Genomic DNA, 139,333 nt, shown 5'->3' with positions numbered 1-139,333 from the left:
TAAAATGGGACCAACGCCTACCCTATTTTTGCCTCCCCCAGGGCATCAGTGTAGCCAGATGGGCAGAGCCCAGGCCCAACTTGGAGCTTCTGTCCCGCCTGGCGTTTCTCAGGAAAAGCGTGTGTTTTAAGCACAGCTTGTATCAAGGAAACGCCTTGAGGTCCCCTGGGCGCCACACTCGCTCAAGCAGTTATTCTCACGTTGCCTTGTAGTTGTTTGCTTTCCGTTGTAGAAGCGATATTTCTCTTTCAAATGGAATTAGAATAGGGACTTCCTTGGTGGTGCAGTGGTTAAGACTCCATGCTGCCAATGAAGGGGGTTCCATCCCTGCTCAGGGAACTAGATCCCACAAACCAGTGAAGACCTGGTGCAGCCAAATATTTTTTTAAAAGGTGGGTATTGAGAACCAAGGGTCAAAAGTGGGGGTGGGAGGGGTGGGTCCTGACATACTCGAGACATTTAACACGCGCAGGTATCGATCTAGTGAGACTAGGGCCTGCGTGTGGAAGAGGTACCACTATATGCAGGGCCGTGGGACTTTGGAGTGGCTTTACAGGACTGGGGGATGGGGGACACACCAGTTCTTGGAAGGAAGGTCCACTGATCCCTGCTGGGATCTTATGCTCCATCAGCCTCTTCAGGGAAGGTGTCCCTCATATCTCTGGGAAGGTTGAGGTCCAAGTGTAAGCAGATAGGATGGGGGAATGGGGAGGTCCTAGGAGGAAAAGAACTCAATATAGCTTTTTGACATGAGAAGCCATTTTCCGCCTAAGCTGTTTTGTGATCTAAGCCTGTCCACAATGCTTGCCCTTGAACAGTTCTCAGTAATTAATGATCTGAAAGGAACAAAGGATTGCAATCAGGAAACAATAATTCAGCTATGAAACAAGAATCCTAGTTCCTCCTCAAGGGCTGGACATAACAATCTGATACACATCTTTGAGTTGTGCTACAGGAATTAAGTCCCCCTAGCCCCCCTCACCCCCCACATCCCCACCCTCCCTCCCACCAGGTGGCGGGTGGTAACTGCATGCTCAGTTACCAGCCTGGAGGAAAAATAAGGAATGATGTTGACCTTTTCTGACTTTGGGACTTCAATCAACTAAAACTTGAACTCTGTCAACATTTTCCTTATTCTATGTTAAATCCCTCTGCTGAAGCCCCTTCATGAGGTGCATACACCATCCAAGCCCCTTCATGAAATACGCATGTTCAGAAAGGCAAAATGGTCTGAGGAAGCCTTACAAATAACTGAGAAAAGAAGAGAAGCAAAAGGCAAAGGAGAAAAGGAAAGATACCCATCTGAATGAAGACTTCCAGAGAATAGCAAGAAGAGATAAGAAAATCTTTTTAAGTGGACAATGCAAAGATACAGAGGAAAACAATAGAAAGGGAAAGACTGGAGATCTCTTCAAGAAAATTAGAGATACAAGGGAACATTTCAGGCAAAGATGTGCACAATAAAGGACAGAAAGGGTATGGACCTAACAGAAGCAGAAGATATTAAGAAGAGGTGGCAGGAATACACAGAAGAACTGTACAAAAAAAATGTTCATGACCCAGATAACCATGATGGTGTGATCACTCACCTAGAGCCAGACATCCTGGAATGTGAAGTCAAGTGGGCCTTAGGAAGCATCACTACAAACAAAGCTAGTGGAGGTGATGGAATTCCAGCTGAGGTATTTCAAATCCTAAAAGATGATGCTGTGAAAGTGCTGCACTCAATATGCCAGAAAATTTGGAAAACTCAGCAGTGGCCACAGGACTGGAAAGGTCAGTTTTCATTCCAGACCTAAAGAAGGGCAATGCCAAAGAATGTTCAAATTACTGCACAATTGCACTTATCTCACATGCCAGCAAAGTAATGCTCAAAATCCTTCAAGCTAGGCTTCAACAGTATGTGAACTGAGAACTTCCAGATGTACAAGCTAGATTTAGAAAAGGCAGAGGAACCAGAGGTCAAATTGCCAACATCCATTGGAGCATAGAAAAAGTAAAAGAATTCCAGAAAAACATCTACTTCTGCTTCATTGACTATGCTAAAGCCTTTGACTGTATTCAGTTCAGTTCAGTTCAGTCGCTCAGTCATGTCTACTCTTTGCATAGATCACAACAACTGTGGAAAGTACTTAAAGAGATAGGAATATCAGACTACTTTACCTGCCTCCTACAAAACCTGTATGCAGGTCAAGAAGCAACAGTTAGAGCTGGACCTGGAACAATGGACTGATTCTGAATTGGGAAAGGTATGTGAAGCCTATATATTGTATGTCAACCTGCTTATTTAGTATGTCAACCCTTCTTATTTAGTTTCTATGTAGAATTCAGTTCAGTTCAGTCGCTCAGTCGTATCCGACTCTTTGCGATCCCATGAACTGCAGCACGCCAGGCCTCCCTGTCCATCACAAACTCCCAGAGTTCACCCAAACTCATGTGCATCAAGTCAGTGATGCCATCCAGCCATCTAATCCTCTGTCATCCCCTTCTCCTCCTGCCCTCAGTCCCTCCCAGCATCAGGGTCTTTTCCAATGAGTCAGCTCTTCACATGAGGTGGCCAAAGTATTGGAGTTTCAGCATCAGCATCAGTCCTTCCAATGAACACCCAGGACTGGTCTCCTTTAGGATGGACTGGTTGGGTCTCCTTGCAGTCCAAGGGACTCACAAGAGTCTTCTCCAACACCACAGTTCAAAAGCATAAATTCTTCGGTGCTCAGCTTTCTTCACAGTCCAACTCTCACATCCATTCATGACCATTGGAAAAACCACAGCCTTGACTAGACGGACCTTTGTTGGCAAAGTAATGTCTCTGCTTTTGACTATGCTATCTAGGTTGGTCATAACTTTCCTTCCAAGGAGTAAGCGTCTGTTAATTTCATAGCTGCAATCACCATCTGCAGTGATTTTGAAGCCCCCCAAAATAAAGTCTGACACTGTTTCCACTGTTTCCCCATCTATTTGCCATGAAGTGATGGGACCAGATGCCATGATCTTAGTTTCTTGAATGTTGAGCTTTAAGCCAACTTTTTCACTCTCCTCTTTCACTTTCATGAAGAAGCTTTTTAGTTCCTCTTCACTTTCTGCCATAAGGGTGGGGTGATGTCATCTGCATATCTGAGGTTATTGATATTTTTCCTGGCAATCTTGATTCCAGCTTGTGCTTCTTCCAGCTCAGTGTTTCTCATGATGCACTCTGCATATAAGTTAAATAAGCAGGGTGACAATATACAGCCTTGACATACTCCTTTTCCTATTTGGAACCAGTCTGCTGAGCGCCGAAGAATTGATACTTTTGAACTGTGGTGTTGGAGAAGACTCTTGTGAGTCCCTTGGACTGCAAGGAGATCCAACCAGTCCATTCTAAAGGCGATTGGTCCTGGGTGTTCTTTGGAAGGAATGATGCTAAACCTGAAACTCCAGTACTTTGGCCACCTCATGCAAAGAGTTGACTCATTGGAAAAGATTCTGATGCTGGGAGGGATTGGGGGCAGGAGGAGAAGGGGATGACAGAGGATGAGATGGCTGGATGGACATGAGTTTGAGTGAGCTCTGGGAGTTTGTGATGGGCAGGGAGGCTTGGCGTGCTGCAATTCATAGGGTCGCAAAAAGGTGGACACGACTGAGCGACTGAACTGAACTGACCTGTTGTTCCATGTCCAGTTCTAACTGTTGCTTCCTGACCTGCATATAGGTTTCTCAAGAGGCAAGTCGGGTGGTCTGGAATCCCATCTCTTTCAGAATTTTCCACAGTTTATTGTGATCCACACAGTCAAAGGCTTTGGCATAGTCAATAAAACAGAAATAGATGTTTTTCTGGAACTCTCTTGCTTTTTCGATGATCCAGCGAATGTTGGCAGTTTGATCTCTGGTTCCTCTGCCTTTTCTAAAACCAGTTTGAACATCTGGTAGTTCACAGTTTGCGTATTGCTGAAGCTTGGCTTGGAGAATTTTGAGCATTACTTTACTAGCATGTGAGATGCGTATAATTGTGCGGTAGTTTGAGCATTCTTTGGCATTGCCTTTCTTTGGGACTGGAATGAAAACTGACCTTTTCCAGTCCTGTGGCCACTGCTGAGTTTTCCAAATTTGCTGGCATATTGAGTGCAGCACTTTCACAGCATCATCTTTCAGGATGTGAAATAGCTCAACTGGAATTCCATCACCTCTGCTAGCTTTGTTCATAGTGATGCTTTCTAAGGCCCACTTGACTTCACATTCCAGGATGTCTGGCTCTAGGTCAGTGATCACACCATCGTGATTATCTTGGTTGTGAAGATCTTTTTTGTACAGTTCTGTGTATTCTTGCCACCTCTTCTTAATATCTTCTGCTTCTGTTAAGTCCATGCCATTTCTGTCCTTTATTGAGCCCATATTTGCATGAAATGTTCCCTTGGTATTTCTAATTTTCTTGAAGAGATCACTAGTCTTTCCCATTCTGTTGTTTTCCTCTATTTCTTTGCGTTGATTGCTGAGGAAGGCTTTCTTATCTCTCCTTGCTATTCTTTGGAACTGTGCATTCAGATGCTTATATCTTTCCTTTTCTCCTTTGCTTTTTGCTTCTCTTCTTTTCACAGCTATTTGTAAAGCCTCCTCAAACAGCCATTTTGCTTTTTTGCATTTCTTTTCCATGGGGATGGTCTTGATCCTTGTCTCCTGTACAATGTCATGAACCTCCGTCCATAGTTCATCAGTTACTCTGTTTATCAGATCCAGTCCCTTAAATCTATTTCTCACTTCCACTGTATAATCATAAGGGATTTGATTTAGGTCATACCTGAATGGTGTAGTGGTCTTCCCTAGTTTCTTCAATTTAAGTCTGAATTTGGCAATAAGGAGTTCATGATCTGAGCCAGAGTACCTCATGGGAAATGCCAGGCTGGATGAAGCACAAGCTGGAATCAAGATTGCCAGGAGAAATATCAGTAACCTTAAATATGCAGATGACACCACCCTTATGGCAGAGAGCAAAGAGGAATAAAAGAGCCTCTTGATGAAGATAAAAGAGGAGAGTGAAAATCTGGCTTAAAACTCAACATTCAAAAAATGAAGATCGTGGCATCCAGTCCCATCACTTCCTGGCAAATAGATGGGGAAACAATGGAAACAGTGACAGACTTTATTTTCTTCAGCTCCAAAATCACTGTAGGCAGTGACTGCAGCCATGAAATTAAAAGACACTTGCTCCTTGGAAGAAAAGCGATGAGAAATCTAGTTCAGTTCAGTTCAGTCACTCAGTTGTGTCCGATTCTTTGCCACCCCGTGAACTGCAGCATGCCAGGCTTCCCAGTCCATCACCAACTCCCAGAGCTTACTCAAACTCATGTCCATCGAGTCTGTGATGCCATCCAACCATCTCGTCTTCTGTCATCCCCCTTGCCTGCCTTCAATCTTTCCTAGCATCAGGGTCTTTTCCAGTAAGTCAGCTCTTCACATCTGGTAGCCTAAGTATTAGAGCATCAGCTTCAGCATCAGTCCTTCCAATTAATATTCAGGGTTGATTTCCTTTAGGATTGACTGGTTTGACCTCCTTGCAGCCCAAGGGACTCTGAAGAGTCTTCTCCAGCACTGTAGTTCAAAAGCTCCAAGTCTCCAGCACTTAGCCTTCTTTATGGTCCAACTCTCACATCCATACGTTGGAAAAGACCCTGATGATGGAAAAGATTGAAGGTAGGAAAAGAAGGGGATGACAGAGGATGAGATGTTTGAATGGCATCACCAACTCAAGGGACATGAGTTTGAGCAAGCTCTGGGACATGGTGAAGGACAGGGAAGCCTGGCATGCTGCAGTCCATGGGGTCACAAAGGGTTGGACAGAACTGAGCCATGAACAACAACAAAGAACGGAGAAGCAGAACTTAGTTCTCAAGTCACCTTTTCAACCCACTTCAGGTGGAGACATCATATATATAGGAGGGTCCAGTTTAAAGGGAGTAAATTGGAAAGAGAGGGAGGAATAGCCATGAGTTACCCAGTACAGGGGTGTGGTTTGGGCCAGTAACTGATGCAGTACTCCTTTTCAGTCCTTGAATGGCTTTTCCAGTTGTCATGGCAGTTGTCAACTGTCCTTGTGCTGATGGGTGTGTCATTTAGTATAATAGTTAATTACAGTGAGTATGTAATGAGGCTCAAAGTCTGCTGCTGCTGCTGCTGCTGAGTCGCTTCAGTCGTGTCCGACTCTGTGTGACCCCAAAGACAGCAGCCCACCAGGCTTCCCCGTCCCTGGGATTCTCCAGGCAAGAACACTGGAGTGGGTTGCCATTTCCTTCTCCAACGCATGAAAGTAAAAAGTGAAAGTGAAGTCGCTGAGTTGTGTCCGACTCCTAGCGACCCCATGGTCCGCAGCCCACCAGGCTCCTCTGTCCATGGGATTTTCCAGGCAAGAGTACTGGAGTGGGGTGCCAGTGCCTTCTCCTGAGTCTACTGGAAGTCAAATCTTCCAACATCTTGGACCTAGCTGGTTATAACTAGTTCTTGTTTTTCTCTTTGCACTTCCTCCTGAAACTTAGGTAAGAGCAACTAGTTTCCATTTGAGGGAGAGGCAGCTGTATGAATCTGGAGCAACAGCCTTGATAATAATTGTGTCTTTTGGCTCAACACCCAAGAGGTGAACCCAGCTTTTAAGGAACTCTGGTGACTGTTTCCACTTATAAGTGGCTGTTGCGGCCAAGATAGGGATAGGTAGTCAGTTAGTCATGAGCAGGATATTGGCCCATAAATAAAGAGGGGAATTGTGGAGCCCTATACAAAGGTCACAGGTATGGACCCTTATACCAAGGTCCCAGGAAAAAAATTCTAGAATTAACCAAGCCCCATAGCAACTGTTACCATGATCCTCCTGGTCTAAACCAGGCAGTTCCCTGACCCCACATTATGTAAAATACTCACCCTATTCAGTTCAGTTCAGTTCAGCCATTCAGTCATGTCCAGCTCTTTGCGACCCCATGGACTGCAGCACTCCAGGCCTCTTATCCATCACCAACTCCTGGAGTTTACTCAAACTTATGTCCATTGAGTCCACTGAGTTCAAGGTTGATTTCCTTTAGGATTGACTGGTTTGATCTCCTTGCAGCCCAAGAGATGTCAAAGGCTTTGGCATAGTCAATAAGGCAGAAATAGATGTTTTTCTGGAACTCATTGAGCCGGTGATGCCATCCAGCCATCTCATCCTCTGTCGTCCCCTTCTCCTCCTGCCTTCAATCTTTCCCAGCATCAGGGTCTTTTCAAATGAGTCAGTTCCTCTCATCAGGTGGCCAAATTATTGGAGTTTCAGCTTCAGCATCAGTCCTTTCAATGAATATTCAGGACTGATTTCCTTTAGGATGGACTGGTTGGATCTCCTTGCAGCCCAAGGGACTCTCAAGAGTCTTCTCCAACACCACAGTTCAAAAGCATCAATTCTTCGGCGCTCAGCTTTCTTTATAGTCCAACTCTCACATCCATACATGACTACTGGAAAAACCATAGCCTTGACTAGATGGACCTTTGTTGGCAAAGTAATGTCTCTGCTTTTGAATATGCTGTCTAGGTTGGTCATAAGTTTTCTTCCAAGGAGCAAGCGTCTTTTAATTTCATGGCTGCAGTCACCATCTGCAGTGATTTTGGAGCCCCCAAAATACAGTCTGTCACAGTTTCCACTGTTTCCCCATCTATTTCCCATGAAGTGATGGGACCAGGTACCTGATCTTAGTTTTCTGAATGTTGAGTTTTAAGCCAAATTTTTCACTCTCCTCTTTCACGTTCATCAATAGGCTCTTTAGTTCTTCTTCACTTTCTGCCATAAGGGTGGTGTCATCTGCATATCTGAGGTTATTGATATTTCTCCTGGCAATCTTGATTCCAGCTTGTGCTTCTTCCAGCCCAGCATTCCTCATGATGTACTCTGCATATAAGTTAAATAAGCAGGGTGACAATATACAGCCTTGACGTACTCCTTTTCCCTTGGAACCATTCTGTTGTTCCATGTCCAGTTCTAACTGTTGCTTCCTGACCTGCACACAGATTTCTCAGGAGGCAGGTAAGGTGGTCTGGTATTCCCATCTCTTTAAGACTTTTCCACATTTTGTTGTGATCCACACAGTCAATGGCTTTGGCATAGTCAATAAAGCAGAAATAGATGTTTTTCTGGAACTCTCTTGCCTTTTAGACAATCCAACGGATGTTGGCAATTTGATCTCTGGTTCCTCTGCCTTTTCTAAATCCAGCTTGAACATCTGGAAGTCCATGGTTCATGTATTACTGAAGCCTGGCTTAGAGAATTTTGAGCATTACTTTACTAGTGTGTGAGATGAGTGCAATTGTGCAATTGTTTGAACATTCTTTGGCATTGCCTTTTTTTGAGATTGGAATGAAAACTGACCTTTTCCAGTCCTGGGGCCACTGCTGAGTTTTCTGAATTTGCTGGCATATTGAGTGCAGCACTTTCACAGCATCATCCTTTAGGATGTGAAATAGCTCAACTGGAATTCCATCCCCTCCACTAGCTTTGTTTGCAGTGATGCTTCCTAAGGCCCACTTGACTTCACATTCCAGGATGTCTGGCTCTAGGTGAGTAATCATACCATTGTGATTATCTGGGTCTTGAAGATCTTTTTTGTACAGTTCTTCTGTGTATTCTTGCCACCTCTTCTTAATATCTTCTGCTTCTGTTAGGTCCATACCATTTCTGTCCTTTATTGAGCCTATCTTTGCCTGAAATGTTCCCTTGGTATCTCTAATTTTCTTGAAGAGATCTCCAGTCTTTCCCATTCTGTTGTTTTCCTCTATTGCTTTGCACTGATCACCCACACCATAACATCTTAGCCATCCCAATACCACCCTTCCAGTAGAATTTGTCTCTGTTTTAAGAACTTCCCTGGTGACTCAGATGGTACAGTGTCTGCCTACAATGGGGGAGACCCGGGTTCAATCCCTGGGTTGGGAAGCTCTCCTGGAGAAGGAAATGGCAACCCACACCAGTATTCTTGCCTGGAAAATCCCATGGACGGAGGAGCCTGGTAGGCTACAGTCCATGGGGTTGCAAAGAGTTGGACATGACTGAGCGACTTCACTTCACTCACTTCTTAAGGCTATAAAGATTTGCAACTAACCCTTGAAAGGGGTCAGCTCTCTCTTGAGCTGGCCTGTTGTTCTAATTGCGTCTCCCACTCTAATAAACTCTATTCTCTTCTCAAAAAAAAAAAAAAAAATAACCCACCTGCCTGGCTGTCGGCATTGTGGTCTGCCCCTTTTGAAATTGTCCAGGAGTGAGAACCACCCCATCTTTGGCTTTGGGCTTGATGAGTCTGACTGCTGAATGCGTTCACCAGAGTTAATTGTTGATCAGGAAGATTAGAAAGAAGGATACAGAGGCAAAGTATTCTCACTGTTAAACTCCTTTTTAAAATTAATTAATGTTTTTATTTTTGGCTGCGCTGAGTCTTCATTGCTGCGCACGGGCTTTCTCTGGTTGCAGTGAGCGAGGGCTTCTCCCTAGTTGCTGTGAGAGGGCTTCTTGTGGTAGCTTCTCCTGTTACAGCACATGGGGCCAGCTGCCCTGCATCACGGGGGATTTTCCCAGACCAGAGATCGAACCTGTGTCCCAGCACTGGCAGGTGGATTCTTAACCACTGAACCACCAGGGAAGTCCCAGTGTTAAATTCATTTTAAACAAGGTGGAAAGTAAGAGAGTTACTAGGGAAATCTGGTCACCTTGGCCAAAGGGCAGTATTTTTGGTCATAATTGGCACAAGCATACCCTCCCCTCAAATGGAGCATTCAGTGTCCCTTGGTTATTCTGACAGGGACAAGTAAAGGGACAAGATAGGTGATTGTTAAACAGTTATTTCCACTAGGGCATTGTAAGTAGAAAGAATAGCGTGGGAGACCCCTGTAAGTTAGTGATTACTCAAGAAAGCAGGGGTTTGCTTAATCACAAAACCAAGCAGGCTCGCTGAGCAAGAAAAACGCGCAACAGAAGCACAAGACATGCCCCAAACAATAAAACAGTGGCGACAGGAGACCCGCAGCCTGCCCAGTGGGCTCAGTAATTTAATGACCCCTGGACATACTCTCTGCAGACAAAAAAAAACAAGAATTTATGGAAATGTGACATTTCAAAGTGAAAGGCACTCATTGTAATGAGACCTGAAATAATTTTTCCATAGTCATGACAGTCCCAGCTTGACCACACGGGGACAAGAAAACTATGTTCCCGTCCCACCCCCACCCCGCCACGAGACAGAGGAGGAGTTAATGGTGGAAGTCTATTCATGAATGAGGAAGAAGATGGTCTTTTCCCCTCCCCACTTTTCCTTTGATTAGAAATCTGTAACCCACTAAGTTCTTGGGGCAAGGCAACCTCTCACCGCCCGCTTGTACACCTCTAAAGCACCCTATTCTAATGAATCACTTATCTATCACTTTGCCTCTCACTGAATTCTTTCTGTTCTGAGACATAAAGAACCAGAGCTCTTCAAGCCCCCTGAAATGCCACCCAGCAATTTCAATTTCAGTGAATTTTTGCACGACTGCCATCTGCAAAAGCTGTGGGAAACCCCTGGAATAATCTGCTATCTGATTTTTCAGGAGCACGCCTATCTCTCAGTCCTCTCCTTCTTCCCAGGCTTCTCAGCCTCTGTGCAAAGTCTGCGAGCTTGTCTTCCTCTCTTCCTCTTGTTCTACAAGCCTTTGTGAAACTGAATAAAGCCTTGAATCCTGGCAGGGGTTGGGGGCTTGTTGGAGGGTTGGAGAATGAAGGTGAGTGTGCATTCCCACAAAAAATTTTATGTGGACCATGAGTGCACCAGGTAGACTCCAGCCAGAAAAGGAACCTCACATAACCACATAATTTGAACAATAATAAAGGCATCCACAAAGTGTTAGACAAGAGAGCTCAAAAGGCATCCTAGAGGAGGTGGCTTTTGATCTGGGCCTTCTTGTCAATAGAGGATCCCACATACCACAAGTAACTATATCGCATGCTGCAGCAATGACCTGTTGCAACCAAATAAATAAATATTAAAAGAAGAAGAAGGAGAAGAAGAAATGGCTGGTGGGTAGAAATGCAAGCTGAGCTCGGGGGAGGGTGGACCAAGATGGGGAGGGGAAGCAAGGAAGTAAGGAAAGGGAAAAGTCAGAGCAGGGGGTCAGGATAAAAGGGAAGATAAAGATAGATTCCACCAGAGAGAAAGGGAGGAGGCACAGACACAGTTGGAGACCAGGGCAAGGAGGGCTCAAAACATTTGCAAAGGCAGTTCATCTCCTACTGGTCTGAAAGCTTAGATTCCTAGCACTATCCAGAGTTATCTGAGGCCAGATAGAAGAACTGCAGCCATCCAAATTCCCTGGGGACAGGTCCAACATATAGAATCCTGAACCCCGCCCCTACTCTAAAGAGTCACTACAAGACAGGGTCCAAAAATTTGGGCTTGATCATCCCTCTTGTCTTCTGCCCTCACCTCTGATGGATGTGAAGCATAACAAAATGTGAGAATCTCTGCCCCAACCTGGGAGATGAAGGGTAAGGGTTTGACATTTGTGGAAAATAGAAGCTCCTACTGTTTGCCAGGATGGAATTGTGATCTGCCCTTACCAAGCCCTTGGGAGGTAGGCGTCCTTGGTATGCCCACAGTATTGCAGGAAGGGGGACTCCTTTCAAGGCCTGAGAGTGAGGGCTTGTCTAACATTCGGAGATGAGTTGTCCAAAGGAGAAGACATGCTAACAAAGCAAGAGACTTTATTGGGAAGGGGCGCTCCAGCAGAGAGCAGTAGGGTAAGAGAATCCAGGAGAACTCTGCCATGCAGTTCACAGTCTTAGGTTTTATGGTGATGGTGTTAGTTTCTGGGTTGTCTCCACCCAGTCATTTTTTTAATTATTATTTATTTTTATTTATGTATTTATTTGGCTGCTCTGGGTCTTAGTTGCGGCATGTGGTATCTTTAGTTGTGGCATGCAAAATCTCAGTTGCAGCATGTGGGATTTATTTCCCTGACCAGGGACTGAACCCAGGCCCCCTGCATTGGGAGTATGGAATCTTAGTCACTGGACCACCAGGGAAGTCCCTCTGGCTGATCATTCTGACTCAGGGTCCTTCCTGATGGCATGCACATTGCTCAGCCAAGATGGATTCCAGCAAGAAGGATTCTGGGAGGTCGGTAGGACATATGGACTGGCGTCTCCTCTCTCCTTTTGACCTTTCCCAACTTCTTCCTGGTTGGTGGTAGCTTGTTAGTTTCATGTTCCTTCCCAGGACCTCTTGTTGTAAGATAACACATGCAAGTGGTTATTACTGGGTCTGGCCAGGGAGGATGGTTTCGGTCAGTGCTTCCCCTAACAACTGTACAAATAAGAAAACAGGCTTAAGAGAGGTTAAGTAACTTGGGGCCCAAGGCCACACAATGAATAAACAGCAGAAGCAGGATTCTCACCCAGCTCTTTCTGATTCTGGTTGGTGAGGAAGCATAGTTCAGTGGCAGAGTAAGTGAGCTTTGGAGACAGGAATGCTTAGTTTTGAATCCCATACTGTTTGCTGATAGTAAATGGATGGACGTGTGTGCTCAGTCATCTCCAACTTTTTGCGACCCCATGGACTGTAGCCTGCTAGGCTCCTCTGTCCATGGAATTGTCTAGGCAAGAATACTGAATACAAGAATACTGGAGTGAATTGCCGTTTCCTTCCCCAGGAGATCTTCCTGATCCAGGGACTGAACCCGCATCTCCCATGTCTCCTGCACTGGTGGCGGATTCTTTACCACTGAACCATCTGGGAAGCCCAGGTGTTTGCTAAGCTTTCCCTAAAACAGTCCAGGCTCAGGGCCATCCAGTGAGTGTGAAGTTAGGACAACTGCCACAGTGTTGTTAATTTTCATGGGTCCCTTGAGATATCACTGAAAATGAAACTTCTAAATTGAGTTTTATTGATGTTTAGAAAAGAGAAGTAAGTCACAACATCCTCTGGCCCCTGAGCCTCAGGCAGAGTGGTCCGGAATGTGTGACTTCAGGGAAGTTCCTAAAACTTGCTGAGCCTCAGTTCCTCATCTGTAAATTGGGGAAAACATCAAATTAAATAAGATAATATCATTAAGACATTTTCTGGTCTGTAGGAAGCACTGAAAGCTGACTATTATTATTACAATTCTGGTAATTCTTCTGAGCCACCAGGGAAGCCCCAGAATACTGGAGCAGGTAGACTGTCCCTTCTCCAGGGGAACTTCCTGGCCCAGGAATCGAACCAGGATCTCCTGCATTGCAGGCAAATTCTTTACCAGCCGAGCTATCAGGGAAGCCCAAGGCAATTTTTACCTTCCCAATTCAGTCAGGCCCCTGCCTTTCACTGCTCTTCTGAGCACTGGAGTGAGATCTTTTCTTCTTTGGATCCCAGATATAGTCTTACTCGGCATCAGGTTAAAATCATGAAACATAATTACTGCAACCATCTCTTTCAACAATGGAATAGCTGGTGTTTTCCCAGGTTCTTTAGTAGGGAACTGCTTCTTCCCACTCTCTCTCTCTTTCTCTTCATTTCGGCCACATGGCATGGTTTGCCGGATCCTAGTTCCAGGACCAGGGATCAAACCTGTGACCCCTCTAGTGGAGCCCTAACCACTAAACCACTAGGGAATTCCACATCCCATTCTTTTTAAAAATGGATTTAAATTATTTGTGAATTATACCTCTTATTGGAAAAAAAAAGTCACCAAGTAATGAACTGGAAAATAAACAAAAACCAACAAAAAATTGTATTACATGCAGTTTATATTCAGATAGTACCAAGTGAAATGAAATAGCGTGAAACACAAGGACTCATAGCAGTTCCTTGCCCTGGCCCAGTCCTTGCCCGCCTTCCCGAGCCAGCTCACTGGGCCTAGGCACCTCTACGGAGCAGGTTTTAGATGGATCTTCTGCTGTTTTTCTCCATTTCTATTTGCACATCTAGTTCTTAATTTATCCATTTTAGACCCTGTCTATTGAGTTCCTAGTTGGCACTGGCAAGGAGTTGCCACCCCCAAACTGTTCTTGAGACTTAGTTACATCACTGTCTCCAGATAACTAATAGTTTTTGCAGGGAATTCCATGGTGGCCCCACGGTTAAGACTCAGATCTTTCACTGCCCAGATTTGGTTCAATCCCTGGTCATGAAACCATGTGACTCAGATTGGGATTTGAACTCACAGTCTTTTAACTGGTATCACACACCTCATTCTCAGGACTTAATGAAGCTCAGTTTCTTGATGTCATCACAGAAAGAATTCAGTGAGAGACAAACTGATAGGTAAGAAGTGAGTTTATTCAGAGAGAAACCCACTCCGCAGACAGGGCCGTCTCAAAGGGGACAGTGGCAGTGGAGTATGGGGTTGTCAGTTCTATAGGGCTGGGTACTTTCATAGGATAATGAGTGGGAGGAGTATTCCAGCTACTTTGAGGAAGGGGTGGAGATTTCCAGGATCGAGGCCACGATCCACTTTTTTACTTTTATGGTCAGCCTTGGAACTGTCATGGTGCCTGTGGGTGTGTCATTTAGCATGCTGATGTGTTGCAGTGAGGGTCAAGTTCCAGTGGAAGTCAATTTGCCAGCCATCTTGGGCCTAGTTGGTTCTAACCAGTTTATGTCCTGTCCTCCCACTATGTCATTCTTTTAAAGATTGTTCCCTGCCCTCTTCCTGTCTTATCCCCATTCCCTCCTTAAATGACCTGGATACAGGTTACAAGCAGGATCCCCGTTCCCTGTTACACCAGTTCTCAAACTCGTTCAGGAGGCAGGGTGTTTGTAAAACAGGAGGGACGGGGCAGGGCACAACCTTTAGAAGAATGACATAGCTCTTTGAGGGCTTATTTTCTGAAATGACCACATGTCCTGGAGGGGAGTTCATGCCTTTTGAGACATTCTGTCTATGGAATGTGTATCTCTCTAAATAAATCTACTTTTTACCTATCACTTTGCCTTTCACTGAATTCTTCCTGTGATAAACATCAAGAACCTGAGCTTCATTAAGTCCTAAGGCCAGTTTTGTGAACTCAACTCAAAGACAGTGGGTTCAAGTCCCAGTATAGCTTCTGGCTGGGCTCAAGTCCCATCTGAGTTGTGTAGTTTCAGCTGGCAAGAGCAGCCCCAGGGCATGGGGCCATCTCAGAAATCTCGGAGAGCGACCATGGGAGAAAAACCCCACACAGAGTGCGGGCCATCTCAGAAGGCAAGAGGCTTGAGGTCTACCAGCAGTCAAATCTTCTGCCATCTTGGACTTCACTGGTTCTAGCCAGTTTGTGTCGTATATTCAAGGACTATGTTGTTCTTGTACAGACTGTGCCCTGCCCTCTTCCTTCCTGGCTCACTTGGAAGCTGTGCATTGTGCAGAACAATTCTTTCTGTTATAGAACTAGGAATGACCTTATCAACAGGTCCTATGGCTGCTGTTTATTGTGGAATAAAATCATGATCATCCAAATTTATTTCTCAGGAAAAATAATGCTGCCAACCAGTGCTTGACAGTAGGCTGTTTTTCCTTTAACACCCCCTGGCTACTTCACGTTGTTGTCTATGAGTTCACAAGAGCAGAGAGATGGTGGCAGGAGCTAAATATTTACACCATGAAAAAAAATTAAATGTGAAATCATAACATCTATTAGCTTACTTTGTTTTATGCTGATTGCAAAGTACTATCCTGAGAATCACTGTCCTGGTACGGTGACTCTATGTGGAGATTTCTAATCCCCAGTTGATGTTGTTGTTTTTAATACAAGTACTTCATACAAATACATGACAAAAAATTCAAAAGGTACCAGAGGGAATATGGTACTGCAGCCTCCCGGTTTCCTTCTCTGAAAGCAACTACCATTACCAGTTTCCTCTGTGTGCTGGACATATTCTGTCCCAGCATCATCCAATAGACCCATGATGATGAAAACAGTCTACCTGTGATGTCCAATATGGTAGCCGTTAGCCACATGTGACATCAGAGCCACGGGGGCTCTGATGAACCATCTCATTGTTCTTACAATTGTCCTTAAGTCCATGTGGATCCCTTTTGTATTATTTTGTATTATTGCGCTTTTGTATTATTTATTTATTTGGCCATGTCTCGTGGCTTGCAAGTTCTTAGCTCCCCACCCGGGGACTGAACTCTGGGCCCATGGTGGTGAAAGCACTGAGTCCTAACCACTAGACAGCCAGGAATTCCCTAGGGTTGTGCTATTTTTATTTTTTTCAATCTGCGTCATAATTTAACCAAGGCTCAGGCATAACTAGAAATGTACTGTTTTATTTCTTTTTAAAGATTTTTTGATATGGACCATTTTCTTTCAAGTCTTTATTGAATTTGTTACGGTATTGCTTCTGTTTTATGTTTTGGCCCCGAGGCATGTGAGATCTTAGCTCCCCAACCAGGGATTGAACCTGCACCTCCTGCATTGGAAGGTGATTTCCTACATTACTTCCTGCATTGGACCACCAGGGAAATCCCCAGGATTGTGCTTTTAGACAGTCTTCCTCTTAGGATATTTCAGGCAATGAGAATCTACCCAGTTTCCAATGGCATCTAGAGAAAGACATTTCACTACCCTGTTTTGATGTTTACTCTGTACAAACGCTTTCTTCTGTGAGGTCTCTTCGGGCAGCAGTGAATACAGAATTCAGTCTCAGCTAGATCTGGGTACAAAACCCACCTCCAAATGACATAGTCCCTTTGCAGCTTGTGGAACAAATACATAGCATCATGTGCTGACCTTTAGGAGCTCAGTCTGTATATCACAAGGAATCATATGGGGAGAATGAAGAAATGATCTAAAAGTCACTCAAGAATATCCCTGAGTCATTGCCGGTCGCAGGGCCTGCTCTTATACACTGGGGATGGGAAGAGGATGTGATTCTTGCCTTGTCAGAGTTCCTGACATAATAGAGAAAGTGTTTGGGTCTGGACAGTGACTTTCACAATGCTCCATTTATAGGTGATACCTTCAAGAGTGGAAGGTGTGCATTCTGCAAAACCCTTCCTTCTGCTACAGAACCAGGACTACCCTTACCAACAGGTCCTATGGCAGCTGTTTATTGATGCAGAACAAAATTTCAATCATCTGCACACATCCCAAACCAAGACTCACCATATCCCAGGATGGATAGAATCATTAGCCCTGATCCCTTATCCCTCACTACATCTATACTCATCTCACTGTGGGCGGAGTGGACTGTCCAGTCCTTGGGCTTGGGCTTGGTCATGTGACTTGCTTTGGCCCATGGAATGGACAAAAATGAGAGTGTGGCAGTTCCGTGCCAGGTTGGAGAAGGCCTGGTGATGCTTCCTCTCATATACGTCACTTGGGCTGCTGCTGCCTCTTCAGCCTGGGCCCCAGGATAAACACACTTGGAAAAGAGCTACATCATCTGGTCTGCAGATCAGCAGTGAGGAGCAGAGTGGACACAGCCAGCAGAGTGTTAAACCACAGCTGCACCAGCCAAACTGCAGACTCATGAGAATTGCTATCTTATCCCACTGAGGTTGGGATGAGTTTATTACATAGCATTATTGTGGCAATAACCAATCAATACATGTGTACACTCCTTTATTAGATTATAAGTTAAGCCACTGCAGTAGACACCCTACACAATAGTGAGTTAAATAAGAAAGACATTTATTGATCTTTTGTGTAAGAATCTGGGTAAGCAGCCAGGGTTAGTTTGGCGGCTCATGTGCTGGAGAGCCAGGCTCCACCATTCTCGCTGTAGCCCTCTTCCACCTACATACAGCCTTCGTTCACAGATCAGTTCCTGCCAAGTCCAAACATGCCACAGCACGGCGCCAAACCCTCTTTCCTACATCACCCTCCAACACCTGAAGCCTCACCCTGAACCATGTTTCCGCTTCTGCTCCAGGCCTCGGGGCCTGTCTTTTTCTTGGATGGGTGTGCTCCCACCATGTCTGCAAGCTGCTGCTCCACTGCCCTCCCCAGGGGGTCTCAACAGCATCTCACTCTCACCAGAAGCCAGGCCTGGTGCTCCCCAGGAGTGAGAAGTCCTTACCTTCCTGGGGAGTGGGAGGGGTGAGCAGAGATGTCCATTCTGCCTCCCAGTCATCCTTGCAGCCGACCTCTCCTACCCTCAAATTCCTGCTGACCTCTGGCCCTGAAGAAGCCAGAGAACCTCTGCATCCTACACCTCCCTGGCCCCCTTGCTTCCATATCTCAGCACTTCAATGAACACAAGAAGAAGGGGTCCCCCTGCTTCAGAGGGTGACAGAGGCCGGAGGGGTGGGCATGTGGGTTTGGACAGTGACAGACTCTCTCCGGGACTAAATTCTAGCCAGGCTCCTCTGAACCTCCCTCTAGATTCAACCTTGGCCCATAAAGACTTGAACAAACCCCAATGTAGTTTCTACCAGTTCAAGGCCGCAGCTCTAGGAAGACTCTGCTGCTGCTGCTAAGTCGCTTCAGTCGTGTCTGACTCTGTGCGACCCCATAGACGGCAGCCCACTAGGCTCTCCCGCCCCTGGGATTCTCCAGGCAAGAACACTGGAGTGGGTTGCCATTTCCTTCTCCAATGCATGAAAGTGAAAAGTGAAAGCAAAGTCGCTCAGTTGTGTCAGACTCTTCGCGACCCCATAGACCACAGCCTACCAGGCTCCTCCATCCATGGGATTCTCCAGGCAAGAGTACTGGAGTGGGGTGCCATTGCCTCTAGCCCCCCTTAAAGTGCCTGCCTGGAAAAACCCCAGGCTGCCTAAAGAATTTGCTGTTTGTTCCAGCCAACACCTGAAGCTAGGGACTTTGTCTCCCAGCTGCGGGGACAGGGTCGGAGCCCACCTCTGATAAGCGTCAGTCAGCCAGCACATGTGGGTTTCACACACAAGACCAATCTTTCATCCTTAAAACATAAGCTCCTTATATTAAAAAAAAAAAAAAAAAAGCTCTTGTCCTTTCAGTTCTTACTCATCTGCACCCACTGCACAAGCCCTTCAGCTGCATCAAAACCTCTGGTCTGGTGCCCCATTTTCTTCTGGTTCCTACTTGGTCTACATCCCCACGTTGATCTCTTAGCCTGACTACTTTTAGGCCACCATCAAAGTACTCTTTATAGAACTCAAGCTTGGTCGTGTCTCTCTTCTCTGCTTAAAACATTATAGTCTGTGCTCTGTTTGGTCAGGTCCACATGCCTTTGCCAGGCCCTTCAGGACTGGTTCCCTGCTCACCTGCACAGCCTCATCTGCTGCTCTTTCCCCGCTGAGCTCCACGCTTGGGAACACCAGATGGCACATGCTTCAGGCCCACCCGCAATTTCATGCTTCTGACCTCTGTACTGTCCTCCGTCAAGAATGCCCTTCCTTCGTCTCGTCCTCCTAAGAAGCTTCTATGTGGCTTTCTTCTTCTTCCTCTCCTCCAAGCCGCCCTTCGCATTCACTCCTTTCCAGTCAACCAGAAACTGAACCACTTCTTGGTCCATTGCCCCTGTCTTGCCAACACAGTCTTCTATGTGCATCCTCAGGTGTCTGGGCCTCCTGTTAGGTTTAGGGTCCCTCATGGCAGTGACTTTGTCCCAATCAACTCTTTCCCCAGCACCAGGAGCAGTGTCTGGCTTATAGTCCAGGCCCAGCTTAAGTTCTCCCTTTTTCACGGACTCTCCCTAGCTTCCTAACCTTCCCTCCTCTGAGTCTTACAACTTTTCTGTATCATTTTTGCCCTAATCATACATTGTCTCATTTCATTATCTTTTAAAAAATGGCTAATTTCTCTGACAGATTTAATCAGAATCAGTGACATTTTTCATTCATTTGGTAGCTATTAGTCTTGTGTCTCCCTCTCTCCTTCTGTCACTCAGCTCTCAATAAGGAGCTGGGCTCTGCGCTGGCTTGTCCATCATGTGATGGGGACAGAGGCAGCCCTAGGCAGACAAGCTTTGTGCCACCTGACCCTGGGCACTCTTCTCACTTTCAAGTTCTCTCCAGGGATGTGTCCCTGATCCAAGGAGAGACATCTCACTCATAGGCTGGCCAGGTGATGTCTCTGGGCTCTGGCAAAAACACTGCCCAGTCTAGGTCAGAGGACAAGATGGTTGGATGGCATCATCGACTCAATGGACATGAGTTTGAGCAAGCTCTGGGAGAGGGTGAAGGACAGGGAAGCCTGGCGTGCTGCAGTCTATGGGGTCACAAAGAGTCAGACATGACTGAGTGGCTAAACAACAACAGCAACCTTTAGGTCAAGTTGGGCAAAACAGACTAACTTTTGGAAATTTTAATTAAGAAAATTGGTAGGGTAGCATGTGAGACCAATATAAAATTGTGCAAATTTGAGGTAGTATAATACAAAAAAATGGTATCTAAACCTCACTTTATGTACCAATTTTGAAATAATGAAAATGTTCCCAGATAGGAACCTGGAGCTCCCAGGAATCCTGGTCCATGCTTTGGGAAGCCCAGCAGTGCAAGGATCTCTACCCCTGGTCTTGTCAACTCCCTGTCTTTGTGTCTACCTCTCTTACTGAAATCAACCTCCCTTTCATTACAGGGTTTTGAGCAGACATGGGGACTTTCTGCTCTTGTGAACTAATAGTGTAACCAAAGCCCCTAGTATATAGTACCTGGCGCATAGCAGGTGCTCAATAAACAGCAGCCACCTCTTCCCCCTAATTATTATCATCACTGTTATTGACTCTTTGGTGGCAACCAAAGGTTCTATACTTCTCTCACCCCTATTGGAATCTAGCAGTTCTGCGCTACAACCCTAACACACCTCTGGATGTGTGGCCTGGGGCACTTGAGCAGGTAACCTATGTTCTTTGTTGAATTTTATTTGTTTTTGGTTGCACTGGGTTTTCATTGCTGCACATGAGCTCTGTCTAGTTGAGGTGCATGGCTTCTCTTGTTGCAGAGCACGGGCTTCAGTAATTGAGTGGCGCACAGGCTTAGTTGCCCCGCAGCATGTGGAATCTTTCCGAATCAGGGATTAAACCCATGCCCCCTGCACTGAGCGGTGGATTCTTAACCACTGGACCCTCAGGGAAGTCCAGGTTACCTACATCCTTTAAACCCTGTTTCCTATCTGTCAAACGAGGATAACAAGATATGTTTCCATGGATTGTTGGACTAGATAAGACCATAAAATGCCTAACCCAGGGCTGGGGACCACACAAGCAAATCGAACATGCTAGCTGCTTCTGCTTCCTATTATTGATATTACTGCGCATGCACTTTAAACAAAGCAAATACTCGTTGGCTGAAGTTACCACCCAGAGAAAACATTTGTTTTTCATTCTTGGTGAGAAACTTTGGAAGATGACCTGGGCAGGCACTGAGAGAACAGATGTCTTCATGAAGCCCCAGGGAACTCATAAACCGGAAGAAACGGGTGGGCTGACCACTTTGCTTGAAACCCCACCCAGCTAGCAGAACCTGCTGGGCTGTCTCTCCGGCCCACTGCTCCTCTGGGGGACTGTGCGGTCTCATCCCATGCTTTGCACCGTTCTTCACCTCGTATTATTAAAGCTCCAGCGCTATCTGTGGTCATTCTGGTAGATTATCAAATCTTGTTCATTCAGAATTTCTTTTGCTTATTAATATATTCCTGTCTCCCTGACTTACTAAATGCGATTGATTACCGATTTTCTTTGAAGAAGGACTGGAAGAGCCTTTGCACCTTCCCCACACAGCACTGTCATTACCTCATCACCTGGAGTCAAGGCAGCCCTGGGCACGTGCTGGGTGAGGCAGGAGTGGGTTGGGTTTGGTGTTGGAGGGAGCCGAGCAGCACAGGACTGACCCTCAAAGGGGTCAAGAGAGGCTGGGGCCTGAGGAGGACCATCTTGGGTGCTCTCACATGTTTTTCTTTATCCTGCCCCTCGGGCCCCTCCCTGCTAGCTATTCAAAGGCTCAGATTTTTTGTTTTTTTAAAGAAAAAATACAACCCAATGTGCATTTTCCACCAGCTTGAAGGGGTGGAGAACCCCCTACCAAGACAGGGAGCACATCTGTACATGAGTTGGAGAGCTTGGGAGAAAGTCAGGCCTTGGTCCCGTGGTGGAGGGAGACCCAGTGATCCAAATATTCTGTCAGTCCCAGTGACTTACAAGAGGGGTCGGAAGGGGATGATCCTCCATGAGCAGGAAGTCAAGTGTGTTGTAAATACTTGTACTTGATGAACCAGGAGAGCGAGCACCAGAGAAATCATTATTTGATTTAATGACCTATGCCCCCTGAGGATGACCTGTTTTCCAGTTCCCAGGGGCTGGTTATACTGGGGAAACAAGGGATGGAAGCCACCCTCCATCCCTGTATTTATCCTCTTCTGCCCGCATTTCCTCTGGTGGAAGTTCTGGCTGCCCTGAGGGAGTCTAGTTTCAAAAAAAAGCTCTGCTTTTTTCTTGCAGGCCCTTCATAGTGGTACATAAATACTCAACTATTGACATTTTAATTCCTTACCACATGGTTAGAATTGGTTATGGATTTATACATTTTAATATGAGAAAAATAAGTATTTTACAAGTGATGTTGAGAAGCCAGTATTAGAAAATAAAACCTGCAGGTGGCTTGTGGCAGGACGGGGCTCACTCTGTGGCAGTGTCGGCGGCTGCCTCGCTCTCCTCACCCGTCGGCTCTTCAGCAGCCGAATCTGTAGCCGGAGGAGCCTCCTCTGTCGGCGCTTCAGGGCCCCCCCTGGAATAAGAAGAAGAGTGCCAAAGCATTTAGTCTCGAAAGGGGCAATTACACTTTTCATTATTTCCTCATCTGAGGCAAGAAGTATAAATTGTCCCCTATCGTTTACCCTGCATCCTTATTGAAAATCTCATCCTCTTCTGAAGACTCCTTGTCATGTAGCTTCTGTGCCATGTTTTTCTTGCGTGTGGCGTTGAGAGGCCTGTACATGTCCTGAAGCCAAAGTGGCCGCCGCCTCCAGAAAAAGCCCTCCTGGGACACAGAGAGCGACATGTTAGTTCTGCTTCTCCCCTGCTTCCTCTGGCCACAGCGCTTTATCCCTCCCAAACCTACCTGACTCTCACTTGTCCCTGAGCTTCTCTTATGCAGCAGAAATCCGAAAAAGCCCCTTGGAGGAAAGCACACACAGTCAGCGTCACGTGCCGCTTTCCGTCTCTCACAGTGTGTTTGCTCTGGTCTCACCAGGGCTAAATGGGACTTCAGTCAGCGACCACCATGAGCAAAGTCACCACAGACCTGCGGTCTTGAGAATCACTCCATGCATGCTGGCCTTCCAGAAGCTCTCCGGGTCTGCCCAAAATGGCCCCCCACCCGCATCTCTGGGGAGACCTGTGCATGTGGCTTAGCATGCCCTACAGGCATGACTGCGGCCCCACTCACATTTCTCAGCCCTCAGCCAACTGCCCTCGCGCAGTGAATACACTGCACAGCCGTGCCGGGCAGAGGCACTTTCCTTTCAGAAGCATTCCACACTAGCCCCCTTGGACTTAGTCTCATGTGCAGCATTTGCTGGGGCGGGGGTGGGGGAGGGGAGGAGATGCTTCTGTTTTCTTAGCTGCTCTATCTGAAAAACTGCGTCTCAGCAGGTAAACCCCTAAGTCCAACTAGCAAAGTTATCTAGCTCTCTGACTTGCATATGGCAGGTTGTCACTGAGGTGTGAGTGAGTTGTGAAATCAGTTTAAAGGTTATGACCAGCAGGAAAACACAAAAGTATTCTTTTTGAAAACAAAGAGAATTGAAAACAAAACAAAACAAAACAAAACGGAGTGCACAATGAGTTTGTATCAGAAACCACTTCTGTCCATAAAGTATGTGTGTACTGAGCTGTGACATAAAATGCAGCTCACAGCCCAAGCGCAGTGTGATCATGAGGGGCCCTCGTTGGAAAGGCACCACCTTCTTTTTGATAATCACTATCAGCGTGACCATGGGGCCAGATGTTTTCTCTTTCTCCATTTTTTTTCTATTATAAAAGGAAAAGACAAACTACTGTCTAAAGTTTCTTCCAGTTAAAACTTTATGAGGTTTGGATAAAGGGAATACGGATTGGGGGCTGAAAACCAGGAGGATGAGAGGGGAAGCTTTCCTCCCCTTTACAAAAAGAACACATAATTTGTTCTACTTTTCATCAGCTTTGAGTAAGGCTAGCCCCCAAATCTCTAACTTCCCTACCCCAGAACCTCCAAGAACACCTCTGACCTCGCCTGATGCCTACCACCGGCAGGACAACCCAAACCTCTCTCCGTCTACCCTCTTTCCTTAGAGAACAAGTGAAACCAGATGAATCCGTCCCAGTCCTGTGCTAGGCCAGATTTGGTTGGGGAGCTAGTTCTGCTGATAAATAAATTAGCGTAAAGCATTAGGGTAAATAAAGCTTCTTCCTGCCTTTGGTGAGGAGACTAAAACAGATGAGTTATCAGCTCTCCTCTAGTTCTAAAATTCTACTTTAAAAGACCAATATTTACCTTCTGCTTCCTTCTTCCTCTGATGTTGTTCTATGAGAATAAATCTGTTTTAAAAGAAAACATGATCACTATCATGACAGCCACTTCCAAATCTTTATTCATTACTTTTTATTTTCAGTCTTATGTACCCAGTGAGTTGATAACATTTTTAAAGACAGGAATTCTATCCTGTTTAAGAATTCTTTGACTCTCCCACAGTACCTAACCTTGGGTGCTGCATGCAGCTGGTGATACATTTTATGGACCATTTTAGATCATGTTCAACAGATAATTCCTAACAAAAAACTTTCAGAAGTAGGGAAAGAAAATAGAAGTATTGACCAGAAACCTAAGCACTGTTTAAAAATCAAGAACAGGGGGAAGATGCCTATCATTACTGTTACTATTGATCACTGTGGAGAAGGGGGGTCCTAATCAGTACAGTAAGAAAATGGCAGAATTGGAAAGGAAGAGATAAACATATCTGCATATGAATGATGGACTTTAGAAGATCAAAGGAATCAACTGAAATTTTAAGTACTGTAATATGAGAATTCAGTAAGATGGCTTATGTATAAAATCAAGAAATCAACATATAAGCTTTAATAGCTTTCCTATATAGCACAAATAACTAGCTAAAAAAATAGAAAAAAGATCCCATTTATAATATCAGTAAGATGCATAAAGTAACTAGGAATAAACTCAACCAAAAATGTGTAAGACTTATGTAATGAGAATATTAAAACCTTCCTGAAGGACATTGAGAAGCAATACATACATGGCATGGGATTCTATCTTCCGAGAATACTGTAAGGATGTCAATTCTCCTCAAATTAACCTACAAATTCAACGCAACCTTATTTATATCCAAGGAAATTTTTAAACAAAACTGGGTGAGCTGACATTTGGCAGAGAATATATGCAAGAACACTTATGAAATGTATGAAAAAGAAGATCAAAGAGCAGGGCCTTACCCTAACAGATATAAAATTACATGTTATAGAGTAACTGGAGTTAAGCAGTGTGATATTGAAAAGATAACAGGAAAAGATAACTGGATCAACAGAATAAAATCCAAGTAAAGATAGTATTTTAGACAGGGGAGAAAGAATGAATCATTTCGTACTGGGGAAAAAGTTAGATTCCCTACCTCAACCACACTAAAAATCAAATACAGCAAGTTCTAGGCAGATTATAAAAGTACTTGAAAATGATGATTAGAGATGATTTTTACATCATGAGGTGACAAAGGCTTGGCTAACAAAACCTGCTGCACATGAGCCTTGAGGAGAGGACGGCCCAGTGTGGTGGCAGGCTGTCAATGCCTCTCCTACTCTTCTCAGCCCTCACCCCCATCTCTCCTGGATTGTCTATCTTCTTCCTATTGATTTATAAAACCCCTTGGAGTTCCCTAGTGGTCCAGTGGTTAGGACTCTGTGATTTTACTGTGGTGGTCTGGATTTGATCCCTGGTCAGGAACGAAGATCCTGCAAGCACAGCATGGCCAAACAAACAAAAACAACCCCCCACCACAAACCTCTTTATAATAAATAAATATTGGCTTTCATTGAATTTCAGCATTGTTTCTGTCTCTAAGGAGACAAGACAAAAGAGCAGAGTAGGGAGCACAGGCTTTGCAGTCGGGTGATACTGCTCCTGCTTTTGGTTTGACCACTGGGGCCTCAATGCTGATTTCCTTCCTTCCCCACGAAGAGAGAACTCACATCTTCCTCTTGTGGCAGTTTCACTTTATCAATAATATCACAGGACTGATCAAAAATCAGAATGCCAAATTCTTACTTGACAACAAGAAATACATCTGTTCTACAGACAGGGCACCTGTGTCTACACAACCAGAGAATTAAACTTCTGTAGAGACAGGCCTCCAAGGCACACCAAAGCACAACCACACACTCAAAAGGCTACTTGGTGAGAACAGAATTAGAACCAAAGGAATCAGCTGAATCCCACATTAAGTGGAAAGGCCTGCGGTAGCCAGATGCTCTCAACAGGTGCTGCCTGGCGATGGGCCTGACTCTTCAGTTATGCTGCCTCAGGTGCCATCTCTACTCTTGGACAAGGTGAGGCTGGGCACTGCCGGTCCCTCTTCACCTTTTCTGTACTTTCACTACTGACCATCCCTCCTGCAGACGGACACATTTCTCTTTAGCAGGTAACACATCATGTCAGGTTTTATTCAAGTCTGACAGATCAGGAAGCCATTGGTCCTTACACCGCTCTGCTCCCCTCCATGAGGCTCTTATGGAGCCACCTTCTAAAGAACTGTTTACCACTTTTCTAAGTTCTGAGGTGAGGGGACTGCTTTGCTGGGGCCCCTAAGAACTGGTAACAGGCCTCACGGGACTAGGGTCGGGAGGGCTGGATTATTCTGGGAAGTCTATTTGAAGAAAGATGAACTTGAGTTGGCTTTTGAGAGTCACAGGACTCCCACAGGCAGAGTAAAATAAAGGAATTTGTCTGCGCAAAGCCACATGTAAAAGCAGCAATGGGTACGGTGTAATGAGCACATGGTGAGGGGCTGCTTTGGCTGTAATAGAGGGCTGCCGGGACAGAGGAAAAGATAAAGTAGATTGACTTGGTAGAGTAGAATCAAGATGGTCAGCTCATTAAAACTGCTCTTTTGGACTTCCCTGGTGGTGCTGTGGATAGGAGTCCGCCTGCCAATGCAGGAGACGCGGGTTTGATCCCTGGACCAGGAAGACCCCACATGCCATGGAGCAACTAAGCCCGTATGCTGCAACTACTCAGCTCCCACACGTAGAGCCCGTGCTCTGCAACAAGAGAAGCCACCACAATGAGAAGCCGGTGCACAGCAAGGAAGAGTAGCCCTACCACTTGTCTTGACCAGAGAAAGCCCACACAAAGCAACAAAGACCCAGGGCCACAAAAATAAATCAATAATAAGGTTATAAAAAATAAAAAAAAACCAAAATCTTCCTCTTAATGTTAGCAACTGCCTGTTGGGGAAAGTAATAAACCATTATGTAACTGAAGGAAAGGTAAGGAGGCTAGCTCCAGGAAGATGCTACTCTAAACAGGACATACTTCAAGGTGGCCTAATGCAGGATTCTTACTTGTAGTGCTATCATGGAACCTGTTTACACAATGCCTAACACACCGGAGAAGACAGCTGCTAAGGAGATCTAAGGGACTGATAAGATCGCACTTCTATCTATCAGCCGGATCCTTTTAGCCCTCCTAGGGTGACCGACAGCTACGTGAGGGTGGAAATGATGTATCTCTCATCACTGCAGCCAGCAAGGAGAGAAATCAAGGTAGCATGAGAGTGACTGTGAGTACATCAAATCCACATGGTGTTCTGAGTCGAAGAAATGTTACTATCGTGTCAACTCTGGCTTCTTATAAACTTAACTGGTCAGAATAGTCTAATGGCTTGTTATCTTGGATTCAGTTCCACAGATATCTCCTGGGAGTGGAGCTCCTATGAAAACCCTGAGAACACACCCTTCAGTAAAAGAACAAAGTATACATCTCAGTCCTTGTGACTGAAGAGGAGTATCAAGTACTAGCAGGCGGAAAGGTGGCTTTGAATTTTTGGGTTGGGGGTTCTGAATGTGAATTAAGAATCGTCCTTACCTCAATGAGACAGAACATTATAATCAAAAACATCACCACTACAGTCACAGATATTGCCAAGATGAGTTTGTTGTTATAGCCGTAACCTGGAACTTCTTTTGCGAGCTAAAAATAAATAAATAAATAACAAGTTTTTAAAAACAGGGAGCTGGAAAGGATGAAAGCTGAGTATTCTTAAACCTATTCTAAACAATAGCTAACTATTCTTAAAGTACTAGAAGACTCCATCCTTTTCAGGTGGATAGCTTTTATCAGAAAAAACCATATTTAAAGTTATTGATCTCATCGTTAGCATTTTCTTCTACAATGTATTTATCTTGTGTGTTATGTCCTCTTCTCATCTACCCTAGGACTAGTGACACCTTCTCTGAATGAGCAGAGTGGGAGGTCATTGTCTTAGCCAGCTTGGCCGAGACAAGATACAGACCAGGAGCCCCAGGTCTTCCTGCTTGAGCACTTTAATGGCATGTCCTGAGGTCCCATGTTTCAGGCGTGATCCTCACCTCACTGGGCTCCTGTTCTTTCTGTTCACTCTGGGCTTCTGTGCTCTCATTGATGTAGTTGTCAGTTTTCCACTGGTCCGTATCCCATTCTGCCTTGGACACCTTTATTTCTTGCTGCTCACTGAGAAGCTTCATCAAGAGGCCTGTTCTGGAGATGAGTTTGGCACACGCCAGCTGCACGTGGGTCTCAGAGCAGTCCATTTTCAAAGTCCGGATGACGTGAGCAATGAGCTTTCTCACGTCGTTGTTGGGGATGAGGGACCGTAGCTGCTGGTTAAGCTGACTTTCAAACTGATCGCCTGGGGATGAGAGCACTGGGAAGCTGACGCTTGGGGGCTTAGAGGTGAACTCAATGCCCACGTTGTGGTACTCCCATTGTGTTTCGTTGGTGTGCTTAACAGGTGGCATGAAGTCCGCAGCAACAGTAGAATGTGCACTGGAGACATTAATTCGGGCAGTGATTCCAGGTCTGGTTTCTTTTGGCTGAGTAATGTTTCCTGAAGAGATAACTGCTTCAGAAACATGTGGAGTATTGTTCACTGAACTAGAGTTTTCTTTAGGAGGGTTTGCAAGAGAATATAATTCTGAAAAACGGTTTTCCTGAGGATCCAGTAATCCTGAAGATGAAAATGCCTCTCGTGGAGGGGAATTGATGAGACTCCTCACTGCAGAGAACAGAGGCCTTCTGGCCAGCATCATTCTATTGAGTGAACCTTTCTTTCTCAGCTTTCGACTTACTTTGGCCTTTAGTGTTCTCTGGGGCATCCGAGAGCGAGTTTTATGGAAGATGTATTTTTTTCCGGAATGCGAGACTGGTTTGGAAGACTTCATGTTTCTCACTCTAGCATCAGCATCTTCTAAAACGAAAATGGTGTAGGACAAGTCTTTTGATTTGTTTTTAGCCTCAGGTTGGGGTTTTGCAGGGAGGGGGTCAGAAGGCCTGCCCCGAGAGTACTGTTTCAGGAAAGAAGAGACTGCGGCCTTGTGTTCCTTCATGAATGAGGGCTCTGTGTTGAAGGAGTTCCCCACTAACTTCCTGGGCCTCTGCACCATGTCCAGCTCGTCCAGCTCCCTTGGGGATGGCCTCCTGAGCCTTCTTTCTTTGGCAGTGTTCTCCACAAGTGGCTGGGCATTCTGTTTCTTCTCGCTGCTCTCATCTCCCGCATCTTTGAAGTGCCTTTTCTGTAGGCCCCTTGGGCGCTTGAGGACCCTGTTCACTCTCAGCAGCCTTTGCCCTGGGATCTCAATCTCAGCTGGGCCGTTTTCCTGTGGTTGGGCTTTTTCCAGTTTCTTCGGAAACATCTGGCGTTTAAATTTGGGACCCAAAAGGTTGGCATGGATAAGCATGGCCGTTTTTTCTTTCTTTTTAACCTCATCAATTTTTTCTTGAATTTCTGCATCTAACAAGTTTTCCAGAAAATAGAGTTTCCTCAATTTATTTTTATAAGTCGAATTGTTGTCTATAGGCTTAACAGAAGGTTTTTTTGTATTGTTTTTGAAATGGCCCAGTGGCATATCTCCTTCATGGGCATTTGTAAAAAGAAGTTGAATGAAGGGCAATAATGTTGATTCAACATCTTCTAGATTTCCCTCTGAGAAATAAGGCAGTATGTAATTCAGTGCGCTGATCACATCACTTTCGTCATTAAAGTCCAGCTGCTCATTCATAAAGGCTGACAGACTGACAGCATTTTTGTCTGAGGATGCCCTCTCGGGTTCAATAGTCAGCTCCGTGCTGGTGTTCTTCTTCCGGGCTTGTAACACCTTCATGAACGATCCTTCTGCATTCCCTATAGATGTATTTTCATCTGTCAAAAGAGAAGAAACTGCTTTTGATAACTGAAGACTGATGGGAGAGCTTTTTGTCAGTCCACAATCATGTATCCCATACAAATAAATTAGGCATCAGCAAATCGGCATCACCAATGCCACTTGGAAGGGAGAGAAAGAAACCCAAACATAAGTCAATGATTGACAACAATAAAAGGTGAAAAAAGATATCTTTTGAAAAAAATGACCATCTACTCAGAAGATTCTGTGGCATGAAATATAGTAATTATATTTAGGATCACTCGACTGGCTCCCAAGGGACTGGCAGGAAGACAAAGATTCCTCTACTCAGATCTACTGTGACTCCTCACAGTCACATACCCCACCCGGTCCTGCCTCAGACGCAGAGGAGCGTAAGGTCTCCTCCCTCCTCCTCTTCAGCGCACTTGCGTTCTTACTACTATCACAGATGATCGAGACCACAACTGCTGCCGACAGGTCATCGTCCGAACGTGTCCTCCACCCACCCACTGAGTCCTTTGCTCAGTCCCTGCCTCCATATATTCCAGCCTCTAGAAGAGAGGGCTCTATGTCCAAAACTCTTACGTCCCCTTGGCTCTTTGCTGACATTCAGGCAGGGATCCATTAGCTAACAGATTTGCCAGCCTATATGCCAGTGTGGAATGTTCAACAGATCAACAGAAGAATACTTGAAGTACTATAATGCAGAAGGGAAAAGCAACTTCCGTCAGTTGCCTACTTTGCTTTCATTTCATTTCACTTCTAATATTTCCAGTGTTTTGGGAAACCATCCAAAGCTTCTGACTGTATATGTATCGTTGTGTGGCTAGGCTTCTCTTCCAAAAGGATTAAAAACTTCAGTGGTTGTGGCAAGGGTCAAAGGAGGACGTAAGGGTCATGAGAGAGGAGGGGCATGGGTGTGCAGAGAGCCTAAAATCGGAGACAGGAGATCTGGGTACTAGGCCATTGCACTGAATACCTCGGACCTTGCTTTTCCTCATCTGCAAAAGGAGATTAAAAATGCCTTTTCTGGCCCACTTCTGGGGGAGAAGGGAGTAATATAATTGGTAAAAACAATTGTTTTGAGGAGTTCCCTGGTGGTATAATGGTTGCTGCTAAGTCGCTTCAGTCGTGTCCGACTCTGTGTGACCCCATAGATGGCAGCCCACCAGGCTCCCGTCCCTGGGATTTTCCAGGCAAGAACACTGGAGTGGGTTGCCATTTCCTTCTCCAATGCATGAAAGTGGAAAGTGAAAGTGAATTTGCTCAGTCATGTCCGGCTCTTCGCAACCCCATGGACTGCAGCCTACCAGGTTCCTCCGTCCCTGGGATTTTCCAGGCAAGAGTACTGGAGTGGGTTGCCATTGCCTTCTCCAGGTATAATGGTTAGGATTCGGTATTTTCACTGCCATGGCTCAGGTTCTATCCCTGGTCAGGGAACTGAGTGGCCAAAATAAAATTAAAAAAAAAAAATCAAAAATTGTCTTTATAAGTAACAAAGTGTTATTATTTATGATGTGTTCTAGGACATGACTGAGTGACTTCACTTTCACTTTTCACTTTCATGCATTGGAGAAGGAAATGGCAACCCACTCCAGTGTTCATGCCTGGAGAATCCCAGGGACAGGGGAGCCTGGTGGGCTGCCATCTATGAGGCTGCACAGAGTCGGACCCGACTGAAGTGACTTAGCAGCAGCAGCAGCAGCAGCAGCAGACCATTGATAGACACCTGTATTCAAGCTATCTGGGTATCAAAGCACATTTTGGAGGTTATCAAGTTAGTGCCAACAAATCTAATATATAGAAAAATAGTCAGAAGCACCTGAGTGTTTTGTGGATAGAAAAGTTTGAGATTCAGAACAAGTTCAGAGCTGGACAGTCTAAGAATAAAATTGCTCTTCCCCGGTGGTGCTAGTGGTAAAGAACCTACTTGCCAATGCAAGAGATGTAAGAGATGCAGGTTTGATCCCTGGGTTGGGAAGAACCCCTGAAGGAGGGTATGGTAACACACTTCACTATTCTTGCCTGGAGAATCTCATGGACAGAGGAGTCTGGTGGGCAACAGTCCATAGAATCTTAGAGAGTCAGACACGACTGAAGCAACTTAGCACACACACAGTGCACCCACCCTTTAGAAGAGCTAGCTGGCAGCTTCTGGTGGTGGAACCAGAAACTCTCAGGCTCCGCCGTAAGACAGCATCACTTGTACTCTTTTATAATATTATAAAAATAGACAAAACATCAAAAATATGTTTACATCTATCCTATAAGACAAAGGATACTTGAGACCTAAGGTATATAGAATCAGTTTACAAACTGATGCACTGTATGAGTAAGTTCTCATTTGCAGACAGCACAGAATACACTATGTGGCCATTTGTGTTAATGCCCTTCCCACTTTCATTCCTTTTTCTTGTTCTTTTATGTATGTATATCAGTTACCTTATTAAGTTAACAATGTAACTAAGCTATTATTAGCTTAATAATGTAACCAAGAATCTGATTTTTAGTAAAAGTAGTTCTTAGAAATTTAGGGATGTGGAACTCTGAATGAATAAAAATAATGCAATTACATTATTAATTTTAAAATTTATCATCACTGGTTAAAAATAAAAATTAAAGAATTAGAAGAAAATTTAAAAATTACCATTAGGAAATTCAGACTCACCACAAAATGTGACGTTTGTCAGGCAATCACTGTCACAATGCAATTTGACTGTCTTGCAGACAACCTCGATAGTATTTTTGAATTGGCAGAGGCAGCAGGCCATACGGATAGGTAAGACCCTATAAATGGAAATGCAGAGAATCAAATTTGTGGTAAAGAAATTACTCGAGTAGGCGGAAGAGGCAGGCCAAGGCCACCACAGGCCAGTGCATAAAGGAGTTAGTTCTTGGGGCATATGGACTGGAGAACTGGATTCAGATCAGTTGGCCAGTTGCTGCTCTTGACTGTTGAAAATAAATATAGAGGCCAGAGGTGCCCAACAGAAGGATTAGGGTGGCAGTGGGGATGGTATGCCTAGAAAAAAGGGAATAGGGACTAGAATTGGGTGAAATTGATCTGTAGTTTAATTCAGAAATATCTCCTTCCAACCCAAAAACTTCATTTTGGGTTGATAGTACACAGAAGTAGGCAGACTTCTGAGAAGAATCTGAATAAGTGCCCTTATTCAGTTTCTTTTTCAATTCTTATTTATGAGTAATAAATACATTAGAAATTACTCTAGGAATAAAAAAACACTGTGTGGTTAAACAATAATAGAGATCTCATTGACCAAATCTGGACAATGTGAACATTCAAAAGAATGACATTATCATTATAACAAGTTATAATTAGAGTACATGAGTTTATAATGATATTCAAAAAGAAAAGTGAGGGAGCTCTGCTTTATATAGAATAATAACAGGTAATAAATGAGAAAGGAATGATAAAATTAGGAAAGTGTCATTTTACAACTATCAATGTAATAGTTGATTCAGACAAGGATTATCATTGATGCACAGCTGGGTAAAGAGTTGTCTGGAAGTAGGATCTTCACTGATTCCAAAGTTCAGCCCACATATTATTTATCAATTACCAAGGGGGAAAATAACTTTACAATGGAGACATATGTAAGATATCACCTTAATCAAGTGATCAGACTTAGCATTGGGCCACTTGAAGTGATGAAGTAGGAAGGATACATCACTTATATAGTATTCTTCTCCAAAATGTTTACTTTGAATCTAATGAGGAAACAGACAAATCCAGATTGTGGGGCAAATTACAAAACAATTGGCTTAGACTCTTTAGAAATGCCAATGTCATAAAAGACCAAAAAAAAAAAAAATAGCAGGGAAACATTCTACATTAAGGGGAACAAAGACATGACATGCAATGCCTAGTCTTTGATTGGACTCCATATCAAAATAAAACAGACTTAAAGAATATTATTGGCTTCAGGTCAAGATGAAGTAGCAAGGACCAATTTAACCTTTTACCTGAAACCATGAAAAAATCAACCAAAACATATGAAAAACAGTTTTCAAGAAACTGGACCTCAGGCAATCAAATTCAGTGATCCCCAAGAGATGGGAGATAAATGAAGTGACCCCTTTGATTGCCATAGCTTACTTCTTTAAGAGAATTTCTAGGTCATGGTACAGGGAAGAGAAACCCTTCCCTGAGTAAGGAAGACTGGTAGACTCCCCAGATGAAGAAATGGAGCTGAGAATCTGGGAAAACCAAGGTGATGAGAGTTCACAAAGCAGAGTAATGGAGGGTAACGAAGTACACAGACAAAGAACTCTGAAGACATGCAGAGGGAGCTCCTAAGTATTCAACAAAGTACTGGTCACACAACATTTGTGTGAGGAATTAACTGATGCCAGGAAAAGAACCACATGAAAGGATTAATAATAAGAATAACTGCAAAATTCTGGAAAGCAATTATACTTCAATAAAAAATAAATTTTAAAAAATGAATAAATTTGTTTAAAAGTAAAAAAAAAGATTAACTGGATATCACACAGGGTTGGGTGTTCCTACAAGTCAGAAGAGAAAACCTCATGGAACACAGAAAGGACTTGTCTCAGTAGTTGCAAATAATGAATTCTAGACTAAAGGTTACTTGAAGTGCTACCTAATGAATCTTAAAAGCTAGACCTAAAAGAACAGAATTGTTTTGAGTAACTTAACTTTACCCAAAACAAAGCCCAAGCATTTTATAAAAATATATAGCACACAATGAGCTAAAAATTCATAATGTCTAGAATCATATGAAAATTACCAGGCATGCAAGTAAGCAGGAAAATGTGACCTATATTGGAGAAAAAAGCAATCAATCAAAACTAACTCATTATCTATACAGACATAAGAAAAGGACATTTTAAAAATTATAACATGAAAAAGCTGGCTGACTGGCTGACTGCTGGCTGGCTTAAAACTTAACATTCAAAAAACTAAGATCATGGCCTGTGGTCTCATTACTTCATGGCAAATAGAAGGGGAAAAAGTGGTAGCAGTGACAGATGTTCTTTTCTTGGGCTCCAAAATCACTGCAGACAGTGACTGCAGCCATGAAATTAAAAGACGCTTGCTTTTTGGAAGAAAAACTATGACAAACCTAGACAGCATATTAAAAAGCAGACATACCACCTTGCCAACAAAGGGCTATATAGTCAAAGCTATGATTTTTCCATTAGTCATGTATGGATGTGAGAGTTGGACCATAAAGAAGGCTGAGCATTGAAAAATTGATGCTTTTGAATTGTGGTGCTGGAGAAGACTCTTGAGAGACCCTTGGACAGCAAGGAGATCAAATCAGTCAATTCTAAAGGAAATCAACCCTGAATATTCATTGGAAGGACTGATGCTGAAGTCGAAGCTCTAATCCTTTGACCACCTAATGTAAACAGCCAACTCATTGGCAAAGAAGGATTGAAGGCAAAAGAAGAGGGTGACAGAGGATGAGATGGTTAGATTGCACCACTGATTCAATGGGCATGAATTTAGGCAAACTCTGGGAGATAGCGAAGGGCAGGGAAACCTGGTATTCTGCAGTCCATGGGGTCACAAAGAGTCAGATACAACTTAGCGACTGAACAACAACAACAACAACATACATGAAAACAGTTATAACAACTGTATTTCATTTGTTACAAAACCCAGACTAAAGACTGAAAATGTTAAGTAGAGGCATGGAAGATGTAAAACAGATCCAAATTGAACTTCTAGAGATTATAAAAACAATGTAGAAATGAAAAAGATACTGGGTAAGGTTGATGGCATATTAGACACTGCAGAAGAAAGGATCAGAAAACATTAAGACATAGTAATAGAAACAACCCAAAATGAAACACAAAGAGTAAAAAAACAAAACAACAAAAATGAAGAGCACATCAATGAACTGTGCAACAACTTCAAGTGACCTAATATATGTATACATAGAGTCCATGAAGGAGAGGAGAGATACAAAAATTTGAAGAAATAATAGCCAAATTTTCCCCACATTGCTAAACACTATAAACCCACAAAGTTGAGATCAGTGAACTTTAAGCATAAGAAACATGGACAAAACTACACCAAGGCACAAATAATCAAATTGCTCAAAACCAGCAATAAAGAGAAAAATTTTAAAGCCATTAGAAGAAAAAACTATACACTACATATAGAAAGTGAAGTCGCTCAGTCGTGTCCGACTCTTTGTGATCCCATGGACTGTAGTCTACCAGGCTTCTCTGTCCATGGTATTTTCTAGGCAAGAGTACTGGAGTGGGTTGCCATTTCCTTCTCCAGGGGATCTTCCTGACCCAGGGATCGAACCCAGGTCTCCTGCATTGCAGGCAGATGCTTTACCCTCTGAGCCACCAGGGAATATTACTCACTACATATAGAGGAACAAAGATAACAATGACAGCAGATTTCTTGTTGAAAACAATGTAAACAAATACTAAGTGGATTAACGTAATAACAATTCAAGGAGTGAATTGAATTCTATCAAGCGAGAATTCTATACCCAGATCTTTCAAAAATAAAGGCTATCTCAGACATACAAAAGCTGCAGAATTCATCACTAGTTGATTTTCATTGTAAGAAATGTTAAAAAGTATTTTTAAACAGAAGGAAAATGATACCAGATGGAATCATGGATCTACACAAAAGAATAAAAACACTGTAATTGGTAACAACATAAGTAAATATGTAAGATTTTATTATTTAAATATCTTTAAAAGATAATCTATTGTTTAACCAAAAAATAATACAGTGTGCTGTTTATGACATAAGTAAAATATATGGAAACAATCCCACAAAGGTCAGGAGGGAAGAAATGGAAGTGCCCTATTGTAAGATTCCTATAGTATTAATGAAATTGTGTAATATCATTCAAAGATAGACTGTGATAAGTTAAAGATGCATACTGTAAACTATAAAGCAATCATTAAAATAACAAAACCTGAGTTATAATGAATTAGCCAACAAAGGAAATAAAATAATAAAATCTACTCAGTCTGAAAGTAGGAAGAAAAAGGAAAAAGAAAGTACAGATGGGACAAATAGGAAGCAAATGGCAAGACAATAGATTTGAATGTAATTATATTAAATGTAAATGCTCTAATCACCCCAATTAAAAGAATCATCACACTAGACAAAAAAGCAAAAGCCAACTATATACAAGAACCATCTTCAATAGAAAATAAAAGGTTAAAAGAATAGAAAAAATTATCCTATGCTAACACTAATGAAAAGAAAACTGGAGTGGATGTATCATTTTAAGACAAAGTCAGTGTCAAAGCAGAGATTATTATCAGGGATAGAGAATGTTACTTCACCATGATAGAAAGGTCAATTGATGAAGAAGACATTACCTAAAAAGTTATCCATTTGGTAACAGCTTCAAAATATATGAATGAAAAATGAGAGTGGCAAGGAGAAACAAATAAAAAATCTGCAATTATAGTTAGGGATTTCAACATTCCTCTCTCAATAATTAACAGAACAAGTAGATAAAAAATCAGAAAGGACTAGAAGACGTGAACAACACTATCAACCTACTTGACCTAATTGACATTTATAGAACACACCATCCAAATAAAGGAAATCAGTCCTGAATATTCATTAGAAGGACTGATGCTGAAGCTGAAACTCCAGTACTTTGGCCACCTGATGCGAAGAACTGACCTATTGGGAAAGACCCTGATGCTGAGGAAGATTGAAGGCAGGAGGAGAAGGGGACCACAGAGGATGAGATGATTGGATGGCATCACTGACTCTTATGGACATGAGTTTGAGTAAGCTCTGGGAGTTGGTGATGGACAGGGAAGCCTGGCGTGCTGCAGTCCATGGGGTTGCAAAGAGTCGGACATGACTGAGCGACTGAACTGAGCTGAAGGTGTGTAATAAACTGTCACAATAAAGACCTACAGAAATAGTTTTTTTAAACTGTAAAAAATTAAAACCTGACCCCTTCCCTCACACCATACATGAAAATTAAATGGATCATAGACCTAAATGTAACTATACAACTTCTGGAAGAAAACACAGGAGAAAATCTTTGTGATTTTTGGATTAGGCAATGGGATCTCAGAAGAAGATTTCTTAGGTAAGACACAAAAAAGCACAAACTGTACAAGAAAAATTGCTAGAGTTCTTCAAAATTTTTAAACTTCTGGTCTTCAGAGACACTTTAATAGAATAAGGGTAAATCACAATCTGAGAGAAGATATTTACTAAACACATATCTAAGAGAAAGGACTTATTTTTCAGTGCTCTATAAAGTATTCTTAAAACTCAATATAAATATCCAATTAAAATGGATTTGAACAGACACTTCATTTTAAGAGATATCTGCACATGAATAGACACTCAACAGCATCAGCTATTAGAGAAATGCAAATTAAAGCACAATGAGATTTAACCACACACCTACTGCTGCTGCTGCTAAGTCACTTCAGTCATGTCTGACTCTGTGCGACCCCATAGACAGCAGCCCACCAGGCTCCCCCGTCCCTGGGATTCTCCAGACAAGAACACTGGAGTGGGTTGCCATTTCCTTCTTCAATGCATGAAAGGGAAAAGTGAAACAAGTCGCTCAGTCATGTCCGACTCTTTGCAATCCCATGGACTGCAGCCTACCAGGCTCCTCCATCCATGGGATTTTCCAGGCAAGAGTACTGGAGTGGGGTGCCATTGCCTTCTCCGACCTATTAGGAAGGCTGAAATTTTTTAAAACAAATATAAGGATCAGGTGAAGATGTGGAGCAATCCCAGCTCTCAGATGTTGCCAGTGGGAATGCAAAATGGAACAGCCACTTTAGAAAACAGTTCAGTAGTTTCTTAAAAAGTTAAATATGCACTTAACATATGATGCAGCAATCCCACCCTTAGGTATTTTATCCCAAAGAAATGAAAATATACATTTGCACAAAACATATGCTCACACATGCATGTGAATATTTTTAGAGGTTTTGTTCATAATAGCCAAAAAACGAAACAACTCAGCTGATGTTCATCAACTGAAAAATGCATAAACAAACTATATACCCACACAACGAGAATACCACTTAGCATTATTGCTGAGGGATGAACTACCAATAGGTGCAACTGCATCAATAAATCTCCAAGGAGACTGGCTAAGTGAAAGGAGTCAAAAACAAAAAGGCCACATACCACATGATTTCATGTACAAGATACTATGGAAAAGGCAAAATTATAAAGACAAAAATCAGATTGGTGGTTGCCAGGGGCTGGTAGTGGGAGGAGGAGACTGACTACAAAGGGACATGAGGGGTCTTTGAGGGGGTGCAGAAGTTTTCTATATCTTAAATGTAATGCTGGCTACAGAACTATAAGTCTGTCAAAACACATCAAACTATATTTTTAAACCGTGAATTTTATTAAATGAAAACAATACATCGATAAACTTTAAAAAATAATAAAATAAACCTAAAAATACACAATAGAGTGAAAATAAATATAATAAAAATCAACTTACAGTTTTTCCAATTCAAGGGTCATCATGAGAATGCTTTCAATTGTTGTAAGTGACACTTGTGTTGTTCCCATGTCTCTGGAGAAGCCCAAACATGTAAGATATAAACATATAATATAAACACAAATTCTAAACTTAAAATTTTTAACATGTGACTACTTCAATTCTGACTTCTTATATGCCCAAAGATGGAGAAGCTCTATACAGTCAACAAAAATAAGACCAGGAGCTGACTGTGGCTCAGATCATGAACTCCTTATTGCCAAATTCAGACTGAAATTGAAGAAAGTAGGGAAAACCACTAGATCATTCAGGTATGACCTAAATCAAATCCCTTATGATTATACAGTGGAAGTGAGAAATAGATTTAAGGGACTAGATCTGATAGAGTGCCTGATGAACTATGGAATGAGGTTCGTGACGCTGTACAGGAGACAAGGATCAAGACCATCCCCATGGAAAAGAAATGCAAAAAAGCAAAATGGCTGTCTGGGGAGGCCTTACAAATAGCTGTGAAAAGAAGAGAAGCAAAAAGCAAAGGAGAAAAGGAAAGATATAAGCATCTGAATGCACAGTTCCAAAGAATAGCAAGGTGAGATAAGAAAGCCTTCCTCAGCAATCAATGTAAAGAAATAGAGGAAAACAACAGAATGGGAAAGACTAGAGATCTCTTCAATAAAATTAGAGATACCAAGGGAACATTTCATGCAAAGACAGGCTCGATAAAGGACAGAAATGGTTTGGACCTAACAGAAGAAGAAGATATTAAGAAGAGGTGGCAAGAATACACAGAAGAACTGTACAAAAAAGATCTTCACGACCCAGATAATCACGATGGTGTGATCACTGACCTAGAGCCAGGCATCCTGGAATGTGAATGGAATCAAGTGGGCCTTAGAAAGCATCACTACAAACAAAGCTAGTGGAGGGGATGGAATTCCAGTTGAGCTATTTCAAATCCTGAAAGATGATGCTGTGAAAGTGCTGCACTCAATATGCCAGCAAATTTGGAAAACTCAGCAGTGGCCACAGGACTGGAAAAGGTCAGTTTTCATTCCAATCCCAAAGAAAGGCAATGCCAAAGAGTGCTCAAACTACTACACAATTGTACTCATCTCACATGCTAGTAAAGTAATGCTCAAAATTCTCCAAGCCAGGCTTCAGCAATATGTGAACCGTGAACTTCCAGATGTTCAAGCTGGTTTTAGAAAAGGCAAAGGAACCAGAGGTCAAATTGCCAACATCCGTTGGATCATGGAAAAAGCAAGAGAGTTCCAGAAAAACATCTATTTCTGCTTTATTGACTATGCCAAAGCCTTTGACTGTGTGGATCACAATAAACTGTGGAAAATTCTGAAAGAGATGGGCATACCAGAGCACCTGACCTGCCTCTTGAGAAACCTATATGTAGGTCAGGAAGCACCAGTTAGAACTGGACATGGAACAACAGACTGGTTCCAAATAGGAAAAGGAGTACATCAAGGCTGTATATTGTCACCCTGCTTATTTAACTTATATGCAGAGTACATCATGAGGAACGCTGGGCTGGAAGAAGCACAAGCTGGAATCAAGATTGCCGGGAGAAATATCAATAATCTCAGATATGCAGATGACACCACCCTTATGGCAGAAAGTGAAGAGGAACTAAAAAGCCTCTTGATGAAAGTGAAAGAGGAGAGTGAAAAAGTTGGCTTAAAGCTCAACATGGCATCTGGTCCCATCACTTCATGGGAAATAGATGGGGAAACAGTGGAAACAGTGTCAGACTTTATTTTGGGGGGCTCCAAAATCACTGCAGATGGTGACTGCAGCCATGAAATTAAAAGATGCTTACTCCTTGGAAGGAAAGTCATGAGCAACCTAGATAGCATATTCAAAAGCAGAGACATTACTTTGCCAACAAAGGTCCTGCTAGTCAAGGCTATGGCTTTTCCAGTGGTCATGTATGGATGTGAGAGTTGGACTGTGAAGAAGGCTGAGCGCCAAAGAATTGATGCTTTTGAACTGTGGTGTTGGAGAAGACTCTTGAGAGTCCCTTGGACTGCAAGGAGATCCAACCAGTCCATTCTGAAGGAGATCAGCCCTAGGATTTCTTTGGAAGGAATGATGCTAAAGCTGAAACTCCAGTACTTTGGCCACCTGACGTGAAGAGTTGACTCATTGGAAAAGACTCTGATGCTGGGAGAGATTGGGGGCAGGAGGAGAAGGGGACGCCAGAGGATGAGATGGCTGGATGGCATCATGACTCGATGGACGTGAGTCTGAGTGAACTCTGGGAGTTGGTGATGGACAGGGAGGCCTGGTGTGCTGCGATTCATGGGGTCGCAAAGAGTCGGACATTACTGAGTGACTGAACTGAACTGAACTGATTGATATGTCCTAGATAATTCCACAGAACTCTTATTGGAGAAATTTAAATTTGCATCATCAAATTAATGACCCTGGTGCTGAATAGTAAAATCTTTATTACCCTGACTTCTCATTTTCAATTGCATCTACCTCTCTTAATAACTTTTTTTTTTAAATAATGTACCCCTTATTCCTTTTTGCTTTCTGGGATAAATAATATTCCTACATGCATCTCCATGTTCCATATCTATGTGTGTTCTTCAACACTGCTCTCTTCCTCTGCTGGCTGTCTTACTCATATACATTCTTTAACTTTTTTCTTTGGCAATAACTCTTGTATCAATAACCTAGTTAAAATTTAAATTATGACTTTTTAGCCAAAATACTCAGCCTGTAACAAAAGTAAGAAAGAGCAGAAATCATCTCAAGGGCCATTAAAATGCTGCAATACTCACAAATATTTTAATGCTGGCAATTTAAAAAGATACGAATCTTCCACTGCTGTCAAAGGATTACGATTGAGAATTCTGAAAAATGGGATGGAATTAAAATTGTCCACATTTTCAATGACATCCAAGAAAGTTTACATTCATTTTTAGGGCATATGGAACTTAGTAAAAAAAAAATAATCTTTTTCTGTCTTTACCTATAAATCACCCTTAGAATCTGTAAAGCACTATTCCTTTGGGAATTACCCAAATCTCTAGATGATAAGAAGGAGAAGAGAAAAAGAGGGAAAAAATAGAAAAATAGTGGATAGCAAAGAAAAAAATACACCAAAGAACCTTTCAAGTCAAAAACCCTAGAAGTGACTATGCTGGTAGGAAGGCCTTGCTCCATAAGAAATACTATTTCTAGGGTCCTCCATAATTCAAGGTGTTTTTCATTTCTAGAAAATTTTTTATATTTCATAGTTTAAACTACCCAATTAAAGACAGAAATAGGACAGTTCCTTGATTTTGGAGCCAAAGAAGAAGAGATAAATACCAGAGGAACTGGTGAAAGTCACATTCCCATCACGTGGTCCCATGTGTATCCTAGGATCACAGCGTTTGCTACAATGCATGTAATCACCTGTTTGTCAGTCTCATAGGTTTTCAACAATTTGAAAGCAGTGACCACACTATATTGTCATTGTTATCCCTGTGCCTGACAGAGTGCCTAATATTTACTAGGTAGTTAATAAATGTTTGTTGAATAAATAAATAACATTTTGTGTATATATCAAAAAATGAAAAAATTAATTTTTTTGGAACAAAGTTTTATTCCAAAATACTAGAATAGATTTTCCTCTTAGTTCTTTAAAACAAATAAGGAAAAGGAAAACCAAGAAGAAACAGGAAGAAAGGAAAGAAAATCTGTCTTTAGGGTAACTTCACCCAAGAATCACTAACATATTTTTGCAGAATATTATAAAGCTAATTATCACAACTAACATCTGTTGGGTTGCTAGGCATCTGTGATTGGCATTTAACATTTAATCCTCATAGTAATCTTACATGATCAACTTATTACCCCATTTTACAAATGAGGAAACTGAGGCACAGAGAAGTTATATAACTTGTTCTAAGTCATCAAACTAGTAAGCAGAACTGGAATTTGTACTCAGTTCTGACTCTAAAGCCTGTGTTTAACCTGTGTGGGAAAAAAAAAATGAGGGATTAAAAATATCTGTTATGTTAACCTTAATTGTGAGAGCACTAAATATAGAAATACCTTTCCAAACTTCATCTATCCATCTGGGAAAGCCTCTATGAGAATTGTACTTTTTCTTTTTCTTTCTTTTCCCTAATCATCTCCCATGATCAAATATTTAATTAGCCTATGGTCACTGAGACTTTAAACAATGTTGCAGGCAAATCAGTAGAACTGATGGAGTAAGGACATCTGAAAATTCATCCCCCCATAAAAGTGACGACAACAAAACTGACCAAAAAATGGTCAGAATCAACTGAACTCTGGAAATTTAACCAACAGGCTTTCAGCAAACCAGGGAACCATTTATTCAAGGAAAATAAATTAATTTCTGTAAGAACAATGAGATCTGTGTTGCCCCACTTTACAAATGAGGAGACTGTTCACTTGTTCCAGACCTTTGCTCTCCATGCCTTGAAAAATAGCCCACATTTCTGGTACCAGAGGAAGCAGAACGGACTGGGAGTGCCTTCAAAGCCTCACTTTCAAAGCACTATCATTATTTTACACATTTGGTGGTTCCCTGGAAGACCTTACTTGAAAGGTTTGCCTTTGACCTGACTGGAAGCTACCTAATGTAAAAGGCCTCTTCTCAGGTGGTATTTTTGGAAAATATTTTCAGGTAAATATTTTAACAAGACAGTTGTATGAGGCCGTGGATAACAGTTTGAGGCAAAAAACAGCCTAACCAAAAAGCTTAAAAAGAAAAGCTGAGGGACTTCACTGGTGGCTCACTGGTAAAGAATCCACCTACCAAAACAGGAGACACGGGTTCGATCCCTGGTCCAGGAAGATCCCACATGCCACGTGGCAACTAAGCCCCTGTGCCACAACTCTTTAGCCTGTGCTCTAGAACCTGGGAGCTGCAACTCCTGAGCCCATGCACCCTAGAGCAAGTGCTCTGCAGCAAGAGAACCCACTGCAATGAGAAACCTGTGCCCCACAAGAGAGTAGCTTCTTACTGCAACTAGAGAAAAGCCTTCACAGCAAAGAAGACCCACGGCCAGAAATGAAGAGAGAAAGAAAAGCTGAGGAATGAGATGCCCACAGAGACTTTGAAATGTTCCAACACATTCCTGGGAAACTAGAAGACCACAAGACATATTCTTGGGAATCTAAAAATAACTATTAGCCTTAAATAAAGAGTTCAGCAAAGTTACAGAATGTAAGATAAATATACAAAAATTAGTTATATTTCTGCTGCTGCTGCTGCTGCTAAGTCGCTTCAGTCGTGTCCGACTCTATGCGACCCTATAGACGGAAGCCCACTGGGCTACCCCGTCCCTGGGATTCTCCAGGCAAGAACACTGGAGTGGGTTGCCATTTCCTCTCCAATGCATGAAAGTGAAAAGTGAAAGCAGCAATGAATACTACAAACATGAAATTAAGAAAACAATTCCATGAATAACAGCATCAAATAAAATACTTGGGAAAAATTTTAACCAAATAAGTGCCAGATTCACACTGCAAAGTACGAAACATCGTTGAAAGAAATTAAAGAAGGTCTAAGTAAAATGGATAGGAAAGAAACATGATTAAAATTTCACCACTTCGCAAATTGACCTCATGTTTCAGGGCAATGTCTGTCAAAATCCCAGTTGACTTCTTTCCAGAAATTGCCAACCTAATTCTAAAATTCACATGGCAATTCAAGGAAAAAGAAAAACTGAAACAATGTTGGTGGTATCAAAACCCAGCTTAAGGCTACAGCAATCACAGTGTGGGGCTGGCATAAGAATAGACATGTTAAATCAATGGAACAGAATTGACAGTACAGAAATAAAGCCTTATATTTATGGTCTATTGATTTTCAACAAGGGTGCCAAAGCAACTCAATGTGGAAAGAGTAGTCTTTTCAAATGGTGCTGGGACAACTGTACCTCCACGCACAAAATAATGAAGCTGGACTCTATGTCACACCATATAAGAAAATTAACTCCAAATGGATCAAACATCCAAAAGTAAGAGCTAAAGCTATAAAACTCTTGGAAGAGAACAAAGGAGTGAGTTTTTATGACCTTGCATTGTGTGTGTGCTGTGTTCAGTTACTCAGTCAGGTCTGACTCTTTTTTGACCCCATGGACTGTAGCCCACCAGGCTCCTCTGTCCATGGAATTTTCCAGGCAAGAATAATAGAGTGGGTTGCCACTTCCTACTCCAGGGGATCTTCCTGATCCAGGGATCAAACCCACATGTCTTGCATCTCCTGCATTGGTAGGCAGATTCTTTACCGCTAAGCTACCTGATACCCAAAGCATAAACAATCAGAGGAAAAATAGATGAACTGGACTTTATAAAAATTAAAAATGTTTGTGCTTCAGAAGACACTATCAAGAAAGTGAAAAAAGATAGGACTTCCCTGGAGGTTCAATGGTTAAAACTCCACACTTCCAATGCAGGAGACACAGGTTCAATCCCTGGTCCAGGAAGCTTCCACATGCCCCTGTGGGCAACTAAGCCCCTGTGCCACAACTACTGAGCCCACGCTCTAGAGCCACGACTGCTGAAGCCTGCATGCTCTAGGGCCCTCGAGCCACAACTAATGAGCCCCTGTTCCACAACTACGAAGCCTTCGCGCCCTGGAGCTTATGCTCCACGAGAGAAGCCTCTGCAATGAGAAGCCTGTGCACTGCGACTAGAGACAGTCTGTGTGCAGCAACGAAGACCCAGCGTAGCCAAAAATAAATAAATAAGAAACAAATAGAGCAGCGTGTACACGTCAGAAAAAGAAAAAATGTGAGTGTCATATGTTTGGTTAAGCACAGTTTCTCAAGCTTTTGAGGAGCTGAAAAACAAATTGTTGGCATTAAAACCTATCAGATCACTGGTGAGATCCTGTGACAGTGAATTCCTTTCCTTTTGCATCTTCTCCTGTCCACTTTTCCCTAGTCATCACGAATGCCTATATATAAAAATAGAATGTTATAAAGCAATAGGTAGAGAAAACAGTTTGGCAAAGTTTGTTATCCTTCTCCAGAATTCTCTCAATTCTCCAACCCTTCACTTTTTCTTAATAGCTTGTCCATGGTCTTGGTTCCATGAGCTCACTGTTTTTTCTTAACCAAGCAGCCCTTCTCTGAGATTAACATCCTTGTGTTCATCCCTAGTGAAATAAAAGTGTGCGGCCACTCTAAGTTACCCTGTTTTTTTCTCCTGCCTTTAATGCAGCCTTTTATTCACTAAGCTTGTGTCTGGGCAAAGGGGAGAATGAGTGAGAATGAGTCAACAACTCAATGTGGGGGCTCCTACAGCACCTGCGTTCCCACAAACCAAAGGACAAATGATTTTAGATTCACAGTGGACACTGTACTACAGATCATTTCCATTTTGGCCTGATTCTCTCATTTTACACATAAAAGGTATGCCAACTTCTAGTCCATTACCTTTTTGATTCATGCGCTTATCTTTATGGAACAAAACATGGGAACAGTTTTTTTGGGGGCAACTTTTTAAAAAGTTTTATTTGAATAATTTCAAACTTATAAAATGTTATCAAAACAAACAGATCAAGGAATATGTGTATATTTTTACCCAGATTCCCCTAGGCAACAGTTTTTATTAGCTTCAAAGACCATCTCAGAGTCAAAGTTTAAGGAATGCTGTCCTAAATGGTTTTGAAAAATATATCTTACTTGAAGAATAAAGTTCAAATGTTTTCACATCAGCCTTCTGCTGCAGAACACAAAATAGGGAACATTTCCTACCTATTATTTTTTTCTCCAAATTCTTCTATACAGGTCCAGACAGATGGGCTACGTTTCCTTTCTATTAACTGAGGAGACAAAAGAATTGAGGACTGAAGCTTGTCATCACTGTCCTGAGTGTACTGAAATCCTAACAGCTTTAGCTGAAAAAATGTCCAAAGCAGGCAGTGAAAACAGATTTCAAATAGGACAAACTCCACAACTATCTATGCTAGAATCCCAAGGCAGGCAGGGCAAACTGGTTCCTTGCAGGAAGGCAGTCAAAGAAATGAGCAGAGTGACTTGGACCCTGTTCCAATATATTTGAAGTACTTGGGGATGAGCTGACCCCCTTTCCCTTATTCATCTACATAGGTCCATGAGCCATGAGAACATGACACCCCACGTGAACCTCCTCAATACAAGACCTCCAGCTGCACCATGTAAACCCTTTCTTCGGGTGAGCTGGGGGCAGCCTAAAGAATTTGAAGTGGTGAATCTGTCTTTCCATCCAAGTTCTGAGAATAGCCTTGAAGAAAAGTCCCTGGCAGTGAGGAACAGAGAAAGAAACAAGGGAATCGGGCAGACCTGAGTTTGAATTCTGATTGTCACTTTCTGGTACAGTGACTTGAATAATGAACATCTCTGTCTTAGTACCATTTGCCTCGTAAGGCAGCTTGAGGATTAAGTGAAAGAGCATATGCAAAGCACCCAGCATAGACTGGGCACAGAGTAGGTGCTCAGAAGTGATGATGTCATATTTGCACTGGCCAGAAACCCTGGGGATGCCCAGAGGTGGCCTTGCCAAGAGCTCCAGAAGTGTGGAATTATCACAGGGAAACAGAGCTCTCTGCTCTAAAGGCGCTATTCAAGTTAGAAGCCAACTTCAAGATGCAAGGTACAAAGAGCCAAATTGTCATCATTTAGTTTTTACTACAAGGAAATGAAGAGCTGCGTAGAAAATTACTTGCAAAGCTCATGAGCGGTTTTGCCTCTTATTAACAGTGTGAATCTAGGCAAGTTATCCAATGTCTCTGAGTTTCAATTTCCTCATCCCCAAAATGGGGATAATAAGAGTTGTTGGGAGAATAAAAGTGTGAGGTAATATGTATTTAGTATTTACCATGTATCAAGCACTATGGTAAAAGCTTTAGGCACACTATCTTACTTGTATAGTAAGTATAGTGCCTGGAACATAGTAAGTATCTAAGAGATGTAGGTATTAAAGAAATGTTATAAGGCAGAGGAAGAATTACAATGCTTTTGACAGACAGAAGAAACGTTGTAATATAGGTGGTAAGAATAAGATGCAGTTGGGAGAAGAAAAAGAGAGTAGTTGTTAGGTGTGACGATCTCAAATTTTTGAACTATTACAAAAAAAAAAAAAAAATCAGCCACCATAAATCATCCCAGAGGACAGACCCAAGTGAGTTCTTTTTCATTTTTAATGTTGATGCCTTTCTGAATCTGAGACGCTGCCAGGATTCCAGTACATACCAAAAAGTGATGACAACACCCTCCAGTGTGCTAACTTTTGTGTGTACACAGCTATCTAAAGAAAACCAAGGCCAGCTACTGGGAGGCTTGGTGACCACAGCTCAGTTTGCCTTCATGGAATGACCACATCCCTCTCATCAATATTCTCAACAGTGGGGTAAATAATTCAATAGGGATAAGGCTTTGGTTTTCCTCTAATTCTCTCATAATGCTTATGTTCTTGGTACAATATTGATGTACCACAGACAAGCCAGCATGTGAACATGCTCTGTCTGGATAATTAGATAGCCTTTCTACATTGGACAGTCCTTCAGTTTCTAAAATCATGGAGCTTGTATTGTTAAAAACAATGAAGTGACTAAAAGAATTAAAAAAAAAAAAAAAAAAAAAGCCATCAGTCTGGACCTGTGTAGGTGAATGAAGGAGAAGCACTTTAAAGTCAGAAAAAAAAAAGTATACTTAACATTTAGGATTATCAACCACTGCTGGTTTTCCATAATACATTTCATTCCTGATTTCATCTGAAAGAGATATGATTATTACTGCCATTCACAAAGTTGTACTTAATTAAAAAGCCCTTGGTTCAACTTTGAGGTGAATTTCAGATTCAGAATAGACTACCACACTGCTAACCTGGTTATCTGGTGTTTGTCAATAGCATACAGGCTTCATTTAAGAAACCTACGGTTATAATTACCTGAAAGCCAGTGAAGAATCAAGTTTTTGTAGGGCCTGAACCGTATCTACTTTGGGAAATTCTAATAAAAACACAAAAAGATAAGAATACAAAAATTGCTAGGACCACTCCCAAGACTTTGGAAGGGACTTATGCAAGTAAGGAGCCCTGCAGCTTAAGCTTCATTTAATTCATGATAAATCCACCTCAACTGGGGCCCTTTACCAAACTTACTTAATGCAAGGGAAAATATTTCAACTTATAAACACCCTAGTCATTATAGGTAATAAAATGACTTAACTCGAGGGGTAGCATCTTCTCTTGGCATCTTGCCTTTGGAAAGAGATGCAATAAAGTTTATATCTCACCATGGCAAATGTTGCCTGAACCAAATTAGCTTTGTCTAGTAGAAAGACTTGGCCTAAAACAAAGAGCCCTACCCACAACACACATTTACTATATTGTGACAATCTTTCGATGGTAAAACTTTGAATGAGTTTTAGGAGTATAGTATTAATTTATTTCCAACACCAGATAGCTCAGATTCTTTCATTACCTTTTCCTGTCATTTATGATAAACAAAGAAATTCAAAAGGAATAAGTTGGTGTCTCTTCCCTTAAGAATCTTTTCTGACCCATCACCCATTTTCTACTTTGTTGCCCCTGCCCACCTTGTTACCCAGCTGCATAGATGCTAGCATGGCTCTCATATATTTTCCCATCAACATCCATCTTCCTCTTTCCAGTGTGAAAGCTTCTTGGGGACAAAGTCCTTGTCCTATTCTTCTTTGTGTCTCCAACACAGCACTTAGAGCAGTGTTGACACACAGTGGGCATGGCACTCTGTGAATGTTTTTGAATGAATTCATTAATTTTTGTCAACTGTGATTCCAAAATTTATTTTCCTGTTGCCTGCATAACCACAGTGAAACTCTGATTCTTATTAGGGACTCTTGGCATTATAAAATGTTTAGAAAAGGTGGTGAGTTTAAGACAGTGTATTGACCCTACTGAAACTTCCTGGTGGAGGGACCTTAGGAGCCTGCTCTCTGGCTCTCTGGCCAAAGAAAAACTGACCCTGGGTGCTCTTTCCCCAAAGTAGGCATCAGGAAACTCATGAGGGGCGGGGATGGGGGGGTGGCCACCCAAGACAGGGATGTGTAGCTCTGGACACACCGTCAATACCTTCATTAACTGGAAAGGAACTGTGTGAAACTGGATTTCTGAGCCACAAGACAGTAAGAGAGTCTTTACCAAAGCGAGGCATAGACAAAGCTCTTTACCTTGACTTGAAAATCCCCTTCTGGCCTTGGAATGTACTATGATTTGCTTGTGTCACAGAGAAATCACAGAATTTTTGAGCAGAAGGAGTGTAAAACCCACACTTGTTATTGACAAGTAGAAAGGAAAAGTCTATAGAATTAGGCTACAGCAATGTATTTTCTTTATATTTTTCACACTACAGCTGAACAAAAACATCATCTTTTTCCATAACTGAAAGGTTCCTACTGGCCACAGATAATTCACTTCAGAGGCATACTTTTTGGAAAACAAGGATCTGGGTGATGGGGGAGAGCCCTGTGGTGGATGTTCAGGAATTCCTTTTCCTTTACCATTTAAAAGAAGCTAATGGTTGAGGAAGCATCCACACCTTTTGTTCCATGAAGAAATGTGTGCTAAACTGAGATCTTAGCAGCTTTGCATTGCATAGATTTTAAGCAGTTAGGAACTTTGCACATGAGCAGGAATCAAAGGTAAATTCAAAAATGGAACTTCATGGACCCTTCCCATATTGGAGCAGCATCAGTGGGATTCCATGACAGTGCTAATTTGAATGTTTTTGCTTGGTGCCTTTTATTGCCTGTGCAAAAGATCGGTACTATGGAAACCAGACCGTTTCATACACAGGAGTTAGACAAGTCTCTTGACCTCTTTGTACCTTAGTTTCCTCATTTGAGAGGAAAAAAAAAAAAAAGGATCTCAGGACATACTTTTCAGGATTCATACTAGGCTTGCACCCAGGTAACCAATAACTGTATGATGTTTTTACACATAGTTTTATACATGTATTCATCTTCTATTTCACTTACAACTTGTGTAAAAACTGCATTCCATGCCAGGCCTGAAATGTTCCAAAGCTCAGTTCTGTGAGTAAATTGCAACCAAGATTTCTACAAAAAAAGACACAAGCAAAAGAAGAAGAAAAATATATATTCTTTCAAAACACTTATCCTTTTGCAGTAAAGCTAATTTATATGTGATGAAAATAACATCAGTACTCCTTCCATACACTAAAGAAATCTCAATGTGGAAGATAATATGATTTAGACTTTAATGATTATATATGTGGTGCATTTAGTAAATGCTCAATAAATGCTTGTGTTGAGTGATCTTTATTTCTCTAGAAAAGCAGCAGTATTGACATTTGAGACTGGATAATTCTATCTTGTGCTGGGGCTCTCCTGTACATGTTGAGTGTTTAGCTGCATCTCTGGCCTCTGTCCACTAGATGTCAGTAGCACATACAGTTCTAACAACCAAAAATAGTCTCCAGACTGCCAAATGTCACTTCATGCAAAATCACCCTGGTTGGGAACCACTGTTCTATAACGATACACTCTGATCTGTGTAATAATTCTCACACTCATATTTGCCAGAGACAAAAAATACTTGTTATATAATTTTAATAATATTTCAAAATGAGTAACAAATTAATTTGATAAAAATTAAGTTTTCTAAAATTCCAAATATAATGAAGTTATATTTGCAACTTACATAAACTGCAAAAAAGGAAGTGGTTCAAATGAACGTCTTTCAATAGACTGTATTTTATTGCAGGATAAATCTCTAGGAAAAGTAAAAGGAAAATATTGCCTCAATTAGCTATTAGATATCTATTTAATAGGAATAACTAGTAGAGGTTAGAATGATAATAACAAATACATAGCTTTGGTCTAAACTCCAAACCTTAGGAATTGTCATTTGAACCTTCCAGAGTCCCTAACCCTGCCTTCACCTCTCTCAAGAAATCTCTATAAATAAAATATATAACTATAGAACTTTTTAAAAGTTTATATCATAATCACGTGGAAGGCAGGTATCACTATGGACTGTTAGTTGCTCAGTCATGTCCAACTCTTTGCGACCCCATGGACTGTAGCCTGCCAGGCCTCTCTGTCCATGGAATTCTCCAGGCAAGAATACTGGAGTGGATTGCCATTCTCTTCTCCAGAGGAACTTCCGAACCCAGCGATCGAACCTTGGTCTCCTGCCTTGCAGGCAGAATCTCTACCCTTTGAGCTACAACTATAGATCTTGATAGATTTTGGAGGTAATCTTTCCCGACAGCAGAATTGATTAGATTCTCACCTTTTGTAGTCTCTTCAAATTCTAGATTGTGAGCTCAAAGCTTTTATTCTCCAATTACAGTTTCTAACATTAAAAGGAATTTTCTTATATTTACACACCTCCCAATTTAGTTCTGTTTTTCTAGGCCAATTCAGTACTAGCAGAAATAAAAGATATATTTTCATACAACCTGAAAGGAAGTTACTCCCCTCATTGATATGTAACTTTACCTAATTCAGTATTACACTTTCTATCATATTGATTTTTATTTGAAAATACCCACTCTTGACTATAGCTGACTATCCTGTTTCCATTGATATCAGCTTGTGTCTCATTTCACCTGGATGGGTATAACTGTCTTCTGACTGGTGTTTCTATCTCTGCTCTCTCCATTCCTAAGCCAGCCTCTACATGATCATTAGTTTAACTCTTTAGAAAGTGAAAGTCGCTCAGTTGTGTCCGACTCTTTTCGAACCCATGGACTGTAGCCTGTCAGGCTCCTTGGGCCATGGCATTCTCTAGGCCAGAATACTAGAGTGGGTAGCTGTTCCATTCTCCAGGGGCTCTTCCCAACCCAGAGACTGAACCAAGGTCTCCCGCATTGCAGGCAGATTCTTTACCATCTGAGCCAATTTCCAGAAGCAGTCCTTAAATACCAGCACCATTTGTGAACTTACTAAGCTACAAATACTCAGCCCTATTCTGGACTGATTGAATCATCAACTACAGAGGTGGAGCTTGTGTTTCAACAAGCCCTCCAAGTGACTAATTCTGCTGCAGGCTCAAGTCTGTCCTAGAGCACTGCTGTGGTAACGCGGTCGCTTGGCATGATATTCTGGGCTTGGCCCCCAGTGCCCTTGATAACCTGGCTCTCATCTCCTACTCTCCCCACTGGAACTCTATGGGTACTCAAAGTGTTTTTCCTGTGTTTTATCTTTCTCCCAATTTTCTTTTGCAAGCTTATTCTTCCCAAGATGTCTATCTGATGATGATACCAATGGCCCTTCAAGGTTCCGTTTGAACAGCACTGCTTTAGCAACATCTTCCCTGAGCCAGTTAGAAGTCTTTTTTCCCTCTTCTATGCTCCAACACCAACTTACAGCTCTCATTACCCTTATTCATTTCTTTTTTTAAAAAAAGAAAGCTATTTTTGCATCCCATTTTCTCGCAGCATAAAACTCCTTGACTGTATGGGTTAGATCCTGTTTATGCACATTGTCTATCATGTTTGCAGCCAACGCATGGACATAAAGCAAACTCAAATATTTATAAAATCAACAAGTAGGGAGTGAATAAGAAGAAAATGACTGTTTTAAAAGAAATGTACCTTTATTCCTTCATGGTTCCCTCTTCTGCGCCTCTACTGCACTTTGTCATGGTTTGAGTTTCTATGTTTATTTTCTCTGTGAGATCATGAATTGCTAGAAGGAATCCTAGCTTAACCACCTTTGTGTTTCCAACACTAGGCTTTAGATCAGGTCAGATCAGATCAGTCACTCAGTCATGTCCGACTCTTTGTGACCCCATGAATCGCAGCATGCCAGGCCTCCCTGTCCATCACCAACTCCCGGAGTTCACTCAGACTCACGTCCATCGAGTCAGTGATGCCATCCAGTCATCTCATCCTCTGTCGTCCCCTTCTCCTCTTGCCCCCAATCTTAGCATATTGCTTTTTAGCTTTTTTATTGATTGGCATTTTTAAAAAAGAATGAGCATATGGATGCTAACATAAAATAATCAGCTTATAAAGTATTTCATAGAAGTAATGAAGGGCCTAATTCACTGAGTTTTTCCCAAGGTTCTATTTGAATAGCATTGCTTCAATAGCATCTGATAAACTATGGATGGAAGTTCGTGACATTGTACAGGAGACAGGGATCAAGACCATCCCCATGGAAAAGAAATGCAAAAAAGCAAAATGGCTGTCTGGGGAGGCCTTACAAATAGCTGTGAAATGAAGAGAAGCGAAAAGCAAAGGAGAAAAGGAAAGATATAAGCATCTGAATGCAGAGTTCCAAAGAATAGCAAGGAGAGATAAGAAAGCCTTCCTCAGCAATCAGTGCAAAGAAACAGAGGAAAACAACAGAATGAGAAAGGCTAGAGATCTCTTCAAGAAAATTAGAGATACCAAGGGAACATTTCAGGCAAAGATGGGCTCAATAAAGGACAGAAATGGTATGGACCTAACAGAAGCAGAAGATATTAAGAAGAAATGGCAAGAATACACAGAAGAACTGTACAAAAAAGATCTTCACGACCCAAATAATCACGATGGTGTGATCACTGACCTAGAGCCAGACATCCTGGAATGTGAAGTCAAGTGGGCCTTAGAAAGCATCACTACAAACAAAGCTAGTGGAGGGGACGGAATTCCAGTTAAGCTATTTCAAATCCTGAAAGATGATGCTGTGAAAGTGCTGCACTCAATATGCCAGCAAATTTGGAAAACTCAGCAGTGGCCACAGGACTGGAAAAGGTCAGTTTTCACTCCAATCCCAAAGAAAGGCAATGCCAAGAATGCTCAAACTACCACACAATTGCACTCATCTCACATGCTAGTAAAGTAATGCTCAAAATTCTCCAAGCCAGGCTTCAGGAATACGTGAACCATGGACTTCCAGATGTTCAAGCTGGTTTTAGAAAAAGCAAAGGAACCAGAGATCAAATTGCCAACATCCGCTGGATCATGGAAAAAGCAAGAGAATTCCAGAAAAACATCTATTTCTGCTTTATTGACTATGCCAAAGCCTTTGACTGTGTGGATCACAATAAACTGTGGAAAATTCTGAAAGAGATGGGCATACCAGACCACCTGACCTGCCTCTTGAGAAACCTATATGCAGGTCAGGAAGCAACAGTTAGAACTGGACATGGAACAACAGACTGGTTCCAAATAGGAAAAGGAGTACGTCAAGGCTGTATATTGTCACCCTGCTTATTTAACTTATATGCAGAGTACATCATGAGGAACGCTGGGCTGGAAGAAGCACAAGCTGGAATCAAGATTTCCGGGAGAAATATCAATGACCTCAGATATGCAGATGACACCACCTTTATGGCACAAAGTGAAGAGGAACTAAAAAGCCTCTAGATGAAATTGAAAGAGGAGAGTGAAAAAGTTGGCTTAAAGCTCAACATTCAGAAAACTAAGATCGTGGCATCTGGTCCCATCACTTCATGGGAAATAGATGGGGAAACAGTGGAAACAGTGTCGGATTTTATTTTTGGGGGCTCCAAAATCACTGCAGATGGTGACTGTAGCCATGAAATTATAAGACACTTACTCCTTGGAAGGAAAGTTTTGACCAGCTTAGATAGCATATTCAAAAGCAAAGACATTACTTTGCCAGCAAAGGTCCATTTAGTCAAGGCTATGTTTTTCCAGTGGTCATGTATGGATGTGAGAGTTGGACTCTAAAGAAAGCTGAGGGCCAAAGAATTGATGCTTTTGAACTATGGTGTTGGAGAAGACTCTTGAGAGTCTCTTGGACTGCAAGGAGATCCAACCAGTCCATTCTAAAGGAGATGAGTCCTGGGTGTTCTTTGGAAGGAATGATGCTAAAGCTGAAACTCCAGTACTTTGGCCACCTGATGCGAAGAGTTGACTCATTGGAAAAGACCCTGATGCTGAGAGGGACTGGGGGCAGGAGGAGAAGGGGACGCCAGAGGATGAGATGGCTGGATGGCATCACCGACTTGATGGATGTGAGTCTGAGTGAACTCTGGGAATTGGTGATGGACAGGGAGGCCTGGCGTGCTGCGATTCATAGGGTCGCCAAGAGTCGGACACGACTGAGCGACTGAACTGAACTGATCCAGTTTTAGCTTAGATTAAATTATCAAAATTATGAGTTAATGGCATTCACACTCATGTAAGTGCTCTATATTTTCTTTCCCGTGGGTGACAATTTGAAGTTAACTTTAATTTCTCTCATTTTACTAAAACAAATTTTTCAACCTTTTCCAAAAGGGCCAGGGAGTAAATATCTTAGGCTTTGCAGGCGACATAGTCTCTGTCACATATATTTCTTTCTTTCTCTCTTTTTTTTTTTTCATTTACAACCCTTTAAAAATCATTTTAAACTTATGGGCTGTATAAAAATGGACCATGGGTCAGATTTGAGTCATGAACAAAATATAAGCAGATAGTATATGAACATTTATATATAATGTTATAGACATGGGAGTCTATAATTGCTCAGATCCCATTACCACTTTTCCTCTACAACTAAAGGGTATTTTCCTATCTATATCTTGTCTACATAATTAAATTAAAAAATGATTAGGAGGTATTTAATGGTAGAGATGGGCTTGGGCCCTACACAGACTTACAAAATTGTAGAATTGTATGGGTGGAAGAAATTGAAGAGATTATCTAATTTGAACCCCATAGTTATTTTATAGAGAAGATCTCATAAATAAATATGATTCACTAATTAACTTACAAATATTGGAGGGATAGCAAGCCTTCAAATGAGTCCTTGTGTAATTCAGTCAACGAATTTTCACTGAGAATTCTGAAAAATGAAAAGGTTATTTCTTAATCAAAATGCAAAATAACTATAACCATTTACTACATAGTACTCCTGTAAGCGGAGGAAGCTAAGTAATGGTGCCATCTAAACACCCTAATTTTTATTTAATTTAGGGGTGGCAATTTCTGCTCTGTTTTCATTTAAACCTTTCTCCTCACATTCTTTGCTGTGTCCATCTCTCTCCATCACACACACACACACATACACACACACTCCATCCACTCTTCCCACCAAATCATACAGATCATTCAGTTAATGCCTACTCCCTAGATCACAGGATTTCTCTTAGAATCCAACTCTGGGCAGCACCAACATTGCAGAGGTGTCCTTCCCTCTTCTCTTTTCCCAAACCTTATTGGGAAGTTCCACACAGAACTGTATCAGGGCTGCAAATGAAGCCATTTGATTTTTTTCCTCTAGGAAAACTTTTTTGAAAATTATTTGCATATTTAAAAAATATGCATAAAATATATACAATTGTTCAGTTTAATAATTATGAAACAAATCCCTGTGTGATACCACTCATGTCAGAAAAGAATCCTGTCAGCATCTGAGGAGTCCCTGGGCAGACCTTTCCAATCACAGCTTTCTCTCTGACTTTAGTAAAGAAGAAACTCTATAAAGATATCAGAGGTCAGTTTCTCTTGCCTGCAAGAATCCCCTTCCTTGCAATATTAACAGTGGTACATTCTTCAGGAGTCTTGGGGATCTGAGCACACGTTATGTTGCCTTGTGAATATTTTCACTGAGTTCTGCATTTAAAACATTGTTTTTCACTCACAGTGTATCTTGGTCACATATTTATATTAATTCCACCTCATAGCTTGATTCCATCTCATAAATTAATTCTTTACTCATAGCTTATGAGAATTAAAGTATTACTACCTGGAAACTCTGTAACTCAGTTATAAGATGCTTCATATTATATAGAATACAGGCATATACATTTTCAAAGGCATGTACAAAGGATCACTAAAACAAAAACACAGAAGACTTTATTCCCACAGAATTTCCACAAAGAACTCTCGGAGTCCTGAAAATGCTTCAAAGATCCTGACCTCAATTTGAAATTCACCATGTTAGAAAGAACAGCAGTGATGGACAGGTGAAGGGGGAATGGTCAACAGATGGTGCTAAGACTGACTCTTTCCTCACCTCGGTTAAGTAGTGGTTTCATATTTCCATGGAAATGATTTTAAAAGAAAAAAAAAATCAGTATGTCCAATGACGTTTATAGTAACCCTTTCCATAACTTCAAAAGTTGGAAAGAACTCTACCTCCCCACATCACATAACAAAACTGAGTACACCATAGGTGATATACAAAAGTCACAGGAAATAATGATATATGAAAAAGTTCAAGACAGAAGCAACTCCACTTACTGTAGCCTGCCAGGTTCCTCTATCCATGGGATTTCCCAGGCAAGAATACTGGAGTGAGTTGCCATTTCCTCCTCCAGGGGATCTTCCCAATCCAGGGATCAAACCTGCATCTCTTATGTCTCCTGCATTGGTAGGCAGGTTCTTTACTACTAGCTCCACCTGGGAAGCTCAAATCAATATGTCCAACGACATTTATAGTAACCCTTTTTGTAACTTTGAAAGTTGGAAAGACCTCTACCTCCCCGCATCATGTAAAAAAACTGTGTACACCATAGGTGATTTACAAAAGTCACAGGAAATAATGATATATGAAAAAGGTTGAGACAGAAGTGAAACTCGTATGTACTAGTTATAAGTCTGAACACTGACAAGGACTCAATCAGGACAGTGAAGAGATGGGGCTGATGATCAACTCTTCACTGCACTGTCTTCTTTGATTGGCTGATGCCCATAGAAGACTAGTTGGAGTTTGAATATTGTGGGAGGACAGAGAGTAACCAAGAATATGTATTTTAAATTAATGGGGTTTCTTTTTGTGGACTTGTTTGGATGGCGGGATATTAAAATTTTAAAAAATAACAGTAATAAATGCAACCTAGAAGTAAAGTTTAGATTGAGAGTGTCAGTCACCAAAAAGTACCCCCAAAAAGAGCTTCAAATAAGCAACTAACTGAAATAAAGTCTACTGATCTGTAGAACTCCAAACATTCATTCTGAGGCAAGAAATTTAAAACTATGGGGAATCAATCCAGATCGAAAACTTTCTCACATCATGAAAATATCAAAACCAGGCATGAAGTAATGTTTAAGAAACATCCATGTTTTACTTCTGACCAGGGTTCTTATCTAAGGCAATCTTCTAAGTTTCACATTCATTCTTGATTCTATATTTATAGACAATTATCCTTCTCTCCGTTCTGCAACTTCTAGAAAACTGAGAGGGCTCAGTGTTTCTTTGACTCAGCTATACGTATAATGCAAATAGTAGGCCATTCTAGAAGTGATTTACTCGACTTTGCTTTCTTTCTCTCCAACGTATTCATTAAACTTAAAATTATATCTATTTATTTATTATACTTACTTATTTTTATGTATTTGTAACCCCCCCTAAGAACTGGAATACTTGGTCTTTTTTGTTTTGGGGCCTGTCTCCCAGCATGTAAAACAGTTCCTGGCACATAGAAGACACTCAAAAAAATATTTATTGAATGAATTCAAAAAGTGACGGGTTATCAACTATTTGATATTTTCATTTAAATCAAATCATCCATTTACCATCATTCATGAGGGTAAGCGCGGGCAGCTGCGACCGAATGGCGCACTAAGCGCGGGCGGCTGCGGCCAAGAGGAGCTACCCCACGCCCGAGGCCAGGGGCAGAAGCCGGAAGGACCCCATGCCCAAAGGGCGGTGGCCAAGAGGAGTTACCGCACACCCGAGGTCAGGGGCAGCAGCCGAGAGGAGCTACCCCGCGTCCGAGGTCCGGGGCGGCGGCCAGGAGGACCAACCCCACGTCCAAGGAGCAGTGGCTGCACGGGGCGCAGGAGGGCCTAGGAGGAGCTATCCCACGTTGAAGGTCAGGAAGAAAGGTGGTGAGGAGATACCCCTCGTGCAAGGGAAGGAGCAGCGGCTGCACTTTGCTGGAGCAGCCGTGAAGAGATAACCCACGCCCCAGGTAAGAGAAACCCAAGTAACACGGTAGATGTTGCAAGAGGGCATCAGAAGGCAGACACACTGAAACCATACTCACAGAAAACTAGTCAATCTAATCACACTAGGACCACAGCCTTTTCTAACTCAATGAAACTAAGCCATGCCTGTGGGGCAACCCAAGACGGGCGGGTCATGGTGGAGAGATCTGACAGAATGTGGTCCACTGGAGAAGGGAATGGCAAACCACTTCAGTATTCTTGCCTTGAGAACCCCATGAACAGTATGAAAAGGCAAAATGATAGGATACTGAAAGAGAAACTCCCCAGGTCAGTAGGTGCCCAATATGCTACTGGAGATCAGTGGAGTAATAACTCCAGAAAGAATGAAGGGATGGAGCCAAAGCAAAAACAATACCCAGCTGTGGATGTGACTGGTGATAGAAGCAAGGTCCGATGCTGTCAAGAGCAATATTGCATAGGAACCTGGAATGTCAGGTCCATGAATCAAGGCAAATTGGAAGTAGTCAAACAAGAGATGGCAAGAGTGAATGTCGACATTCTAGGAATCAGCAAACTGAAATGGACTGGAATGGGTGAATTTAACTCAGATGACCATTATATCTACTACTGCGGGCAGGAATCCCTCAGAAGAAATGGAGTAGCCATCATGGTCAACAAAAGAGTCCAAAAAGCAGTACTTGGATGCAATCTCAAAAATGACAGAATGATCTCTGTTCGTTTCCAAGGCAAACCATTCAATATCACAGTAATACAAGTCTATGCCCCAACCAGTAATGCTGAAGAAGCTGAAGTTGAATGGTTCTATGAAGACCTACAAGACCTTTTAGAACTAACACTCAAAAAAGATGTCCTTTTCATTATAGGGGACTGGAATGCAAAAGTAGGAAGTCAAGAAACACCTGGAGTAACAGGCAAATTTGGCCTTAGAATACGGAATGAAGCAGGGCAAAGACTAACAGAGTTTTGCCAAGAAAATGCACTGGTCATAACAAACACCCTCTTCCAACAACACAAGAGAAGACTGTACACATGGACATCACCAGATGGTCAACACCGAAATCAGAGTGATTATATTCTTTGCAGCCAAAGATGGAGAAGCTCTATATAGTCAACAAAAACAAGACCAGGATCTGACTGTGGCTCAGATCATGAACTCATTGCCAAATTCAGACTTAAATTGAAGAAAGTAGGGAAAACCACTAGACCATTCAGGTATTATCTAAATCAAATCCCTTATGATTATACAGTACAAGTAAGAAATAGATTTAAGGGACTAGATCTGATAGACAGAGTGCCTGATGAACTATGGAATGAGGTTCGTGACACTGTACAGGAGACAGAGATCAAGACCATCCCCATGGAAAAGAAATGCAAAAAAGCAAAATGGATGTCTGGGGAGGCCTTACAAATAGCTGTGAAAAGAAGAGAAGCGAAAAGCAAAGGAGAAAAGGAAAGATAAAGGCATCTGAATGCAGAGTTCCAAAGAATAGCAAGGAGAGATAAGAAAGCCTTCCTCAGCGATCAATGCAAAGAAATAGAGGAAAACAACAGAATGGGAAAGACTAGAGATCTCTTCAATAAAATTAGAGATACCAAGGGAACATTTCATGCAAAGATGGGCTCAATAAAGGACAGAAATGGTATGGACCTAACAGAAGCAGAAGATATTAAGAAGAAGTGGCAAGAATACACAGAACTGTACAAAAAAGATCATCACGACCCAAATAATCACGATGGTGTGATCACTCACCTAGAGCCAGACATCCTGGAATGTGAAGTCAAGTGGGCCTTAGAAAGCATCACTACAAACAAAGCTAGCGGAGGTGATGGAATTCCAGTTAAGCTATTTCAAATCCTGAAAGATGATGCTGTGAAAGTGCTGCACTCAATATGTCAGCAAATTTGGAAAACTCAGCAGTGGCCACAGGACTGGAAAAGGTCAGTTTTCATTCTAATCCCAAAGAAAGGCAATGCCAAGAATGCTCAAACTACCACACAATTGCACTCATCTCACATGCTAGTAAAGTAATGCTCAAAATTCTCCAAGCCAGGCTTCAGGAATACGTGACCCGTGAACTTCCTGATGTTCAAGCTGGTTTTAGAAAAGGCAAAGGAACCAGAGATTAAATTGCCAACATCCGATGGATCGTCGAAAAAGCAAGAGAGTTTCAGAAAAACATCTATTTCTGCTTTATTGACTGTGCCAAAGCCTTTGACTGTGTGGATCACAATAAACTGTGGAAAATTCTGAAAGAGATGGGCATACCAGACCACCTGACCTGCCTCTTGAGAAACCTGTATGCAGGTCAGGAAGCAACAGTTAGAACTGGACATGGAACAACAGACTGGTTCCAAATAGGAAAAGGAGTACGTCAAGGCTGTATATTGTCATCCTGCTTATTTAACTTACATGCAGAGTACATCATGAGAAACACTGGACTGGAAGAAACACAAGCTGGAATCAAGATTGCTGGGAGAAATATCAATAACCTCAGATATGCAGATGACACCACCCTTATGGCAAAAAGTGAAGAGGAACTAAAAAGCCTCTTGATGAAAGTGAAAGTGGAGAGTGAAAAAGTTGGCTTAAAGCTCAACATTCAGAAAACTAAGATCATGGCATCTGGTCCCATCACTTCATGGGAAATAGATGGGGAAACAGTGGAAACAGTGTCGGATTTTATTTTTGGGGGCTCCAAAATCACTGCAGATGGTGACTGCAGCCATGAAATTAAAAGACGCTTACTCCTTGGAAGGAAAGTTATGACTAACCTAGACAGCACATTGAAAAGCAGAGACATTACTTTGCCAACAAAGATCCGGCTAGTCAAGGCTATGGTTTCTCCTGTGGTCATGTATGGATGTGAGAGTTGGACTGTGAAGAAGGCTGAGCGCCAAAGAATTGATGCTTTTGAACTGTGGTGTTGGAGAAGACTCTTGAGGGTCCCTTGGACTGCAAGGAGATCCAACCAGTCCATTCTGAAGGAGATCAGCCCTGGGATTTCTTTGGAAGGAATGATGCTAAAGCTGAAACTCCAGTACTTTGGCCACCTGATGCGAAGAGTTGACTCATTGGAAAAGACCCCGATGCTGGGAGGGATTGGGGGCAGGAGGAGAAGGGGACGCCAGAGGATGAGATGGCTGGATGGCATCACCGACTTGATGGACGTGAGTCTGAGTGAACTCTGGGAGTTGGTGATGGACAGGGAGGCCTGGAGTGCTGTGATTCATGGGGTCGCAAAGAGTCGGACATGACTGAGGGACTGAACTGAACTGATGAGGCTAAGTACAGGGAAAGAAATGTCTTCTCCCCTACATTTGTGACTAAATCTTTTGAGAGAAGAATCCATTGAGAATTTCATAAAAACAATGTCCTTTTCCCTAGAAAACTGCACTGCCTCGAACACTTGTAAAAGTATATGTGCAATTTCCATTTGTGGACCATCCTTTTAGGGCAGAGGTCTATGAACAGAGTAGACTGAATTCAGAGGGCTAAACTTGGATGGGAAACAAAATTACATCTCAACTTTCACAATCTCTCAGTAAAATCAGCATTTCCTTCCATTATGAATAAAGGCAACAAATCACAGTAGATCAGTAGTAGTTAACTTGGTCCCCAGTAGAAATCACAGATCATTTCATATCACATGTACATTGCAGATATCTCAAAATATCATTTATTCACACCACTACCCTGAGGTATAACATTTATTGGCCTACCACTATCTTGTTATTTAATGTGCTAAGAGAAGCATATTTATTACTATATCACTGATTTTTAAACTATCCTGAAAACTAGTCAGTGTTGCAATATAGTCGGTTTCCTTTGTTTTTCTATATATTTTGATGTATTATACACTTAAAAACATTATCCCAAGAACATAAGCTTCTGTAGATTATACGCCAAAGAGACATACATGGGGGATCAGGAGGGAGATTAAAAAATTCTGCCCTGGGGAACCACTGACACCAAGTTAGGAACCTCTGCTTATAAGGTATAAACCTCAAGCTGGCTGAGAAATCTTCAAATTTTACCAGATTCATGTTACACTGTATCACTTCCCAAACACAGGCTTTTTAACAGTTAACTTTTTATTTTAAATTTATTTTTCACAAAATATGTAATATATATTCACATATTTTGTGACTATATATTACAAATATATATTACATATTTGGCTCAAAATCCCAAAGATATATAGTACACAATCCAAACTTTTTCTCTTACCTCTGTCCCTTAGTCTACCATTCCCTTCTACTCCTCAGAGGAAACGAATGTTAATCTATTTCTTGTGCCACATGACTTTCATTCTTCTTACAAGTTTCGGAAATAAAATCTCCAAGTTAGATACTATCATGGGAAATATAAACTACATTTTGAAGTTATGAAATCTGTAATTTAAAAAAATTGCCTGGTTCTAGCATTTTTTCCTTACCAATAAGATAGTCAAACTAAGGGAACATGTCTCTAAGGGTGGTCATAATCCCTACTTTTAGATTGACTGTTATGTCTTTTATTATTAATTCAAAATTCATTTATGACTGGTCTGTTCAAGTTGAATGAATGATATGACCACAAACGGTCATGAAAAATACTAGTTAATTACTTTGAATGTTTTTTTCCCAAAATCACTTATGTATCTAAGCAGATTTTTTTCTACAAATCAATAAAAAAATAACAGAAAAATGGACTAAGGACAATTTAGAAAGACAAATGTTCAGTAAACATATACAGACATTTAAATTCATAAATGATTAGAAAAATTCAAATTCAGATCAGACCTCTTTGATTCACCCATTAGATTAGCCAAAAAAAGAGTGGGGGGCGGGGCGGAGAATATCCAATGGTAGAAGGAATGTGGGGGAAATGAATGTCATCATGGCATGTTGATTGGAGTAGAACATGGTCAACACCAAATCAGATTGATTATATTCTTTGCAGCCAAAGATGGAGAAGCTCTATACAGTCAGCAAAAACAAGACAGGGAGCTGACTGTGGCTCGGATCATGAATTCCTTGTTGCCAAATTCAGACTGAAATTGAAAAAAGTGGGAAAAACCACTAGACCATTCAGGTATGACCTAAATCAAATCCCTTATGATTATACAGTGCCAGTAAGAAATAGATTTAAGGGACTAGATCTGATAGACAGAGTGCCTGATGAACTATGGACGGAGGTTCGTGACATTGTATAGGAGACAGGGATCAAGATCATCCCCAGAAAAAGAAATGCAAAAATCATGACAGATATGCAGATGACAGCAAAATGGCTGTCTGAGGAGGCCTTACAAATAGCTGTGAAAAGAAGAGAAGCGAAAAGCAAAGGAGAAAAGGAAAGATAAAGGCATCTGAATGCAGAGTTCCAAAGAATAGCAAGGAGAGATAAGAAAGCATTCCTCAGCGATCAACGCAAAGAAATAGAGGAAAACAACAGAATGGAAAGACTAGAGATCTCTTCAAGAAAATTAGAGATACCAAGGGAACATTTCAGGCAAAGATGGGCTCAATAAAGGACAGAAATGGTATGGACCTAACAGAAGCAGAAGATATTAAGAAGAAGTGGCAAGAATACACAGAACTGTACAAAAAAGATCTTCACGACCAAGATAATCATGATGGTGTGATCACTCACACTCACCTAGAGCCAGACATCCTGGAATGTGAAGTCAAGTGGGCCTTAGGAAGCATCACTACTAACAAAGCTAGTGGAAGTGATGAAATTCCAGTTAAGCTATTTCAAATCCTGAAAGATGATGCTGTGAAAGTGCTGCACTCAATATGCCAGCAAATTTGGAAAACTCAGCAGTGGCCACAGGACTGGAAAAGGTCAGTTTTCATTCCAATCCCAAAGAAAGGCAATGCCAAAGAATGCTCAAACTACCGCACAACTGCACTCATCTCACACGCTAGTAAAGTAATGCTCAAAATTCTCCTAGCCGGGCTTCAACAGTACGTGAACCATGGACTTCCAGATGTTCAAGCTAGATTTAGACAAGCCAGAGGAACCAGAGATCAAATTGCCAACATCTGCTGGATCATGGAAAAAGCAAGAGAGTTCCAGAAAAACATCTATTTCTGCTTTATTGACTATGCCAAAGCCTTTGACTGTGTGGATCACAATAAACTGTGGAAAATTCTGAAAGAGATGGGCATGCCAGACCACCTGACCTGCCTCTTGAGAAACCTGTATGCAGGTCAGGAAGCAACAGTTAGAACTGGACATGGAACAACAGACTGGTTCCAAATAGGAAAAGGAGTACGTCAAGGCTGTATATTGTCATCCTGCTTATTTAAATTACATGCAGAGTACATCATGAGAAACGCTGGGATGGATGAAGCACAAGCTGGAATCAAGATTGCTGGGAGAAATATCAATAACCTCAGATATGCAGATGACATCACCCTTATGGCAGAAAGTGAAGAGGAACTAAAGAGCCTCTTGATGAAAGTGAAAGTGGAGAGTGAAAAAGTTGGCTTAAAGCTCAACATTCAGATAACTAAGATCATGGCATCTGGTCCCATCACTTCATGGGAAATAGATGGGGAAACAGTGGAAACAGTGTCAGATTTTATTTTTTTGAGCTCCAAAATCACTGCAGATGGTGATTTCAGCCATGAAATTAAAAGATGCTTACTCCTTGGAAGGAAAGTTATGACCAACCTAGACAGCATATTCAAAAGCAGAGACATTACTTTGCCAACAAAGGTCTGTCTAGTCAAGGCTATGGTTTTTCCAGTAGTCATGTATGGATGTGAGACTTGGACTATAAAGAAAGCTGAGCACAGAAGAATTGATCCTTTTGAACTGTGGTGTTGGAGAAGACTCTTGGGCGTCCCTTGGACTGCAAGGAGATCCAACCAGTCCATCCTAAAGGAGATCAGTCCTGGGTGTTCATTGGAAGGACTGACGTTGAAGCTGAAACTCCAATATTTTGGCCACCTCATGCGAAGAGCTGACTCATTTGAAAAGACCCTGATGTTGGGAAAATTGAGGGCAGAAGGAGAAAGGGATGACAGAGGATGAGATGGTTAGATGGCATCATCGACTCAATGGACATGATTTTGGGTAAACTCCGGGAGTTGGTGATGGACAGGGAGGCCTGGTGTGCTGCGGTTTATGGGGTCACAGAGTCGGACATGACTGAGAGACTGAACTGAACAATTTATTTCTACATAGTCTTTGCCCCAATAATCCCATTTCTAGATATCTATTCTACAGAAATACCTGACCAGATTCACAGAGGTGCCTGTATGAGGATATTCATTGCAGCAATGCATGCAACAAGAAAACTGGACATACAAACATCCTTCAATAGGGGCATTATTAAACTGTGATACATTTATACTATGCAATATTATTCAGGAGTTGAATTGAATGGGTTAACCCTCTATGTACTAGGAATGAAAGAAATCTAAGACATCATGAAGTGAAAGAGTCAAGTTGCAGGATGTTTCATTTGTGTAAAAAAGATAAGAAAATCATACAACAAACCTATTTGGTTATCTGGAAATATATATGTATTCAAATGTATACGAAAGAGTCTGGAAGGATATATACTAAACTCTTATAAGACAGTTAGCAGTTTGTATTCACATTTGGAGAGAATATACTCACAGTTTCTCAGCCCAACGGTATGCCTTCCATATATTTTCATCAATGTAAGAAATATAGTTTCCTTGGAAATTTCTGTGGAGAAACAGAGGTTATATCCTTGAATAGGCAGGAAAAGAATGAAGAGAATATGTAAAAGAACCATGGCCACCTTATGGGGAATATTAAAATGCAGAAGAAAAACAGATTTTTAATTCCCACAGCTTCCCAATGTGTGTGCTTAGTCCATCTCTTTGTGACCCTCTGGACTATAAACCCACCAGGCTCCTCTGTTCATGAGATTCTCCAGGCAAGAATACTGGAGTGAGTAGCCATTCCCTTTTCTGGGTGATCTTCCCAACCCAGGGATCAAACCTTAAATGCTTAAAACGGAACTCATCTTCCTCAAACTAGCTCTCCTTCCAACTGCTATATTTCCACTTGTTATACCACCATCATTCTCCCCATCGTGCATGCATGCTAAGTCGCTTCAGTTGTGTCCAACTCTTTGCAACTCCATGGACTGTAACCTGCCAGGCTCCTCTCTCCATGGAATTCTCCAGGCAAGAAGATTGGAGTGGGTTGCCATTTCCTTCTCCAGGGGATCTTCCCAACCCAGGGAATCAACCCATGTCTCTTATGTCTCCTGCTTTGGCAGGTGGGTTCTTTACCACTAGCACCACCTGGGAAGCCCCATCAACATATGCGATTTTTCTCTTTCCCACATACCCAAGTCCCCCAGTGCTAGTCAATGACTACATCTAGTTGATTTTGCCTTTGTCATGCTCTCATGATTTTCTTTCTACTCCTCTCACAACCACTCTAATTCAGCCCTTTCTCACTTTACCCCTAGATTTTGCTAGACCATTTATTTGGTCTTAATAATTCTCTTGTTTTAATCATTTTTCTTGCTTGAAAACTTTCAGTGGCTTCGCATGTCTTACATCATCGCTTTCAAACCTCCATTAGGATAGCCAAGGTTTTTCATAATCATAGCTTTCATTGTTCTCTAACCCAATCTTTTGGGCTTCCCTGGTGGCTCAGTGATAAGGAATTCACTTGCCAATGCAGATGTGGGTTTGATCCCTGGGTCAGGAAGATCCCTTGGAGAAGGAAACAGCAATCCATTCCAGAATTCTTGCCTGGGAAATCCCATTGGTGGCAGTGCCTGGTGGGCTACAGTCCACGGGGTCACAAAGAGTCAGAAATGACTTAGCTACTAAACCACCACCACCGACCCACTTCTTTTTACAGCCAGACTAATCTATGAAATCCTGATCATCCTCGCAGGCATACATTTGCCTCGACCGTGCTCTCTGTTTTCTCTCTAACAAATCACAGCCAATGTTTTAGTCCCAGCTGAAGTTTTAACTTATCCATGCAGCTTTCCCTGACCTCCACACCCTAATGATTACAGATTCTGGTGAACTACAGCAGATATCTGCATCTCTTTTAATGCTTAACTGCATATTATCTCCCTTTTAAAGCACATCCCCTTTCTTCTCACCTATCATTGTCATGTTCTGTAGACAATGTCATACTTTTGTGGCTCCCACAGTACTTAGCCCTGTGTTGGGCACAAAATGGGTGTTATACATAGAAAGTCAGGGGACAAAGATGAGTTCTAGATATAACTGAGGAACTGAATATAATAATAGCTAACACTAACATTTATGCTAGGCACTGATGTTTTACATGTATTTTACATGTATTTTGTTTTACAGGTATTGTGTGTGTTAAGTCGCTCAGTTGGGTCTGACTCTTTGAGACCCTATGGAACCTGCCAGGCTCCTCTGTCCATGGAATCCTCTAGGCAAGAATACTGGAAATGGCAATTTCCTTCTCCAGAGGATCTTCCTGACCCAGGGATCGAACCTGGGTATCCCACATTGCAGGCAGATTCTTAACCATTTGAGGCACCAGGAAAGCCCATATATGTTAGGCACTGATATAAGAGCTTTACATGTATTAACTCATCTAAATCTCACAACAATCCTATGAGATGACGACTATCATAATTCCCACTTTACAGATGTGGAAATTGAGTCACAAAGCTAACAAATTACAGATGTGGGTTCAAACCCAGGCAGTTCAGCTCTGGAATCTCTACTCTTAACCATTTGTTGTTTCACCACCAATGAGGTGGGGAGAGGGACATGTTGCTGTAAAGAGGATGGAGCAAAGATGGGAGAAGAGTAGATGTTGAGGAATTAAATAATGGGGTAAAAAATAGAGAAGGAAAAAGAATAGGGGTGATTATAAGTAAAAGACTGGAGAAGAGGGAACAAGAGTAAGGAGGAGAATGAATATAAGGAATCGTTGACAAATGAAAGGTTAAAAATAGCAAGTCAGTCAATATGGGTAGGGGAGATGAGAAAGACCCAGGAAAACCTGGAAGAGGGGCTGCCATGTTAGGCAGGATGCAGAGAACAAATAAAGAAAGGCCATTCTTACAAGATGGTGAAGGTGCCATTGTAGGAGTTGGGCCCTGGCTCAGGCACTCTGTGGAGCTTCTGCTTTGCACTCAGACCAACACACGACAGCGTCTCGTCTTTGCAGGTACAGAGCTTACATACGTTGATGGCTGTGGGGGCATTCTGTACTGGTTGCTTCTTTCCTGGGATATGTTTTACACCAGGGGGACTTGTGGGTTCCGAAAATGGAGTCAAAGGAAAAAGAACCACCTGAGATGTCATCCCAGATGGCCTCGGTTGCTGAGATATGCTAACACCCAGGTCCACAGTTGGGACTGTGGCTTGAGTCAGGTTTGGTGGTGGAAGCGTCCCCTCTGGGGGAGCCGTGGTCTGCTGCAGGGCGGTAGAATATTCAGACACCATAGCAGGTTCCGGGGTTACGGTAAGCTCCAGGTTTGCATGATGAGTTGTGACGCTGGGTGATGTTGGAGGCTGACTTTGATCCTTACTTGGGGTCTCCTGCAGGGTTGGAGGAGGTTCAGTCTCTGTATTATTCACTGCGGTAACGTTAACTTCCACGTCCATAGGTTGAACCGTGACTTCAGTCAGGTTTGGATGGGCAAGTGTCCCCTCAGGCTGTTCTGAAGGAGACGCTGTGGTCTGTGGCAGGGAAGTAGAATGTTCAGATGTAGCAGGTTCTGGAGTTACGGTAAGCTCCAGGTCCACGTGATAAGCGGTGACAGCGGGCGACGCTGCCTCGAGTGCTGGACCTGTCACCTCGGAATACAATGGAGGCTGAGCTACAACTTCCTTAATGGGTTTTGGAGGCTGAGCTTGGGTCTGCTGCACAGTTGGAGAAGGTTCGACCTCCACAGTGGATTCCGGAGTTAGTGTAAGTTCCAGGTCCAAAGATTGAAAGGTGACCTCACTCAAAGCTGGGCGCTGAGACTGAACTGGCTTTGGATGTGGCAGTGTTAACTCGGGGTATGGTGGAATAGCTGCAGTCTGCTGCAGGCCTGTGGAATATTCAGCCTCTGTCGTAGGTTCTGGAGTTGTGTTAGGCCTCTGGTCCGATGGTTGAACACTGGGCGGCAGTTGGCTCTGAGCTGGCATTGGAACAGTCACCTCTTGCTGCACTGGATGCTGAGCTGGGGTCTCCTGCGTGGCTGAAGAAGATTCAGCCTCATTTGTGGATTCTGGAGTTATGGTAAGTTCCAGGTCCAAAGGTTGAACTGCGAACTCTGTCAACTGAGACTGAACTTGCTCTGGATTTGGAAGCGTCACCTCAGGGGGTTTGGGGCGAAGAGCTGTCGAGGATTCAGCTTCTACAGTAGGCTCTGGAGTTACAGTAGGCTCCGGGTTAAGAGGCTGAACTGTGATGCTGGGCAGTGTTGGATTCTGAGCTTGATACTGGCCTGGAGTTGAATCAGCCACAACCTCCTTAGGTGGCTTTACAGGCTGAGGTGGTAGCTCCTGCATGGTTGGAAAAGGTTCTTCCTCCTTGGTAGGCTCTGGCTTTATGGTCAGTTCAAGGTCCAAAGGTTGAACTGTGACCTCAGTCAAGGTTGGATGTTGAACTTGAACCTGCTCTGGATTAGGAATTGTCGCCTCCAGGGGTGTAGGTTCTGGAGTTATGGTAGGCTTCTGGGCCAAAGGTTTGACTGTGGCACTGGTTAAGTTTGAATGATGAGTCTGATCCTGTCCTGATGTTGAAACTGTCACCTCATAAAGCATTGGAGTTTGTGCTACAACCTCTGTAGGTGGCACTGGAGGCTGAGATGGGGCACCCTGCTGGGCTGCAGAAGGTTCTGTCTCTTTAAGGGGTGGGGCTGGGAACTCCTCTTGGTTTGGAGAAGATCCTACATTCTGAGGGGGCCGTAGAAGCTGAGGAAGGGTCCCCTGAGGGTCTGGAAGTGGTTCCATCTTTGCAGGGGATTCTGATGTCTGAGTCTGAAGCACCTGCTGTGTGGGAGAAGACACCACCTCCTTGGGGGGCTTGAGAGATACAGTTGAGCTCCCCTGGGGAACCAGAGACTGAGCTGGGTGTCCCCCCTGGGCTAAGGGAAGCTCGATCCCCCCAGGGGGATCTGGAGTATGAGCAGAGTTCTCCAGCTGCACTGGAGAATGTTCAAGCTCTTTAGTGGGGCCTGGAGTTAGGGCAACCGCCAGATCCACGGATTTTGCGGTGATATGAGGCAACACTGGACCCAGAGGTGAGACTGTTACCTCATTCTTTACTAAAGATTGAGTAGCAGCATCATCGGTGTCCTTTGGAGGCTGAGCTGGTTGCTCATGCTGGGCCACAAAAAGTTCATTTTCAGAGGCAGTCAGTGGCTGATTTGAAACCTCTTGCTGGACTGACAAAGGTTTTAACTGCCCAGGGGACACTGTAGACTGAGCTAAGGTTTCCTTTTGGGGTGGAGACGTTTTGACCTTATTAGTGAATGCTGGAGTGATGGTGAGTGCAAGATCCACAGGTTTGATAGTGGCGCTGGGCCGCTGCAGAAGCTGACCTAGAGAAGAAACTGTTGTCACATGATGTTCTGGAGAGATAACTATAATTTCATTAGGTAGCTCTGGACGCTGAGCTGTGGCCTCCTGCTGGGGTGGAGAAGGTACAATCTCATGGGTCTGAGGATCCTGAGCTGGGGTCTCCTGTTGTTCTGAAGGTGTAATTTGGGTAACAGCTTCTGGAGATGGGACTGGAGCTGGCACTTGAACTGGCAAAGGTTCAGCTTCCTCAGGCAACTGTGAAAGCAGTGTGGGGGCCTCTGGCAGGGATGCAGAAAATTCTGCATTAGTAAGGGGCACTGAGGACTGAGCCAAAGGCATCTGCTGACTTGGAGAAAGTCCTGCCACTGGAGTGGGTTCTGTGGTTATGGTAAGCTCTAGATCTGCAGGTTTGACAGTGATATTGGATATGCCTGAATGTTGACCAGGTTGCTCCACCAGGGTTGCAGCAGATTCTGTCTCCACTGGAGACAGAGCTAGGGTCTCCTGCTGGGTGGGAAAAGATTCAGCCTCATTAGGGGACTCTGGAGACGGAGCAGCATCTTCCTCCTGGACTGGAGAAGATCCAGCTACTCCAAAAGAGTCTGACAGCTGAGTCAGGGTCTCCTGCTGGGTGAGAGAGGGTTCAGCTTCCCCAGTAGGCTCAGAAGGCTGAGTTAGTTCCTCCTGTTCACTTGAAGAAGGCTCCACTTCCTCGGGGGCCTGGCCTGTGGTCTCCTGCTGGCTTGGAAAAGTTTCAACTTCCCCGGTAAGCTCAGAAGGCTGAGCCGGTTGCTCCTGCTCACTTGAAAGTTCAACCTCCCCCAGGGTCTCTGGAGGCTTCTGCTGAGTTGCAGGAAATTTAGTTTTCTTAGTGAGCGTAGGAGTGATGGTAAGTCCCAAATCATGAGGTTGAAATGTAACACTGTGCAGGTGTGAATGAACCTGATGTTGAATGCCAGGTCGAACTATTACCTCATCGCTGATTGGAAGTTGGAGTACATACTCAGTAGGGAACCCTGGAGCTTGAGTTGAGGTCTCTTGATGGAGTAGAGATGCAACCGTCTCAGGATGCTTTGCAGGCTGAGATAGATCCTCCGGCTGCACTGGAGGAGTTTCAACCCCATATTGTTGCTCTGGAAACTCAGATGGGGCCTCCTGTTGGGCTGGAAGAGGTTCTAACCCCTCAAAGTGCTCTGGAGGCTGAGATAGGATCTCCTGCTGGACTGGAGAAGGTTCCACCTCTTTAGTGACCTCTGGAGTCAAGGTAAGCACCAGATCCAGAGGTTTAACAGTGACATTGTGCAAGTGTGACTGCTGAACTTTATGATGCGCTACTGGTCGAGCTACAGTCTCCTTAGGTGTCTCCAAAGGCTGGGCTAGGGCCTCCTGAGGGCTTGAGGTTTCCACTTCCTTGGGTGCCTCTGAAGACTGAGACAGAGCCTCCTGCTGAAGTAGAGGTGGTTCTACCTCTTCAGTGGGCTCCAGATGCTGAGCCTGGGCCTCCTCCTGGGATGAAAAAGATTCAGCCTCCTCAGGCATCTCTTCTTGGGATAAAGATTCCAACTGCTCAGTGGGCAACGGTTGGCGAGTGTGGTGCACCTGCTGAGATGAAGAAATTTCAGCCTCAGGGGGCTCTGGAGGTTGATCTGGGCTCCCCAGAAAATCCATAGGTAGACTCTCCTCAGGATAAAAGGCATCCATACTGGAATCTAAATAATCATCCTGCAGTTCTTCTAGACCCTGATTTTTTTTTCCAAGTTGTCTTGTAGTTCCAACAACAACTTTGGCAAGTGGTCGATGCTTAACAAGATCTTTCTTCAGGTTTGAAGGTGAAACAATAAACTTCGTTGGTTTTGAGCTCTTACTACCTAGAGGTGGAACAAGTATTTCAAATGATTGGTGATTTTCAGGCTGATCTATAGTTTTAGTCTTACTTTTGTGTCGAGGAGGCAGAACCAAGGCTTGATTCTGATCCCAATCTAGCACTGGAACTGCTACTGGGAGTTTTTGATGCTGGGTTAGGTTGTCATCCAGATCCTCGTGTAGAATAGCAAACTCATCTGGCTCTGCCAACAGCTCTCCGGCTGAATCCGAGTCCAGGTATGGAACCAGAGTCTCACTCAAATCCTCATGAGGCAGGGCCAACATGTGGTCTGGAGAGGAGGAAGTCAAGTAATTAAAGCCCCCCGGCTCTGCCACGGGTGTGAGTGCATGGGGCAATTCGGGCAGGAGGTCAGAGGAGTGTGAAGACCAGGGCTCCGTCAGCCCTGGGGGGTCCGAGGTCAACTGGACAGGGCCCTGGGCCCACTCCAGAGGCTGAGCTGCCTGAACCAAAAGCCACAACGGTTGCCAGGTAAGGAGGAGCCAGCGGCGCAGCGGGGACATGACATGCGGAGGCTCCCGGGCGCAGCGACCCAGGCCAGTGGGGCGCCGGCGCCGCCCCTGAGCGGGAGCCGAACCGTTATGTGAGCCCGCAACGAGCGCGCACCGTTAGCAACCGCGCGCCCCTCCCCCACCCCGCGTCCAGCCCTTTATTTACGACACCTTTAGTTACGACACCTTTATTAGGTTCGAACCAATCTGCGCCATCTGAGAGCGCCTTTTTCCCAGAGTCACCAGGGCGCAAACCAAACCGTCCTTCCTCTCGCACAGTGACCTCCGGCCGGGCCCTCTCCCCAGCCTACCCCAGCCCCTCCCTGGCTCTGCGCAACCAGGCAGGATTTGGGCTGCAGATCTAAATGGCCCTGGACGCTGACAGCCCAGGGGTTGGGGAGGAGTGGAAGGGGATGCAGAGCTTCCCAAGGAAGCCCCAGAGGCCAAGCATTCCGAGAAATTCAGAAGTGCTAGTCCAGTTCTGGCACTGTGAACTCTTGCTCCTCAAAGCTGAAGTCTGAGAGGCATTCTTCCTCCCCTTGGCCACACGGCTTCCAGGAAAAGCAGCTGACCTGCAAAATGAGCAGGGCTAGTTAGGCTGGCGGGAGGGGAACACACCTTACAATTTTTAAGTTATTCAAAAATGTTGCTCTTTCCTCTAAACTTTCAGTACCCAAGTCTGGTCATTAATTTACCACTCTGCTGTTAAGGGTTACCACCAAATCAGTGATGACTTCGAAATTTCTGTAGGAGAGGCTTTGGGCAAGTGAGCAAGTCATTCTGGGAAAGAATGTCTAACCAAGTGAATGGCCTTTTACATTACCATGGGAAAACTTGCCCCATCCCACCTCGTTTCAACACAGCCATTAATCTAAAAAAAATTGCAGTGTCACTTTATAGAGTCCTGCTCTGTGTACACACCTGGACAAAACACTATTTGAATATGTTAAAAGTCAGCATGTTTTAGTAATTTTCTTGAAATACTGTAACTAAGCATGCAGTTTACTTTCTTCACAGTCCTTTTAAATAATGTAGTCCTTTTTGTTTGGCAAGACCTCTAACATTTAAACTCCAAAAGAAAAGGAGCTTTACCGGGGTTCAGTCCCGGTTGGATCCAGGGGTTCCCTCAGGAGGACGGCATCAGCGACTGAGAGAAATAAAGAAAGAGATAAGGAAAGAATTTTTCAGTTAAGAAAATAGAGGAGAGAAAAGAGGCTGATATTTCTTGGTTTACGCAGAAAGCCAATAAAGCCCCAGCATGGGACTTGCTCTGTTCACGTAGGCCGCAGGCGCCCTCTCGAATAGCTGAAGGTGCCCTACCTTAGGCACCTTCTTGAGTGGGTCTTAGAAGCCCAGGCAGGAAAGTGAACGCAGAGGGCCCCTGCACTCTAGGGAATCAGCCTGAAAAGGAAAAGGAAAGAGAAAGAACGACATGGGGAGACCAAGCTTTGGTGAGCAAGGCCCACACTTTATTTTCCAAAGTAGTTTTTATACCTTAAGTTGTGCATAGAGGATAATGTGGGGGTGGGGGTGGGTAGAGTCATGCAAGGTCAGCAGTCCTTGATCCTTATCGAAGCCAGGCTTTCTTTCTGCAAACTTATCATGTGCAAAAGCTTTTAGGCGCTTTACATCATCTTCTGGTCAGGAGACCTGTTAACATTTTATGACCCTTTCTTCAGAAAACTTATTTTTCTCTAAAGGTGATTATTCTAAGTCAGGCGCCACCCTCTGAAAGCATTAGATAAAGTTGCATTCCTATAGGGCAAAAGTGTGGTGGGCTATAACAAGAAAAGAACTAACTCAAGGGTCCAAGGTTACAAACATTAAAGCTACTACTCACATTTCTATATACCAACTATATTAATCAATACACTCCCAGGGACACAGTAGGTAAGGGATATGGAAACTTGGCAGCAAGCATTAGCGCAACAAAGAAATCCTCTACTAGTTCTATTCTAACAATTTTAACTCTCTGAGAAGCTCTGCATTGTTAGAATATCTTAAGCTTCCTGTGCCTCTCGTGGTTGGGAGGCTGTGAACAATCACATGCGTAGCTGCAAGAGTCCAAACAAACCTGTCAGGCAAGCTAGAAAGTCATCAGAGGGGTTTGAATTGAAACACTCCTATTATGCCCAGGAGACTTATTAACTAGAGTTTTAAGTTGATTTTCTTACAGAGAAAGGTGGTCGGGGATAGCCCCCCGTTAATGTCAGAAGAGTTGGTGAAAGTCGTGAAATAGTAAAACAGACACATTTTGGTTTTGGGGTAGATGCTCGGGCAGGTCCAGTGGGGCCCCTTGAGCCCTGACTCGCCTTTGCATATCAGGCCTCTCCGCATGACCTTTGTCACAGGTGGGAACTCCCGTGCTGGCTCCCGGCAGAGCTTCATCTTATTCCCACTGTCCAACCTAATGCTTTTTAAATGGAACTGATTCGAAGATTGGCCTCATTTGGGAACGGATTTGTTTTTATAATCAGGTTTCCAAAATCTTTAGCATCAATACCGAATCCTTTCCTCTCTCATTTCATAGGAAGTTAGCCTTCTAAAAGCCCAGACTTGGATACGTTTGAAGTTTCCCTGACTTATTTGATTTAAATTGAATTAAAATAATTATTTTGTGAAGAAAAAACTTTCAAAATTTCTGTTTTTCAGGATATAACCACCTTTTCTTTCTCTACTTTCTTCTCTTCAAAACAAACTTTGCAACATTGGGGTGGGTTAAATAATCAGAAATCTAGCCCCAAATTAAGTTCTCAATGACATGAAACACATTTTTTTGCTCTTTTTTTTTAAATCCTATATGCAGTACATTAATGTTTTCTTTTAGAAATTACTTTGACAACTTAATCCCTGATTTATGGTTTACAGAAAGGTCCTTCAGCAAAATATTTCACACAAAATACATATGAGATCTGGGTAAAACCTTATTTGAAAGGCATTAATACAGTTTTCACACACTGTAGCATAATCACAACAAATTAAAGCCATAATTACTTTGTTCCCAAATGCCCACAATTCTGTTTGAGGGGAGTTCTAAGAGGCCTGTGTCTTCTCCTGTGTCCACAACTGTACAAGTACCTCATGGTCCTCAACCCTGCTCTCCAAATTTCAAATAAGGGGTCAGAGAGAAGGCTCAGACATCAGGAAAATTCCTAGAAACTTCCTGCCTCAAAAGCAGTTTCAGAGTTTCTCATTTCCCTAAAGATGATGGAGCTGAGCGGACATGCCAAGAATCTTCTGGTTGTTTTGAATTATGGCTACCCTGGCTTTGAATCCCTTCAGTCTTTCTCTCCACATACTTGAATTAAATCCTGTAGTTCCTCTTCGGTTCTAGCATCTGTGACCTCTTCACAGGATCTATACGCCACAGCTATTTTACCACTTTCTGAAATAGAGTTAACAAATATCACTTCAGAAATTTTGTTCCAAAACTTCCTGTGCACAATGGTAGCATCCAATAATTAGACATTCTTTTTATTTCTAAAAGCAGAAAACGAGCATTTTCCTAGCAGTTCCCTCATCCGACACATATCATTACTATTTGTGAAAAAATATGTAAGAGAAGTATCAATTTTGGTTCAAAAACCTTTATGATCTTAGAAATAAGAACTAAGGAATGATGCAGTAAAAGCTGTGGAAACAAAACTGTTCAATCACAATATGATTAAATAGGAAGGCATTAAGGAGGGGTCAAAGTGAGTTCAAACCGGGGATAGATACCACTGGACTATACAGGAAACGTCATATTAGAATCGAGGCAAGTGTCTACTACTTGGGACCAAAATTCTACCAGATACAATGAACAAAGCTTTGGAGAGAATTTTACTGGCCTATGTACCTTTTGGACTACAAAGCTTCCCTCAAGGCAAACTACAGCCACCAGGCTTTTCAGTTTAAGGAATTCTGAGTGCGTATAAGGAACACCATTTGCATATTCAGTTCAGTTCAGTTCAGTCACTCAGTCATGTCCGACTCTTTGCGACCCCATGAACCGCAGCACACCAGGCCTCCCTGTCCATCACCAACTCCCAGAGTTCACTCAAACTCACGTCCATTGAGTCGGTGATGCCATCCAGCCATCTCATCCTCTGTTGTCCCCTTCTCCTCCTGCCCCCAATCCCTCCCAGCATCAGAGTCTTTTCCAATGAGTCAACTCTTCGCATCAGGTGGCCAAAGTACTGGAGTTTCAGCTTTAGCATCATTCCTTCCAAAGAACACCCAGGACTGATCTCCTTTAGAATGGACTGGTTGGATCTCCTTGCAGTCCAAGGGACTCTCAAGAGTCTTCTCCAACACCACAGTTCAAAAGCATCAATTCTTCGGTGCTCAGCTTTCTTCACAGTCCAACTCTCACATCCATACATGACCACAGGAAAAACCATAGCCTTGACTAGACGAACCTTTGTTGGCAAAGTAATGTCTCTGCTTTTGAATATGCTATCTAGGCTGGTCATAGTTTTCCTTCCAAGGAGTAAGTGTCTTGTAATTTCATGGCTGCAATCACCATCTGCAGTGATTTTGGAGCCCCCAAAAATAAAATCTGACACTGTTTCCCCATCTATTTCCCATGAAGTGATGGGACCAGATGCCATGATCTTAGTTTTCTGAATGTTGAGCTTTAAGCCAACTTTTTCACTCTCCTCTTTTACTTTCATCAAGAGGCTTTTGAGTTCCTCTTCACTTTCTGCCATAAGGGTGGTGTCATCTGCATATCTGAGGTTATTGATATTTCTCCCGGCAATCTTGATTCCAGCTTGAGCTTCTTCCAGCCCAGCATTTCTCATGATGTACTCTGCATATAAGTTAAATAAGCAGGGTGACAATATATAGCCTTGACGTACTCCTTTTCCTATTTGGAACCAGTCTGTTGTTCCATGTCCAGTTCTAACTCTAACCCCTGAGCAATGGAGCCAACTGCATTTGCATATTAGGGATAGGCAAACAACCTAGACAGTTTGGTTCTCAAAGGTTGTTACTGGAATTGACAGATGGAGATTCTGCCTGGTGACCAGGGAAATCAAACTTCACTGGAACGACTGCCCAGGCTGGAAGGCTGACACCAGTCCAAGGCCAACTCTGATAAGCAAATAAGGTCTCTGACAACTTAGCTAGCATTTTTCAGTCCCTAAGCCTGCAGGGCTGTGAAACAGGGGAGCAATTCTGTTCCAGGGATATACCAACCATGAACTTCCCTTTGGGCACAGCCTGTGACATTCTCACCCTATATAACTCAATAGGGTACATAATCAATCTATTCAATAGTATGATCACACTCAAGGCTCACAAAAATGTATATATAAGAATCGTATTCACCCAATATATCAGAAATGAAAACTGAAACTGATTCCAAAAATATAATCTAATCAACTCTTCAATAAAATAACGATAATAACAATAGTCAAAATATTTTGTGTTTACTATGTTCCAAGCATGGTTCTAAGACTTTTACATTCATCATCTTATTTACTCTTACAATATCCCCCACAAGGTAAGCTGAAATACTAACCCTACTTATAGATAAAGCAATTGCAGCTTAGAGATATTTAATACCTTCAAATCTCTCTGGCTAGAAAACCTAAAATTGCAACAACAACAAAAATCTAAGAGACAAAGTCAGGACTCAAACACAGGTGTCCGAGGCTTATAGTCACTATACTATTCTGTATGATACGTCAGCAATCAAGAAACAAGAACCGGATCAAACACTTTCTATACGAACTGAGGCAAGTCAGTCTACATCTAAACAGTGGGGACAATAATATTTGTGTCATTTTTCTCATAAACGCCACAAAGAACAAATTTGAGACTGTTGTTGTGAAAGCATTTGGTAAATGAAAGAATATGTAGTGTTTTATTTATTTGTAAACATTCTTTTTTTTACTTTTTATTTACCTATTTACTTGGCTGTGCCAGGTCTTAGCTGTGACATGCAGAATCTTTAGTTGTGGCATGTGGGAGCCACATGCTACTTCACTGATGAGGGATCAAACCCAGGCCCCCTGTATTGGGAGCACAGAGTCTTAGCCACTAGACCACCAGGGAAATCCCTATGTCATGTTTTAGATAACCATTATTTTCATCCAATTAACTTTTCAAATAAGTTTAATTACTCATTGAAACTGAAGTACTTTAAGGAGAATCAAAAAAAGTCTTACCTAAAACCACAATCTGCAGTTTCTGGAATGCATCCGTCATAGCCTTCTGAATAGCAAGCTTCTGAGTTTTCTTCCTTTTCATAAGGAGTGATAATGGCCCTAAATCCAACCAAAACAAATGAATTTAAAATGCTTATCTGGATAACTAATTTCTAGGTTATATGTTTAAAAATTTAAAAATGCACCTGTGATTCTTAGATCATTATCTTAGTGATTAAGGGTGAACACAACACTAGGGTATGGTTGAATGACTATGATGCAGTTATATTCCGGCAGGGCACGTTTTCCCTGCTCACATCTATTCTTGAAGTTCCTGAAATACTGGATGGGAGATGCAAACCAAGAACATGACACAATCTCTCATTTCTCACAGATTCCACATGGACAAGCTACAGCCACGCTCCTGCAGACTCCTGCATTGAGAGGGCTGGATTCACACAGTGAGACAGATGCTCTGGCCTCTCCCCAGGCATCACTCTTAGGTGGATGGTGGGGCCTCCTCCGCTCCCTTTGCTAACAGCCCTGCTTCTGACTGAAGCCCAAGTGCTATGGGAATCCATACCAATGGGAATCCCCTTTCCAGGTATCTACATTTGACTTTCTCCACTCAAGCCCTTCCATAGGAGGCAAAGGACTGAACCTTTACACAAGAGTTTATTTAAATCTTTAGACAATGATTTTGTTGGGATAACTGTTAGACAATGATTTTGTTGGGATAACTGAAGGCCACAAGAGATCTGTATTTGAAGGACTATTTTAGCAGCAAACAATTAACCAAAAATGGGAAAAAAAAAAAAAAAAAAAACACCTTAATTTTCCCTCCTCCTTGGCAGGCAGTCAGTTCTAAAACTCTAAAGTTTAAGGTCCTGTCAGGTATTGCCTAAGTTAAAAACCTATGTGGCAAAGGAGAGAAACTCTGCCCAGGACTTCAGCTGCTTGGCAAAGGTGATGATGTATCTGAAAAGGCGAGTTTCAGAAAGAAAGGAAAACAGACCTTCTTCCAAGTTATCCAAAGGTTCCTCAGCCATGCCAACTCCTGGACTTCTCCACTCGTAGGATGGCAACACCACCTCTAAAGCACAGAAGAACTTCAGGCTTTGCCTCTGAAGAGGTGCCACAATATCTTCATTTTCCCTTTCTTCTTCAAGGTCAGAAAGATCCTGAAGCTGTTAGGATTTTGAATTAAAGATTATACTTCAAAATATTCTGTTTTGAAAACTAAAAAACTCCCATCAATCCCAGTTAATAGTTGAGGTGTCATATAGCTTCAAAATCAAGTGAGATTTGCAAATGAATTACTAGGTACAGAGAACTATTTTTTATTATACATCACACAAATACTGGAGAAAATTATGGACACTGCCATTTAAGTCACTGAGATGATCACGAATTCTAGGTAGCATGTCCATGCTCAGACACTTCCACAGGGAAGTCTTTCCCATTTCCTCCCTGTAGCCCAGTTCTAGTTTTCTTTCTAAAGTCTAGGAGTTCAATGTTGAAAGGGGCCTGGTTGGTCAAAGAAAATCTAGAGCTTACCTTGATGATCCTTTTTGACCATCCATTGAAACCAAAGTAGTAATTTGCCAATTCTTGGCATCTGGAGCTGTTTAGGGCAAGGGCGTTGTGTTGAACCACCTTATGTTGGGTGCCAAGACGAATCTAAAGACATAAGAACCCTAAAAATATCACATTCTGACATAGATTTATTTTGAATATGCCTGTTTGTCAATACCAGTTTCACGTTCTTGTGTTGTTTAGTTGCTGAGTTGTGTCCAACTCTTGTGACCCCATAGACTATAGCCTTCCAGGTTCCTCTGTCCATAGGATTTTCCAGGCAAGAATACTGGAGTGGGTTGCCATTTCCTCCTCTGGGGGATCTTCCCACCCAGGGAGTTAACCCTCGTCTCCTGAATTACAGCCAGATTCTTTATCACTGAGCCACCTGGGAAAACCCCAACCAATTTCAGAGTGGTTGTAAAGACTATATATGACATTTTAAGCAATGAGTTCACAATGAGCCCTAAATAAGTGTTCTTTATTATTTTTAATAAGTCAGTACTTTTCTGCATCATTTCCAGAACCCCTGATTCATCGGAAGGTTTCCCTGACCTCTGGTGGTGAAAGTGATGATGAAAGCAACCAAGGAAGCCCAGTAGAAGCCTATTATAGGGCTGTGGGTAAGCAAAGGAAGAAAACTTTTAGTCATCTTATCCCTATCTTATCCTGCTTGAGAATATGACCTGAAGGGGAGACAAGGTGGACCTGCCACTGAAGTAGGACCTTAATCTGTAGCACCCCCTCCTCAAGTTACTAACCCCTGTTAGAAGAGGGAATACACATACCTCTATAAATTTTATAAGTAACCAAAAGAATTAGAGATTCATCTACATTAACAAGCTTCTTTGAGAGTATAAATATTTCCAGCATTAACTCTCCAAATAACTTACACAGTATCACATTACTGTGGATTTTTTACATCACTAGCACTTTGTTAAATGTCTATTTCCATTTTAAACAGGGTGTAGTATATAAATATATTAATAAAAATTCAAATAAAGTCAAAGCATTATTAATTCTTTATTGCTCTGTTTGTGGATCTTCCTCTATCACTAGTTTATGAACTTCTTAAGTGCTGGAAGGAACCATATCTTGTTACCAGGAACAAGCATAATTCTTGGCATATAATAGAGGGCTGAGGGTCTGTTGACTCAGTGAACGAATGAAAGAATGAGTAAATAAGAAAATGAAATTACTTTCTCCAACTGAAGCTGCCTGCTGGGAAGGAGAAATGAAGACTAATTGTTAAATGTTAAGTGTCTTGAGGGAGGCTAGGCCCTGTATGGTGAGTCATAATTCAGCTATCCTGGACAATAAGGAAGCCTCAGAAGAGCTCTGAGCATAGTAGAGACAGTCTACATCTGGGATAACTTTGCCACAGTTCTCACTGGCAAACAACATATAATTAAACTAGGAAACAACTGGGAGGGGGGTAAAAACTCAAGGTTCTGCATTACATAAAGAAATCTAATATGAATGCCCTTTCCTCTCAACTGTATAGTGACTTATAGAATATTTTCTTCATTTCTCTATCAGTGATGGATTTTATGGTGTGCAAATCTCAAAACCTAAGCTTACGGAATGGTCTTAATGGTCAATATAAGAAAAAGAGCTCATTACTCACAACTGATACCAAGTAATTGTTTCAAAATCTTTCCAGTAATATCTAAGTGGGTACATGAAATGGTCACACCTAGTAGCAGGCAGATCATAGTCTCCAAATTAAAGAATGTCTGACAGGAAATCATTTCAATCATAGCGAGGAGAGCCCAGATTGAAGAGGGTATGAAACAGGGTACAAAAGTGGGAAGTACTGTACCTAGAGTCACGTCTGAGAAGAGTTCTCAGATTCAATCAAGGTTAAACCAGTGAGGAAAGAAATATGGGTAAGAATAGGCAGCAAGGTCAGTGGGAAGTAGCCAGATCAAAAAACCAACCACAGGGTCTTCCCTGGTGATCCAGTGGTTAAGACTCCACTGTGCAAAGCAGGGGACGTGGGTTCAATCCTTTGTCAGGGAATTAAGATCCCACACACCCCGGCGCCACAACTAAGACTCGACCCAGCCAAATAAATAAATAAATATTTTTAAAAAGAAGCAGCAGCCAACCAGAGGAGACATACAGTTATAAAGTGAAAGGCTTGGGAAATCTAAGCCTTACTCACTTATTCAGAGGAATTGAAAAAATCCTTGGAAAAAGAATGGTGGCTGAGTGGAAGGATATAATGAAATTTTCATTCTGGGGCTCTGGGGAAGTAAAACTGGCTGGCATGTTACTATGGAGCCATATTATTAGAATAATCATGCACTAAAGAATATTTTAACCATTTTCTGGAAACTGAAGGGAGTTCTGAATAGGCAGTTTGAGAATGATGATGATGATGATAAAGCATCCTTTATGTTACAACTGACTAAAGACTTTGTCAAGCTCACATATTTAAAATTCATATAAAACTATAAAGAACTCTTGTGAAGATTTCTTAAATTAAGGGGCAGCATGAAATGACATGGGGTTTAACATCAGTAAGTTTGGGTTTGACCTCTAGTTTCCATATTTATTGTCATGAACCTTAAGTAAGTCAGTTAACCATCCTGAGTTCGAGTTTCTTTAAAAAAGAAGAGAAAAGAAATGGGGGTGAGGGGAAGAAATGGGGAGCTGTGGGGGGGCGGTAAGTGGAGCAATGCATCTCAAAGCATTCTGTAAACCAGAGTGCTTTACAAACGTTGGCCTATTCGTTTTAAATTCAGCACTTCATCCCAGCGGAGCGAGGAATTCCACATTTGGACCCACCTTCACTGGAGATTTCTGGAAAAGCTGCTTCTGGTTGCATGCCTTTGGGGCTCTGTGAGCATCCCTCGCTGAATAAAACTTGATGACGGCATAAAATCCAGGACCGGCCACTGCTGCGTTTGGGAAGACTCGGACCGAATACAGAAGGCCGAACTGGGAGAAGACTGTGAACAGAGAATGCTGTAGGGTGGTCCCACGCTAAGTAAGAGCAGGAAATTTCAAGCCCAGGAAACAAAATTGCCCATTCCCTTATATTCCCCCCAGCCCTTCGCCACAGGCGACGGTGGTGAGCCTCCAACTCCAAACACTTCTCATTTCACAAACAAGTTTCCCTCTGAACTGCTAAGCTTCGAGAAGCATTAGGAGGCAGTGTGAGGCCTGCTGGGAGCTCTCTCTCAAAAATCTGTAAGGACGAGTTGACTGCTCCAGTCGGCTCTAGAGCTAAGATTCCTCTCAGCAAAGACCACAGGCGGGCTAGGTACTGAAGCAGCGCCCCCGGGGCTCCCAATTACTAGGACGCGAGGCGACTTTCTCCATCCCTCCCTCCACCCCGGCCTGGCTCACTTGTAAGGCCTCGGCCGTGGGTCCAGAGCTCAGTTCCCACACAATCAAGGTTTTGTCACTCCCTGTGGGAACCGCAAAAGGTACCAACTCCGCCATCCTACCGTCACCGCGCGTGCGCGGCTCGCGAGCAAGCCGCACTGCGCCTGCGCACGGCGCGCCCGCGCTTTTTTAAAAAGAGCGCGTGAGGGGGCGGGGCCAGCTATGGGGTAGTGAGACGAGGACGGTGCTCGGACCTCTCCTTCGCCCCGCCCACTCCTGGCGGGTCTCCGCCTCCAGTTCCCCTTCCGCAGCTCAGTCGCCGGGGAGACGTTGGAGTTTAGTGAGTCTACACGAGTATTTTGTGGATCGAGTCCAAAGCGTTAGTTTACTGGATCGAATGGTGCGGACTTTATAGCAGCTGGCTTCATCTTCAGACTCCCAGGGAAGACTAGAGTACTAAGTGAAAGTGAAAGTGAAGTCGCTCAGTCGTATCCGACTCTTTGCGACCCCATGGACAGTAGCCTACGAGGTTCCGCCGTCCATGGGATTTTCCAGGCAGGAATACTGGAGTGGGCTGCCATTTCCTTCTCCAGGGGATCTTCCCAACCCAGAGATCGAACCCGGGTCTCCTGCATTGTAGACAGACTCTTTACCGTCTGAGCCACCAGGGAAGCCCAGAATAGCAATGGCACCCCACTCCAGTACTCTTGCCTGGAAAATCCCATAGACGGAGGAGCCTGGTGGGCTGCAGTCCATGGGGTCGCTAAGAGTCGAACACGAGTGAGCAGCTTCATTTTCACTTTTCACTTTCATACATTGGAGAAGGAAATGGCAACCCATTCCAGTGTTCTTGCCTGGAGAATCCCAGGGACGGGGGAGCCTGGTGGGCTGCCGTCTCTGGGGTCGCACAGAGTCGGACACGACTGGAGCGACTTAGCAGCAGCAGCAGTAAATACCCACTGAACTTTAAAATTTTAGATGTCCTGACTCTGGGAAATGACCACCAAAGATGCAACACTTGGACTTAAGAGTGTTTGTTTTCATGAGTTTTAAAATATGCAAATCAAGGTATAACTTACTAAAGCCATCAACAGTCTAGTTTGAAATCCTTAAAAAGCTGGTTTCTAGCCCATTTTCCTAAAGTACCCCCAAATCACCTGCCATATTTCTGTATGCCTACCACGACTTTCTCCACTTCAATATATCAGAACTTTAGCCTCACTCATTACCTACTTCTGAGCTCTTTTACTTCAAAAATAGTTGACCTTAGAGGAATAACTTGGATCTTGATATTGTTTCAAACCAGTAACTACAGATTTTATTATCTATTTCATTATTCTTGCATTCATTGTATGTGTCCATTTATTCATTGTATCCATTGTTCACAGATGTCTCTGATTCTCCAGCTGGATTATGAACACCACATGAACAGTTACCATTTATCATCCTTCTTCTTGTACCTAGCACACACTCATAATCTATTAGGTACTCAAATATAGGTGGAATTAATCATGAATAAATTAACACATTCTTTGCACAAGGAATGGTTTAATAATTCCAAAAAAATAGAGAAGCTTCTTTCATCGTGGTCTTCTTGGTTTGCAAATGACAGTCAGGAACCAGGGACCTGGGCCTGGATGGGAACAAGGAGGAAGCCCTAGAAAACCATTTATTCCTGGGGCTCTGGTCAGTTTTATTTGTAAATAGGAAGGGAAGAAAATAACATGAAGTGGAGGCAAGAGGAAGAAGAATTGAAGAGTGAGGAGAGGAGTTCTGGAATGACTCCACCACAGGCCTGCTCCCTGCCTCATGCCAGGTGACAGCCTGTCATCCAGTAGGAGAGGGGCCGGCCAGCACAGTGCAACCTCCATTTTACCCTATGAAGAGAAAGAAGAGTGGTTCTTGCTCTCTACTTAGCAGCTGCTTCTTAATACCTGACCCAGCGTTACGTGAGTTTTCCATACAGAGCAACGCCCAGAAACCCCTTCATTCCCAGCTCTCTACTGGGTCCTCCTGTGGCCCCTCTGATTCTTCCTTTAATTTCTGTCATCCATAGTGTTTGCTCTTTCCCCCTACTTAGTATACTTCCACATTTTCAAATCCTCAACTCCTTCTGAAGGGGGAGAGCACTTTTTTGCAGGGCTGAGAGTTACTAAAAAAAAAAAAAAAAAAAAATCCCAGGTGCAACTATTGACTTTCCCTTCAGAAAGGGTCAGCCCTAACAGTCATCAATGCCCCCTCCTCCCTCTCTCTCTCTTCTTTTGATAAAGTTGCTATGTGCATTCATTAAAAAAAATTATTTATTTGGCTCTGCCGGGTCTTAGTTGTGACATGTGGGATATAGTTCCCTGACAAGGGATTGAACCTGGGCCCCCTGCTTTGGGAGTGTGGAGTCTTAGCCACTGGATCACGAGGGAAGCCCCAGTGCCCCTTATTTTGCATGCTGTTTTTGGAGCATTCAGGCTTCCCTGGTGGCTCAGATGATAAGGAATCCGCCTGCAATGCAGGAGACCCAGGTTCAATCCCTGGGTAGGGAGGATCTCCTGGAGAAGCGAATGGCAAACCACTCTAGTATTCTTGCTTGGAGAATTCCATGGACAGAGCAGCCTGGCGGGCTACAGTGTGTGGGGTTGCAAAGAGTTGGACATGACTAACACTTCACTTCACTTTGGAGCATGCAAGGCACTTAACTCCTGTTTTCAGTTTCCGGTAGAGGCAGCCATTTACATTGTTTAAATATCCAGTTTGAGGCTTAGAAATGTTAAATAATCAACTCAACATCCACCATAGTTAAGCTGGATCTGCAACAGTCATCCAGCTGATGAACAACTCTCTTTTTTATAGAAATGTTGCTGCCAGTTATGGAGAGAGGGTCCCATGGCAGCCATGTTTATGTTGCTTAATTGCTTCCATCCCTACAGCTGAATGGAGGTGGGTCAATAGGTCCAAGTTGAACCTAACAGACCCTCTGTCTGGATTAGGACTGAGCCTCACGGGTCTCTATGGTCATTTAGGACATTAGCCCATAGATTCAGGGCAGACATAGTCCGTCTGGTAGACTGTAGATTAGAGAAAGCTGGTCTGCAGAGGGAGTAGTGAGGCCAAGGCACCGAGAAAAGCAGAAACCTGCCAGGGAAAGTCCCCAGCCCTGCTTCCATCCCTTTCCTGAGGCCTAACTGCATCCCTCGTGTGGGCCCAGCAAGACACCTTGTCCTCTCAGCATAAATCCACCCCTCCCCACGCACACACCCTACTCCCGGCTAGCTAAAGTCATTCTGTTACTGCAACCAAAAGAGTTTTGCTGAATATAGCATCAGAGAAAGAGCTAGATAGATCCCAGCTGCTACTAAGACAGAGTTCCTGCTGCAGCCCCCACTTTTCTAGACTGTAGAGGAAGTCCTGACCTACTGTCCCTTTCTCTGTCACCACATCTTTCTTAAGGTTCTGCCCACTAACTTCGTCCCAAAGTGACCTCCTCACCAGTTCTTCATGCCCCCCGCTCCAGACACAATCTTTTTTGCACAGTTGATAATTGCGAGAAGATTGGGGCTCAGCAGTTCTGAAAGAAAAGGAGAAAGAGAATACCCATGAAAGTGCCAGGGACAGTCCCAAAGACTGGCTCTCCCTGCGATGCACCTCCCACCCAGAGGCTGAGAACTTCCAGTCGAGGCATGGCCTCCCTCTCAGAGGCCCATCTGGATATCCATACAATGGCTGGTGGAGGTTGGGGGTGGCGGAGGAGTAGGGGCAGGAGGGTCAGGAGGACAGAGATTTGGGTCTGTCACTGCCATACTCTCTAGTGGATGGTGGTTCACCCCAAGTGTGGAGGTTTCTAGGGAAAGAAAAAGCCAAAAACAGGCTGCAGAGACCAAAGTGAACTCCTGCCTAGGGAGCGAGGCTCTTCAGGTGAAGAGCCGAGGGCCATTCATCAGAGTTCAAAGGAGGAGATGAGGTCTCCTCCTCATCACAGAGTCATGGACCTGTGGAATCTTCTAGACTAGCCCTGAGGTGGGGACTTTGCACTTGACCTTCGGTCAGACCATTAGCCAAAGACAGCATTATTTGCTGGCAAGAGCTGAGCCTTCAGGACCATTAGTGTGGCATTTGGCACTGGTTCTATGAGCCTCAGTTTGCTCATCTGTAAAGTGGGGATCATATTAGTCTCTATCACATAGCAAGTTGGGTAAAATGAGCCATGTGTGCAAAGTACTGAGTATGCAATACACTCAATAAATGTTGGCTGCTGCACTGCTCTGCTCTACTGACTGTGCAGAGCCTTTCTGCATCCTGAGAGCACCCTGCAGAACCTCCTGTGGGCATCCAGGAACACAGTCTAACCCCCTGCTCAGTAAAGGAATTCCCTGATTCTTTAAGCCATCCCTCTGGGGGCATTCCTAGGCTGTGCATGGGAAGGGAAGTCCCGTGAGTAGAGCCTGGTCATCTCTCTCACCTCTCCCACCCTGGGGCCCTTGCCAGACCTTGACAGTCCACTTGGCAATTGTTTTCCGTGTGACTCTGGTAATCGTTGCACCAGTAGTGGCTGTTGATCTGGAAGATGCCATAGTCAAAGCTGCCATCTGTGTTTTCATTTACCTTTGTTATGTTGAAATCACTCTCTACGAAAGCCAGGCACAGCCCTTAGAACAGGGAGAAGAGGGTTTTCAGAGGGGGTGGCCAAGCTGAGGGAGAAGGAAGATGGAGGAGAAAGGGATGAGGAATCGGAAGAAAGGAGCAAGGACTGAGAGGCTAGATGGGGCTGGCAGGCCAGAAACATCCATCAGCTTCTCCTCTCATTTTTCAGTCCGTTCAGCCAGCCACCCATCAGTACAACCACTCATGCATCCATCTGTCCATCCATCCTTTCTGCACTTAATGATCACCTGCTGTGTGCCAGAAACTGTGCAAAGCTCAGAGAGGGACATTTAGCTGGGTCAAATGCAGATACTGCCTTCAAGGAGCCTATAGAGTAAGAATGAAACTATGGACCTAAAAAACCCACAAGGCAAAATAAAAGGAGAGAGTGTTGTAAGGCAGATATGCACAAATTCTGGGCCAAAAGGAGCTATCTCTATTGAGGAGTGGGATAGAGCCTTTGCACAGGCTGTTCGCTCTGCCTGGAATGCTCTTCCTCCAGACGTTTGGGGGACTGGATCCTTTTTTCTATTCAGCACTTCTCAAAGTCACCTCCTCAGAGAGGCCTTCCTTGACTTCCCCTTCTACAACAGTGTCACCCATCACCCCCCCGCTCCCCGACTTATTCTTCTGCATAGCATTATCACCACCAGGAAGCACTTCATGTATCTGTGTGTATGTTTCTTGCTGCCTCTTCCCCTAGGATGTGAATACTGTAAGAAAAGGAGCTATGTTGAAGTCTGCATCCCCAGCACCTAAAATCATTCCTGGGACATAGTAAGTGCTCAGTTAATAATGGTTGAACAAATATGGAATGTTGGGAAAGACTTCTTGGAAAGGGCTGCTTTGTTCACTTGACTTTGAAAAAACAAATAAGAGAAGAAAGAAAGATGGCCACTGAGGGCACAACCGTGGGAGGAGGAAGGAGGAGGGAGTGAGAAAATGTCACTCACAGTCAGTCAGGGAGTAGCCCTCAAACCCATCCAAGTCCTCCTGGTGCAGCACCTTGGCCAAGTCACAGCGGCCAATGAGGCTGGCTTGGTTCACAGCAACGAGGCAGCTGGCCAACGAGATGAGCAGTGGGCTTGTCATCCTTGGAGGGGAGGAGGCACGGTGGAGGGTGAGCGGTGGAGGGCCTGCGGGTCCTGGAATCTCTCAGACTGCCTGCTGGTCTTCTCCCGGGGAATCTGGAGAGGGCAGCCAAATGTCCTCACTCACTCACTGCTCCCCTCCTGGCTATTTCTCTTTCCTTTCATGTATTATTCTATAAATACTTTTTTTTTTTTTTTGGTCTCCTGTTTGGTTTTTTATTCCCAATTTAAAATTAACAGAGCTGGGGCATGTCAAATAGACATGTGAGCTGGCCTAAAGGGGTACCCACTAGCCAAATCTGGAATAACATTTTTGAGGTAACAACTTTACTGAGATATAATTGACAATATATAATTCATACACTGTACACTTAATTCCGTTAAAGTGTGTAATTCCATCACTTTCAGGTCGCAGAAAATCACTTTCAGAATGCAGTTCTGTGTGACCATCACCACAGTCAACTTTATACTGTTTTCATCGACCCAAAAAGAAACCTCATATCCATTAGTTGTGACTCCCTGTTCCACTTCTCGCCAGACTCTGGCAACCACTAACCTACTTTCTGGGCTTCCCAGGTGGAGCTAGTGGTAAAGAACCTGCCTGCCAATGCAGGAGACATAAAAGATGCAAGTTCGATCCCTGGGTGGGGAAGATCCCCTGGAGGAGGGCATGGCAACGCACTCCAGTACTCTTTGCCTGGAGACTCCCATGGACAGAGGAGCCTGATGGGCTACAGTCCAGAGGGTCTCAAAGAGTGGGACACAACTGAAGTGACTTAGCATGCATGCATGCAATCTTTTTATTTCTATAGATTTGCCTGTTCTGAGCATTTCATATACATGAAGTCATACAATATCTGGTCTTTTGAATTTGACATCTTTCACTTAACATAATATTTTCAAGGTTCATCCATGTCATAGCATGTACCAGTATTTATTCCTTTTTCATGGCTGAATACCCTGGAGAAGGAAATGGCAGCCCGCTCCAGTATTCTTGCCTGGAGAATCCTGTGGATGGAGGAGCCTGGCAGGGCTACCGTCAGTCCATGGGGGTCACAAGAGTTGGGCATGACTGAGTGACTAAACCATGGCTGAATAATATTACATTGTATGGATATATCACAATTTGTTTATGTATACATCAGTTTGTGGACATTTGAGTTGTTTCTATTTTTCAGTTGTTAGGAATAACGGTCCTGTGAACATTCATGTACAAGTTTTTGTGTGGACAAATATTTACATTCCTATGGATATATACCAAACAGTGGGTCACATGGTGACTTAAAGTGTAAACTTTTGAGGAATTGCTAAACTTCCAAAGTGGCTGTACCAATTTACATTCCAATTAACCATGTATGAAGATTCCAACTTCTCCACATCCTCACCAATACAGTTATTAACTGTCTTTTTGAGCAAAGCTATCCTAATGGGTGTGAAGTGGTATCACATTGTGGTTTTGATTTGCATTTGCTTGATGGCTAATAATGTTGATTGTCTTTTCCCATGCTCATTGGCCATTTGTATGACTTTGGCAAAATGTCTTTTCATATCCTTTGCCTACTTTTTCAGTTGGGTTTTTTGTCTTTTCATTATTGAGTTGTAAGTGTTCTTTATATATTCTGAACCTTATCAGATATGTAATTTGCAAATATTTCCTCACATTCTATGGGTCACTTTTCACTCTCTTGACAGTGTTTCTTGGAAACACAAAAGTCTTAAATTTTGATGAAGACTGATTTATGTATTTTTTTCTTTTGTTGCATGTGCTTTGGTATCATATCTGTGAAACCAATGAATAACGGTTTCCATGATAATCTAGAACAATTTGGCCATCAAAATAAATGATAATTATTATCTGTGATAACTTTCACTCTATCAAATGATGATAACCCATTGAGTGAGATAGGAATCCATGAGTTCATAACAGTAATAGATAGACAAATAGGTTCATAATGGGGATCAAGGGGCGGGGGCTCTTTCTGACAAGAAAATGCTGACTGATAAATGTGGAGGTAGGCATGAAGTTGAAAAATCACCATCCTGAAACCATCATAGATTGATCTGAGCAAGAAAGAATCAACAGTGGGTGCTAAATCAGACGGAGTGGGAAGCTTAGTGAAGAACTGAGTATGTTCATGGTCCTAACGTGTCTCCCCGCAGATTGCATCTTAGTTGCATGAGAAAAACAGTCACAGTACAGTGGAGAAACCAGACAGCATTTTGACTTCAGTCACATTGAGTGAAGTAAGTCAGAGAAGGAGAAATATCTTATGATACCCATTTATGCAGAATCTAAAAAGAAATGATAAAAATGAACTTATTTACAAAACAGATACAGACTCACAGACTTAAAGAAAGAACTTATGGTTACCAGGGGGGAAGGATGGGGGTGGGATGCGGAAAGGGATAATTAGGGAAGTTGAGATGAACATATACATACATACACACTGCTATATTTAAAACGGATAACCATCAAAGACCTACTGTATAGCACAGGGAACTCTGCTCAATGTAATCTGGACAAGAGGGGAATTTGGGGGAGAATGGATACATGTCCCTTTGCTGGAAATGGAGAAGGAGGAAGGGAAAACGTCTTGCTCTGTGGTCATACTGCTGCTGTCTTGTTTAGCCCCTAAGTCGTGTTCAACTCTTTGCAACCCCATGGACTTAGCCCATCAGGCTCCTTCATCCATGGGATTTCCCAGGCAAGAATACTGGAGTGGCTTGTCCTTTTCTCCTACAGGGGCTCTTCCTGACTCAGGAATAGAACCCATGTCTCCTGCATTGGCAGGCGGATTCTTGACCACTATACCGCCTAGGAAGCCTCGTGTGTGTGTGTGTGGGGGCGCGGTTTCCTTAACTAGGTATATATTCCTGAAGGTTCCTCCATCCACTGGCTTCATGAGTCTGGCAGTTTCTTGGACAAAATGGCTACCCTGACAGTCTGTCTCCTCATGAATGTTTTATTCTGTCTCCTGAGACTCACTCCTTAGCAGCCTGAGCTTGAGACCATTCTTTTGCTTCTCTCTCCCACCCTACAGTTGCCAGATTTAGTAAATAAAATCACAGCATGTCCCGTTATGTTAGAATTTCAAACAAACAATGGCTATTTTTTTGGTATAAGTGTGTCTCATACAACCTTACTTGGCCCTGACTCAGTAGGATCCTTCAGAGACAGATATGACTGAGCTTTGGAAAGCAGGGAGCTCCATCTCTGCCCCTGAAAGCCCCTCTTGGGGTTCTCCAGGGAAGACAGTGGTTCGGGCAGGTACATCCCAACCTCCCCTCCCGAAGCTTACCTCTCTCCTATCCCTCGCTGACCCCAGGTCCCAGCCTGCCCAGGGCTTTCCGTGAGAATCTATAGAACAAAGCCTTTTGGGTGGGAGCCTCCTCTTCCTCATGGACTATCCTTTAGCCCCGCCCAGCTTACTGCTCTCCATGTTCCAAAGAAGATGGGAGCCCTCAGTCACCCCCGCCTTCTGGAACCCCAGTTCTGTGATGTCATCACTCTCCTGGAAATACTCTGGTCTTAACCTTGCAAACTGGCTCAGTCTTGAGGCCAATCTTGAGGCAGAAGCGGCAGATGGGCCTGGAGGGATTGGTGATAACTGTGATGAGGACCACTGGTGGGACAGGGTAGACAGGGCGCACCACCCCCCTTCCTTTCTGGGCACAGTAACACCTTTGAGGGAACTCCTTCCCCCATGGGTTTTAGGCAGTCTGCTGGTCTCAGGGCCCTGCCCTCCAGGTGAGAGGGTTTGTTCATGCCCCAAACCGTGTATCTTGAACTGAAACTAAGTGGCGAGGCTCAGCTTCTCACAGGAAGCCTTCAGGTGTGGGGCCTGAGACTGCTTGGAATCTGATGGATACAGCCCATCTGAGAGAATAAGCCTCCTTGAACAGGGAGCAGAGTCCAGACAGGACTCTTGTCCCAGCATCCACCGCTTCTGCAGCCTAAACTCACTTTTGCCCTTACTGCAACCCTGTGATTCAATAAATGTCCTTTCTTGTATAAACACATTTGAGTTGAGTTTCTGTCACCCATACAACCAAAAGAGACCTGCTTAGTACAGGTAGGATGGAGTTAACCATCCATGGAATGGTGACCTGACAACCTGTCACCTCCCCATGAAGGACACACATCTGAGTGTCATTTGTCACCAAGGAAGTCTGGAGACATTTCCACCAACTATAGCAAAAAGGAAGGGCTTCCCAGGTGGAGCTAGTGGTTTAAAAAAACAAAACAAAACAAAACAAAAAACACTTGCCTGCTAATGCAGGAAACATAAAAGACAAAGATCTTGGGTTGCGAAGCTCCCCCGGAGGAGGGCGTGGCAATCCACTCCAGTATTCTTGCCTGGAGAATCCCATGGACAGAGGAGCCTGGCAGGCTACAGTCCATGGGGTTGCAAAAAGTCAGGCATGACTGAAGCAACTTAGCAGCAGAAGCATAGCAAAAAGGAGGCAAGAGAAAGTTTTGTTACTGATGCTCACTTCACCCTTGAGACAGGGTGATAGAGTCTACCAGAAAGAAAGTAGGAGGAGTTTTCTAAGTGGGCAGTGATGCCCTGTACCCTGTATCTCTGGACTTGTCTCCCTACTGGGGCAGCAGCGCATTGCGTCTTGGGATGTAAAGACAGCAGAAGCTCTCGTTGTTGAGTCACTCAGCTGTGTCCGACTCTTTTCGACCCCATGGACTGCAGCACGCCAGGCTTCCCTGTCCTTCACCATCTCCTGGAGCTTGCTTAAACCCATGTCCATTGAGTCAGTGATGCCATCCAACCATCTCATCCTCTGTCGTCGCCTTCTCCTCCTGCCTTCAATCTTTCCCAGCATCAGGGTCTTTTCTAATGAGTTGGCTCTTTGCATCAAGTGGCCAAAGTATTGGAGCTTCAGCATCAGTCCTTCCAATGAATATTCGGGACTGACTGTCTTTAGGATTGACTGGTTTGATCTCCTTGCAGTCCAAGGGACTCTCAAGAATCATCTCCAGCACCACATCTTGAAAGCATCAATTCTGAAGCTCTGGTGGAGGTTGAACCCTGGGAGGAGGGCATTCTCTGGGTATCACTTTATGCAGTACCATTTGTGGCCAAAATGGATGACCCAGATAACTTCAGATGATCCAAGTAACCTCACCTGTGCAGAATTAGAGCCCTGGGTGACAGGAAAGGCTTCCATTGTCCAGGACCACATGCTGGAAATTGGACCTGCAGGCAAGGGTCTCCTTGCAGCACGAAGTCTTAGAGGAAATGATGGCAGCACTCAGAAGGGGACCATAGGGACCCTCCAGCCCCACTCACTCCCAACTGTGGTACACATGAGCCCTGGATGGATTCCTACCCATTCAAGGAACTGGCACATCCAACCTGGGACCCATGAATAAAGTCTGGAAGTTGTAGCCTGGGGTAAGAAGACATGGACTCCACGTTATCGCTTGTCTAAATAAACATGTTCAAGTTATAAATCAAGCAACTTCAGTTTCACTTTTCACTTTTATGCATTGAAGGAGGAGAGGGCAACCCACTCCAGTGTTCTTGCCTGGAGAATCCCAGGGACGGGGGAGCCTGGTGGGCTGCCGTCTATGGGGTCGCACACAGTTGGACACAACTGAAGAGACTTAGCAGCAGTAGCAGCAGCAACAGCTGTTAAATAAAATATTTTCTATCCTCATATTCTGACAAACATTCCTTTAAAAGAATAACGTTTTAAACTGTGTCTAAAGCTATGTGTGTGTGTGTGCGCTCAGTTGGGTCTGAGTCTGCGGATCCAGGGACTGTAGCCCGCCAGGCTCCTCTGTCCATGGAATTTTCCAGGCAAGAATACTGGAGTGGATTGCTATTTCCTACTGCAGAGGATCTTCCTGACCCAGGGCTCGAACCATGTCTCTTGCATCTCATGCATTAGAAGGTGAATTATTTACCACTAATGTTGCCTGGGAAGCCCATATGAAGCTACAGCTTATATTAATATATGACTCAAAGTTAGCAAAATGCCCAAGATCAATGAATTTAACTTTTATTCCACATGCCTGGAAGCTCTGTTAATGGACTAATAATGTTGGGATGAATAATAAGTGTATACATAATTCATAAAGGATTAAAACATTCATGAAATTTATTTTCTTATCTTCCTTTCAGCACAAACACTAGTTATATTTCCATGATCAACTTTTAAATATATTTAAGAATTAAAAACATAATTATATTCAAAGTACATCATTTTAAATATATTTTCATCAAAAATATAAATTTATGTAAAAAATGTACTAATTTTTTCTGTTTTCCAAAACGTTAGTTTCTTTAAAATATTAAAAAGTAGCTAATAATTTGAAAGTCAAGGGTTTTCCTGGTGGCTCTGTGGTAGAGAATCCACCTGCCAATGCAGGAGACACGGGTTCGGTCCCTGGTCCGGGAAGATCCCACATGCTATGGAGCAACTAAGCCTGTGCATCACAACTACTGACCCGTGCTCTAGAGCCCGGGAGCTGCAACTACCGAGCCCGTGCGCCACAACTGGTGAACCCCCACACCCTAGAGCCTGTGCTCCCCAACAAGAGAAGCCACCGCAACGAGGAGTCTGCGCATCGCAACTAGAGAGTAGCCCCCACTTGCCGAGACTACAGAAAAGCCCGAGCAATAACAAAGACACAGCACAGTCAAAAATAAATAAATAAATAAATAAAATTATTTTCTTAAAAGTCAAAATGCAAATTAGAGTGGATGTATGTTAAATTTTTATATCAAAATTACAGAGATCCATTTTATTTTACTCTTTGAAAGTTTAACTACACTTTACTAAGTAACTTTGAATTTTAACATTTAAGTTTTATTTAAATTGTAAATGTAATTTAAAACTTAAAGTAACTTTTCAAATTAAAATGTCAAAATTCATAAGTCTGGCATTTAATGTCTGTCTTGTTGCCAATGTAAAGAATTAGTATTATATTATGTCTAAAGTCTAGACATATATGAAAACATAAGAGTAATGTGTAATGTGAGTTTTGCAATATTACAAACATTTCCTCAGCTTTTTACAGCTGAGGTAAATATTGTACTAATTCATGGATACTTCCAGAACAAAGAATAGGAACACAAAAATAAGAAACTGTACACTCAGCACTACTAGCAAATGATATCTCATTGTGTTCAAATCTATTGCCTTCAGGCTACCTGAGAGGAAAGCTCTGAAGAGTTAATTTATTAGTCTTTTCTCTTACCTAAATACTTTTCCGCTCAAAGCCTCTCTGAACTTCATAATAGTGCCTAGCAAGAGCCATTAAGCTTTCACCAAAACATAAAACAGGAGCTATATTGTAACATTCAATAAAGTTTTAAAAATGGTCCATATAAAAATATCTTTAAAAAAAAAAAAGGCTGTTGTCACACACTTGGAAGTCCTCCAAATCCTGAGCAGAAAGGCACACGGAAAACGATGAGACCAAAAAGGATGATGTGGATGACAAAGATCAGAGACTTAACCTGGGACAAAGACAAGAGAGCTGAAAAAGGTGAGTTTGCAGATCTGACATGAAAAGGCAGTCACAATGAGACATACTCAAACCATATGTTCATAAGACTGAATTTTAAAAATTATTTACTTATTTTTGTTTGTGCTAGGTCTTCACTGCGTGTGTGGGCTTTCTCTAGTCGCAGCGAGTTGGGGCTACTCTCTGGTTGCGGTGTGCGGGTTTCTCATGGAGGTGGCTTCTTTGTTGTGGAGCACAGGCTTTAGGTACATGGGCTTCAGCAGTTGCTCTGTGGCATGTGGAATCTTCCCAGACTAGGGATCAAACCTGTGTGCCCTGCATTGGCAGACGGATTCGTATCCACTGGACCACCAGGGAAGTCCAAGACTGAGTTTTTTATTCTATATTTAGGCTGTACTTCTTTCCTAGTGGCTCAGATGGTAAAGCCTCTGCCTACAATGCAGGAGACCTGGGTTCGATTCCTGGGTCGGGAAGATCCTCTGGAGAAGGCAACGGCAACCCACTCCAGTATTCTTACCTGGAAATCCCAAAGACGGAGGAGCCTGGTAAGCTATAGTCCGTGGGGTCACAAAGAGTCAGACACAACTGAGCGACTTCACTTTCACTTTCACTTTACCCCAAAGAAAGTATACCTTCTCAAATAACTTCAGGAATAGTTACAAAACTGATTATAAACTAGGCTAAAACTATTACCTCAAATTGTCCCAAAAGGAGGAATTATATCAGCTCCATACTCTGGCTACAATTTAAAAACCTCAATTTCTTATAACTTTAAAAGAAACACATACACAGACACACATACACTTTTTCTCCCCTGAATAATTATTGGGTCATTGGCAAATTATTAATAAAATCTGGAGTAACAGCTTTCTAAAATGAAAATGACATTAATATATCGTGTCTGAAATTTATTTAGAAGTAAATTCATAGTCTTAACTGCTTTCATTCAAGTAAAACAAATTTGAGTGTTTGACTCAAGAAGTTAGAAAAATTAGAAGAAAAACTTTCCCAAGGAAAACAGAAGGAAGCAAAGCATAAGAATAAAAGCGTAATATATTTAATTGAGGGGTTCCCTGGTGGCTCAGATGGTAAAGAATCTGTCTGCAACGCAGTAGACCCGGGTTTGGTCCCTGGGTGGGGAAGATCCCCTGGAGAAGGGAATGGCTACTCACTCCAGTATTCTTGCCTGAAGATTTCCATGGACAGAGGAGCCTGGAGAGCTACAGTTCATGGGGTCACAAAGAGTCGGACACGACTGAGTGACTAACACTTTCAGACTTTCATATTGAATTGGATTCAGGAGAAATGTTGGGTGACAAGTTAAAAATGGAGTTAAGAAACAGCAACGAGAGAACCTGCATATTGTGTCCCACTTTGGACTTTGGATTCTTCTCTGCGGCACTAGTACAGTGTAAGCTAAATTCTTCAAAGTTTCTGGAGTAAATTCCTCGCAAGGACAGGTCACTCTGAAGCTACAGGTCACCACAAAACTCAGTAGGTTGATTATCCAAGAAGGTAGAATAACTTAGGGTTCTAAAGCTTTGTTACTTCAAAACCATTGCCAAACATTTTCTCTCATAAAATCATGTTCTGACTCAAGAAGGCCTCCAGTGGGACAAAGAGGTACCATTGCCGGCTGCTGGCCTTGAGAGCATGGGTCACGGAAGGAGACTTCTGTTTCTGCTCAGGAAAGTGCAAAGGAAGCTTCTAGATTGCACTGTGAAACACAAGATGAATCAAATACAAACATGCCTTAAAAAAAATCAAGTACGGACCTCAGTGAGCTCATAAGCCGGAGTAATTAACGTCTCTTTATTTACTTGGCTGCACCGGGTCTTAGTTGTGGTATGATGGATCCTTGACCTTCTTTTCAGCATATGGGTTCTTTTAGTTGTGGCACGCAAACTTAGTTGCAACTTGTGGAATCTAGTTCCCTGACCAGGGACTGAACCTGGGCCATCTACATTGGGAGTGCGGCATCTTAGCCACTGGACCACCAGGGAGGTCCCTGAGTAGTTAATAGACTGGAGAAAATTCCACAGTGGTCCACACTGAACACACCACTCACATAATTCAAAAAGTAACATGCCACCCTAATGATCAGTCCTCTGAGAAATGAATCCACTGAACTAAAATCTGCCTGTTTCCACCTCCTCTGCTCAATCTCAGCACCCATGTGTGATCCACACAGCATGTACTCTCCTGCATGGAGTGGCCTTTGGAGCCAAACCAGCCAAAGTTTCTGGCAAAGAACTGGGTTCGTGTAATTTCATGTGTAGGTAAAGCCTGTGACCACATCGCTGTAAGTTTTACTGTTCTCATGCATGAGCATCTACTTGGGACTTATCTATTATTTTGTTACTTTCCTTCTGTTTCTTTTCTATATGATAGTTAGGGCATAATGCTGCTTTTTAAATTTACCATCACTCTGAATGGATAAACACATCAATGAAAAGAGAAGAACTATTGGTTAATTCGTTGAATGGATAAATGTCAAAATAATTATGCTGAGTAAAAGAAGCCAGACCAAAAAAAAGTATATACTGATTTCATTTATAGAAAACTCAAAAATGTGGACTAATCTATATGTTTTTTTTAATTATAGAAAGAATGGGGGGAATCCCTGGTGGTTCAGTGTTTAGAGCTCCACGCTTCCACTGCAGGGAGCAAGGGTTTGATTTCTGGTCAGGGAACTAAGATCCCACATGCCTTGTGGCATGGTCAAAAAGATAAATAAATAAAATATTTTAAAAATTATAGAAAGCAGAAAGCAATCATTAGTTGCATGGGGACAGGGGGTAGAAAGGGGGACAAGGAAATTTGGGGGGAGTGATGGAGATGTTCACCATCTTGATTGTGATGATGGGCATGGATATTCACAAAAATCAAAAATTATCAAATTGCACCCTACAAATATGTCATTTATTAGATAGCATCACCGACTTGGCAGGCTACAGTCCATGGGGTCGCAAAGAGTTGGACACAACTGAGCGACTAAGCACAGCACAGCACATCACTGACTCAACGGACGTGAATCTGAGCAAACTCTGGGAGAGGGTGAAGGACAGGAAAGCCTGGCATGCTGCAGTCCATGGGGTCACAAAGAATCAGACGTGACTTAGCGACTGAACAACAACCTCAATAAAGTGCTTAAAATCTTTAAAAACTATTATCATTACACAAAATATATTTTATGACGAAGGAGTTATGGGTCTGTCATGGTTGAAACCCCCAGCATCAGGAAAATTCAGAAATGGGGGGAAATTTTTCCCACACTCTGATTCTCAGGCCAACTCTCTGTGCAAGTTATCCAGTGGCCACTAGGGGCCAGCAACGGCCCCTGTACAGGAAGTGGGGCTGCAGGGGTACCAAGTTAATTGATTGATTCATTAATCAATCCATGGGGTCCTAAAGAGTCTGACATGACTGAGAGACTGAACAACAACAAAAAATTATTTATTAGCTGTACTTTTTCTTTTGCATTAGCTGCATATTCTCAATACATCTCAGGAACTGGCTGTTGTCTGCCCCCTGGGGAAGGTACAGCAGGCATTGGTCCTGCTGTAGACGTCCAGAAAGCAGCCAGCCTGTCAGGTACAGGGCAGGAGCCACAGGTAAGGGGATGAGAGGGAAGAGGGAAGTGGCAGGGCTCACTCTAGGAAAGCAATTGGAGCAGCAGGCTGTACACCACTCTGGCCAACACAATCCTGCAGGCAGCATGGATAGGGAGCACCGGCAGGTTGCAGGGTTCAACCACTCAGGTGGGACTGGGGCAGAACTCCAGTGCCCAGAGGGAGAAAGGTAAGACCCTCATCCTCATATTGGGCGGGTGACCAAGGCTAGAACTCAGGCCAAGGATCAAACTCAGAAGCCCTGGGACTTACCTGGTGGTTCAGTGGCTAAGACTCTGTGCTCCCAATGCAGGGGGGCGTGGGTTCTATCCTTGGTCGAGGAATTAAAACCCACATGCCGCAACTAAGACCTGGCACAGACAAGTAGATCAATTACAAGTATATATATTTGTTTAATCAGAAGCACTGAGTGTTAGCTAGGCTTAAATTGGGGTTGAGAGGAATGGAAAACCCCAAATATCACTGGCTCAAACAGAGTGGAAGCTTACTTCTCTCTCATGTTAAGACACCCCCAGGGAGTCAGTCTGCTACCAACAGGTTGCCCCATGGTGCAAATGAGATCAAAGAGAGAGAGGATCTAGTTTCCCCTGTCTTGTTCTCCTATCTTCAGTCATGACTTTGCTCCTTGGCCCAAAATGGCTGCTAGGACTCAGCCTTTCCTTGCCATATTCCAGGTAACAAGAAAGGAGAGGTACAGTCTCCTTTTTTAGGGCATTTCCTAGAATTATGCAGACTACTTCACTTACATTCTATTGGCCAGAACCAGACCTAGCTGCAAATGACAATGGGAAATACAGTCTGAGTTTCACACATTCATGGATGGGCCCAACTCAAAATCAGAGAGTCTATAAGTGAAAATCAGAGAACATGTTTCAGGGACTCAAATTATGATATAAGGGAGAAGTGAGCAGGGGGCTCACCCTTAGACCCAGGTGCTGGGGTGTAGCTGTTTCCATCTCTGCTGCCCTAGGTTCCAGGGCTTGGGTGGAATGGGGTCACACGAATTCAGTTGTGGGGAGGGAGGAGGTGTTGAACCCAGCCACAGGGCCTGACTATCCCTCAGTACCCACTGCAGCAACAGTGGGCCTTTTACAGCTAAGTGCAGCATCAGCCGTGGAAGAATTGTCTGCTCATTGTCAAGGACAGGCACAGACTCAAAGGCCAACAACGGCTTGATGCTGTGAAAGGAATTCTCAAGATGAGTCCAAGGGTCACAGACTGCCTTCTCCCAGGAGGCAGCGATGTGGTTGAGGACAACTGCCTTTTTTTTTTCTTTACTTAAAAAATAATTTTAAAAAATTTACTATGGAATAACATGGACAAAGAAAAGTCCACAAATCATAAGTGATCTTCACACACACACACAACGAACACAGCTAAGCACCCAGCTTCCAGATCAAGAAGTAGAACCTTACCACAACCACAGAAGACCTGAAGGGTCCCTTCCAGTGACTTCCCATTCGCCCTCCTCCCACCTCCACCCTTCCCACCCCACACCCTTCAGTGTCCACCCCTATCATTAGCATTTAAACATCTCTCTGGGCAATTCCATAGTTAATGTTGAGAATCACTGCTTTTGTAAAAACAGTTCTCTAACTTGGCTGTTCATTAGAATCCACTGGGATAGAAAAGCAAACAGAAACAGCTGCTAGAAGGCAGTGTGGTGCAGTGGGGAAACCTGGGGACCAGACAGACCTGCCAGTTATCAGCTGTGTGACCTTGACTGAGTCCCTCCACCTCTCTTACCTGTGAAATGGGGATAGCATCATCCCATGCCCAACAGAGCTGAGGCTGAGAGACAGAGGAGGTAAGCCTGGGCGGATGTAGGGTCCAAATATGGCAGCTACAATTGTCATTTTTATTAAAGGTGAGCAGCCCCAGGAAAATTGAAAGCCCTTCTTTCTGTATGCAGATGGGACCCCATCTGGGGATGGTGGAGACAGGCTATGCTTATAAGAGGGTCAACAGGTTGGTAAGAAGCCCGGGTCTTTCTAGGGAGTCCAGGAAAATTCCACAGGCAGCAGAGACTCCAAGCTAAAGCCAGTGAAAGGTGCCTCCAGGTTAGCAAAACTGCAACAGCAACAGCACCGGGGACCAGCAACTGTAGACGAACTTGGGCTAAACTAACCCTTCTCCTTCAGCAAAATGAACAAGGAGCTGACTGGCTGCAGGCTGACTCTGAGAGCTGCTTATGGAGAAAAATGCAATGTTGTTGAGCACCTGCTTTGTGCCAGACGTTGCACATTCATGTCTTTTATCTCATGAGGTGGACAAACTCATCCCATTAATCTTTTTTTTTTTTTTAAGATTTATTTGTTTATGGCTGCGCTGGGTCTTCATTACTGAGTGAGGGCTTTCTCTAGACACGGTGAGCAGGGACTACTCTTTGTTGCAGCGCTTCTCATTGCTGTGGTTTCTTTTGTTGCAGAGCATGGGCACTAAGGTGCCCGGTGCACAGGCGTGGTGCACAGGCGTGGCGTGTGGAATTCTCCAGGACCAGGAATGGGACTCATGTCTCCTGCATGGGCAGGCGGATTCTTAATCACTGGACCACCACGGAAGCCTGCATCCCATTGATCTTGAGGGCCCTGAGGCTTAGAGGCAGCAGCGACTGCCTAACTCACAGAACCCAGCAGTCACAAGAGGCTGGGACCTGCCTCTCCACTGGGCTGCATCACCCCTATGGGTGTGGTGTATACACAAATGACCTGTGAATACCTTGGTTAGATGCTCATTTCTCTTTTTTTCCTGAAATGAAAAGTGTATGACTTTTTAAGCTGATGACTTTATCTTTTTTTGGTACTTATTACAAGATATAATATTCACTTTAGAACATATAGGAAATATAGATAAAAGAAAAATATTAAAGTATCTTACACAGAGATGAGCACATCTATGTTTCACACCTATTGTTCATCTGTGTGAGTCTGTGTGCATGTGTGTGTGTATAGGCAGAAATTTACCAAAAAGGAGTCATGAGGTATACTCTGTTAGATAATTTGCTTCTCTTCACGTAACAATACAGTTGACCTTGAACAGCACAGGTTTCAACTGCGCGGGTCCATTTATTGCAGATTTTTTTCAAAACAAGGCAGGTTCCGTATCTGTGGATATGGAGGACTGGTTATGGGACTTTAGCATCCGGGAAATTTTGTATCTGAAGCAGGTTCTGGAACCAATTCCCTGTGGAAATGGAGGGACGCCTGCAAACAGTGGTCGTATTTCTATGTCATCGAATATTTTTTTCCAACAGTGGCTCTTGTTAGAAGTCCCAAGGAAAGCTTAACAAATATTCATGTCTGGGTTCCACTCTTAGGCAGATTTAATTGACCCTGGATGGGGTTGGTCCATAGGACTTTTAAGACTCCCCGGGGGTTCCAATGTGCAGTCAAGCTGGAGCGCTCCTTGCCACAGCCTCGCTTTCCCATGGTGGCCTTGCGTTTTCTTTACTGAAGGGATACACTGTAATTTGACCAACTCCCTTCCTTAGACACTCAATTTGGTTCCATTTTTTTCAATATTAGAAACCAGGAGTTAGCAAACCTTTTCTGTAAAGGGCCGAATAATATGTTTTAGCCTTTATAGGCTAGAAGGTGTCTGTTTAACCCTGCCTTTGTAGCACGAAAGCAGCCACAGACAATGCATAAAAGAAAGAGCGTGGCTGTGTTCCAATAAAACTTTATTTACAAAAACAAGCAGTGGCCAATTTAGCCTCTGAGCCATAGTCTGCTGGCTCCTGCTATAAGCAGTGCTGTAGTGAGTATCTTTGAAGCTACACCTTCTAGCATAAAATGACTATTTTCTTGGGATGGTGATACCATTTACTTTTAGAAGTAAGACCCCTTCCAAATAAAACTTGAACTAGAATTCATATAAACAACAGGTAAGAGGGGCATCTTGTTAGTTACATATATTTTATAAATTCAAATGTACATTTTCTTTTTAAAAAGTCAGGGGTTGTAGATCATAGTTATTTTTGGTTTTGTTTCTGATCAGCCTCAGCACCTGTGGCATTCAAGTCAAAGTTTCGTAGAACCAACCAAATGTCTCTATGAAACCCTAGTGCTCCACAAGGAATACAGTTTGAAAACCATTGCAATGTGATAAATTCTTGGAAATATAGCTGGTGGAAGGCCTGAACCATTTCAAAGCAGCTTATGGAGACTCCCCTGGCGGTTCAGTGGTTAAGACTGTCTTCCAATGCTTGGGGTGCGGGTTCCATCCCTGGTCAGGGAGCTGAGATCCCACATACCTTGCAGTCAAAAAACCAAAACAGAAAACAGAATAAATATTGTAACAAATTCAATACTTTAAAAATGGTCCACATAAAAAAAAAAAACTTAAAAAAAAAATAAAAGCAGCTTGTGTATGTCATTTCAGCTGTCAAATGACCCTGAAGAAAAAGGGAAAAAAAGACGTTTCTAATATTCAAACAGGTGTGAACAGCTTCCTGTTGTCCAATTGGCTTTGCAGGGTGAATGTTTTAGACACTGGTTCCTAGTGTGGTGTGAATCACTTCCTTCCCTTGTCTCATCCCTTTCAATGATTTGTAGAAGGTTCTCCAAGGTTCTCCAAGGTTCTCCCATTGCACATGCTCATTATGGCTTTCAGAAAATCAATAAAATGATCATCTTATTCTCTTTTTTCTTCTAGTCTTACTGAGATATAATTGACATACAGCACTGCATAAGTTTAAGGTTTACAGCATAGAGATTTGACTTACATACATCATGAAATGATTATCACAGTAAGTTTAGTGAACATCCATCATCTCACATAGATACAAAAGAAAAAAAGAAAAAAAAACTTTCCTTGTGATAAGAACTCTTAGAATTTATCCTCTTAACTTTCATACATAACATACAGCAGTGTTAATTATATTTATAATGCTGTACACTACATCTTTAGTACTTCATTATTTTTTTTTAATATTTGTTTTTTATATTTTTTAATATTGTGTGTATGTGGTTTTTTTTTAATATTTGCCAGGTCTTAGCTGTGGCATGTAGGATCTATTTTCTGACCAGAGATCATACTCAGGCCCCCAACATTGGAAATGTGGATTCTTAACCACTGGACGACCAGGCAAGTCCCCTCCCTGCCCACTCTTCAGCCTCCTCTCTCGACACTCCGCAGCGCCGCAGCCTCACCCCTGGGTCCCTGTGACCACAGTCCTGGGCTCCCTCAGGTTTCAGAGCCACAGCAGATGCTGCTTCCCCTGCAGATTGCTCTTCCTGCCCCTTCTGTCTGAATTTTCCTATGTACCTTTTCTGACTCAGTTCTCCTGTCACTGTTCCCCTAGCACATCATACAGAACCGTAAGTGGCCAAGATCACTGTGCCCGGACAGTGGGAAGGGGTGGCTGACTCATGTGGGATGCTGTGGGGTTCTTCCATTTGACCCCAAAGCAGCCCTGGTCCTCCCCTTCTCCTCTCCACAGTCTGCGATATTCCCCACAGCATCTGAGCTAAACAAGGAACCACTGACTCCCTAGAGCCTTGTCATTAGGAGCTGGCATTCTGCTGCATTCCCCCTGTTGTGATGACTGGCATTGAAGCTGATGCCAAATGGGCAACCCAGAAGGATCTTTCTCTTCCTTTTTTCCTTCCTCCAGGCTTGTTCTTTAGGCTTGAGAAGCCAGATGCTTTGGGGTTTAATTACATGCTGCAGTTAGAAGCACAGAATGTCAGAGCTGGAAAGGAAGAACCTTATTATAAATAATCGCTGCCAGCATTTATTGAACACTTACTCTGTGCCAGGCCCTGTGCCAGGCCTGTTTCCAGGCATTACCTCGCTTACCCTTCCCAACAATTCCAGGAGGCAGAAACCATCATCACCCCTATTCTGCAGGGAAGCAAACAAAAGGTTTTCAGGAGATTACAGAGCATTTCCCAAACTGTGCTGTGTGGTACACAGTGGCAAAAAAAAAAAGTTTATTCAGGTTTTTCCACAAGATGGTATGGAAAAGTCCAAATGAACTATTTGGCCAACCAGTATTAGTTGCTGGTGAGGAAAAAAGCATCCCATTGTTACACAGCACAACCTGTATCGCCCTGGGAAAGTCACAAACCACATCAGTATTCTAAAGGCTCTGAGAAGTCCTGTAGTAAAGAAACCTGTTGGGGTCAGTGTCACTTCTGTGGGTACCTCACTGGGACTGCTGATCAGAATACACAGTTTGGGGAATGCAGATCTTACCCTTGTTTTTCATCTTACAAATGGGGTAAGAAAGGCCTAAGATGATGGCATCTGGTCCCATCACTTCATGGCAAATAGGTGGCGAAACAATGGAAACAGTGACAGACTTTATTTTCTTGGGCTCCAAAATCACTGCAGATGGTGACTGCAGCCATGAAATTAAAAGACACTTGCTATGACCAACCTAGATAGCATATTAAAAAGCAGGGACATTACTTTGCCAACAAAAGTCCATCTAGTCAAAGCTATGGTTTTTCCAGTAGTCATGGATGGATGTGAGAGTTGAACCATAAAGAAGGCTGAGTGCCAAAAAAGTGATACTTTTGAACTGTGGTGTTGGAGAAGACTTGAGAATCCTGTGGACAGCAAGAAGATCAAACCAGTCCAAACTGTGCTGAGTGGTACACAGTAGTAAAAAGAAAAAGTTTGTTCAGTTTTTTGTTAGTATCGATTGCCAGGTGGACCTATCTGAACTAAAATGTTTAAATCCAAAGGTATTTTACATTGTCAACCTTTCCAAAAAGGTTAATAAAGTGTTCCCTGTATTTTATCAATTCTATCAAAACTATCAATCAAACTATCAAAACTATCAGTCCTAAAGGAAATCAATCATGAATATTCATTGGAAGGACTGATGCTGAAGCTGAAACTCCAATACTTTGGCCACCTAATGCGAAGAACTGACTCAATAGAAAAGGCCCTGATGCTGGGAAAGATTAAAAGCAGGAGGAGAAGGGGACGACAGAGGATGAGATGGTTGGATGGCATCACCGACTGAATGGACATGAGTTTGAGCAAGTTCCAGAAGTTGGTGAAGAACAGGGAAGCCTGGCGTGCTGCAGTCCATGGGGTCACAAAGAGTCAGACATGACTGAGTGACTGAATGACATCAACAAGAAAGGCCTGGGTAATGCCTGAGGTACAGACCAGGCACAGATTTTGGGCCCCATGCTCTCTGCACATCCACCCCCACCCCTTCCAGGAAAGACAGAGTGGAGAAACGCAAACCATGACCCATCTGGCCCCACTTCCTGTTTTTATAAATAAAGTTTTATTGAAAATGATCAGATTCAGCTCCCTTGATTTACAGATGAGCCAATCAAAGCCCAGAGAGGATAACTGATTTGTCAAAGGTCACGCAGACAATTAGGGGCAGAAATAGATTCTAGATCTAAAACCAGAAATAGATCTCCAAAAACCAGGTATTCTCTGAAACACAAGTCAGACAGGTGGCAGGAGGTGACGTGTGAAGTTCCTGATACCTGACATCTGCTCACAAGTTCTCCACTGTACAGTACTTAAAAAAATACTTCCCGTTTTCTGCTATGGCACAAACACCCTCCAAGGCATTTCTCTCACTGCTTTGGGCAAAGCCACCTTTGCATGAACAGTCAGGCTCCTCTGTCCTCCACTCTGTGTGCATGAACAGAGTAGGGGCCAACCTCGAAATCTCTGGAGGGGCAAAGGCTGAACAGGGCAGTTCATGTTTATTTAAATTCTGTACCAGATGCAGGAAATCATTATTAACTTCCCCTCTGCAAATGTGAAACGTGAGATCATTTGGATAGGACCTGGGCATAAAGCAACCTTTGCCCGCTCCAGGAAGAGTTTGCCAAATGAATGACTAGCATAAACAGGAGCCCCAGGGCAGCTGTTTGAAACCACTTCAGAAAATAAATTCCTTTCAAGGGTTCTTGGGCCTCCCTGAAACAAGCTATGGTACAAGGGTCACCTATTGATATTTTGTGTGTGTGTGTGTAGTCATGTATGGATGTGAGAGAGAAGGCTGAGCACCAAAGAATTGATTTCGAAGTGTGGTGCTGGGGAAGACTCTTGAGAGTCCCTTGGACAGCAAGGAGATCAAACCAGTCAGTATAAAGGAAATCAACCCCGAATATTCATTGGAAGGACTGATGCTGAAGCTGAAGTTCCAATACTTTGGTTACCAGATGCAAAGAGCCAACTCACTAGGAAAGACCCTGATGCTAGGAAAGATGGAAGGCAGGAGAAGGAGATGACAGAAGATGAGATGGTTGGATGGCATCACCGACTCAATGGACATAGTTTGAGCAAACTCCAGGAGGTACTGAAGGACTGGGAAGCCTGGTGTGCTGCAGTCCACGGGATTGCAAAGCATCAGACACGACTGAGCAACAACTGAATAACATGTTCCTGTGTACAGTTGAATATGCAAATAAAATCATTCTGACCTCTTCATTAAAATGCAGGGAGCACTTTAGTAGCCTTTTTGGAAAGGTTGACAATGTAAAATACCTTTGGATTTAAACATTTTAGTTTGGATAGGTCCACCTGGCAAGTGATGCTAATTGGGGAGATTTGATTAATCTCTGAATCTAGGGGAGGAGGTGTCTCACTGATCCTGGATGGCCAAGGCAGGCCTGAGAGCTAAAGGTTCATCTAGAAACAGCTGCGGGGACAACAGTGGCCTCTGGGTGGAGGTTCTTCCTGGGGCAGCCAGACTGCCCAGATGGCCTTTCCAGATCTGGGAGAGGCAGGCTTGTCACTGAGGTGGAGGGTAAAAATAGTGCTGTGTGGGAGGCAGCTGGGCCCAGAGGCACTGGCTTCCTGGTTCTAGGGCGGGAGAGAGCCCACAGACAGGCACCTTCTTGGGCTCCTGAGGCCCCTCCCGAATCCTGGGGCCTGGATGGCAGGGGGAGCTTTTCTCTAATATCAAAGCACACTCCTATATTCACCATTCGTCCCCCCGCCCTCCCTGCCCTGATGAGCAAACAAATTGCTGGAACTGGAATGAGCTTGGGCTGGGTTATAAGGTAGCTAAGGGCTGAAATTCTGGCTGTGTCAGTTACCAGCTCTGTGACCTCAGGCAAGAATTTTCTCCTTTCTGAGCTTCCATTTTCTCATCTATCCAAAGAGGCTCACGGTTTCTCTCGGTAAGGCTTGCTGTGAAGATTAAATAACAATTTCTACTATCCTGCAGCCTCATTCTTCTGCCTCTCTCCCTTCCACCAGTTGCTCACCTTCCTGCACATGCTTTTTTTTTTCTTTTTGACCCCACCTTGTGGCATGTCGGATCCTACTTCCCCGACCAGGGATGGAATCCACACCCCCGTGCATTGGAAGCGTGGCGTCCTGACCACTAGAATGCAAGGGAAGTCCCTCCAGCACCTTCTTCAAGAGTGGCTCTGAGGCAAGCCAACTGCATGTCATGAGGACACTCAAGCAGCCCCTCGGGAAGGTCTACAGAGCCGGGAACTGAACCTTCAAGACAATAGCTGTGTTGAGGAATCACGTTAGAAGTCAATCCTCTACCCCACACCATGGAGCTTTTATGTGACTGTGACCCCAGCCAACCCCTTGACTACAACCTCATGAAAGACCCCAACCCAGAACCACTCAGCTAAGCAGCTTCTGGTTTCCTGGCCCTCAGAAACTATTGCAAGATAATAAATATTTGCTAAATTTGAGCGTGATTTGTGATGCAGAGATAAATAAGTAACATACTTACCTTTCAGGGTTATTGTATGAATTAAGAGTTAATGCAGGACTGCCCTAGTGAGTGGCTCAGTGCTAAAGAATCTGCCTGCCAATGCAGGATCCCTGATCTGGGGAGATCCCACATGCCACGGAGCAGCAAGGCCCGAGCCCCACAACTATTGAAGCCCATGCACCTAGAGCCTGTGCTCTGCAACAAGAGAAGCCACCGCAATGAGAAGCCCATGTCCCACAGCTGGAGAGTAGGCCCCGCTCACTGCAACAAGAGGAAAAAAAGCCCGCGCAGCAATGAAGACCCAGCACAGCCAAAAATTAATTAATTATTAATAAAAAGAATTGAGGGCCCCAAAGAGCTTAAAAAAAAAAAAAAAGTTAATGCAAGGAGTTCCCTGGTGGTCCAGTGGTTAGAACTCTGAGCTTTCACTGCAAGGGCACAGGTTCAGTCCCTGGTCAGGGAACTAACATCCCCCAAGCTACATGGTATGGCTTAAAAAGATTAAAAAAAAAAGCCAATCAAATGGCAACCAGACTTTCTGGGACCAGTGCCTCCAGAAAGGGCAGAAGGGAGAAGCAGAAGGAGGGAGTACCTGGCTGGGTCCAGGCTAGGTAGGTCCCCACTCCTGAACTCTGGGGACGAGTCAGACACACTGAATATACAGACAATGGCCAGACTGTATATAAAAACAGTGCTCTGACTCACTACCTATACCAACAGCCCCGGAAGCCAAACCACAACCTTTGTAGCAACCAGCCCCAACGGCCAGACATTGATCAATAACAAGCTTCTCTAATTTTGCCCCCACTTTCAACATAGTACAAATTGGAGAAAGTTAAATATGCTCCCTAACCAATCACACGGGACGCCCCTATCTAGTCTGTCCACCTACATCTTTTCCAAGGCAGCAGTCTCCAATCAGGGCATATATGAAGGCTACCATTCCCGCCACTGCCCCCCCCCCACTATAAAGCTTTCCCACTCCTCTGCCTGCCTTTGTGTGTCTGTCAAACTCAAGCAAGTATGGCTGACTCCCTCACTGTAGCAAACTCTAGAAAAATAGACTTTGCTCATTCTCCTTTGGGTGATCTTTGCTTATTTCCACAAGACCAAGTTCTCTCTCTCCCTTCCTTATCCCAGGTCATAGACAACGTCTTTCTCTCCCACCAGGTGTCCAGAGAAAGCTGCTCAGGGATGATGGGGGACAGTTACAATCGAGTGTAGCTTTGTATGTGGTATATACACACAATGGAATATTACTCAGCCATCAAAAAGAATGAAATAATTCCATTTGCAGCAACATGGATTGATCTAGAGATTATGATATGATATCTATGACATCCCTTATATGTGGAATCTAAAAAGAAATGATACAAATTAACTTACAGACAAAAAAGAAACAGACTCATAGACTTTGTGAAGGAGCTTGTGATTGCAGAGTGGGAGAAAGATGGGGGGAAAGGATAGTAGGGAGTTTGGGATGGACACGTACACGCTGCTAATTTAAAATGGATAACCAACAAGGATCTACTGTATAGCACATGGAACTCTTCTCAATGTTATGTGACCGCCTGGATGGGAGGGGAGTTTAGGGGAGAATGGATACGTGTAAATGTATGGCTGAGTCCCTTCGCTGTTCACCTGAAACTATCACATTAGGCAGCTATACCCCAATACAAAATAAAAAGTTAAAAAAAATACTATATGGTATAATATACATGTGGAATCTAAAAGAGATGATACAAAGCAATATGTCTACAAAACAGAAATAGACTCACAGATGTCGAGACCAGACTTGGGGGTAGAGGAGAGAAGGAATGGGAGTTTGGGATTAGCAGCCACAAACTGTTATATAGAGGATGGATAAGCAAAGAGGTCCCACTGCATAGCACAGGGAACTATGGTCAACGTTCTGTGACAACCCATAATGTAAATGAACATGAAAAAGAATATATTATATATATATGTATAACTGAGTCACTTTGCTGTACAGAAGAAATTAACACAACATTGTACATCAACTAATTTCAATAAAATTTAAAAAAAGAAAAGTGTAGCTTTGGAACAGGATAGATCTAGGCTCAAATTGTGACTCTGATGCTTAACTAGCTGTTTGGGCTTAAGTAAGTCAACCACTCTGAGCCTCTATTTCCTCACGTCAAAGATACATTCACTTAAGAATTCAGTGAGGTCAAAACCACTATGAGGTACCATTTCACGCAAGTCAGAATGGCTGCGATCCAAAAGTCTACAAGCAATAAATGCTGGAGAGGGTGTGGAGAAAAGGGAACCCTCTTACACTGTTGGTGGGGATGCAAACTAGTACAGCCACTATGGAGAACAGTGTGGAGATTCCTTAAAAAACTGGAAATAGAACAGCCTTATGATCCAGCAATCCCACTGCTGGGCATACACACTGAGGAAACCAGAAGGGAAAGAGACACGTGTACCCCAATGTTCATCGCAGCACTGTTTATAATAGCCAGGACATGGAAGCAACCTAGATGTCCATCAGCAGATGAATGGATAAGAAAGCTGTGGTACATATACACAATGGAGTATTACTCAGCCATTAAAAAGAATACATTTGAATCAGTTCTAATGAGGTGGATGAAACTGGAGCCTATTATACAGAGTGAAGTAAGCCAGAAAGAAAAACACCAATATAGTATACTAACACATATATATGGAATTTAGAAAGATGGTAACGATAACCCTGTGTACGAGACAGCAAAAGAGACACTGATGTATAGAACAGTCTTATGGACTCTGTTGCAGAGGGAGAGGGTGGGAAGATTTGGGAGAATGGCATTGAAACATGTATAATATCATGTATGAAACGAGTTGCCAGTCCAGGTTCGATGCACGATACTGGATGCTTGGGGCTAGTGCACTGGGACGACCCAGAGGGAGGGTATGGGGAGGGAGGAGGGAGGAGGGTTCAGGATGGGGAACACATGTATACCTGTGGCGGATTCATTTTGATATTTGGCAAAACTAATACAATTTGTAAAGTTTAAAAATAAAATAAAATTTAAAAAAAATAAAGAATTCAAAAAAAAAAAAAAAAAATTCAGTGAGGGACTCCCTGGAGGTCCAGTGGTTAAGGCTCTGCACTTCTACTGCATGGGGCATGGGTTTGATCCCTGGTTGGGGAACTAAGATCCCACATGCATGCTGAATGGTGTGGTCCAAAAATAAAAAACATTCACTGAGGTAATATATTTGATGCACTGAGCATACAATAGGTGCTTAATAAAGGAAAGGGCAGACTTCATAGATGGCACAAGTGGTAAAGAATCTGCCTGCCAATACAGGAGACAGACACAGGTTCGATCCCTGGGTCGGGAAGATCCCCTGGAGGAGGAAATGGCAACCCACTCCAGTATTTCTCACCTGGAAGATTCCATGGACAGAGGAGCCTGATGGGCTACAGTCCATGGGGTTGCAAAGAGTCGGACACACAGAAAAGGCCAGCCGTCAGCTGCCTCACAGCCTCTTCCTGAAGTAGGCAGGGCCCCGTACCCCACCTTTACTTACCCTCCCCCACCTTTCTGCGCTTCTGGCAGCTTGACTGACTTCAGCTGGATGGAGTCAGTCATGGGCTAAGTCCAGGGTACATCAAAGGTCAGAGGTGTGTCTCAGAAGAAGGATGGACAAAGGGCATAAAAGTATTTCTCTAAAGAAATCCAACTGGTCAAAAGCAGAAGAGAGAGTGTCCAAGCCAGATACCGTTCTCATTCTGTTCTGTCCTGGCCCTGAGGGGTAGTCAGGGCAGGGAGACTCCTGCCCAGAAAACTCTGAGTGCCCTTGTGCCAGGCTGTGTTCCTAGGACTGAGGAGGTGACCGGGCCTTTCTCTAATTTCTCCTCTGTGTGTGTGTATGTGCGTCTATGCATGTGTCAGTTTCATCTTTAAAATGAAAAATTCAATAGCTTCGCAGGACACAGACACACAAATTCGTGTTCTGCTAACAATGAGGGGATGACTTTGAGAGGCTCACCTATTGGAGACAGCCTGAATCCCCTCCCTTCAACTTGCCAGGCTCTTTCTTTCCATCCACATTTCTCTCCTTCTCCTGCCATCCCTGGAATCCAAGCCTCCAGCCAGCCATCTTTTGCCTAGACTGTTGCAACAAGTCCTAAACGCGTTCCAATTTTCTTTTGATTCAACAACAAAAGAATACAAGGGTGAGAAATTATCCCCTATCCCCTGAATTCACACAATGATTTTTAAAATATTGACAATGACCAGGCCTGGGAGCAATGCACTCTTTCTTCCAGTGGAAGGCTGGAGTGGAAACTGGTGCATTTCTGGAGGGCAATTTAGTCAGATGTAATTTACTGATTCTGCAGGTCCATTTTTCAAAATATGATAGAAATAAAAAATTACAGGTCCTGTACAAAGATTTCTTACCAAGTTCTTTATGGTAATATTGTTTCTGATGAAAGAGAAAGAAAAAAGAAAGAGGGAGAAAAAAAGGAAAGAAGCAACAGAAACTAATCAAATATCCAAAAATAGAGACTTTGGTTCAATAAATTGTAACAGTATAACAGTCTATACTTTGAAACACAGTTCCTTCTCTGAAAATGATGTCGCAGACCAATAATTCTCAAAGTCCAGGAAGAACAGAAAGAGCATTTGTTTGAAATGCACAGATTTACCATTGGGAAACTCTGGGCTGGGCTCAGGAATCTGGGTTTTAATAAGCTCCTGTTGTAGATGAATATTTATCACTACGAAAGAATAAACTGTTAAATGACAAAGGATTACAAAACAGCATGTACAAAACAGTATGTATGAACAGTGCATCCTTATTCTGAATATATATATATATATATAGAAACACATAGAAAAAGGCCAGGAAGATTTTGAAGCAAGGCGGTAACATGGACACTCCCTGGGTAGTAGGATTATGAGTTTTTAGATTTTCTCCGTTTTCCGAATGTGTACTTTCTAACTAGTTTACAGTAATGTGGCTTTGTAAAAAGGAATAAAGAAAAAAACGCAATAACCTATTTTTAAGTAAAGAAAAACCACGTGGGGAGGGGTGGGGACGAGGTGGGAAGGAGGCCGAGAGTACTCCTCATATTCATGGTGGGGGCGAGGCTGGGACGACCTGAGTCGGGGCAATGGGGTTTGGAGGCCACCCACGGCCACGGCCCAGTGATGGGGGGAGGGGGGGATACGGCGCAGAAGAAAGGAAAGGCCGCGCTGCGGGGAGAGGATGGGGGGCGGGGTGGGTGTTCTCTGCAACTCCTCTGACATCTGGGAAGGCTTACCATGACCTCAGTAAAGAGCAGAGAAGAGATTTAGGGCAGACTTCAGGAAGAACTTAACTGCAGAGAGCGTCAAATCCCAGAAGGGACTCCTTGGGGCGATTTTTCCCGGCTGGAACAGACCAAGGATGCCTTGAGGGTGTCGAGCTTCGCCGACTGAGGGCGGGGCTGCCCTGATCTCCCGACCTCTTCCAACCTTGGGACACAGGCGGAGATGCGATCGCTGCGGGATCTCCCACCTCCCCATGGATGCGGCCGGGCCTGGGGGAGCTGGTGGGGAGGGAAGGAAGGAGAGGGGGCGGGGCCGTTGCTAGGGGAGAGGCGGCTGGGCGGGCGCCGAGCGCAGTCGGTGCCTAGAGGCGCGCTGGGCTCTGCGGCTCCAGCTCGCGCGAAGCCTGTTGCTCGCCTCTCCGGGCCGCCGCTTCCCGCCAGGTGCCCCGGGGCCGGCGGCCGGAGGGGGTGAGGCGCGCCGGCAGCCCCCCCGCCCTCTCCCTCTCCCCGCGCACAGGTGGACCCGGGCTTCTCCTAGAGCGCCGACGCCGGAGAGCCTTCCAGTGCGCCCCGGACCGCGCCCCGAGACCCCCCCGGGCGCCGAGCGGCGATGAACTCGACCTTCCTGAACCACAGCGGCCTGGAGACAGCGGGTGGCTTGGGCGGCGGCGGCGGCGGGGCTGCGCTGGGGAACCGCAGCCACGGGCTGGGCACGTGGCTGGGCTGCTGCCCCGGGGGCGCGCCGCTGTCCGCCAGCGACGGGGTCCCCGCGGGGCTGGCACCGGACGAGCGCAGCCTGTGGGTGTCGCGCGTGGCGCAGATCGCCGTGCTCTGCGTGCTGTCGCTCACCGTGGTCTTCGGCGTCTTCTTCCTGGGCTGCAACCTGCTCATCAAGTCCGAAAGCATGATTAACTTTCTGATGCAGGAGCGCCGGCCTTCCAAGGACGTGGGCGCTGCCATCCTGGGGCTGTACTGAGCGCAGCCTCTGCCCGCCCTCGTCAGCGCGGCTGGAAGAAGACCGAGGAGAGCCCAGGACCCTAGATCCTCCTTCTCGAGCTCTGCCGCCGCCTCCGGGAGGGCAGCTCGAGGGGCTCCCCCCACCCCCCACCCGCAAAGCGCCACGGGGCGCCCGCCCCCAGGACACTGCAGGACTCCAGGCGGCGGCGCGGGAAGGGACTTCCACACAAGACTGCGTGCGGTCCTGCCTTGGTGGGCAGGATGGGGGTTCTTAAACTGCTTTTTTTTTTTTTGGAAAGTTCTGGACAGGGTGGTGGGAGAGGCTGTGGGAAGCAGCTTGGGGCTGAGGTCACCTGCGTGGGAATTTTGTATGTATGTAGGTGGGGTGGAGTCGGGGCCAGTTCCGAGCAGCATGGCGAGGTGGGGGAGAGTGCAGTTGTGGATGAATCTGAGTCACTGAGCTTGTTGGGCTTGTTGGCCTGATTTCGCATTTGAGAAGAGATCTTATAATAAAGCTACAGCCGTCGGGGGCTTCCTCTGTGGGGTGTTGTGTGTATGCTGAGGCGTTTGTTGGCGGCGGGGGCGGTGTGTAACCTAGGAGCCAACACGTTAAGCAGGTCACAGGACGCCTGGCTGCCGGATTGGGCAGCTATGGGGGATGGTCGGGGTCTCCTGAGACCCCACTTCAAAGCCGGGAAGGGGGAGAAAGTGCCCGTTTTCTACTGCTGCCAGCCCGGGCAGGCAGGTCCTGCAAGGACGGCTGGACAGCTGGTGAGGTAAATTAAATCATTGGGAAATTTGAATCTATTCTGAGATGGAAAAAATAAATAAATCAACGACTTGAATTCAAAAGGGAGAAAATAGCAAAAACAGTACATCAGGAGAGTGGACAAATGAAATGTAATTGGTGTGTGGGGAGAGGTCTAGATGGAGGTAAAATTTTCATGATAGGGCCAAAAGCCCCAGCTCAGGGCTTGTTTGACTCACCTTTGTAGAGGGTAGGTGAGCAGATTCTGAAGATTTGCCTTTGCAGTGTGGGGAGGGAGGGTGTGGGGGAAGGGGGATGTGAGCTTGGGAGAGGGTGTTGTGGTTTGAAGGACCCAGGATGTTTATTTATTAAAATTTTTTTTGGCTGCAGCCCTTGGCATGGGGTGGGACCACAATGCCCCCTCCCCCGGCCAGGGATTGAACCCACACCCCCAGCACTGGAAGGTGGAGTCTTAACCACTGGACCCCCGGTGAAGTCCACACCCAGGACGTTTAAAAGGGAGCAAATGGCCTCCAATGCAGCTGTGTTCGGGGAATTTGGAACCTGCCATTATGAGATGTCCCCTGCTGCCTAGAACCCTGGCATCTCTTACAGGTGCAGAATTTCCATAAAGCCACGTTAAGCAGTTAGAATCTTGGCACTCACTGGCCAAGAGGGAATGAGTGGCTCTACTGACTGCAAGTGTCTGGTCTGGGGAAGAACTGAGCCTGGGGTCAGGGGGGACAGAAGGAGAGAAAGCTGGGCTTTGTAGCCCATGTATCCCCCTGAACCCTAGTGCCAGCCCGACTCAGGCACCCTGGTGCTTGGAAGATTTGAGGGGAGGGCTCTAGTTGATTTCTCTCTCTCTTCTCCTTTTCACCATGTGTGGAAGTAAAGATGAGTGAGATGGAAGGGGACTGAAGCCTTACTTGGCTTTGGGAAGAAATGTATCGGGCACGACTGAAGCAACTTAGCACACACACACACACACACACACACACACACAGGGCACACTGCCTCATGTCTTCAACACTAGTTCCATACGAGGTTGGGGGGGAGGGCAGGGCATGTCAACAAAAGCGTAGATGCTCACTGATTATGAAGGACCCAGTACCTTCCTGGTTCCTGAGCCCTCCTGTGTAACCACAGTCATCAACATCAGGATATGTCACCTTCCCACCCACACCCCACCACCCCAATCTCAGACCTGGGAGAGTTCAAGTTCATCCAATTAGGCCAGTCCAGTAGAGGCTAGGGGCCAGAAACTATTTATAATGGATAGTTTATAAATAGTTTTGATCCATACTTTTGGATGGATCAAATTCAGATGGCTCCATTTGATCTACAATGTGGAGAATGTTCTGTTGATGGCTTGGGGTGATTTGCAGGCCTGATCTGGGGAGCGCAGCCTGGAGTATGGGGGCAACCTGAATATGTAGCTTTCTGTAGCACAGGTGCCTAAAGCCCAGGGTGACGAGATGGCCTGGAGAATGTGGTTCAGAGAGCTGCAGGCATTCATGGAAAACCCAAATGACCGGAAAATGATAGTTTTCAGGAGGGACACTGAAACTTAGTTTTCTGGCTGACCAAGTTGGAGCAAACAACTACAAGAACTTCCCTCCAATGAAATGGATCTACGACTGGGGCAAGAGGAGGGGATTTAAGATTTAAGTTTCCTGAATTTGCTGAAGAAGGAAAGCCGTAATGGGGAAGCTTTGCAGGATTTTCTCACTGTTAAGAAGAAAAAGGACAATGAAGACATGCCTACCAACATGCCCATTTGTGCCCTCCATGACCGGCATGCCCCCGTGCACAAGTAGGGACACACAAAGCCAGGCTCAAGCCCCAAAGAGGAAAACAGCAAGTGTGAGTGGGAAGGAGTGGAGGGTAAGATCTCATTTTTTGTCCATCTCAGTTCTCCCAAAGCCCTGATGTCCTGCAGTGTGTTTACCAGAGTTGTCTTATATAAACCTCGGGGGCGGGCACACTTAGTTACGTAAGAGGAAGCATCATGCTCTGGGGGAAAAGCAGGACTAGATCAGAATCCTGAGGCTGGGGCGTGCGGTGCTAGATCAAGAAGGGGTCTAGTTCTCCAATGCCGTCCCCCCACTCCCCATTGCTGGGCAGGGAAAGATCTTCCAACAAAGGCTGCCCAAGTTTGAGGGGCCAGGTCTCTGGGGATCCTGGGTTCAGAAAAGAAGTCCTGGACTATTCTTTGAAATCCTAGTCACCCTGCTTCCTAGCCCTGTGACTCAGGGGAAGTAACTCAACCTCTCTGTGCCTTAGTTTTCCTTAGTTTCCATTTGTAAAGTGGAAAAATGTAAAGCCAGGGACTTCCCTGGTGGTTCAGTGGTTAAGAGTCTGCCTGCCAATGCAGAGGGACACAAGTTCCATCCCTGGTCTGGGAAGATTCCATATGCCTCAGGGTAGTTCGGTCCATGTGCTCCAACTACTGAAGCCCACACACCCTAGAGCCTGTGCTTCGCAACAAGAGAAGCCACCGCAATGAGAAGCCCGCACACCGCAACTGGAGAGTAGCCTCTACTCAGGGCGACTAGAGAAAGCCCACGGGCAGCAATGAAGACCCAGTGCAGCCAAAAATAAATAATAAATAAATAAACATAAAATGGAAGCCATAGAGCCCATAGCTCCCATGAGATGATGAGTTTAGGTAGCCAACACTATGCCTAGCACAGAATAAACAGCAAATAAAGATAATTACTGTGACTGCCGTGATTTTTGTTTAGGGTATGAATGCTTCCCCAGCAAGATATATTTGGTTCTTTGAAAAGGGATCCTGGACAGAAATCCAGTAACTTATATCTGCAATGTAATTTGTTGTTTTCAAAGCACTCTCATAAGCAGGATAAAAACAATGTATCACATGTCTAGCCTGCAGAGCGAGCACTGAGCGCCCACCCCGCAGGGGACGATTTCATCACTGCTCCCATTTTGCATGCTCTTGTTTGCTGTCCACAATAGCGTGATGAGTAAGAGCAGACACTCTCCCGTGTGCCAGTTTAAGGAGCGGAAACTAAGGTTCTGTTTAACGGCCTTCCCCCGTTCATCCTTTGTACCCTTGTCTACTGGGAATCCGGGGCCAGGTACTGTGTGGGCACCAGGGTAAGCAAGGGGGTGGCAGAGCTGGAGTCTAGCCTGGCCTGCAGCCCTGGAAGCCCCAGATTTTTGCCGCGCTCCTCAGGGCAGCTAGCCCTCAGGTACTAAGCTAAGGGTCTTGGGGATGAGGTCAAACCATTCACTTTCCTCCTTCCTTTGAGTCAGGGCTGGAATATTTGGGGTCAGTTATGCCCTCACTAGTAAGAGAGGTCCCCTGGAGTGGGAAACAGTAGGAAGGGCTTACATCACAGCATCCACTTATCTTCCCACTTGTTTGTCTGAATCGCCTTCACACAGAGCCAGGCTGGGCTGGCTTCCAGGAGTTGCCCTGCCTGATCTCTCCCGAGACACCCACTCGGCAGCAGACCAAGAGCAATCTGGAGTGTTGGGGAGGTTTAGAAGGGAGAGGGAAACGTGAGAAGTGGTGGACACAGACAAAAATGGCCACAGCCAGCATTCCAGTGTTGGGGGAAAAGGGTGTGTGTGTGTGTAGTTTATATTGGGTTGGCCAAAAATTTCATTTGGGTTTTCCATAAGATTGTATGAAAAACCCAAACGAACTTTTTGGTCAACTCAATGCAAAGGAATTTAGTAGGCTCTCTGAGTAGCATCCCTTGAACGCAGCTCACAGTCCTCTCTTGTCAATCAAGATCTGACCGGGTACATGGGATGTCCAGAACCCCGAACCCCAGCTCAGGCCATGCCAAACCAGGCAAGTGTCCAGGACTCTGAGAGGGCAGCTGAAAAGTGAGGGGGTTTTCCTGAGGCAGTACCTGCCTACCCCTGCAGCTCCATGGAGTGACAGAACTCCATCACTACACTACCCTTGAGGATCACAGCTGTCTTCTCTGTGTGTGCATTTTCTGTGGCAGCAAGCAAGATGCTTTATTTTGTTTAGGGACATCACAAAACTGGGTTGAACTGAAGACACAGCCTCTGCTTTCAAAGAGTGTCATGGCTCATACGTATCAAACACCTATAATCAAATAAACAAAACTCAAGGTTGGGGAGCGCTCACTTCAGTTAGATGCAAATAAAATTTCACAGTAACGATTCCCCGTTTAGGTGCTAATATTGCCATTTAGTGAAGCTCTTCCACATGCCAGGAATAGTGAGGAGTACTTCTCACATTTGATCTCATAATCCTTTGTGATTTTTTCATAACCCAGATCTAATCATTCCTGCAAGGCAGAGACTGCTGTCATCTCTGCTTAAGAGAACAAGGCTCAAATTGTTTAGGTCATTCCTCTGAAACCACAGTTAAGAATCCATAGAACCAGGGACTTTCCTGGTGGTCCAGTGGCCAAGACTCTGGGCTCCCAATGCACAGGCCCTGAGTTCAGTCTCTTGTCAGGGACCTAGATCCCACATGCCACACAACTCAGCGTTTGCGTGCTACAACTAAGACCCAGCACATCTAAATAAATAAATTAATTAAAAAAAAAGAATTTATAGAACCAGAGTCCAAATCAAATCTGGTGGTGGTGGTGTAGTTGCTAAGTCATGTCCAACCTTTGTGACCCCACAGATTGTAGTCCAACAGACTCCTCTGTCCATGGGATTTCCCAAGCAATAATACTGAAATGGGTTGCCAATTCCTTCTCCAGGGGATCTTCCTGACCCAGGGATCAAATCCGGGTCTCCTGCATGGCAGGTGGATTCTTACTGACTGAGCCACCAGGAAAGCCTTAAATTCAAGTCTATCTGAGATCAAAAGATATTTGACAGGTTAAAGATACTTTGGGAGTTTGGGATAGACATGTACCCACTGCTATATTTAAAATGGAAACCAACAAGGACCTACTGTGTGGCACATGGAACTCTGCTCAGTGTTATGTGGTAGCCTGGATGGGAGGGGAGTCTGGGGGGGAATGGATACTTGTATATGTATGGCTGAGTCCCTTCACTGTTTATCTGAAGATACCATGATATTGTTAATTAGCTATACCCCAATACAAAATAAAAAAATTTTAAAGAAAGATATTTGGAAGGTGAAAAGCTGGCTTATTTCAAGATTTTGATTAAAATTCTGAAATTAAACCATGCCTTGATTTTTCTGTTTCATCGTTCGGGATATGGGGATTTTCGTGAGCATTTCTTACTTTTCTTTGTTGCAGAATGTGATGGTGACTCCTTAGTCAAGAAATAGTATTGTTACTGATGATGAAAATAATGAGGAAGTAATGAATGACTCACGACCATCATTAAACAGACTTTAAGTTGGCAAGGAAAGCTACACAAAACATTAAAAGTAGAAAGAGAAAGAGGGTTAGGTCTTAGTGGTTCCCTAGATACTCACTCCAGCCAGCTCGATGTCATCATAAACATCAGGATAGTAAAGAAAATCCATAGCATTGCTGGGAAACAGAAGGGGTGTCCTCATGGACTAGAAACCAGAAAGATCTCCTGGGAGATAGGTGGTAGATTAGGTCATGTTGAAAGGGGTGCCCACAACCCACAGATCACGCAAGTTAAATAAGGTCTGCCACCAAAGAGGGGAACAGCTCTAGGGGTGCCCAAACTGGGCTGCACAGGCAAGGGAATTAGGAGGACACTCTTGGGGTACTGCAGAGGTTGCAGTCAGAAGAATCAGCCCCCTCTCTCCTTGTCCCAGCACTTCTTGCAATCAGAGGCAAGTCTGAGGCTTTGTCATTCACAGGACACTAGGGACAATACAGAAAAGGAGACTTTTTTTTTTTATGGCCATGGTGAGCTTAAGATACATTGATCTGTAAAGTTTAGAAGAGGTTTGCAATGACAGTCAGAGGGCATATCTGCTCCAAAGACTGCTCTGGGTCCTTGATGCCGTGGCCCATCTATGCTGAAACCTGCCTTGTTATACTCCTGACTGCATACTCAGAATATGAGATGCTTCTAAAAATGTGGTTTTACATTAATTTTTCTGCAATGTATGTATCGGCAGTCACATGTGTACTTTCCCAGAAGAGTGATCTGTAAAGTGATCCAATGAATTGCCATGGAAATGAAACCTGGAATGAGGTTGCCATGGTAACAAAACTGTTTCTAAAAGGCCACATCACCTTGGGGAAGTAGTGAGCTCCCATCAAAGACTTGTAGTTTAGAGGCCAAATCACAAACCTTACCATCAGGGCCAGGTGCTCTTTCAGTTTCTTTTTGCCTCTCCTTTTTTCTTTTCTTTTCTTACCATCCCCAAAGACAATGGACTTAAATTTTGAAGACTTGGATTCAAGCTCTGGCTGTATCATTAGTAAGTCATGAGAATCAGGTATCTGAGGGCCCTGAAGGGGTACGAGGAAGTGGGCTGCTGGCCCTCCTTTCTATTGACCTGTCATATGACCTTGAACAAGTTAGTCTATCTGTTCCTGGGTTTTCTCCCATGCAAAGTGAGTGGCTGGACTCTAAGATCATTCCAATTCTTTTCTCTCTCTCCCATGACACTCTGCCCTGAGGGGCAACTGGTCTCTCAAGTAAATTACTCAATAGGTCAGAGGAGCTGTCTGTGGTGCTGAACATCTGTCCGTTGAACTCCTGGGTCATGTCTTGTTGTCAATAGATCCTGGTTATTCTCAGCACTTCTAGGGTCTGGTGGACTCAGGAGGCCTCTATCAGGAGTTGGGAGACCTGCTTGCAGCTGGAGAGAGACTCCAGAGAGTCTTGGAGTTCAGAGAGCACTGGAAGAGGAATCTGGAGAGGGTCCTAGCCTAATTCTGATATTTGCTCAGTGGGTTTTTTATGAAGTCACGCCTTCTCTGTGGACCTTTGTTTTCTCATCAGTGAGGCTAAGATGGGGACTAAGATGATCCCTAACACCTGATGGGTCCAGAAGCTTGCCTGGGCTATGGGGTAGAGGACAGCCCATAAAGATTCAACCCTTCCCCATCTGTCCCAAGGCTCAGGCTTCTCTAGTGGGGCTGAGGATGAGGAACAAAGCCCACTCCCTTGTTAGGAATGTATGTTCTTTCATCTGGAAGAAAAGACAGTCAGTGAGCAGATGTAGCATTTACATTTTCTCAAGTGACAACTGAACACTGAGGATGATTGGTGCTTGTTATGCGTCAAAACTATAATAAAATCTCCAACTTATATCCTCTGCCTACTTATCTGATCATCTTTCCAGAGTCTGCTTCACTCTACAGTAGCACAGGATGAAAAAGACAAAGAAAGGAAAGCTCAGAGTGAGCTCACCCTCTAAGGGACACAGACACCACAATTCGATCTGAAACACCTTGTGTTTTTCATTCTTCAATGCCCCCACTTGTCAACATAAAGGGATGGTTGGGAGTGTGGAGTCTGTAATCAAGAAGGGCCCTTGATACAAGCCCTGCTTATGCTCCTTATTAGCTATAAGACACGCTTTCCAAGCTTCTGTTTCTTCATTGGTAAAATGGGGGTTAATACCACAAACCTCTAAGTGTTGTTGAAGGGATCAAATAACATCATTTATGAAAATGATTAGCAAGCACAGTGTAAGCACACATTGAAAGCTATTGTCTTGATTATTTATAGCAGCATAAAAAACTACCCCCAAAACTTTATGGTGTGAAATGACCCATTTTGGGACTTCCCTGGTGGTCCAGTGGTTAGGAATACATCTTGCAATGCAGTGGACAGGGGTTCTACCCCTGGTCAGGGAACTAAAATCCCACATACCATGTGGCAACTGAACCCACGTGCTCTGGAGCCCAGGTGCCACAACTAAAGAGTCTGTGTGCCACAACAAAAGAACCCACATGCCACAACTAAGATCCAATGCAGCTCAATAAATAAATACTAAAAATAAAATAATTGTATTATCTCTTATGGTTCTGTGGGTTGACTGGGCATCCGTGGGTCAGCTGGGACGTTCCTCAACTGCATGTGACATCAGCAGGAGCTGCAGCCATCTAGGGGTCATCTGGCTAGAGTGTCCAAGTCTGGTGCCTTGGTGGGGACAGATGGAAGTCAGGGCTCAGCTGGGATGGCTGAGATGGGATGGGACTCCTCTTCTTTCCTAATAGTCTCATGGCATCTTCTTTTCCATGTGGTTTCTCCACACGGTCTCTACAGCAGGATGGCTGTACTTATTATTGACACATAGCAGCTTTCTTCCCAAGAATGTAGAAGCAGAGGATTTCAAGCCCTCATAAGCCTTAGGCTCAGAATTGGCATATTTTATGCCACATCCTACTTATCACTTCTGAGTTCCAGGGCCAGTCCAGATCCATTGTGGGAGAAGAGAGTATATAAGGGCATCAAATCTGGGAGGCACGGCTCATTGGTGGATGTTTTTGGAAACCAACTACTACATTGATCAATAAATGATTTTTATTATTGAAATTCCAAGTATGCCACTACCTTATCTCGTTCTCAGACATATCACCTCTTACTGGGTTTGCAGAGTCATTGAACAAGTATTTGTTAACTATATAATCTAGAGTCACATGTTTACCGCCCTAACTAGTTCCCTAGGACATGCGTCACATTCTGTTTCTCACATATCACCCCACAGGCCTAGGACAGGGCTCTGCATACAGCAGGTATTAAATAAAGGCTTCATACTTTGTTGGATATTAATATTTTCTTTATCAACTTTATTTTGGTTAATATTTTCTTTGTGTATCTTTTTTTTCAATCCTTTCTTTGTGGGTTTCTCTGGCAGTATATATTAGGTTCATAAAATACAGCCGGATTAAAACACACATGATCTTTTTACTGGTGTGTTTTCTCCTGTTTCATTTCTTGTGATAACCAATCTATTTGGATTTATTTCTACCATCTTATTTAGTGTTATGTTTTTATTACTTTTTATTTGCTTTTATTTGCTTCCTTTTCTCCCTTTCTTTCATGCCTTCCAACTGGGTTGGAAGTTATGCATTTTATTCCTGTTCTTATAGCAGTTACCTTCAATTTTTAATAGCATCTTTGATGAAAGAGTCTGAAATTAATCAATATCTCTGTCTTCATCCTGGGCAAAACAAAGACTTCAAATGTTTGAACTCTGACTACCTCACCCATCTACCAAGTTTTCTTCTCTAGTATTTTATTTCCATCCAGTTTTTTTAACTCTCCCCAAAGTAGTCATAAATATGTCTTGGTTTTTTTTTTTTTTTGCCACACTATATAGCTTGTAGAGGATTGTATCAGGGACTGAATCAGTGTCCCTGGCAGTGAAAGCAGAGAGTCCTAACCACTGGACTGCCGAGGAATCCCCACAAATATGCCTTTTTATTTTTAAAACTACATACAGTGAAGTTTATGTTTTTTTGGTGTATAGTACTATGAGTTTTGACAAATGATTTGAGTTGTGTGATCACCAACACCACCAAGATACAGAACAGTTGTGCCAAACACACATCCTTTCATGCTGCCTCCCCCCCTCAGCACCTGACAATCACTGATTTATTCCCTGGCCCTAGGGATTTTCTTTTCCAGAATGTCAAATCAGTGGAATCCCATGATTGTGTGGCCTTTTCAGTCTGGCTACATACATCTAGCTTAATGCATCCACATTGCTCTGTGCATCAGTAGCTCATTCATTTTTATTGTTGAGTAGTATTCTGCTACATGAATTTATCACAGACTTTTTCAATTAAATTTTGATTTTTATCTGTCTTCATTTGAAGTACATTTGGGGTGTATCAGTATCTGGTGATTATGAATAAATTCAACATAAACAATCGTGTACAGTTTTGGGATGTATGGATGAGTGAAGCTTCCTTTTCCCTTCTCAGTACCTAGGAGTTTTGGGTCATAAATATTTTCAACTCTACAAGAAGCTGCCCAACTGTTTCTCACACTGGCTGTCATATTTTGCATCCCCATCAGGAACGTGTGAGTGTTCTGGCTGCTCTTCACTCTCACAGCACTTGGCAATGTCAGCGTTTTATTTGTTGCTTGTTTTTGTATTTTGTTTCTTTGTATGTGTGTTGTTCCTAGTATGTAGGTTGAGATATCTCATTGTGAGTTAAATTAGTATTTTCTAAGGAATGATGGTGTTGAAAATCTTGTCATGCGGTCGTTTACCATCTGAATATCTTCTTTAGAGAAGTGTGTCTTGCTCATTTTTTAAAGTTGGGTTGTTGGTTTTCATTATTAATTTTTGAGAGTTCATGGCAGATGTGTGATTTGTGAATACTTTCCCCCAGCCTAGGCCTTGTCTTTTCATTAACAGAGTCTCTCACAGAGTTCCACACCTCTCCCATCCATTGCCCACTCTCACCACTACTGTGTCCCCAGTACCTAGCTAGCGCCTGCGTAGTAGGAACACCACAAATATCTGTTGAGTGGATGATGCAATGAATGAATGGAGGAGCTGAGCCTTCTGGTAACTGAGGAGGTGACTCACTCTGGTCTGGGTTTACATCACTTAGGTCTATTGCATTTTCTAAAAATAGAATTTCCTTAAAATTAATTTTTATTGAAGTATAGAAGACTCTTGAGAATCCCTTAGACAGCAAGGATATCAAACCAGTCAATCCTAAAGGAAATCAACCTTATGTATTCATTCGAAGAACTGATGCTGAAGCTGAAGCTCCAATATTTTGGCCACCTGATGTGAAGAGCTGACTCATTGGAAAAGACCCTGATGCTGGGAAAGATTGAGGGCAGGAGGAGAAGGGGATGACAGAGGATGAGATGGTTGGATGGCATCACTGACTCAATGGACATGACTCTGAACAAACTCCAGGAGATAGTGAAGGACAGGGAAGCCTGGCGTGCTGCAGTTCATGGGGTCACAAAGAGTCGGACACAATTGAGTGACTGAACAATAGTTGCTTTACAATGTTAAGGTAGTTTCTGCTGTATAGCAAAGTGAATCCACTACACATATACATGTATCCCCTCTTTTTTTGATTTCCCTCCTATTGCCTTCTTGCTCTGGTTCTCTGTTCTACAAGTGGCTTCCTGACCTTTATTTTGGTTTCCCTGGTCTCCTGACTCCAAGAAAGGGAGCTACTAAAGCATAAGTCAGAGAAGGCAATGGCACCCCTCTCCAGTACTCTTGCCTGGAAAATCCCATGGCTGGAGGACCCTGGTAGGCTGCAGTCCACGGGGCCGGACATGACTGAGCAACTTAACTTTCACTTTTCACTTTCATTCATTGGAGAAGGAAATGGCAACCCACTCCAGTGTTCTTGCCTGGAGAATCCCAGGGACGGTGGAGCCTGGTGGGCTGCCGTCTATGGGGTTGCAAAGAGTCGGACACGACTGAAGCGACTTAGCAGCAGCAGCAGCAGAGCATGAGCAGTCCAGTGACTGAAAAGGCAGCCTCCATCCCTTCCATCCTGAGTTTAGGAAGTGGCATTCTGGTTGCTCTTCATTGAGTTTGGTCAGTCCTGAGAGACTGGCCACTTTTGAGTGTCCTGGTCAAATTTCTGGTCCCTACTGAAGCCTGGACCTTGGTGATCACTCTGAATTCCACCCTGTAAAGTTCTGCCTGAGGGCCCAGCCAACACTTCTCGGATGGTCTTGCTCTAGCATCTCTCTCTTCCCTGCTCAGTCCAGAAGGCGGTGTGTGTGTGTGTGTGTGTGTGTGTGTGTGTGTGTGTGTGTGTCTGTGTATCCCAGAGTGGAAAGATTGACTTCTGGGGACCTCTAGGGATGAAAGAACTTTCCATAGGTAGGGAGATAAAAAGGGACTAGGAAAATTTTGCAGATGGAAAATGGGATGGCAAAGGAGAGAGCTGGAACCAAATGAGGGCTCAGGAAATACTCTGGCTTAATCCCTTCTCACCATAATTCAGTGTAACAGAACTGCTATCCATAGGGGCTGGTAGACAAGTCCAAATGCAGCAGAGCCTTCTTGGCTCTAGAGATAGAGCCAGTTTGTCTCTTTTCTTTGTTCCCAAAAGAAAGATGAAGAACCTCTCCTTTCTCCAGGGTTTTTAGTGCAGCCTGATCTACAGGATCTGAAAAACAGTCAATGGCTCTTGAGCACTACCAAAGAGAAATAACCTTAGAAGTAGGGGTGGGTGTGGGGGGCTACTAGTGGATTTAGTTTTTTTTCCAAGAAGAAAGCAGAATACTTTTCCTTTTGATCCAAACCTCTTCTTAAAAATTTAAAGATTAGAGGTCACGCACTTTGCTGCCTGCCCTTAGTCCATCTGTCCATCTGTCTGCTGGTAGGAAGCGGATGATGCTTCTGTTGCTAAGATACCCTCTGCTCTCATCTTCCCATCAGCTCTCTGACCACACTTAGGTGCCCCCTTGCATTTCTGATACTGACTCCCTTGTCCTAGGACACTCTCCTGTGGAGGAGAGTCTCGGTCAGATTTTGTTAAGCTGTTCTGCATGGATACATGGAGACCTCTTGTCTCTGCACTGGACTTGACTTTGGTAAAGCATTTCCCATCTCACTTGACTCTCTCAGTCTTGTACTGGTTCTTCAAGGTAGATTGTACATTCGCTTCTGGGGAAACAAGTGGAGTGAGCTAGATCCCAATCATGTGTGGAATTTTCAGGGACTGGACTCAGTCTTCAGGCAGGCTCAAACTCCCCAGAGCCCCTCACTTCCCAGGAAGTTGGGTCCACCCCTTGTCCCCATCCCATGACCTCCAGGAGGCAGGGAGAACCCTGGTCCACCCGAAGTGGGTGGTGGGAGGGGTGATGCACTGATGGCCCAGCCCTCACCCCTGAGCTGAAACATCCCCTGCAGGACACTGATGGTATTCTGCAGCCAGGCCTCATCTTTAAGGCTCCTTCCAGCTTCCCCCTCCAAGTGTTCTTGGCTGAGTCAAGCTCTGAGACACCTTGGTTTCTGCCGTCAGCATTTCCTTCAGTTCAAGAATAAAAGGAAGCCATCCTCTGAGTCCCCACGCCTGTCTCCCACCCCCAGAGTCTTCTTTGCTAGTTCCTGCTGTTGCGACTGTCAGGAGTGGATTTTTGGGTAATTGTTGCCATGGAGACCCTGTCTTGAGTTATTGGGCAAATGCATCCCATCTTTATCCTTATTTGGTATGTGATAGGAATGCTGGTAAAACGGTGAGGCTGAAGGTCCTTCACCTTTTCTCCTTTGCCATGCAAGTTGGTTTACCTGGGCCCAAGCTTCTTGGTAGTCTGTACCCCATCCCTGCCTTCTTCAAGGTCCCTGGCCAGTTGCTGCCAATGGAAAGTAAGTCCTGGACAGCTGAGGACAAGGAGATCTGCTCTCCATGGGTTGAAATGTGATGGTCCAGATCTGGTGAGCTCTGGCAGCAACTGATCTCCAAAGTAGTGGCCCAGATTCCTGGAGCCATCATCCCCTTGGGGAATTAAGCCTGAGCTCCTAGCACCTTCATCCAAGAGATGAAGCCTGTCTAAAAGTTGAGGAATCACTCACTTTGATCCCTGCTCCAACCCACTTCCATAATCCCTGCCACACACACCTATCCTGCTGCAGCACCCAGGCTTAGCGCCTCGCCTCCGTTTCCCCAAGAGCTCAGCTTCCCACATGCAGATGACTGATCACCGGCACTATTTTTATCATGTCTCTTTCCTATTCAAGATCTGGCCTCGTCTCCTCATCGCTTTTTCTACCCAATACAGACTTGACTTGCATTGAAGGGCTTTCATCAATTCCTTCCTCTCCCACCAAACTAACCAGCCCTTCATGTCCTCTCTGCCTCACCCCTCCTCACCTCAGCTCCCTGCTCTCTGAGGTTCCAAGCCAGTTCTCCGAGGGCAGCCTCTTCCACTCCCTGCCCACCTCCCCACACACACTGCCTTTTCTCAGGTTCTGTCCTCCCCCAGTGACTTTCTCTGACTCTCACTGGGAATCCATCACCTTCTTCAAGACCCAACCTTATCATCCTTTCTCCACCATGGTTCACTGCAGAGCTGCTGCTAAAAAGGCTTGAGTGTTGGGATGGGGGCAGGGGGTGCCAAGACAGAAGGGCGTGTTGAAGAGAGCAGGAGGGTGGTATCGCGTCCCACCAGCACTGTCAGCTACACAGGCTACTCCAGGGCTGCAGTCCAACAGGAGCCATGAGACGGAAAACATATGGCCGCCCCCTTGGTGTCTACGCAGATTTGACAAGCTTCCCAATGAAGGCTTCATTGTTACCCAACAGTTAAGGAACAAGGGAAGCAAGAACGCCTGTAAGGCAGAATTCTGGCCTCGTGTGGGGAGACTTGTGTTTACGTTGCTACACAGGAGGGAACAGGATCTGAGTTAGAATAGAGCAGGAGCTGGTGAACAGCAGATTCTGCTCTGGGACTGATCTTGTGGGCTGTTCTTACAGTTTCCCCTTGAAGGTTAAGGTGGATCCTCCTGTGAATGAGGAGGGTCACTCTTTACTTGTCTTCCTTCCACTCTCCATTTATAATATGATTCAGACTGGATTTTTCCTGCCTTGCTGATAAGGCTCATGAGGCATGGAGAGATGATTCTAAATTGTGCAGTGCCTCATCTGCTGTGAGAAGCAGCATCTGGGTTCCCAGGCTAGCAGGGGAGTCCTGCCCCCAGAAGATTCCTAGTCTGATGGTAGAGACACAGTCCCTGTCCTGAAAAGCTCTGAGTCAGTTGGCAAGGGGTGGGGCGGCAGGAGGGATCACACACACACACACACACACACACACAGCTACACTCAAATGAAACATCTAACCAAGAACAGCTGGATGAAAATGTTAGCAAAAGCAAGGAATCGTAAAGGTAGGCAGGATGACAAAGTTAAGATCTGGTCTGGAAGGCTTCCTGGAGGAGGTGAGTACTGAAGGAATGGTTTGATGAAGACGAGAAGGGACTCCAAGAGAAGAAGGCAAGCATGCATGGCCTGAGACATCTCCAGAGGACAGATGGGTGTGTGTCTTCTAATGAGTTTGGTTCAGAAATCAAGTCCTTCCAAGCTCTACTTTGACACTTGATGAGATAAAAAATTGGGCTGGGGAGGCTCATGGTCTACTTGAGTTAATGATATTGTGTGCTAGCTTGGCATGTAGCATCTTATAATGTAAATATTAATAGCTTGGGAGGCGAGAACAGAGACAGACAAAGGCATGGCTTTGGTCTTGTAGAGGATTTCCTTCTGAGCCTTCAGTGAGACAGAAACCCAATGTAAACCTGCTTAAGTAGGAAAGGGATTTCCTGGCTCCTGAAATTGGGAAGCTTTGAGGGCTCAATCCAGGGGCTTAACTGACATGGTCCTCTCCCTCCCCTCTCCATGTCTCTCTCAACCTCTCTCCCTCTCAGCTTTGCTTTCCTCTTGGAGGGCTTCATTCTCAGGCAGCCTCTCTACATGTCTGGAATTCAAGCTCCAGGTTAAGATGTCTTGCTCCCACAGAGCCAGTGATCAGTTAGAATTAGTGCTCAAGGGGCCATGCCAGTCTGAGTCTGTTCCTTCTGAAAGTCTTTCCCATAAGTCCCTTCCAGCAACTTCTTCCCACCTCCTACTGACTAGAACAGGGTGTCATGATTTACCCCTAGCAACAAGAAAACCTGGAGACTACAGTATTTTCTACTGGGCTTCCACTAAAAGTAGGCTTTTGTGAGTGAGAATCAAGGGGAGAGAGGACATTGGTCTGCGAGCCAGCACTGTCTCCAGGAATACCAAGGAAGACTCCAATTGGCTCTGTGTGGTCATGTGGTCATTCTTGAACCAACCACTAGGGCCCATGGATAGCGTTCTCCAATTGGCCGGGCCGACTTCACGTGCTTGCCCCCTGCTGGAGAAGGCAGCCCTGGCTGCATCCTGCGGAAGAGACTTTTCCATATGAAGGGGAGATATGCCACCAGCTGAAGGGGATACTGGCTTGTAGTCTGAAGAGGGGATGCTGGGCAAATCAACAACATATGCCCCTGACAGGAATTCTCCAGTATAGAAAGAAAATATACCAAAAAATAGCTTTAGAAAGAAAAAATAGCTTCAGGAATCTCCTTTCCCTGACATAATATATGCAAAGTTATATTGCAGGAACCAAATATAGCCATGCTGAGAAAAATGGTTTAGAAAGACATCCTGGTGCAAGTGAACTTGGAGTTCGGGTGTGAAGGAGCTGATGGCTAGAGAGGAGGAGAAGGGAGGTTAAAAACCCATAAGGCTAAGTGCTACACAGAGGCCAGGAACAGAGCTGCCTAGGAGGGAAGGCAGGGTGGACTGCCCACCCTGCGGCCATGGAAGCTGGAGTTCCTGCCTGCCTGTACCTGGGCCCCAGAAAACTAAAGGCTTCCTTTTCCTCCTGAGTCAGTGTCTGGCTTTCACACAGCCCTAATGAGCATTGTCTCAGCCTGGGAGGGTGGGCAGAGGAGAATGGGGAAGACGCCCAATGCTAAGTTCCAGGGGAGAGGAGGGAGGTGGCTCTGATAAGGGAGCAAGTGTCTAACACAGTTAAGTGACTGTGGTGGATTTCCCTGGTGAACCACTGGTGGTTCAGCGGTTAAGAATCTGCCTGCCAACGCAGGCGACATGAGTTTGACCCCTGGGCCAGGAAGATGCCACATGCCGCAGAGCAAGTCCACGTGGCTGTGCTCTACAGCCCAGGAGCCACGACTATCAAAGTCCGCACGCCCTAGAGCCCAGGCTCTGCAACAAGAGAAGCCACCGCAACGAGAAGCCTGTACACCACAGCTTGAGAAAAACCTGTGCAGCAATGAAGACCAGCACAGCCAAAAACAAATAAATAATTTTTTTTTTTAAGTGATTATGGGACTTCCCAGGTGGGCCAGTGGCTGACTTTGCCTTTCAAGGCAGCAGGTGTGGGTTCAATCCCTCGTCAGGGAGCTAAGATTCTACAAGCCATAGATGGCCAAAAAACTAAAACATAAAACACAAGCAATATTGTAACAAATTCAATAAAGACTTTAAAAATGGTCCACATCAAAAATCTAAAATAAGAGAAGTGATTATATAGTCATATTCAAGGGCTATGCCAGTTACCAGACACATCCCAGGAGGCTTTGCTGGCAGCTCGACAATTCACCGTTAAACCTGGGATCTGGGGCCGGCTGGTGCGGCAGCAGGGCGAGGAGCCCAGGCAGACAGCTGGGGTGGGAATCTTTAAGGATGAAAATGATGGGTAAGAAACTTGCTGTTTCCATGGAAACTGACTCTGGGAGGATGAGACATCGTCTAATGGGTAACCCGAGGGAAGAACGCCACTCCCCACCAGGCTTTCACCGTGGGTGGCAAGCAGGCACCTCTGGAAGCCACCGTTTCGGCTGTGTTTGTGGGCTCTGTCCACCTCTGTCTGCATCCTCTTAGGGACATCACCATCTGGCAATGTGTGTGCCAGTTCACATCACTCTCCAAGGGACCTGGGGAGATACACCCAATCAGAGAAGACCCAGCATGGCTTCCGCCACCCTGAGGTAGCCGTGCCTGGCAAGAGTATGGCAGAGCACGGGGTCATGGGACCTAGCTGGGGTAAAGGCCACAGACAAGGGTTAGGACAAGCTGGCAAGGTGAGAATGTCCATGGCAGGGGTGAAATGGCATGAGCACTGGACTGGGAGCAGGGTACCTCCACTCTGATTTCAGATCAGTGACCCCCTGGCACGTCACTCTCCCAGAAAGTCCCTAAGACCCCATTCAGCTCCACTTTTCCTCTGTTCTTGGATTTGGAACCTGACAAGTTTGGATCTCATCAGCCCTTCATCTCAGCACCACCCACCATGGCACAGGGTGTCCTCCCCCAGAGACCAGCCCAGGCTTTCTGAGGCTGTCGCACAGGTTCTGAGACGGGCAAGACGCAGCGGTGGCCCCCATGCCACAGGCCTTTGCTGCTTGGGGCCACCTTGCCCCGAGCCTGGGGTGTCTGAGCACGCAGACAGATGTTCCCATAGCTCCTGGTTGCCCCCGCATGCTCCCAGAGACGGGTTTCATAAGCTGCCTGTTGCAATTACACTTCCATTTCCAATAGGCGCTATTTTAATTGGACCTTTCCCTGAGACGAGTGTGAAGGAAAAAGCAATTTGTGGTGCGGGACCTTGGCTCTGGCCCTGAACGTACACACAAGGATTCAATTTTCTCTCCCCTACCCCTCCTTCTCCTTTCTTTCCCCTCCTCTCCATCACCTCCCTCCTGGCCCTTCCACGCCTCCTCTGCCATCCCCATCCCCATCCCCACCTCTTCATCCATGAGGGGTGGCAGAGTGTGATGGGGGTCTCGCGGGCAGGGAAGAGACCCCAAGAATCTTGCTGGCAGCAAGGGAAACAAAAGGGAAGTGGTTCGGGCACTGCTACCAGCTCCTGCAGGCTCTCTCAGAAACACTGACAAATACTGGAAGGCTGGCAATTAAGGAAAAAGACCCCAAGTTTCCACAGGAAGACAGTGACTTCTGGCTTGTCTTTAGCCCACGCCTCCTCCAGAGGCCCCATCTTACGGCTCTGGGATATGGTTTCCACTTCGACGTGTATTGTTCATTCCAATTTCAATCAATATTCATTAAGTGTGTACTGTGTGCTGAGAGGCAGGGTACGAAGGAGGGCAGAGTCATGAGCCTGTTCTCTGGCACCATGTCTGGCCCCAGCAAGCCCTCAACCCCAAGCCTGAGCCCGAGTCACAGACACTCGTGCTCGTTTCAGGATATAACCCTTTCACACTACTCCTCCTGTGGAGATTTTCTTCCAGGCTGCATCTGGTCAAGTCATCCAGCTGAGATTCAGCTCAAAGGCCTCTTCCTGTGTCTCAGGTGAGTAGACACTACCCGGTACCCACAGTAATCGAGTTTGTGTATTTTACTGTTGTGAGTTAGACGTGCACATTATTACAGAGTTTGGCAGACTATGGGAGTAGTTAGGTGGCTCAGTGGTAAAGAATTCGCCTGCCGAGCAGGAGATGCAGGTTCAATCTCTGGGTCGGGAAGATCCGCTGGAGAAGGAAATGGCAACCCACTCCAGTATTCTTGCCTGGAGAATCCCGTCATGGAGCCTGGCGGGCCACAGTCCATGAGGTTGCCAAGAGTCAGACATGACTGAGCGACTAACCAACAATGAAGCAGCATGGCAGACTGTACCACCCAAAGATGGCCACACGCATAGCTGGAGCCCCTCCTGCCTGTTCCTCTTAGCACTGTGACCAACACCTCTCCCTCTGAGAGGCAGTGGGGGCTTGTGCCTGCCACTGCCCAAGGAGCACGGTAGAACTGACAGCGTGGGACTTCCGAGGCTTGGCCATAAACAAGTACTGCTCCCACCAGCTCTTTCCCTTGGGCTGCTCACTCTTGGAACCCAGCCACCATGCTGTGAGCAAGCCCTGGTCACATGCAGAGGCCCCGAGAAGGTGTTCTTGTAGACAGCCTCAGCCAAGGAGTTCAGCGGATACCAAACACCAGACCCGCAAGTGAATCTTCGGATGATTCCCTCCCCCAGCCCTGGAACCTCCCAG

The 139,333-nt window shown here is 44.0% G+C and overlaps 4 protein-coding genes across 7 annotated transcripts; 1 reads left to right on the top strand and 3 right to left on the bottom strand.

The window, feature by feature from the left end:
* Positions 1-22,390: 22,390 nt before the first annotated feature.
* On the bottom strand, positions 22,391-75,479 carry LOC102416251 (leucine-rich repeat-containing protein 37A3). Of its 2 annotated transcripts, XM_025279921.2 has the most exons (14): positions 70,603-75,479; positions 68,173-68,244; positions 57,415-57,486; positions 52,397-52,468; positions 51,712-51,792; positions 42,526-42,597; positions 39,725-39,799; positions 32,917-33,035; positions 28,458-30,265; positions 27,955-28,059; positions 24,358-24,401; positions 22,945-22,999; positions 22,721-22,863; positions 22,391-22,611 (listed from the first exon to the last, which is right to left on the bottom strand). In XM_025279921.2, the coding sequence occupies exons 1-14, from the start codon at positions 75,438-75,440 to the stop codon at positions 22,503-22,505; spliced, it is 7,665 nt and encodes a 2,554-aa protein (XP_025135706.2). In that variant the 5' UTR covers positions 75,441-75,479; the 3' UTR covers positions 22,391-22,502. The 2 variants fall into 2 exon arrangements, with proteins under 2 accessions (XP_025135706.2, XP_025135707.2); XM_025279922.2 differs by lacking the exons at positions 42,526-42,597; positions 51,712-51,792; positions 52,397-52,468.
* A 121-nt stretch (positions 75,480-75,600) lies between these two features.
* RDM1 (RAD52 motif containing 1) lies at positions 75,601-86,633 on the bottom strand. Of its 2 annotated transcripts, XM_006042308.3 has the most exons (7): positions 86,495-86,633; positions 85,931-86,110; positions 83,120-83,242; positions 82,578-82,749; positions 81,584-81,682; positions 78,728-78,813; positions 75,601-76,000 (listed from the first exon to the last, which is right to left on the bottom strand). In XM_006042308.3, exons 1-7 carry the CDS (start codon positions 86,588-86,590, stop codon positions 75,899-75,901), a joined length of 858 nt encoding a protein of 285 aa, XP_006042370.2. In that variant the 5' UTR covers positions 86,591-86,633; the 3' UTR covers positions 75,601-75,898. The 2 variants fall into 2 exon arrangements, with proteins under 2 accessions (XP_006042370.2, XP_006042372.2); XM_006042310.3 differs by lacking the exon at positions 78,728-78,813.
* Positions 86,634-87,514: 881 nt separating this feature from the next.
* LYZL6 (lysozyme like 6) lies at positions 87,515-118,395 on the bottom strand. 2 transcript variants are annotated; one of them, XM_044938379.1, is made up of 5 exons: positions 118,266-118,395; positions 92,059-92,292; positions 90,952-91,110; positions 89,954-90,032; positions 87,515-88,350 (listed from the first exon to the last, which is right to left on the bottom strand). In XM_044938379.1, the coding sequence occupies exons 2-5, from the start codon at positions 92,195-92,197 to the stop codon at positions 88,281-88,283; spliced, it is 447 nt and encodes a 148-aa protein (XP_044794314.1). In that variant the 5' UTR covers positions 92,198-92,292; positions 118,266-118,395; the 3' UTR covers positions 87,515-88,280. The 2 variants fall into 2 exon arrangements, with proteins under 2 accessions (XP_044794314.1, NP_001277815.1); NM_001290886.1 differs by lacking the exon at positions 118,266-118,395 and having other exon boundaries at positions 88,247-88,350; positions 92,059-92,263.
* A 197-nt stretch (positions 118,396-118,592) lies between these two features.
* On the top strand, positions 118,593-119,740 carry RPRML (reprimo like). The gene has a single exon (XM_006042306.3). It carries the CDS (start codon positions 118,864-118,866, stop codon positions 119,227-119,229), a length of 366 nt encoding a protein of 121 aa, XP_006042368.1. The 5' UTR covers positions 118,593-118,863; the 3' UTR covers positions 119,230-119,740.
* Positions 119,741-139,333: the final 19,593 nt, after the last annotated feature.

This window comes from Bubalus bubalis, chromosome 3 (genome assembly GCF_019923935.1).
Source record: "Bubalus bubalis isolate 160015118507 breed Murrah chromosome 3, NDDB_SH_1, whole genome shotgun sequence".
Taxonomy (NCBI): domain Eukaryota; kingdom Metazoa; phylum Chordata; class Mammalia; order Artiodactyla; family Bovidae; genus Bubalus; species Bubalus bubalis.
Note: the sequence above shows the minus strand (reverse complement) of the source record. Positions and strands in the feature narration are given on the sequence as shown.

What these genes read in the sequence shown, in the direction of transcription:
- LOC102416251 (XM_025279921.2), bottom strand. Translation starts at nt 75,440, where the DNA reads ATGTCCCCGCTGCGCCGCTGGCTCCTCCTTACCTGGCAACCGTTGTGG. An exon ending in AATGGCACCTTCACCATCTT is followed by an intron (nt 68,245 to 70,602) that starts GTAAGAATGGCC and finishes GTTTCTCCACAG; the next exon opens with AAATTTCCAAGGAAACTATA. An exon ending in ATGCAGTTTTTACACAAGTT is followed by an intron (nt 42,598 to 51,711) that starts GTAAGTGAAATA and finishes CCCATTTTTCAG; the next exon opens with AATTCTCAATCGTAATCCTT.
- RDM1 (XM_006042308.3), bottom strand. Translation starts at nt 86,590, where the DNA reads ATGGCGGAGTTGGTACCTTTTGCGGTTCCCACAGGGAGTGACAAAACC. An exon ending in TCCAGAAATCTCCAGTGAAG is followed by an intron (nt 83,243 to 85,930) that starts GTGGGTCCAAAT and finishes TTATGTCTTTAG; the next exon opens with ATTCGTCTTGGCACCCAACA. An exon ending in GGTCAAAAAGGATCATCAAG is followed by an intron (nt 82,750 to 83,119) that starts GTAAGCTCTAGA and finishes AAATCCTAACAG; the next exon opens with CTTCAGGATCTTTCTGACCT.
- LYZL6 (XM_044938379.1), bottom strand. Translation starts at nt 92,197, where the DNA reads ATGACAAGCCCACTGCTCATCTCGTTGGCCAGCTGCCTCGTTGCTGTG. An exon ending in GGGCTACTCCCTGACTGACT is followed by an intron (nt 91,111 to 92,058) that starts GTGAGTGACATT and finishes CCCTGTTCTAAG; the next exon opens with GGCTGTGCCTGGCTTTCGTA. An exon ending in GCGGGGGGCATGAAGAACTG is followed by an intron (nt 88,351 to 89,953) that starts GTGAGGAGGTCA and finishes TTCTCTTCATAG; the next exon opens with GGTAAAATGGAGGTTGCACT.
- RPRML (XM_006042306.3), top strand. Translation starts at nt 118,864, where the DNA reads ATGAACTCGACCTTCCTGAACCACAGCGGCCTGGAGACAGCGGGTGGC.